At 45.7% G+C, this 129,136-nt stretch overlaps 3 protein-coding genes across 6 annotated transcripts in view; 2 read left to right on the top strand and 1 right to left on the bottom strand.

Annotated features, from left to right (window-relative positions):
* The window catches only part of PARP1 (poly(ADP-ribose) polymerase 1), a 33,658-nt gene extending 26,780 nt beyond the window's left edge, over positions 1–6,878 (top strand). Inside the window, exons 16-23 of one of the 2 annotated variants that reach the window (XM_081824417.1) lie at positions 1,623–1,745; positions 2,170–2,298; positions 3,297–3,395; positions 3,775–3,927; positions 4,762–4,889; positions 5,531–5,592; positions 6,132–6,246; positions 6,394–6,878. In XM_081824417.1, the coding sequence (XP_081680543.1) occupies positions 1,623–1,745; positions 2,170–2,298; positions 3,297–3,395; positions 3,775–3,927; positions 4,762–4,889; positions 5,531–5,592; positions 6,132–6,246; positions 6,394–6,475 (891 nt within the window). In that variant the 3' untranslated portion in view covers positions 6,476–6,878. The remainder of the gene's footprint in view (positions 1–1,622; positions 1,746–2,169; positions 2,299–3,296; positions 3,396–3,774; positions 3,928–4,761; positions 4,890–5,530; positions 5,593–6,131; positions 6,247–6,393) is intronic. The other variant, XM_081824418.1, reaches the window with a different exon arrangement.
* Positions 6,879–29,365: 22,487 nt separating this feature from the next.
* On the top strand, positions 29,366–100,160 carry LIN9 (lin-9 DREAM MuvB core complex component). 3 transcript variants are annotated; one of them, XM_081824421.1, is made up of 16 exons: positions 29,366–29,486; positions 34,872–34,967; positions 36,065–36,097; positions 38,147–38,241; positions 39,521–39,625; positions 49,964–50,097; positions 51,436–51,561; positions 57,093–57,250; positions 70,772–70,905; positions 73,464–73,583; positions 73,876–73,977; positions 77,728–77,808; positions 93,567–93,692; positions 97,766–97,945; positions 98,100–98,197; positions 98,679–100,160. In XM_081824421.1, exons 4-16 carry the CDS (start codon positions 38,239–38,241, stop codon positions 98,782–98,784), a joined length of 1,473 nt encoding a protein of 490 aa, XP_081680547.1. In that variant the 5' UTR covers positions 29,366–29,486; positions 34,872–34,967; positions 36,065–36,097; positions 38,147–38,238; the 3' UTR covers positions 98,785–100,160. The 3 variants fall into 3 exon arrangements, with proteins under 3 accessions (XP_081680547.1, XP_081680545.1, XP_081680546.1); XM_081824419.1 differs by lacking the exon at positions 34,872–34,967 and having other exon boundaries at positions 29,396–29,486; XM_081824420.1 differs by lacking the exons at positions 34,872–34,967; positions 77,728–77,808 and having other exon boundaries at positions 29,396–29,486.
* A 2,393-nt stretch (positions 100,161–102,553) lies between these two features.
* MIXL1 (Mix paired-like homeobox) lies at positions 102,554–105,344 on the bottom strand. The gene is made up of 2 exons (XM_006744043.2): positions 104,997–105,344; positions 102,554–103,915 (listed from the first exon to the last, which is right to left on the bottom strand). The coding sequence occupies exons 1-2, from the start codon at positions 105,342–105,344 to the stop codon at positions 103,610–103,612; spliced, it is 654 nt and encodes a 217-aa protein (XP_006744106.2). The 3' UTR covers positions 102,554–103,609.
* Positions 105,345–129,136: the final 23,792 nt, after the last annotated feature.

Raw genomic sequence — 129,136 nt, 5'->3', positions numbered from 1 at the left:
GGCGCCTGGGTGGCTCAGTTGGTTAAGCGACTGCCTTCGGCTCAGGTCATGATCCTGGAGTCCCTGGATCGAGTCCCACATCGGGCTCCCTGCTCGGCGGGGAGTCTGCTTCTCCCTCTGACCCTCCCCCCTCTCATGTGCTCTCTCTCTCATTCTCTCTCTTTCAAATAAATAAATAAAATCTTTAAAAAAAAAAAAAAAAAGAGTTGAGGGGCGCCTGGGTGGCTCAGTCGTTAAGCGGCTGCCTTCGGCTCAGGTCGTGATCCCAGGGTACTGGGATCGAGCCCCGCATCAGGCTCCTTGCTCGGCAGGAAGCCTGCTTCTCTCTCTCCCCACTCCCCCTGCTTGTGTTCCTGCTCTCACTCTCTCTCTCTCTGTCAAATAAATAAAATCCTTAAAAATTGGGCTGAAATTGGGGCACCTGGCTGGCTCAGTCAGTGGAGTGTGCGACTCTTGATCTCCGGGGTCTTGAGTTCAAGCCCCACGTTGGGTGTAGAGATGACTTAAAATGTTTTAAAAAGAGGCTGAAATTATTTTGCAGTTACTGGGAAATCAAAGAGAGCAAAGTATTTCCTCACTTTGGTTCATGCTCATTGGTCAGCACCTCACCGGGCACCCCACAGGGTCCCCCAGTCCGCGGGGCCTTCCTGCTGCGCCCTGCGGGGCCGAGGTGCAGGGCTGGCCTGTGAAGGGGGGGGGGGCTCCCGGGAAGCAGACTTTCAGCTGGTGCTGAGACGCAGCTGATCCTGAGCCCCGGCCCCTTCCCTGTTCCAGAATCCCGGGGGAGAGGCCGGGAGAGCATCCTTCCCCATGGCGCAGAGCCAACTGCAACACAGACGGAAATTGAGGATGGGGGGGTGGGAGGCCTGCAGGGGGCCAGATCGCGGCCCTTCCACTACCCTGTGGCCACCCAGGTGCCCGCCCAGCATCACAGCGGTCCTGCTCTTCCATCTCTGCATTTATTGAGCACCTCTGCAAACAGAGCACGAATGGGCACTGATGCAGGAAGGGGAACTTAGCCTGTGTGTGGCCACCTGAATTTTCATGTGCAAGAAAAGCGAATTCCTTCCCTTAAATAAGGCTGAAGATCCGTGGATAAGGGGCGGGCTGCCAGAATTCATAGCAGTGAATTTCCCCTTTTGACTTGTGAGAAGTTCCCAAACATTGAAACAGTTGAAAGAGTTTTATTAGAAGTGCACATGAGGGCGCCTGGGTGGCTCAGATGGTTAAGCATCTGCCTTCGGCTCGGGTCATGGTCCCGGAGTCCTGGGATCGAGTCCCACATCAGGCTCCCGGCTCGGCGGGGAGCCTGCTTCTCCCTCTGACCCTATCCCCTTTCATGCTGTTTCTCTTTCTCTGTCAAATAAATAAATAAAATCTTTAAAAAAAAAAAAAGTGCACATGAACCCACTACCTAGATGCTACAGTTGACACCTTGCGGTGGTGGGGGTGTCACAGGTCTCCGTAGAAGTGAAAGTTTACGCGGGGAGGGGGATCCTGCACTCGGGCCGGCTCGACACCAACATGAGCTGGTCTTGAACATTTTCCCTGCGTTTCCTGGCTCGTGCCCACACCGAGCCATGTCAGACTCGCTGTCTCCGTCTCTGTCCCCTCCCCTGAAGGCGGTGTCCCAGGGTAGCAGTGACTCCCAGATCCTGGATCTCTCTAATCGCTTCTACACCCTGATTCCCCACGACTTTGGGATGAAGAAGCCCCCACTCCTAAACAATGCGGACTGTGTGCAGGTAGCCCGGGGCTTCCGGAGGGAGGTGCAGGCCTGGGTGGCACTCCCTCAGGGCAGGGGCCCCACCTCTGGGCCCCCGTTTTGAAGTAGCATTTCTTCCCACATCGAAGAGACCAACCACAGGCCAGACAGGCGGGTTTTCCCTCCCTGTCTCGCCAGCGATAGCCACCCCCGCCCCGTTCTTGCTGTAGCCTTGTAACTTCTGGCTCTCCCTTCCCCCAGGGAGCACGCCCCCCCTTGGCATCCCAGGACATCCCGGCAGTGTTCACTACGAGCAACGGGTGGGTGACAGGGTGTCCCCAACCAGCTCGGAGGCCCCCCTTCACTGTCCCAACCGTTATCTGCATGTGGGTTTTCTCTGCCAGACCTAGATATGTCTCCCTCACCCTGGTCCCAGGCCCAAGGTTTTCTGTCTGTTCCTCCAGGCCAAGGTGGAAATGCTGGACAACCTGCTAGACATTGAGGTGGCCTACAGTCTGCTCAGGGGGGGCTCTGATGACGGTAGCAAGGACCCCATCGACGTCAACTATGAGAAGCTCAAGACTGATATTAAGGTAACAGGCCGCCCATCTAACCGCTCATCCCCAAAATGGAATGCATTTCTCCTGGAGAGCTCCTTGAAACAGATTGCTGGTGCCCAGGAGCTGGACTTCCAGCATATTCCCAGATGCTGTGCTCACGGCCCGTGGAAACCCGAGGATGTCTCACCTGGAAATAAGCACCTTGGCCGGGCAGGCTTCCAAGCCAGGGCCTTGGGTACAGAGACTCGTTTTTGAGCGGCCTTCCAGAAGGTTCATTTTTCCTTAATCTGGAGAGGATCTGATTTTGGAGACTTACGAGCTTTAGGAGGTTTGTCATTCCCATTTCAGAAGCGGAAGTGCCTGGTGACAGCCGTAATGAGTGCACGGGGCCTGGATTCCTACTCTCGGGCTGAGGTGGCCATGCTGGGGCAGAAGTCACCCTGCCTTGGTCCCTAGCTTGCCTTGACCTTGAGCCTGGTCTCACCCGCATCTCACCTCCTGGGATCCTGCGGTGTGGCGGGTTCCCTTGAGCCTGGGATGGGGTGTTTACATCACTGCAAAGAGCCTCTGCTTCTTGCCTAGGACAGAGCATAGATCTGTGGGTCCGGGTAGAATAAGCCACCAAATGTCACTTGTTTGGTCCCTGGGGCACCTTCTTGATGGGAATGCTGTGGGCATGGTTGTCTATGCAGGGCTTTTTCTCTGTCCTGAAGCCTTTGAATTAAGTTGTGAGGAAAAGCAGAATTCCTGGGTTTTCTGCACTTTGGCTAAAAATACAAAAATAGAAAACACAGCCTTTCCCGTGGTGCACTCGTGTTTGTGTGGCGGAGATTACGTTGACAAATTGACCATTACCTGGCGGGGCCCTGAGGATTCAAAGATGCGGAGCGTTGGTTGTCCTCAAATCCCGACAGTTTATGGGGTTGTTTCGGCTTCTGATTGCAGTCTTGGCTGTGGGACATCTCTTGGCCCCCGTGTTGGGTGGCTCTGCTGGGGTTCCCCCTCGCTCTGACTCCACGACATTGTTCTAGGTGGTGGACAGAGATTCGGAGGAAGCGGAGACCATCAGGAAGTATGTTAAGAACACTCACGCAACCACGCACAACGCGTACGACCTGGAGGTTATTGATGTAAGAATCCTCCTGCCCGCTCCCTCCAGCCTGGGCCTAGGTAGAAAAGGACGCTTCGCTTTAAATGACTAGAGGAACTGTTTGTGGAAAGAAAAATTAGTCTTAGGGTCTGGGGGTGGCTTTGGGTTCTTTTCCTAATCTTTTTTGTTCATTTCCGATCTCAAAGCCTCGTTTGAGAACCGGAAAGTACACTGAGACAGACGCGCTGTGAAGCGCCTGGGGGTCCTGCGCAGGGCAGCTTGTCCCCACCTGACCCCACCTCCTTCCAGGTCGCGGTGGGCCGCGTCTTTGGGACAGCTGGCCTGTCTGCCGGGTCTGGTGGGTCTGGCTGTTAGAGTAACGTGGCTTCCTGCGTCGTCTTCCCTTAACCCCCGAGCAGATTTTTACGATCGAGCGCGAGGGCGAGAGCCGGCGCTACGAGCCATTCCGGCAGCTGCATAACCGCCGGCTGCTGTGGCACGGCTCCAGGGCCACCAACTTCGCCGGCATCCTGTCCCAGGGCCTCCGCATCGCCCCGCCTGAGGCACCCGTGGTAGGTGGCTGGCCCGGGGCTCCTGTCCAGATGAGGTTTCGGCTGAGCGACGGCCGACAGGTGGCCGTTGCCCAGAGAGCGTCTTCACCTCGTGCTCCCACCCCTGACTCTGTGGATGACGTGGCTGCACGTCTGTCAGCTGTAGCTTCTGGAACAAAAGATGCAAGGTGTCCGGGCCTCAGGGCAACCTGAGAGCAGATGGGTGTGTTGATGTGCAAAGAATAGGCTTTGGCCACGGGCCGAGCTGAGTCCAGACCTGCCTCTGCCGCTTTCCGTGGCGGGGGGGGGGGGGGACTCCCATGAGCCCCAGGGTGTTCCTCAGGAAACCGTGGGAGGGCGTGAGTGAGGCCCTGTCCCAACACAAGGGCTCAGTGCATCACCTGGGGCTTAGAGGTGACCCGCGGGACGGGCACTCGGAGGCAGTCTAGCAGGCCTCTTGCTTTCCAGTTGCAACAAGTGGGGAGCAAGGGGTGGCTGGCTGGTGCCACGTGGTAGCACGTGATCTGGGCCAATCCCCTGACCTCCTTGAGCCTCTCATTTGACTGACAGAAGGACGTGAGCATAAGAGCCACCCTTTGTGGGGTGTTTGTACGTGCCGGGTACTGATCAAAATGCTTACGGACTTGGCCAGTTTTCACAAGGGCCTGTGAGGTGTCTTTCCCGAGTGCAGAGAGGTTATGTAGCTCCCTGCGGTCCTGGGGGCCCGGCGGGACCAGGGTCCGAACAGCCTGGCCCCTGAGCTCGGCCTCGGGGCGTGGTCCGCACTCGGGAGCTCACTGGTGCCACCAACAGCCCCAGGTCTTCAGTGGCCCTTTTCCCACCCCCACCCCCCAGACAGGCTACATGTTTGGTAAAGGGATCTATTTCGCCGACATGGTCTCCAAGAGCGCCAACTACTGCCGCACGTCCCAGGCAGACCCCGTGGGCCTGATCCTGCTGGGAGAAGTCGCCCTCGGGAACATGTGAGTCAGCCAGGCCTTGGCTGGGGCCGCTGCTGGGGACGCACGCGCTGGGTCTACGGAGGAGAGCTCTGCTTGGCCGGGAGGGGACCCTGGAAATTCCCCACCACGATGGTAGAAACCGGTTCTAGTTAAGTGACCGAGGGAGCCGCAGGGCTGAGGAATCCAGCCAGGTCTCAGGAACTGGCAGCGTCCATCCTCTCTGTGGGCTGAATTGCACAAAGGATGGGTCGCCCCCTACACGCATGCGTACCCACAGATGTTAAAACGTTTAAGACCAACTCAGATCAAACTGGAGTCAATCCCAGTTTCAGAGTCCTTGCAGAAAACCAGTTGGTCCTGCCTGCATCGGGTGTCCACCTTGGTCCCGTCACCATGACGCAGAGAGCAGGGTCGTGTAATAGAGCAGGGGCCTGGGGTTCATGGCCTGGGCAGACAGAGAAGCCTCTGGAGCAGCCGGCCACAGCCAAGTGGCCCCATAGCAGTGATGGCCGGCACAGGCCGCTCACGGGAACTGCGCCTTCACTTCCCGAAACCATGGGTGCGGGCTGGGTGGTTCTTCTCACTTGGCCTCCTGCTCATCACACTGGTGGTTTGAGAGCCCGGGGTCAGAGGCCCTTCTGGGACGGTCCTCTCTCCCGTAGGTACGAACTCAAGCACGCTTCACACATCAGCAAGCTCCCCAAGGGCAAGCACAGCGTCAAAGGTACCGTGTTCCAGAAAGTGCTGCTCCAGCGTCTCTCCCCAGCGGGCCGCGCGCCTCTGGCTGGAAAACAGCTGGGGGTCCGTTAGAAAATCAGGTCGCCTTGTCTGCTGCTGGTGTCGCAAGTGCTGACCGCGTCTCGGTTCGAGCCCCAGGAACCGGCGGCATCAGCTTTGGGTTTTAACACAACTCTCAGCGGCAGCACTCAGGGACGTCCCCTGACGGAGCACTGCCCACGGTATCTGGGATTGCTGGAGCGTGGAGCACCTGCTGGTTTAGGGCCTCCACCTGCCAGGTTGGAGTGACTGCTTCGGACTTGGGCTCAGCAGAAATACAATCCGGGCTGGGGGATGGGGCGCTGCTCTTGTTACCGAAATCAGTAAGGCATGCGCCCTGGGAGCTTGATTTAGAACTACGGGTTTGTATCTGGAAGAAGGATAGAGTAGGGAATGCGGGCACGTCTTTAAAACGAACACATAGAACTGACAGAAAACGGATCTCATCTTGGAACATTTCCAATCTCTGTCCTCATGGTTCCGCAGGTTTGGGCAAGACGACCCCTGATCCTGCAGCCAGTATCACTATGGACGGTGTGGAAGTTCCCCTGGGGACGGGGATTTCGTCCGGCGTCAGCGACACCTGCCTGCTGTATAACGAGTATCCTTTGCGAGGGAGCCAGGCCGTCCGCTCAGAGGGACGTTCTGGGGCTGCGGTCACTCACGTGCGCCTGGTTGACCGGCATGGGGGCAGCGCGTGCTCTGGCCACCGTGAAACCGTGCGCTCCTTGACACGCGTCCCCTCCAGGTACATCGTCTACGACATTGCTCAGGTAAACCTGAAGTACCTGCTGAAGCTCAAGTTCAACTTCAAGACATCCCTGTGGTGAGCCGGGGCGTGTGGCTGAGGCGCAGCCCGGGGCCGGGGTGCAGAGGCCGCCCGCAGAGCAAGCCTTCTCGGCATCTCCTGATGAGGGATTTTCTATGAATGTTGCTCACGTGTTAGACGATTTTTTCCCCAGCTTCCCAAATCCTTTGTTTGTGTGGGTGTGGGGGTGGGACGGGGGAGGGGCCCCCTTGCGACTGCCGACTGACCATAGAGAAGTGGGGGCTGGGGGTCTAGACTAGTCCCGCGGGAAGAACCGCACACGTCAGAATGCCTGCCTGCCTTGCCGGCTTCCCCAGCGGACGCAGAACTCAAGCCCACCCTTCTAAGTGTTCACCTTTAGTTTCGGTTTTGGAAAAATGTTAAGCGTTTATTTTGAGGTAAAAATAAAAACTAATTTCGTACTACTTAGATTTTCTTTTTTATTTTGCATTTATTGTCCCTTTTTATTTTAGCTTCTTTTGTGTGAGTTCTGTGGGGAGAGCAGGAGGAGGAATAATAACAATTTCCTCACCCTTAGAAACAAAAAAGTGCTTTCCTCTTCTGGACACGCTTGTATGTGGAAGCTCTCAGAATACATAGTGCAGTGAATTAAAAGTTGCGTTTGAAATTCCCGAATTTCCCGTGAGCGGTTTTGTCTTCCAGATGAAAATGGTATCGCTAATACTCCCAGGGGCTAATAGTGCTTCTCGTTTAAACGGGAATATCTTCTCCGTTTGTGTATTGTGCATTTGGTCTCGTGCTGACGGTGGATCCGGTTCACCCTCACAGCACAAGGTCCACAAAGACTACAGGGGGCTGTTGGCACCTGTATTTGTGGGACCCCAGAACGTCCGGCAGCTAACGGGGTTGCCGTGGGAGCGCCCGTCTGGGCGGTAGAAAACCAGACGCCGGGAGGCGCGTGCACTTTCTCTGGTCCCCGAGTGTGTGGTACCGGTGCACGTCCTGTCGTCTGACCGTCCATGAAGCACGCAGCCCGCCACCGCTGCTCTCTGCAGGGGGGATGAGCCCGAAACGGACAGCAGGGTGACCCCTGGGACCCGTGGGCCAGACGGTGGTGGCACGGCGAGCCGATGCCTGGAACCTGAAAGTTAGGTGGGGGTTTTGGTGAGGGAAGTGGCGCAGACGGCATTCCGGAGCAGAGAGAGAAGCAGGGGGTGCCATCGGAGTGGAGCTACTCTGATGGTGGCACCAGCAGGGGCCCGAGCTCATGTCCGACTTCAGGACCTCACCTGATAGCGGCGTCCTTGCTTTTCTCCAGCGTCCTGGACTCGTCCCTGGCGCCTTTGACCTGAGACGCGCTCCTGATCAGCCAGTCAGCAAGGCTTAGGCTTCCTGCATCCCGAATGTTCTCTCTTCTTCACCGTCCTTGGCGCGGAGAAAGGCAATCATCCTCGCAGTCCTTGATGAACAAAGTATTTTTAGGTTGGAGTGGTTGCTCAGCGGGTTCCCTGTCATCACAACTGATTTCTTAAAGAGGTTCGTGTTTCTGAATTCACATCTTCTCAAAGGGAACCTACCATACGATGCTTCAGTATTTATATTTTTAAGTTTCTTTCCTCACTTAAAAAAAGTCAAGTCCTATCCCAGGGCATAGCCAAAGTGCATTCTGGTCATTTTAATTTTTTTTTTAAGCCGTTCACAGAAACCCCAGCAGGAGGGGGTTTGGGGCCTATGCTGAACTGCGGTCCCCTGGGGGGCCCACGAGCATGGTCTCGGCCCTCGAGGCAGAAGCCGCGCACGTCCCTGTTCCTCTGTCCCTGCAGGGTGGTAGCCGGCGGATCCGTGTTGGCGGTTCTGCCTTGCCCTCTCTGGAGGCGGGAACGGCCACGACAATGTCCCAGGGCCCTTTGCCCGGACCGTCCCAGCTCTGTGCCCTGAGCAAGCGGACACCCTCCCACCCCGACGGTTAGTGGCCACGCTGGAGGCCTGCCCAGCGCAGGGTCCGTCGCTATGGAGGTCTGGGTCTCAGGCACGGCTTATCTCGGACCTCTGGCTAACTCCCACGCCACTCCGATGGCATTGAGGTTCCTTAGAGCTTTCGTGTGTCCCAAGGTGGTGTCACTTCCCTTAAATTCTGTTCAAAGTCCCAGAAGATTGGGGTCTGTGGGTTTAAGGAATGAGATAAGGCCTTCGAATTGCAACTTACTTGGGGCTGATCGTTTGGGGTTTGGCGCGGTCTCATGACAAAGCGTGCCCCATGCCCCTCGGTGGCCTCTCCGGTCTGGGGCGGTGGGGGCGGTGAGTGGTGTGGGTCTGTTGACCTGTCTCTCGAGTAGGTTCCAAGAACGCACGTATTTGGAGACTCACTTTGAGAAGTGAAAAGAATCATGGCCCATAAATGCTCTTGGGTGACCGGGCCCTTGTGTAAAGGAGGTTGCCCACCGCCGGGCTGGGGGCGGTGCTGGCCCGCGTCCTGGGGACTCGGAGGGAGCGGGCACGTCACTGGTTCTGCCACAAGTGGCTTCCTCGTGGTGCCAGCAGTGAGTGCTCTGGATGTAGGCAGCTCCACTTTGTGGGATCCAGTATACGCTGTAAGCCTGAGACCGCTGGGTGTCGCTGTCCCCCACAGCCGCGGTGTGTGGGTCTGGGGGCGGGGGGGGAGTAGTCCTTACTGACCACATCTGGTACCCCTTGCTGTTGGCTTCCCACCCTGGAGCTCTGCTGGTTTGGAAGTCTAAGGCCCTGAGGGAGAAATGTCTCCCCTTGGGGACAAACACTAGGTCTGCTGAATTGGAAGAAGAGGCCACCACCTGGCTGTCTGCGTTCCTTAGAGGCTGCTGTCCCCATGGCAGAGAGGGGTTAGTCCACTGACCACCGAGGGGGAGGCTGTGTCATTGGGGTGAGCACCTCCTAGACTCAGGAGCACCACCTACACTCAGGACCACCTCCTAGACTCAGGAGCACCACCTACACTCAGGACCACCTCCTAGACTCAGGAGCACCACCTACACTCAGGACCACCTCCTAGACTCAGGAGCACCTCCTAGACTCCGGAGCACCTCCTAGCACTCAGGGTCACCTCCTAGACTCCGTGGCACCTCCTAGCGCTCAGGACCACCTCCTAGCACTCAGGATCTCCTCCTAGCACTCAGGAGCACCTCCTAGCACTCAGGATCTCTTCCTAGCACTCAGGAGCACCTCCTAGACTCAGGACCACCTCCTAGGCTCGGGTGCACCTCCTAGCACTCAGGACCACCTCCTAGGCTCAGGATCATCTCCTAGCACTCAGGACCACCTCCTAGGCTCAGGATCATCTCCTAGCACTCAGGACCATCTCCTAGTCAGGAGCACCTCCTAGCACTCAGAAGCACCTCCTAGACTCAGGACCACCTCCTAGCACTCAGAAGCACCTCCTAGACTCAGGACCACCTCCTGGCACTCAGGACCACCTCCTAACACTCAAGATCACCTCCTAGACTCAGGACCACCTCCTAGACTCAGGACCACCGCCTAGCGCTCAGGACCACCTCCTGGCGCTCAGGAGCACGTCCTGGCGCTCAGGAGCACGTCCTGGCGCTCAGGAGCACCTCCTAGACTCAGGACCACCTCCTAGCACTCAGGACCACCTCCTAGCACTCAGGACCACCTCCAAGCACTCAGGAGCAACTTCTAGCACTCAGGAGCAACTTCTAGCACTCAGGAGCAACTTCTAGCACACAGGATCTCCTGGCACTCAGGATCTCCTCCTAGCATTCAGGATCTTCTCCTAGCACTCAGGAGCACCTCCTAGACTCAGGAGCACCTCCTAGCACTCAGGATCTCCTCCTAGCGCTCAGGAGCACCTCCTAGACTCAGGACCACCTCCTGGGCTTGGGAGCACCTCCTAGCGCTCAGGACCACCCTCTATACTCAGGACCACCTCCTAGACTCGGGAGCACCTCCTAGCACTCGGGAGCACCTCCTAGCACTCAGGATCTCCTCCTAGCACTCAGGAGCACCTCCTAGCACTCAGGAGCACCTCCTAGCGCTCAGAAGCACCTCCTAGATTGAGGACCACCTCCTAGACTCAGGAGCACCTCCTAGACTCAGGACCACCTTCTAGACTCGGGAGCACCTTATAGCACTACTGTGTCCAATAGGAACCAGCCGCCCCCAGCAGTGACATGCAGGACCATTGAGGACTCGGGCCCTCAGTGGTGAAGGACAGATCGGTGGAAGTCCTGACCGAGGGCAGGGAAACAGGGAATCGATCGTGGGAAGGAGTTGTAGGCTAGCAGGTTCTCTGACCAGCTGTGGGAATGAGGACTGAAGCAGCCCATCGGGACCTGAGTCTGGCGTGTGTGATAAAGGGTTCCAGTGGCTGCGAATATAAAACTGGACTCTTGTCTGTGGAATATCTATAAATGTCTAGGTTAGGGCGCCTGGGGGGCTCAGTTGGTTATGGGTCTGCCTTCACCTTGGGTCATGGTCTCAGGGTCCTGGGATCGAGTCCCACATCGGGCTCCCTGCTCCACGGGGAGTCTGTTTCTCCCTCTGCCCCTCCCCAGTCGTTCTTTCTCTCTTTCTCTCAAATAAATAAATAAAATCTTTTTAAAAATGTGTAGCTTATGGGTGCCTGGGTGGCTCAGTTGATTAAGCAACTGCCTACAGCTCGGGTTGTGATCCTTGAGTCCCAGGATCGAGTCCTACATCGGGCTCCCCGCTCAGTGGGGAGTCTGCTTCTCCCTCTGACCCTCTTCCCTCTCATGCTCTCTCTCACTCTCTCTCTCTCAAATAAATATAAAATCTTAAAAAAAAAGTGTGTAGCTTATGTGCATACCCCCAGATTGCTCCCATCCCAGCTCAGTGCATTCTGAACTCGGAGGGCTACTATTGCAGAACCAGTGGTGCACTCTGCATGGGAGAAGAGGTCGGGGCCCAAAGCAGATGAGACCCATACCCCTGGGGTGTCCCGATCCCTGGCCCCTGTCTGGCCCTTTCAACCAGGCCTCTTCCTCATTGACCAAAAAGATGAATCGAGCCACTCAAAATCCCTGAAATCTTTTGGTACCTACCTCTTTGAGTTGTCTGTCTATTTGAAGATTTTATTTTGAAGTCATCTCTACACCCAACGTGGGGCTGGAACTCATAACCCCGAGATCAAGAGCCACGTGCTCTCCTGACTGAGCCAGCTGGGCGCCCCACTTTGAGTTGTTTTGAGAATGTGTGTGCTAATCCCTGCAAAATACTTCGTGTGGCCTCTGACCTTGATATGCCCTCAGTAAATCTCAGCCATTACCGCTAAAGTCCCAGAAAACATTTAGCTGGGGTATGAGTCCAAAGATGAAGCCCCAGATGAAAAAGGGGAGACCCAAGAACCGGGACAAAGACACCAATCTTGTGCTTGGGACAGGGGAGCTGGACGGTCTCGGGAGGAAGAGTCCAAGGCTGAAAAGGGGCCACATACTCCCTGCAATCCCTCATGAGACCTCGCCAGGACACCAGCCTTCCCGCTCAGTGTGGCCTCGTACTCCCATGCCCTCCCCCCTGCCCTGTCATCCGTTTGGCCCAAAGGGACCAGACTCCAGTGCTGCCCCCGCCAAGGCCCGGCCCCACTTCCAGGAGGGCCTGCTGGGGCTCAGAATAGCCCAGCTGCTGCCTCAGCAGATGGCCGGGCTAATTTTAGCCACGCGGTGCTCACCCAGGGACCAGGCTGGGCCTTTTAGATTTGAATAAGCCAGTGTGCAGCTTTGGTTTGGAGCCAACAACAAAGCTCTGAGCTGTTGTGATCTGTGTGTCTGCCTAGCACGTTACAGGCATTCCAGAAACAACACTGCTTAGACGATTTCGTTTCTCTGAACCAGCAAGAGCCCAAACTACGGAGCTAGCAGGTGGTGAAGCCTGTGGGGGTGCCAGGGATGAACCGGAACACCGAGTGCTGACGGGCAAGTGGCAGGTCCTCGGTGTTCCTGGGTACCCTGGCTATCTTGCTGTCTTGGCCGAAATGAAAGAAGCAAGCCAGCTTCTTAGCTCCCCGGCTCCTTGTCGGGACCACTCCTGCATTTTGATGCTGGGGGAGGACAGATTCGGAAGTCATCAGCCACACGTGCCAGCAAGGACCTAGGGACAACCCAGTGTGAAGTCGGCAGATGTGGGACCTGAGGCTCACGGAAGCAGCAGACTCCACCCAAGGGCCCGACACAGGTTAGCATTGAGCTGGTCTGGGGACGCCTGGGTGGCTCAGTCGGTGAAGCGTCTGCCTTCGGCTCAGGTCATGATCCCAGGGTCCTGGGATCGAGCCCCGCATCGGGCTCCCTGCTCGGCGGGAAGCCTGCTTCTCCCTCTCCCACTCCCCCTGCTTGCATTCCCTCTCTTGCTGTGTCTCTGTCAAAAAAAATAATAAAAAATTAAATTAAATTAAAAAATAAATAGTTCAGCGAGGGCATCTTTCTCCTGCACCCATTAGAACATCCTGTAGGCAGGCCTTGTGCCTCTTCCATAAAGACAGATGGCCTTTCACACCCCACGATGACTCAGAGATTCACACAGTTTCAACTTCTCTCCACGCACTGAGCCCGGACATGGCTGAAGGTTCTAAGAGTCATAGAACTCTTCTCAGACTGTTTCCTCTGCATGCCCGTAGTGTTGTGAAGTCTCCCTTGTAACTTCAATCCGACTGCACACCATTTAATTTTACACTCGCACCAATCCTGGGAAACTGAGGCACAGTGTGGTGGAGTGACTTGCCCAAGGCCATACAGCTAAGTACATGACTCGGCTAAGTTCTAGACATGACTTTCGTTGCCTGACCCCTACACAGATCCTGCTGGGTGGGGGACCAAGCGAGAACCCTCCTCACCCAACCCAAGGTCAGCAACGGATGACCACTGCTCAGTCACTTGTACAAAGAATGTCACACCTGCAAGGAAGCTTCTGGGGGTGATGGAGACGCTACGGATCCTGGTTGTGGCATCATAATCATTGAGTTGCACACTTTATTTTTTTTTTAAAGATTTTATTTATCTATTTGACAGAAAGATAGAAGAGCACAAGCAGAGGGAATGGCAGAGGCAGAGGGAGAAGCAGGCTCCACACCGAGCAGGGAGCCCAATGCGGGACTCGATCCCAGGACCCTGGGATCATGACCTGAGCCGAAGGCAGACACTCAACCATCCAAGCCACCCAGGCGCCCCTGAGTTGCACACTTTAAATAGATGCAGTTCATCGTAATTAAGTGACCCTTCAATACAGTTGATTTTTAATCTTTTTGATTTTTTTTTAAGTAGGCTCCACACCCAGCATGGAGCCCAACGTGGGACTTGAACTCAGCACCCTGGGATCAAGACCTGAGTTCAGATCAAGAGTCAGATGCTCAATGGGCTGAGCACCCCCAGGCGCCCCTACAGTTGATTTTTAAATACCAGTGGGTTAAGTAGTCATAATGGCCTCTGTCCTCAGTGGCAAAACCAGAGCGGCATCGGCGGCTGGACTGGACTCTGCGTGATGAGCTCGTGGGAGTCACCAAAGGGGACAGAGGTGTCTGGCAGATTTCCAGAGAAGCCACGTGACCCTTCCCAAGGGGGAGAGAGGCCCAGCTCCTGACACTGCCTCCCCCTTCCTGTTTCCCACAGAGCCCGAGCCCCTCTGTTTCCTTCCCCGTGAACTCCCACACACTGGCTATGAGCCCCCAAGCCGACGCCTGGGGCTGAGCATGGTCCCTGCCGGCTGCCAGGGCTCAAATCCTGGCTCGACCATCTGTGAGCCCCAGGGCTGCTCACTGACCTCTGCGCACTTCCTCTTCTTCATCTGGAAATTGGGGCCCGCGGCACCTGCTCACGGGGCTGTTCCAAGGACGGATGGGTCTCTTTTATCTCGTTTTTGCGAGTTAATGGGCGTGAAGTTCTTAGATTGGTGCCTGGTACACGCTTGTTGGCGTGTGGCCACGGCAGCGAGGACCACGTCCCCCCACACTCAGTGGCCACGGCGCAATTCTGCCCCCCCCCCGGAGGGGGTTTAAACATTTTTTTTTTTTAAACATTTTATTTATTTATTCGACAGAGAGAGAGACACAGCGAGAGAGGGAACACAAGCAGGGGGAGTGGGAGAGAGAGAAGCAGGCTTCCTGCTGAGCGGGGAGCCCGATGCAGGGCTCGATCCCAGGACCCTGAGGTCACAACCTGAGCCAAGGGCAGACGCCCAACCGACTGAGCCACCCAGGCGCTCCGGATTCAAACATTTCAACCATTGCACTTGCTTATCACCCCATCGACGTGTATTAGTTTTATTAAAATTGAAATTTGTTTTAAAATTTCTTCGATGCTGTGTCTTACATTTTCGAAACCTGTATCATGCAGCATAATGCAATTCTGTGAGGGAAAAAAATTAAAAGATACACGCCTAGAAAAAATGCTTAAGAAGAAAACCGCGAGATGTAAAAGTAGTAGTGTCTCTAGATGGTTGGCTCACTGGGGATTTTTCTCTTTTGGGTTTTTCACTTTTTTTTTTTTTCCCCATAAGAAGCCTTTACAATCAGGTCCTAGAAACAATGAATGTCTTTAATACGGTTGGGGGGTCTCTGCTTTCCGGCCGCACTCTCCTTATCCCTGCTGCGGACCACAGATGAGCCCTGGTCCCGGGTGCACCCCACCCCTTATCTTTCCCGACTTTTCCCCGGGGGGGCCGGCCCCAGAGAACTCACTGTTGGGGGGGCCCGCGGGCACCATGGCGGCTCTCTGCTGGGGTCCCCGGGCCTGGCCTCCACCTGCTGGCCCCCCAAGCACCTCCGCACCGGTCAGGGTTCCCTGACTCCCCAGAGCACGTGCCTGAAGGCTGGCCGCCAAGCTCGGCACCCCCAGAACACTTCCTCCGGGCCTCACTGCCCACTGGGCAGATGTTCCCGCACTTCCACAGGACGGGTTGGCTTTTCTGACTGGGAAGTTGGGTGGACCCCGAGGGGAGGGAATCGGTGAGCTCTTCGGCTGATTTGGGGCTAGGGACAGCTGAGCAGGGGCGGGGGCCCTGCTGTAAGACCTGGAGAGCTTCTGGGGCCGAGGGGACTTCCCCACATAGGCCCTGGCTGTCAACAGGGACCCTCCCATAAGGATCAGCAGGACACTCGTGTGATGAAGAAGAAAGAGGGGAGCAGGCACGTCTGGGCTGACTCCTCAGCCCCCAAGGGGCCCTAGAGGAGTGGAGACAGGTGGAGGGCCCAAGCCTGGCCAAGGGTGTGCTGGGCCCGAGCAGTAGGGCATCCAGGATGGGGTCCCCAGCAGAGTCTCCGTCCTAAGTGCCCCCCGAGAAGGTGGTTTAAATCCCAGACCGTCCCCCTTTAGGGGTGCTGCGTGTCCAGTGAGGCTGCTGGGCACGGAGTGCGCGCAGGGAGCGGTGGCTGAGCCCTGCAGTGAGGACACGGGTTTGGCTTCTGCTGTGAGACAGTATGGCACCTGCATCCCAGCGGTGGGCTCCTTGTCCGTTTTCCACCGAAGAGGGAGGCCCGGCCACAGCCACACGGCTTTGCCAGCCCTCACGTGGATGCCGGCTTGCTGGGCGGTGCCTGAGCCCGTCCCTTCTCTCCACGGCCCCTGCTGGGGACAAAGGTGACCTGGCGGGCGGCAGACAGTCACCCTGGCACCATCTCTGGGCCAGGAAAGACACCGGGCCCAGTGTGCTTAAACACCTCTGCTCCGTGGGTATCTTGCCCCAGGTGCTCAGCTGAGGCGTTCCAAGGCAGGTAACCAACTCTCTTGGAGGGCTTTCCCCTTGGATCTCTCAAGCCACCAGACTGACAAAGCCTTGTTACCTCTGAAGCCTCGAAGCACCTGCCTCTCGGTTTTCAAGAGAAAATCGTTAGTAAGAGGTAATTTCAGATGCACCCGGCTGCCTCAGTCGGTGGAGCGCGCGACTCTTGATCTCCACCCCTGTCGGGTGTGGAGATGACTGAAAAAATCTTTGAAAGAAGTAAAGAAATGATTTTGTAGAAAATCTTGAGGGGCGCCTGGGTGGCTCCGTCGGTTAAACGTCTGTCTTCGGCTCAGGTCATGATCCCAGGGTCCTGGGATCGAGCCCCATGTCAGGCTCCCTGCTCTGCGGGGACTCTGCTTCTGCCTTTCCCACACCCCCTGCTCGTGTCCTCTCTCTTTTCTCAACTAAATAAAATCTTTTTAAAAAATCTTGAAAAACACCTGAGTCAAATATTTAAATATATTCTGTTCTTTGTTATTCCAAGAAACCCTCTTGGAATCATCACTTTGGAAATAGTTGGTATTTAATGGAAAGCAAATCAGTTACTGGGCTGAAATGAAATAAGGCGTCAGAGGATGGGTGAGTGGCTCTGGGCCCAGACCCTGAGAACCGCCTCCTAGCCATAGGGGCAGGCCTGCTGGCCCCGTGTCAGCCTGGAGGGCTGTCTGGAAGCCTCAGCCCTCCATCCACAAACGTCAGGGGCTCAGCGCCTCTGCTCTGCTTTAGAAAGAAACTGAGCCATATGGTGAATGGTATGGATCTTGGATGGAAAACACAGAAGGCAGGGAGGGAAGGGAGGCGTGGAAGCCGGGGCCCCAGCTAAGGCTGGAGCCAAGCCCTCAGGTGTTGGTTTTGGTGGTGTTACCTGTCCCTGCAGATTTCCTGATCACAGGTGGTAAGAGCCCATCTGTTACTGGAGCTGGACGGGGCCTCGGGGTACTTAACACAGGGATCCCGGGCCATCTCAACTTTAACATGGAAACTTCTGTTGTATGTGGGAGTGTTGGTTTTAAAAGGCATCCACAAATTCGTTGTGGATTTTCCCCTCAAACGAGAGCTAACTTGTCTTCCCTTCAACGTAGGCGGTATTCGGTGAATTGCTTCTAGAAAAATAGGGCCTAAAAGGCAGTGTGGCTGCCTCCTTGCTTTCTCTCTTAATTCGCTCTGGGGGAAGCCAGCTGCCAGGTTGTGAGGACACAGGCAGCTTCGGCGGCTGCATGAGAGAACCTCTGAGAAGGAGATCCTCCGGACCCAGGCGGGCCTGTGGATCAGGGTTCTCAGCCTTGGCACTATAAACATTGGGGGCTGGATACTTTTTCTACGGGACAGAGGGTGGCTCTCCTGGGCCCTGCAGGGGGCTGAACAGCACTCCTGGCCTCCACTCACTGATGCCAAGAGCACCTATACACACCCCTCAGTGACAATCACAAATGTCCCCGGCGGGACAAAGTCACCCCCCGTTGAAAGCCACCGCAGCCCTGGTCAAGATCATGACTTCCTGCTCCGTGAATCACCCAGAATCATGAGCCAGAAGCACCCAGCTAACCTGCCCCACAGAAACTGCGAGGTAAGATACTATGTATAATACATAAAATATGTAATACATAATCTATACAATATATAGCATATATATAATATATAAAGTTCTTGGGGGTGGTTTATTGTGCCGCCATAAATAACCAACGGACATAGGAGTTTTTCAGAGGAAAAGAAGGGTCTTTACCTTTCTTCGGGTTCTCAGGGGGCCCCTGACCCCAAAAGGTTTAAGGATCCCAGCTCTAGTCCAGCCTCCCCGCCGGTGTAAAAATCCTCTTCACTGCATGCCTTGAGCGCTGGTCAAACTTGGACTGCTCGAATGGTCCCAGTTCTCCTACCTCCTAAGGTCACTCAGCCTGTTGTTAACAAATCTGGCTGTGGCGTACCGAGCCAAAACCTGCTGCCTGAGCTCCGGCCTGGGAGGCTGGCCTGTTTATTCAGGTTTCCTCACCAGCTCCTCAATCCCTGTCAAAACGTAGCTTCTCTGTGCCCTTCTATTCCTCCTCCTCCTCCTCCTCTCTCTCTTCAGACTCTTGTTAACTAGCGAACTAATTCTTGCTACTCGGAAAAGATCAGCTAGCAAAAGAACGTGCGTGCATATCCTGTTTAGCACTCCTGGAAAGAAGAGTGTCAGACCAATCATTTCTGGGAGTGCTCCCTGCTGGGGGAGGTCCCCGCTTGTGTTCAGGGCTGCAATTGCTGGGCCTTTCTCTTCACATCCCCTGAGATCATGGACGTGCGGCAAACAGTTCCTTCCTGCCTGCAGACTTGGGCTGCGGCAACGTTTATGATCTCCTTCGCTGAGTCCGAGGACTCCGGCAGGCATTACTCCCGGACGGCACCTTGAGGGCCCCTTTAGTCTCTGTTGCAATCCAACTGGATACTTCCCCTTTGTCACAGGTCCACCCCCATGACTTCTAAAGCCAGCCGTTGTGGGTCAGAACCACTTGCCAGAAACAAAACAGATGCTTTAGAAAGAGAAACCACAGAGCAGTGAACCTCTTTCCAGAACGCATCCTGCTAAGGAGAATGCAGGATTTTCACTGGCTGAGAGCTCATGCCCGTGCTTATTGGCTCAGGGGGCACAGCACGGCTGGCTCTGCTTGGCTAAAAATGCACGCAGGAAGGGGACTCTCGGAGCAGGGGAGAGAAAGTAATGCAATACCGTGAAAATGTGGGTGTGTGTTTGTAAAAGAAAAACATTTCTAAAGACAAGTAACTTTATATTGAGTGCTAGCGGGATGGCATTATGTACGAATATGCACATATATCTGCTCTCCTACTTAGACAATAGACTAACCAAATTAAAAGCATTTGTCTCCTGAAAAGCCGTAACAATTTATTCTAATGGTAGAACTTTTAGATGCCCTGTTTTTACTTTGGCCACCTTGGATAAACTTGACAGACTCTCAAAAGCAGTTGGTATGCTTGCCTGTCTCTGTCTCTTTTATTTATTTATTTATTTTTAAGATTTTATTATTTGACAGAGAGATAAAGAGCACAAGTAGGCAGAGTGGCAGGCAGAGGGAGAGGGAGAAGCAGATCCCCCTGCCGAGCAGGGAGCCCAACGCGGGACTCGATCCCAGGACCCTGGGATCATGACCTGAGCCGAAGGCAGACGCTTAAGCGACTGAGCCATCCAGGCGCCCCTCTCTGTCTCTTTTAGACTGCGATCCTAGCAGGCAGGACCCATGTTCTGTTTGTATTCCTCAGTTGTCCATGTACAGTTAATGAGTTTGTACACTGCACAAGGATGCCCAGCCAGGGCTGAAATCCAGCCTGCTTCTCTAATCAAGCTCCACAACTTGGGGTTGTGTCTGCCCAGAGGACTGTACTTCTCCTATTTTATCTGACCTATAGGTTTTCCTTATTCCCTAATAGTGCCCTTTGATTTCTCATCTCCTTAACATTGTGGGAACCCGATAAATGTTTGCAGAAAGAGGAAATGAATCAAAAAAATAAAAAATTTAAAAAATTTAAAAATTAAAAAAAAAAGAGGAAATGAATCAATGAAAGAATGAATGGACATACTCTGCTTTCAGGGAGGTGATTTTTTTTTTTTTTGACCAGTCCAACAATCATCCCCCACTTTCCCTGCCCCACTTTTTTCCCTGCTATCCACCCCTTTCCCATTCCTCTACCCCCATCCCGTACTCAGGGTGAATCCTGAGGAGGCTAAGGCAGTGGTACTGAATCTTGGCTATGCATTAGGGATTTTTACAATCCCTATGCCCAGGGCCCAGCCCAGCCCAGTTGAAGCGGACCGTGAGGAGGTGGGCATCAGGCCTCAGTGGTTTTAAAGCTCCCCAGGTGATTCCATGCACACGAGGCAGACACCACTGATCTAAGCCAGTCATGGTGGTCCCATTCCCCTCGCTGACATGCAGGGTAGGACAAAGCATGTGGCCCAATTCTGGCCCATGAGGCTTGAGGGGAGGCTGCCAGGGGCTTTCGGAAAAGAGGTCCTCACTGCGGTGGGCTGGAAGAGGTGGCTCCTTCCCTTGGGCTTTCTGCTGTCCGGGTGTGTAGACGTGGTAACCATCAGTCATGGTGAGAAGAGCTCTCTCATTCTCCAGGACAAGCCGATGTGCTGAGGAAGGCGGGCTGAGGAGACGGGAGGGGCCCAGGTCCCTGGTTATGGCCCCAAACTGCACGACCCCCAGCCTGAAGACACGCCATTTCTTTACCGTTCAAAGTCATTTGAGTGAGGTTGTTTGTTACTTAGAAAGGTACAACTGAGACAGTTAAGAGCTCTCAATATATAAAGGATTTTATTTTATTTTTTTAAAGATTTTATTTATTTATTTGACAGAGACACAGCGAGAGAGAGAACACAAGTAGGGGTAGTGGGAGAGGGAGAAGCAGGCTTCCTGCCGAGCTGGGAGCCCAGTGTGGGGCTCAATCCCAGGACCCTGGGATCATGACCTGAGCCAAACGCAGACACTTAACAACTGAGCCACCCAGGCGCCCCTATATAAAGGACTTTTTTTTTTTTTTTAAGATTTTATTTATTTATTTGACAGAGAGAGAGAGAAAGCACAAGTAGGCAGAGAGGCAGGCAGAGGGAGAGGGAGAAGCAGGCTCTCCACTGAGCAGGGAGCCCGATGTGGGGCTTGATCCCAGGACTCTGGGATCACGACCCGAGCCGAAGGCAGCCGCTCAACCGACTGAGCCACCCAGGCGCCCCTATATAAAGGACTTTAAAAGATTTATTTCATTGGAAGAAAAGTCCAATAAGAGTGCGTGTGTCTATGAGAAAGAATGCGGAAGAGAAAGAGAGAGAGACAGAGGGAGCGATCGTGTGTGTGTGTGTGTGTGTGTGTGTGTGTGTGTGTGTGTGTTTCGCCCCTGAGGAGAGCACAGGTGAGGAGCAATTGAGACACAACATGAAAGCAGAGCGGGGAGGGAATAAAAAGCCAAGAGCTAAGGGCACCCGGCTGGCTCGGTTGGCACGGGACTCTCGATATCGGGGATGTGAGTTCAGGCCCCAAGTTGGGTGTAGAGATTACTTAAAAATAAAATCTTTAGAGGTGCCTGGGTGGTTGCATCGGTTAAGGGTCTGCCTTCGGCTCAGGTCATGATCCTGGGGTCCTGGGTTTGAGCCCCGAGTCGGGTTCCCACCTGGCGGGGGGGTCTGCTTCTCCCTCTCTCTCTGCTTTTCCCCCAGCTCGTGCTCTCTCTCTCAAATAAATAAATAAAATCTTAAAAAAAAAAAAAAGAAAGCCAAGAGCTATATATAGACAAAAACCCATATACACAGTTTGGGAGGAAATTAAGCTTTAAAAGAGGAACTAGAGGGACGCCTGGGTGGCTCAGTTAGTGAAGCTCTGCCTTCGGCTCAGGTCATGATCCCAGGGTCCTGGGATCGAGCCCCACGTCAGGCTCCCTGCTTGGTGGGAAGCCTGCTTCTCCCTCTCCCACTCCCCCTGCTTGTGTTCCCTCTCTCGCTGTGTCTGTCTCTCTGTCGAATAAATAAATAAAATATTTAAAAAAAAAAAAAAGAAGAGGAACTAGAATCATAGACGAAGAAGCTGGAGGAGGCGCTAAACAACATGAGGACGTAAAAATGCTGGTGATCGATACAGTCGCAACATGGTTGCTGAACACATAGGTCCAGGGGGAGGGTTAGAGCCCAGGAGCTAAGGTCGTAGGAGAAAGAACGAGTTCCGGGACCGGGGGTGGGAGCCAGGGAAGGCACCAACAGTTAGTTATTAACACCCACTCTGTGTACTCATGCAGCTGACACCACGAATCCAAGAACACTTGCAACCAACATGCAAGGTTTCCTCTCAAGAAGCCCCTGGAGAGCACTCCATCCTGCACATAAGATGCATGTAGTAAATATTAGTTGGGACACCTGGCCCCAGTGGGTTGAGCACCCAGCGCTTGGTTTTGGCTCAGGTCATGATCTCAGGGTCATGAGATTGAGCCCCAGGTCAGGCTCCCTGCTGGGTGGGGAGTCTGCTTGAGATTCTCTTTCCCCCTGCTCTCTCTCCTCCCCACTCTCTCTCCCTCTAAAATAAATAAATCTTAAATAAATATATATGGGTTGAATCAACCAGAGACAATATATGATCAAGCAGCAAATTGTTGGTTCGAGGCTATTGTGTCTTTGGGATGCAGAGGAAGGGAAATTGGCAGACTCGCTGGAGTGATTCTGGAAAGAACCATGGAACATAGGAGCCCGGTCTTGACATGTACAGAGGATTTACATGGGCAGAGAAAATGGGCAGAGGCTCAATGACATGAATTCTCAATCACGGATTCCTGGCAGTTGCTACAGGCCAAGTAATTCCTATCATTATGATCCAGAGACAAGTACACTATCGAGGCAGTCGAATTTGATGTGTGACTAATTGTTTTTTTTAAAGATTTTATTTATTTGAGGGAGAAAGAATGAGACAGAGAGAGAGCATGAGAGGGGGAGGGTCAGAGGGAGAAGCAGACTCCCTGCTGAGCAGCCTTTGTGAAGCTTGGTCCTCCTTCTGTTGACAGACTGGACCCGCCACTGTCACTCTGGGGCGAGGGACACCAGCTTACTGGCTGTGAGATCCTGGAAAGTTTCCTAAACTCCTGGAATATCAGTAAAATGAGGGATAATCATGGTGCTTCTCTCAACAGGTTGTGAGATTAAGGGAGAAAATTGCAGGTAGTGTTACCTAGTGACTAATATGTTGTGGGTATTCTGTAAATGTTAACTACAAGCTATCATATAAATGCAAAATAACCACTACCATGAGCATGCAGGTAGTCTAAGGCTTAAAATCGAAGGAAAAAAAATAACCAATAATTACCAAATAATCACCAAATAACCAAAGCGAGCTGCTATTAACATTTTGGCACATTTCCTTCTGGTCTGTTTTCTAGCTAAAATGTTTTGGTTGTAACCCTACAGTAAGGATAATTTTGCATCCTACTCTTCTGAAAGAAATTAAAATAAATAAAATCTTAAGAAAAAAACTAACCCAAAGGTTTTCAATTGAGACAAAACCCCAAAAGTCTGAAAATACGGTTTTTCTTCTAACAGGTTTATTGAGATATAATTCATATACCATGCATGTCACCTATTTAAAATGTACAGTTCAGGGGTGCCTGGGTGGCTCAGTCGGTTAAGTGTCTGCCTTCGGCTCAGGTCGTGATCCCAGGGTCCTGGGATCAAGCCCCGCATCGGGCTCCCTGCTCAGCAGGAAGCCTGCTTCTCCCTCTAGCACTCCCCCTGCTTGTGTTCCCTCTCTCGCTATTTCTCTGTCAAATAAATAAAATAAAATCTTTTAAAATAAATAAATAAAATGTACAATTCAATGGCTTTAGTAGAGTTGTGCAAACATCACTGCAGTCAGGCAATTTTAGAACATTTTCATCCCTCCCAAAAGAAACCTTGTACTCTTCAGCAATCCCACACACCCGCCACACCCCAGCCAACCGATGGTCTACTTTCTGTCTCTATTTGCTTATTCTGGACATTTCTTATAAATGGAATCATACAATATGTGGTCTTTTGTGACTGGCTTCTTTCACTTAGCATGTTTTCAAGGTTATCTCTGTTGTAGTATGTATTAGTACTTAATTTCTGAAGAATATTCTGTTATGTGGACATCGCTTTTTATTATTTTTTTAAGGTTTTATTTATTTATTTGACAGAGGGGGGTGGATATCACAAGTAAGCCCACAGGCAGGCAGAGGGAGAGGGAGAAGCAGGCTCCCCGCTGAGCAGGGAGCCCGATGCAGGGCTCGATCCCAGGACCCTGAGATCATGACCTGAGCTAAAGGCAGATGCTTAACCAACTGAGCCACCCAGGAGTCCCTGGACATTGCTTTTTAAGAAATAGCTCCTTTTAGGGGCACCTGGGTGGCTCAGTCCGTTGGGCGTCCAACTCTTGGTTTTGGTCAGGGTTGTGAGATCAAGCCCTACATCGGGCTCCACACTAAGTGCAGAGTCTGCTTGAGATCCTCTCTCTCCCTCTGCCCCCTCCCGTTCATGCTCACTCTCTCTAAAATAAATAAATCTAAAATAAATCTTTTTTTTTTAAAGATTTTATTTATTTATTTGACAGAGAGAGACACAGTGAGAGAGGGAAACACAGCAGGGGCAGAGGGAGAGGGAGAAGCAGGCTTCCCGCGGAGCAAGGAGCCTGATGTGGGGCTCGATCCCAGGACCCTGGGATCATGACCCGAGCCAAAGGCAGACGCTTAACCGACTGAGCCACCCAGGTGCCCCCATTTTAGCCATTTTTACAAAAGACTTTAAGTCATCTCTACACCGAACATGGGGCTTGAACTTACAACCCGCGAGGCCACGAGTTGCACATCCCACTGACTGAGCCAGCGGATGCCCCCATTTTAAGCATTTTTAAGGGTGGTTTTGGGTGGCATTATGTACATTCGCACTGCTGTGCAGCCATGACCGCCATCCGTCTCCAGAACTGCTCCGTCGTTCTAAACTGAGACTCAGCACCCACTACACACTGACTTCCCCAGGACCCCTGTTCTATTTTCTGTCTCCATGAATGCGACCACTCTATGTACCTCATACAAGTGAAATCCTTACAATATTTGTCTTTTTGTAACTGGCTTATTTTATTCAGCATAATGTCTTCAAAGTTCATCCACGTATGGGTGCATATTTCAGAGAATTCCCCTCCCCCCTCCTTTTTTTTTTGAGAGTGAGGGAGCACGAGAGTGGTGGGGGTAGGGGGAGGGAGAGAGAGAATCTCAAGCAGGCTCCACGCTCAGCACGAAGCCTGACACAGGGCTCGATCTCACAACACAGATCACAATCTGAGCCGAGACCAAGAGTCAGATGCTTAACCAACTGAGCCACCCAGGTGCCCCTCTTATATGTCATTTTAAATTGGAATACACAATTAGGGCCTGTGATGGATGTGTTATTGTCATACCACAGAGGGAGAAACTGAGGCAGGGAGAGGGGGCCAGGTTCCTGATTCTCTCACCTGGTCGATGTTGTCTTTGAACAAGTTTCCAGGTTGTTGGGAGAATCGAGTAAGCCAATGACTTAAACTCTCTCTCATAAATATCCAATAAAGAACCTCACTGAAGAGAATAGTTTAGTGCCCTGTTTGCGTTCCCACAGTTAATACATGGTCGATATGGGGCTGGGAGACAGCTTCAGGCTTCAGAGTGTGAGAAGTCTCACATTTAGGGTTTTTGTTTAAAATGCAGATTATCAACTATCTATTAGAAAACCTGAAAGACTCCACCCCAAAATGCTTCAATTGATAAATTCAGCAAAGTCACAGGATAAAAAATCAATGTGCAGAAATCTGTTGCATTTCTGGACACTAACAAAGAAGCAGCATAAAGAGAAAGTAAGAAAACAATCCCATTTACAAACGCACCAAAAATAATAAAACACCTAGGAATAAACCTAACCAAAGAGGTGAAAGACCTGTGCTCTGAAAACTATAGAACACTGATGAAAGAAATTGAAGATGACACAAAGCAACGGAAAGACATCCCATGCTCATGGATTGGAAGAACAAATATTGTTAAAATGTCTCTACTACCCAAAGCAATCCACACATTAATGCAATCCCTATCAGAATACCAGAGTATTTTTCACAGAAATAGAAGAAACAATCCTAAAATTTGTTTGGAACCACAAAAGACCCCAAAGAGTGAAAGCAATCTTGGAAAAGCAAAGCTGGAGGCATCACGATTCCGGACTTCATGTTATATTACAGAGCTGTCATCATCAAGACAGCACGGTGCTGGCACAGAAACAGACACATAGATCAATGGAACAGAACAGAAAACCCAGAAATGAACCCACAACTCTATGGTCAACTAATCTTCGACAAAGCAGAAAAGAACATCCAGTGGGGAAAAGACAGTCTCTTCAGTAAATGGTGTTGAGAAAACTGGGCAGCAACGTGCAGAAGAATGAGTCTGGACCACTTTCTTACACCATACTCAAAATGGATTCAAGACTTAAATGTGAGACCTGAAACCATAAAACTCCTAGAAGAGAACACATGGAGGAATGTCTCTGATGTGGACCATAGCAACTTCTTTCTAGATATGTCTCCTGAGGCAAGGGAAATAAAAGCAAAATAAACTGGGGCGCCTGGGTGGCTCAGTCGGTTAAGCGTCTGCCTTTGGCTCGGGTCATGATCCCTGGATCCTGGGATCGAGCCCCATATCCGGCTCCCTGCTCGGTGGAGAGCCTGCTTCTCCCTCTCTCTCTGCCTGCTGCTCTGCCTACTTGTGCTTTCTCTCTCTGTGTCAAATAAATAAATAAAATCTTTATAAAAAAAAAAAAGCAAAATAAACTATTGGGACTTCATCAAAATAAAAAGCTTCTGCACAGCAAAGGAAATAACCAACAAAACTAAAAGACAACCTACTAAATGGGAGAAGAGATTTGCAAATAACATATCTATTAAAGGGCTAGTAACCAAAATATATAAAGAACTCACACAACTCAACACCCCAAACCCAAATAATCCTATTAAAATGCGCAGAAGACATTAACAGACATTTCTCCAAAGATGGTCAACAGACACATGAAAACATGCTCAATATCATTCACCATCAGGGAAATGCAAATCAAAACCACAATGAGATATCACCCTACACCTGTCAGAATGGCTAAAATCAACAACAGGTGTTGGCGAGGATGTGGAGAAAGGGGAACCCTCGTGCACTGTTGCTGGGAATGCAAGCTGGTGCAGCCACTCTGGAAAACGGTATGGAGGTTCCTCAAAAAGTTAAAATAGAGGGAAAAAAAAAGTTAAAATAGAACTAGCCTGCAATCCAGTAATTGCACTCCTGGGTATTTACCCAAAGAATACAAGAACACTAATTCAAAGGGACACATGCACCCCAATATTTACAGCAGCATCTACAATAGCCAAGATATGGAAGCAGCCCACATAATATATCCATTCCCATGTGTGATACATATACACGATGGATTATTATTCAGCCATAACAAAGAATGAAATCTTGCCATTTGCAACAACATAGATGGACCTAGAGCGTATTATGCTAAGTGAAATAGGTCAGTCAGAGAAAGACAAATACCATATGATTTCACTCATATGTGGACTTTAAGAAACAAAACAAACAAAGGAAAAAAGAAAAAAAAGACAAACGAAGAAACAGATTCTTAACTCTAGAGAACACACTGATGGTCACCACAGGGGAGGTTGATGGGAGGATGGGAGAAACAGGTGATGGGGATGAAGGAGGGCACCTGTCCTGATGAGCACCGGATGATGTATGGAAGTGCTGAATCACTCTCTTGTACACCTGAAACTAATATTACACGGTGCTAACTATACTGGAATTTTTAAAAAAAATAATAAAGTTTAAAAAAACAACAAAAAATAAAAGGCAGATTATCAGAAGAAGAGCCTAAAATTACTTAAACAGCAGACCTGCTGTTATGTGTGAAATCTGCGTTCAGATAAAAGCTGGTCTGCTTTGGCCTAATGATACTTTGACCATGGGCTACTTTGCCACACTTGACTTACCCCAGTCCTCTATTCTTCCATTCTCAGAGTTGACCTTTTCTGGAACTCTCCATATTGGTATGACTTACCCCCACCTGCTGACAGCAGCAGGGATGAGTTGTTTTCGGCTCCTTAGAAGGTAGATCAGGATGTGTCTAGAAGGCACAGGAGGGGTTAAATTAGTGAAGCAAGGGTTACTTTGTAAAACTGAAGTTTCCACCACACTGTTCCCCTTCCTACCTCAGCAAGTGGCACCTAGTTTCCAAGACAGAAGCTGGTGGCACCAGGGAGACCCCCTATTGCAAAGTGGTGGCAGCAATAGCTAACATTTGAGCCCAATTGTGTGAGCAACTATTTTTTTTTTAAGTTTTTTTTTTAAATTTATTTATTTGACAAACAGAGAGAGACAGCGAGAAAGGGAACACAAGCAGGGGGAGTGGGAGAGGGAGAAGTAGGCTTCCCGCAGAGCAGGGAGCCCGATGCGGGTCTCATCCCAGGACCCTGGGATCATGAACTGAGCGGAAGGAAGGCAGACGCTTAACGACTGAGCCACCCAGGCGCCCCATGTGAGCAGCTATTACAAAACCTGTACATCTACCAACTCATCGCATCCTCAAAATCCTCTGTGATTATTTGCACTTTCCACGTGAGAATGTGAGGCACAGAGATTTAAGAAACAAACCTGAGAGGGGCCTTGGGTGGCCCAGTAAGTTAAGCGCCCCGACTCTCTCTCCTTTTCTGATCAGGCGGTGATCTCCTGGTGGTGAGATCGAGCCCCTAAACCCGCCCCACACTGGGCTTCTCGCTCAGCGCAGAGTCTGCTTGAGATTCTTTCTCCCTCTGCCCCTCCCGCTGGTGCTCTCTCTCTAAAATAAATAAACCTTTTAAAAAAAGGAGAAACAAACCTGCATTATAGATTATACAATGGCAGCCAGAACCGCAACCAGGCCTTAGGGCCGTAGAGCGCGCCCTCCGACAGGTGCAGACGTCTCTCCCTTCTTTGGCCTGCCTGCCCCGAGGAGCTTCCCCGCCACCAACCATACGTGTTTCCAGGGCCCATGGCACCGCAATCCACTGCCCACATTTTTGTTCTGGAGATGCAAGCAGGCCACCCTGTTATTCAGAACCCGCCTTCTGCCTCGCGCTCAGCAAGTCCCAGTGCTGAGCCCGGCCTCGGCTGCCTGCCCCGTCCGCGCTTCCAGTCCCTGGAATTCACCTGTGTTGTCCTGTCCTTGCCTCACTCTCCCCCCGACCCCCTAAATTCCCGGACAGGAAGGCTCGGGGCTCACTAACGTCTATTACATGAACTGCTGACAGCCACGGCGGCTTTATCACGGGACAGGGCCATCTCTCCCGCAGCGGGACGAGCTGTCATCGCTGTTCCCGGAACACCTGGGGCAGGGGACCCGCCGCCCCGCCGCTGACTCCGGTCGCCTGGCCGGCAGTGCCCCCGTCCCGCCGTCGCAGCCGCAGCCGCAGCCGCAGCGCCGGCGGCGAGCCCCGGACGGCAGGCGGGCCTCGGCCGCTCCCCGCGCGCTCCGGCGCCGGGCCTGGCGGCGCGGCCTCCTCCGCCTCGCTCCGGCCCGTGGCCGGCCGGAGGCCGGGGCGGGGGGAACGGCGCCGGGCCCGCTCGGCCGCACCCCTACCCGGCGGCCGCGGGCGGAGCCGGCCCGCCTCAGCCGGCCGCGGCGGGAGCGGAGCCGCGCCGCGGGCAGCGAGCTCCGCATTCGAACCTCCCTCGCAAAGACAGTCTCCGCCCCACAATGCACCGCGGCGGGCAGCCTTTGAAAAAGCGGCGCGGCTCGTTCAAGATGGCGGAGCTCGACCAGTTGCCTGACGAGAGTGAGTAGCACCTCAAAGCGCCCCCCGCCTGCCGCCGGCCGCCCGCCCCCGGGCTGCGCCGGCCGGGACGGGCAGCCGTGCTCTCCGCCGGGCGAGCGGGCCGGCTGCCAGCCCCGCCGCGCTCCCACGGTGCTCCCACTCCGGGGTTGCCGCCGCGTCGCCGCCTTTGTTATGGTGTCTGTGTGTTGGTTTCTGGGGTGGTGTGAGCGCCGGGGCCGGAAACCGAAAGCCCGGGGGCCCGGCGCGCGCCCGGCGGAGGCGGGGGCCGCTGTCCCGGCCCGACTCGGGCCCCCGGCCGGGTGGGGGAGGAGCGGCCCCGGGACCGCGGGGGCCGTACGCGCCGCCTGCCCCGCTCGCCCGGCGCCGAGGGACGCCAGGCGGGGTTATGTAACCCGCCCGGCCGGGGCCGCGCGGGGCGGGGGCCGGGGAGGGGCTGCCCGGGCCCGGCGTCGCGTCCTGTCGCGGCTCCTGCCTCTGCAGACGCTCGGGATCCCCGCTGTCCTCCCCCCACCCCCCCTCCGGTGTGTCCACCCCTGGAAGTGTTTCCGTGTCAAAGGGCTGGCCCCTTCTCCTGGGACCACAGGTGGCTGTGGACCTTTCCGGGGGAATCCAGGCTGGGCGCCCCAGTGTGCAGGTAGCCCCTAGCCCGCAGACTTCCTGGTGTGCGTTGGTGCCTTCAGAATCATGGGGGTACCTTTCTGCATGGCTGAGAGCATCGCAGCATGCACACACAGTGCCCTGCCTGACACCCACCCCTGCGATCGCCTGCCTTGACGGTGTTTGCTCACCCTGCCGCCTCTGACCTGCACACTCACCCGTGTTTAGTAAGTGCAAGCACCAATTCCGTAGTTTAAGCACGACAGGGCGGAATTTTGTAATTTACAGTGTTGTATGAAGTATGGAAGAAGGCAGGTATTTGAGTTAATTACAGAAGGGTCCTGATCCACACTCACTATTCGGTTTATGTGTGCCTATCGTTTGTGAGAGTCTTAGTGTAACAAAAACAAAAGTCTCAATCACCGCGAAATCCAACTGTGCAAGCTGGAGGCAAATAGACACTTTTAAAATGAGAGCTACATACAGCCAACTCTGTTTTCTTTGTGGGGTCATGTATCCTTAATGTGTTACAAAGTGGAAAGTTCAAGTTACCAAACTGGTGAAAAGAGTTTGTGTTTTAATTTTGTTCTAGACCAGAGCGAGGTTCCAGTAGAATTTTCTGGTTGATGGAAATACTCGATTTTGTAATGTCCAGGAGGGTAGCCACGAGGCACCCGGGGCTATGGAACTCTCCAGATGTGGCTAGAGTGACGGAAGAACAGAATTTTAAATTTTATTTTCATTAGTTGAAATTTACGGGATCACAGGTGGCTAGTGGCTACTGCATTGGACTGGGCACATCCTTGGACCATCCATGAGTTTTGTTGTTTCTTGTTTGGAGAACACAGTTGTGATTTCAGATGCCCCCAAATAAGGGTGGGCCTACTAAACACAACATGCTTGTCATCTGAAAATCTGTGCTATCTTTAGAATTAAGATGTTTTATCGCAGCTTAGAAGTCACACCCACTAGACCTGTTATTTTGATTACTGTGGTCATTCTGTTGAGATGACAGGCGTTTTAAGTGGCTTTCTTTTAACTGTCATTTGGAATATTTGCTTGTCATTGTTAAACATTTATTGAAGACTTACTTTGGTTCTTTGTAGAGACTTGGGACTCACGGTAGGGTGCAAATTCCAGCTACACTCTCAAACTATATAACTGACATTTATATTACTTTGTGACATCTGTGGTCCATTGGGGTGTATATGGGCATACACCTGTGTTTGTGTGGTGTAGGTCTTGTTTAGCTAGACCACAACTTGTTGAAAGCAGGAATTGCCTTACCTCGTTGGTCACACAGAGCTACATATTGGGTATATATAAAAACTTGATTTATATGGAATCGAAGGTAGGATAAGAGGCATTCCTTATGAACCTGGAGCAGAGTCTTGGAAAGGAAAAGTGATTTCAGTTTGGTACTGGAAATAGCTGTATGTTCCTCTGTCAATTTTAGTCAAAGGGGCTATCTCATGCATTAGCCAATAGCCGGTATAACATTATCAATGATAAAAGTTACCATCTGAGTACTTACTGTGAACCAGATGCTGTGCAAAGCGTATGATACGCATTTGCTCACTGAGTGCTCATTTCAGTCGACTAAGTACTCTTACAAGCTGGATTGTGTGTATGAGGAATCGGAGGCTCTCTTCTGCCCAGGCCTTTCCTCTGAACTCCCAGACTCAGTATCCCTTGCCTGTTTCACATCTCCTCTTAGATGCCTCAGCAGCCCCTCAGACTTCACAGGTTCAAGACCTACGTCATAATCCAGTGGTTCCTGTCTTAATGAACGGCTCCACTGTGCGTTGATTGAAACCTGAAGGCTAGCTTTGGCCCTTCCCTGTCTTCCATTGTCCCATATTGAAGCCTTTACTACATCTTGTAACTTTTACCTTCTCCATGTCTCGATCTGCCTACTTCTCACCATCTCCTGCCCCAGCCAGGGTGACGCTCCTGTGCACCAGTCACCATTAACCCATGGCCCGCCCCCACCCCCCAGCCTACATTCGGCCTGAGCCGTCCTTCCAGAATGTGTACATGTTATCCTGCTGCTTGGAACAGTTTAGTAGCCACAAGAGCCTTTGGACTCTGGCCACACTCCACCTCTCCGGCTTCAGTTTGTACCACTCTTCCTCTCATCCTGTCCCTTTGGGCTAAATTTGGCCTTTTTGATTCCCTGTACTCCCCAGGCTTTCTTCTTCTTCTTTTTTTTTTTTGCAAGGCCTTTGCACATGCTGCTCTCATTATCTGGAGTGCGCTTCCTTCCCCTCACTTGCAGTTGACAGCTACTTACCCTTCAGATCCCATTTTAAGCTTCTTTAGAAAGTTATTTTCCGTCCGTGACAAAGATTACATCTTCTTATTAAATCTTCTCCTACCACCATGGAACTCCTTGGTGGCACCTGTCACAGTTGCAGCTTTACATTTGTTCGCGTGATTGGCTAGAAGCCTCCTGGAGAAAATACCATTTCTGTTTTGCTTCATGCTTGCATTTCTTGTTCCATGCATAACACCTGGCTCGCTTCTCTGACCCTTTTCCGTGGCCCTCTTCGTTTGCTAGCTACTCCCTAAGCACAGTGCCCTTTCTCCCTGTTCCTTGAATGTTCTAACTGTTCTATCTCAGGTTTTGTTTTTTTACCTGTTAATTCTTCTGCCCAGACTCGTTGCTTTGACCTCCTGCTCCCTCAAGACTAGTCCTTTTTAGATGTTACCTCCTCAGAGAAGCCTTCCCTCACTCCCCTGTGTAAAATAACCACTCCCCCCACTGAGATCCCCTCATTTTTTTCCTTTATGACAACTGCCATGCATCATTGTCATTTCATGTACTTGTTTCTTGTGTGTCTCCTCCCACTGGAGTGTAAACTCTCAGAGAGCAGAGGCCTTTGTCTCTCTTGGCCTTCAGGTAATCCCAGCCCCTAGAATAGTGCAGTGGCAGGCGTTCAGTGGAGATTTTGTTGTTGATTGATCAAAGTAATGGTAGCAATAAGCATGATCTAAAAGTTAGCCATGTGCTATGTGTATTGTTCTCCAAGCACTTTAACATATGGTAACTTGTCTAATCCCCATTTTACAGATGAAGAATCAGCAGCACAGAGAAGTGAAGTAAATTTCTTAAGTAACTCAGCAAAAAGTGGCCGAACCGGGATTCAAACACAGCTAGTCTCCATGTGTGCTTTTGACCGCTATGCTATACAGCCTCTCAGAGAAAGGGTTAAAAGTGGTGGGTCAAAATCCCCAGGACAGAGTCTGGCCTTCATGGAGCAGGAATGGAGATCCTTGCGGCTCACACCTCTTCCTTCAGATCTCTGCTCAAATATCACCTTCAGAGAAACTACTCATGAGCACCTCTTAGAAAAATAGTCTTCCCTCTCCCAACCCCGGCCTACATTCCTGTTATCCTGCTTTACCCGCGCCCCCCCCACCCCCCCACCCCCCCGTGCCCCATAATCACTTGATGTGTGCATTTGTTTGTCTCCCTTCCCTAGAATGTAAACTCCATGGGTGTGGGGACTTTGGCTCTTTTGCATGCTGTTGTCTCCCCCGTGCCTACAGCAGGGACTGGGGGTGCGGTCGGCATTCCACATATTCACTGGCTGAGTGGATGCTACCACTTTTTCTAAAGTGAGCCGTATTTCTCTGGTAACTACGTGGCCATGTGCCCTGTCCACTAGCTGCTTCCCAGTTGTGTTCTATGTGAGGCCTTTTAGCTAGACTTTATGGCCTCTCTCCTCACTTCACCCCCACAGTTCTACTTCCACTGGTCATTAAACCACTGTGCCATTTGGAGACTGGTCAGATGTCCTGTTACCCAGTCTCCCACATCTATGCAAGAGTAGAGTGAGAGCAAGGGTGGCTTTGGTGTTGATGGCTTGTCTGTTCTATAAGCATCTTGTCCTGCCCTGCAGAGGAAAAGTCAGCTGAAGTTTAGGGATCGGAATGGTATAAAAATATTTCATAGCCAGAACCGCAGTACATTTTCGTTTCTCCTTTAAAGTCTGTTGTCCATTTGTAGGAGTTGTAAATCATGGCTGCTTTTGTTGAACACCAAGGAGAACTAATCTGTCTTCTCTGATTTTTTACCTGGTTCATATTCTTCTTTCTTACTTTATCTCCTGGAATCATCATTTATTTATATTTGTGTTTTTATGAAATGCCATGATGGATTGGCTCCTTAGAGTTATTTGCACACATTTTGAACTTGCCATTTAAAAATCTGTCTTTTCTCAGTGCAGGTAAATGACCAGCCTTTCAGATAACAACTACTGCCTGATCTTAGATTATATTCTGTCAAAAATAAATGGATGTCACAGTAACTGAGATGAGAACTAGATGGTTCTAAAATAAAGCAAATTACTTTATTTATTTATTTTAAAGATTTTATTTATTTATTTGACACAGAGAGACACAGCAAGAGAGGGAACACAAGCAGGGGGAGTGGGAGAGGGAGAAGCAGGCTTCCCGAGGAGCAGGGAGCCCGACTTGGGGCTCGATCCTAGGACACTGGGATATGACCTGAGCCAAAGACAGACGCTTAATGACTGAGCCACCCAGGTGCCCCTAAAATAAAGCAAATTTAAAAAATGAGGAATGATACGTAATAATTTGACTATAATAAAAGAAAAAAGTGTTCTAAACTGTTTGGTTTTTTTTCTAAGTTAAAGAGGGAGATTTCACTCAGGTAGAAATCTGTGAATAATTTCTATTTTGAAGCGTAGAAAGGATTTTTTTTTCTGTTAATTTTTGTTGTTGTTGAGCTATAATTGACATTTAACATTGTATTCGTTTTAGGTGTACAGCATAATGATTTGATGTGTGTGAAATGATTGCCTCACCTGGGTTAGTTAACACCCATCACCACACATGGTTACAATTTTTTTTCCTATGGTGAGCACTTTTAAGATCTACTTTCTTAGCACCTTTCATGTATACAATACGGTATTGTTAACTGTGGTCTCTGTGCTCTGTGGCACATCTCCGGGATTTATTTATCTTGTAACTGGAAGTTTGTACCTTTTCACTGCTTTTACCCATTTTGTCCACGCCCCCAGCCTCCACCTCTGGCAACACCAGTCCATTCTCTGTATCTAGGAGTTCAGGTTTTGGGTTTTTGTTTTTGTTTTAAGATGCCACATGTAAATGAGAGACATCATCCTTGATTATTTTTCAAATGACTTGGACTTCTTTGTAATATACATTTTCAATTCTGAGATTTTCAATTTAGTGCTCTCCCTGTCTCATAAAAATGTATTTTCCTGTATTTTCTCCTGCTTCCCCTCACCCCTAGATCCCATCCTTTATTCACACCAGAGCCTGTAGCCCAGTGTGTCTTCAGAGTGGGCCTGAGGGCTACCTGCAATGGAACCCCCGAGGACCTTTATTAATAATACAGCTTCTGCATGCGTGAGGTGCTTCCTGGTTATTCTAATATACACTAAGGCTTGTTTTAGGCAGTGAACCCCTTCATCGGTATGCTAGCCCCTCTGGCTCTTCTGAACTCCCTTTTCCAGCTTGGGTCTTGAAGGGTTGCACACATCTGCATTCTAGACTTTCCGAGGCACTTTGTTGCCTGATACCCACAGCGCCCCTGGATGATTTTCACTTTCTCTTCTCTCTGCTCTATTACTGCTTCCGACCTTTGCTTCAGTAAACATCAGTCCCTGTCTCTTTTCCTTCTCCAGCACCCGAATACTTCTGGATGTGGATGCAAAATCTCTCTGTGCCTACTCTCCCCCTTCCCTCTCTTGGAGAGGCCTCTGGTTCTCGCTTCAACAGGACTCCCGGGTCTCTCTCTCCAGCTCTTCCTTACCTTATGGGACCTCTGGCCGATAGCTTGAACGGCCCTCTGGTTATCTCTGATTGCACATCCCACCGTCACTTCAGCCTCAGCACCACTAAAACCAGACAGGTCACTCTCACCTGGTAGCCAAGTTCTTTTTTTCTCACATTGATTATGAAATAATATTGATTTGTTTTAATTGCAGGCTCTTCAGCAAAAGCCCTTGTCAGTTTAAAAGGTAAGATCATAGCACGATTCTGTAGGTATGGCATAAGCTAGAAATTTAATTCATTAAATTGATTTGGGTATAGTCTTTTCTAAGTTAGGATTCAGTATAGCTTTTAAGTATTGGTTTTCACTGATGATAATTTTAAATTCATGGGCTGTTTTAGGAGAATTGGTCCTTGGTTGTTGGAAATTATTAAGAAAATTTTTCCCCGAGAATTATTGATTACAGAACTTTTTTTAAAATTTTTTAAGTAAGCTCTTTGCCCAGTGTGGGGCTTGAACTCATCACCTGGAGATCAAGAGTCGCACGCTCCACCAACTGAGCCAGCCAGGTGCCCCAAGAACTTTTTGGTTTTTTTTTTAAGATTTTAAGTAATTGCCACACTGAATGTGGGGCTTGAACTCACCACCCTGAGATCAAGAGTTTTATGTTCCCCATGAGCCAGCCAGGTGCCCCAAACCCCAGGAACTTTTTAATTTTTTTAAAGATTTTATTTATCTGTCAGAGAGAGAGAGAGAGTACCAGCGGGGAGAGCGGCAGGCAGAGCAGGCAGAGGGAGAAGCAGGCTCCCCGCTGAGCAAGGACCCCGATGTGGGACTCGATCCCAGGGCCCTGGGATCATGACCTGAGCCGAAGGCAGATGCTTCACTGACTGAGCCACCCAGGTGTCCCCCTCCAGGAACTTTTTAACTAAACATTGCAAACATCTTACTAGAGTGAAAGCATTTATTGAACAGCTGTGCTCAGCTGTATTTTTGCTTAAGAGTTTATATTTTTAGCGGGGCACCTGGGTGGCTCAGTCAGTTAAGGGGCTGGCTCTTGACCTCAGCTCAGGTCTTAACCTCAGGGTCCTGAGTTTGAGCCCCGCATTGGGTTTCATGCTGGGTGTGGATCCTACTTTAAAAAAAAAAAAAAAAGTTTATATTTTTGGGAATTCTGCTTTCTAAGTAATAATGCAAGTCTCTTGATATGAAAGAATGACAGTACTTTTTTTTCCCTGAGAACAGGGTTATACATATTCCTTGATCTTGCTCTTTCTTTCTGCAAGTACATTAGACCAAGCCTCTTACTGTAGTTTGTTTTGATTTTTTGCTTGAGCAGGGTTCTGCTAAGTAAGTCTGGAACCAAGCTATGCTCAAAAATTCACTAGTACTTTTAGTTTTTAAAGCTACTGTGTTGTGCTTTGGATTGGTGATTTACCAAATCAAGTCCTGGCTTAAGAACACTTACCTTCCAGGACTACCCTAATTTATTTGCCTAGGAGGATCAACCCTGGCCCATCTCTTTTCTTTTGTACTTAAAACGTACATCTGAAAACGTATTCCATTATTCTTTTCCTCCCAGTATAAAAACTCTTTTTTTTAAAAAAAGACTTACACAAGTGATACATTTCTTACAGAAAAAAATTAGGAAATGCTGATGAGCAGCTAGAAGAAATGAAAATAACTATCTTTTGTGTATTCATCCCAGCTTTCTATGTCTTTCTCTACATAAACATACCCTTTTTATAAAAATTAAACTCACCGTTCTGTATTTTTATAATATGTCTAATCAGTTACTTGATTGGATTTTTTCTGGTTGCATACAACTCTGAAGATATTTCTTTGAATCAAGGAAAACAGAAACACCCACACATTTTATTTTTGTATATCCACAGCTTCACTTATTGAAGCAGGAAACATTTAGAAATATACTCTAAATTCAAGGTTAGAAGCTTTTTCCATTTTTCCACTGCACTGTTTTCAATCAGATTGTACTTAAGCTCCTTAGCAAATTAGAATAAAGGAATTACTAAAAACACAAAGAAACCACACATATTTTAATATGAGAATTTAATACTTTCACGATGCAGTGCCTTGTCAAATTATGTAGAGTTTGACCAAAAAAAATACAGAAGAGATTTTTCATTTGTAATAAACCAAAATTACTGTGGCCAGTATATTTTTTCCATATTCGTAAATATTTCAGATATATTGCTATAAATAAAAAGACAATGTTCATTGTATAAAATCCTTTGAACTAAACTTAAATCTTACTAGTAATAATTACTTATTACAGAGGGAAGCTTATCTAACACATGGAATGAAAAATACAGCTCTTTACAGAAAACACCTGTTTGGAAAGGCCGGAATACGGGCTCCGCTGTGGAGATGGTAAGGAATTAGTTTTTCTTACTCTTTAGAATACAATAGCTAAATTGTTTGTATGATTGTCACGTGCGCAGCTCTTACAGGACAGTAAGAGTTTCCCAAGGTTCTCCCCAACTACAAGCATTTGAGTCTTTTACGTGTCACTGAGTGTAGTATACGATCATACTTAGTCTGTAGCCTTTGATAATCTGGTCACCAGTAAGCATTTGTTAAGTAATTGCAGTTTCTTTAAATAGACAGGATAAAAAAAACTCTAACAACCCCAAATCATGCTTTATTTAGAATATAAAAAATTTCATATGGTTCTGGTCCCTGCAAAAAGATATATAAATAAGTGGTAAGATAATAAAATCTTGTATAGGTCAAGGGTAAGTACATGTAGGGTAGAAGGGTAGAAGGGACTTCTTTCAGGGCTGTGGAGTATTAAGACCCTTGGTTGGTTTAATTTCAAGGGTCAGTACCTCTAGCCTTACCCGGTTGGATGCTGCCCATATGTTGTTAGCCCTCTGTACCTACCACCCTTCCAACTGGGCACGCAAGTATGTCTGCAGTGATGGAGAAGGATTTGAAACAGGATGTTGGTATGATTGGGATATTATTTCTGTTGTTCTTCTGCCTGAATGAGGCCTCTGAACCTAGGGTGGACTGTAAAATTGTTCATATTACAGACCCTTTAGTGAACAATGTCCTTTGGGTACTTCAACAAAAGTTAGTTCTGGTCCTGCAGCCTAGTTTACGCTACAGTCACTTACCAAATACCTGTGACAGGTGTCTTGTACTTTTATTCACAGATAGAAATTCAGTTAACAATTTTTGACAGGGCATCTAGTGCATTATTATACATTGAGATTGACTCTCTAGAGTGATCTAGTAACTTTGTCCAGCCCAGCCCCATGTGGCCAACACAGCATGTGATACACCCAAGTACTATTAATCCAAGCACTAACATAATGAGAACTGGAATTTCCAGAACTTGTTTTCCTCTCGTCACCATTCAAGGATGCTAAGGATACTTGGGTTCCAGTTTTAATCATCAGCTAGGTGTTTCATTTAGTCATCAGCTAGATGTTTTGATTGTAAACAAATTGCATAAATATGTACTACTTTGTAAATCTAAGATTCTTTGTATTCGACGTGTGGTGTACTTTGTATTACCCATCCTTATCCTTCCAGGCTGCTGATAGTCCAGCGTTAGCTGTGTCTCCCAAGTATAGAATTGTATTTTGGAATAAAAATGGGAAGTGTTCAGTCTTTTTATTAACTAAACAAATTTCTACCATAGCCTTTCAGAAATTCAAAACGAAGTCGACTCTTTTCTGATGAAGATGACAGACAGATAAATACAAGGTCACCCAAAAGAAACCAGAGAGTTGCAATGGTCCCACAGGTATGTGTGTCGCCAGCATTTTGTTCCATGTGAAAGGAAGTGAAAAATTGCTCAGCATAATAAGGTTTATTTTTTATTTTTCTGTTACATTTTGAGTAACAAGTTCTTTTTCTTGAGTCAGTGCTCCAACTCAGCTCCTATATTAGTTACCTAGAAAGGCCATTATTTTATTGATGGACTTTTTCCGGGAGTAGAAAGCCGGTCCTCAGTCTTACAAATGCACACTTTTAAGCGCGGAGAGGAGAGTGGACTTTAAGCAGATGGATTTGGCAATAGGGAATCAGTTTGGAGTTTTGCATGGAAATGAGACAGGGGGAAAAACATTTTACTTTATCACTGAGGTAAGTGTGTTGAAGACTTCTTATCCAAAAGAAGAAACTATATAGCATGAAGTCATACCTTCTTTTTCATTTTTGGCATTTTTTTTTTCAGTAAAAGATTAATTTATTTGATTTCCTCTCATTAGTTTTTTAACTTTTTTTTAAATTGAAGTATAATTAACAGACAGGGTTATGTTAGTTTCAGTTGTATGGTACAATGATTGAACAATTCTCAGTGCTCATCATGATAAGTGCACTCTTTTTTTTTTTTTTTTTAAGATTTATGTATTCATTTGAGAGAGAGAGAGCAGGGTGGGTAGGGACAGAGGGAGAGGGAGAATCTCAAGCAGACTCTGAGCTTAGCATGGAGCCCAACACGGGGGCTCAATCTCACAACCCTGAGATCATGACCTGAGCTGAAACCAAGAGTTGGACTCTTAACTTAGTGTGCCACCCAGGCGCCCCATGATAAGTGTACTCTTAATTCCCTTCACCTATTTCACCTATTCCCCCACCCACCTTCCTGGTGAACACCTCTGTGTTCAAGAGTCTGGGTTTTTTTGGTCTATTTTTTTTCTTTGTTTTGTTTCTTAACATCCATGTATGAGTGAAATCATATGGTATTTTTCTGACTAATTTCATTTAGCATTATATTCTGTGCCATTACCAATGGCAAGATTTCATTCTTTTTTATGGCTGAATCATATTCCATTGTATATATACGCCACATCTTCTTTATCCATTCATCTATGGATGGACACTTGGGCTGCTTCCATATCTTGTCTGTTGTAAATAATGTTGCAGTAAACATAGGTATCTATCTTTTCGAATTAGTGTTTTTGTTTTCTTTGGGTAAATACCCAGTAGTAGGAATTTATTTATTTGTCAGAGAGAGAGAGTGTGCAAGCAGGGGGAGCGGCAGGCAGAGGGAGAAGCAGAATCCCCGCTGAGCAGGGAGCTCAATGCCGGGGCTCAATCCCAGGACCCTGGGATCATGACCTGAGCTGAAGGCAGACGTTTAACTGACTGAGCCACCCAGGAGTGCCTCCCCTCCAACTATTTATTAGGAAAATTTTCAAACCTACAGAAAACTTGTCTCTATGACTGTGAAACCATCCTGCCCCATCTCTGTCCATTCTCCTTCCCCCAGGCACGTCGTTCCTTCTAGAGCTAGTTTACAAAGTGCTTTCTACTTCTGAGCCATATGGAGCAGATATAAATAAGACAAACATGATATGAGACTCCTTCAAATATGTGAAAAGTCTTTATATCCTATGAGTTTTCTCTTTTCTTCTTTTAATATACCTATTTCTTTCCATTTTTCATTTATGCGACATGGCTTGTTCTGTTCCCCTTCTAGTCTCAATCTGTTGGATTCTCTGGGTTTCTTTAAGGAGCCCTGTCCTGAGCTGACTAATTGTAAAAACAACTTTTACTGAGTACTTAGTGTGTGCCAGATTCTGTTTTAAGCACTGTGTATACATGGCTTTGATTTGGTCTTCAGCAACCCTGATGACCTAGGCTACGGTCCTCTTTCCCGTTTTTCAGCTGAAGAAGCAGACACAGGGAAGTATCCTGCTCGCAATCCCAAAGCTAGCAAGTGAAGGCTGCACACAAATGACCTGCAGCCTGTCTCTGGGGCCTCCTTTTTTCTGTTGTCCTAACAGCTTTATTTTTATTTATTTTAAGATTTATTTATTATAGAGCATGCGGGGGGTGGGGAGAGGCAGAGGGAGAGGGGAAGCAGACACCCCGCTGAGCATGGAGCCTGCTGCGGGGCCTCCATCTCACAACCCTGAGATCATGACCCCAGCCGAAAGCAAGAGACACCCAACTGATTGAGCCACCCAGGCATCCCCTAACAGCTTTATTGAGATATGATTCACATGCCATATGATTCAACTATTTAAAGCGTACCATTCAGTGGTTTTAATATATGTACAGACTTGTGCAACCAATTTTAGGACCTCTTCATCACCCCAAAAGAAACCCTGTACCAGTGACTCTCTGTTTTCCGTCTGTTGAAGAAACCCCTAAAGTGTGATTGCTACAAGGATATTTACATTTAAACTTTGGAAGATACTACTATATATTCATAGAAGGGGATCTTTAACACAGTTATATAGCCAATGAGCCACTAATACCCTATTTAAATAAAATCTGGGTCAGTAACTCAATAGAAAGAAAAATAACACTTTTTTCTGATAATAATATTTTATAATAATTTGGTTGTTATTTATGCTACACAACTCCCAGCATACAAACTTTTTTTTTTTTTTTTACATTAAAAAGTTAATTTTTTAAAGTGGCATGTGCTATCCTGAATTGTATTCTGGGACAGAAAAAGCACATTAATGGAACAACTGAAGAAATGCACATAAAGTCTGTAATTTAGTTAATAGTATTGTACCAGTGTTAGTTTCTTAGTTTTGACAAACCATGGTTTTTTAAGACGTTCGCATTAGGGAAAGCTGGGTGAAGGGCATATGGGAACTCAGTACTATCTTTGCAACTTTACTATAAATTTAAAATTTTTCCAAAGTTAAAGGCTTTTAATAAAAAAATAAAAAGTTAATTTTTACCTCTACCAATTCTCCACATCTACCTCCCTCATTAACTGGTAACTACTGGAATTAGTTTGATTAGCCTTTTAGATCTTTATAGACCTTTCTTAAAATTTTATATGTGTATTCATAGATATCATCATTCTGTAATTCAGTTTTTCATTTAAAAGTCTGGTTTTGAGATTTGGCCATTCTGATTGATTCAGATCGATGACAGATAGACTTCAATATTTTGTTTCTCAACAAAATTTTATATATTATTCAGCCTTATGGTACTGTAGTTTATACATTCTTCTACTTATGGGCATTTAAGTGGTGTCTAAGTTTTTACTATTACAGACAATGCTGTAGTGAACACCCCAAGCATGTTTATATAAATTTGCAAGTGTTTTTCTAGGACAAATGCCTGAAGTGTGGAATTGCTGGATCATAGGATATATACATTTAAACATTTTAAATTATTCTCCAAGGACATTGTACTGGTCTATATTTTCTTCCTTTTTTTTTTTTTTTTAAAGATTTTGTTTATTTATTTGTCAGAGAGAGGGAACACAAGCAGGGAAGGCGGCAGGCAGAGGGAGAAGCGGGCTCCCTGCTAAGCGTGGAGCCCGATTCAGGACTTGATCCCAGGATTCTGGGATCATCACCTGAGCCAAAGGCAGACGACTAACCGACTGAGCCACCCAGGCATCCCTGGTCTATGTTTTCTACCAGCATTACATCATAGTGCCTGTTTTCCCAAATGCTTGCCAGCTCGGTATATTAACAAACATCTAGATTGTTGCCAATCTGATAATAGCATCACGCTGGTTCTGGGTGGCATTTCATTTATGAGTGACGTCGAGGTACTTTTCATGTATAAAAACGATTTCTTTCCTGTAAACTGTTTGTCTTTTTTTCTTATTTTCTGTTAGATTCTTGGTCATTTTCTTACTCATTTGTAAGAATTTTATAATATTCTATAATTAAGAATATTAGCCCTTTGACTACTTAAATTGGTTGTTATTTTTTTCAGTTTGTAGTTTGTCTTTTGACTTTGTTTCTGTATTTTTACTATGTAGGATTGAAAAGAAATTAAGGGTCAGATAAAACTGTCTTTCCTTTTATGACTTCTTGGGTTTATACTTACTCAGAGAGATCTTCCCTAGTCTAAAATTTATACTTTTTGAATTCACTCAAATTTATTTCTTAATACTTAAATTTTCAATCCATACTGAATTTATTCTGGAATAAGGACTGAGGTAATACTGCAACCTTGTGTCTCCCCCACCCCCTGAAGACTATTTAGTTGTCCTGATAACATTGAGTGAGTAATCCATTTTTTTTTTTAAGATTTTATTTATTTATTTGACAGACAGAGAGAGAGATCACAAGTAGGCAGACAGGCAGGCAGAGGGAGAGGGAGAAGCAGGCTCCCTGCTGAGCACAGAGCCCGATGTGGGGCTCGATCCCAGGACCCTGGGATCATGACCTGAGCCGAAGGCAGATGCTTAACCATCTGAGCCACCCAGGCGTCCCGAGTAATCCATCTTTTATACATTGATTTAAAATGCTGCCTGTATCACAAGCTAAATTCCTGTACATATTTGGGGTTATTTCTAGACTTTCTATCTATCTATGTCTAATATGTCTCTGTATGTGCTAGTGTCAAATTGTTTTAACATGGCTTTATACAATGTTTTAATGTCTAGTAAGACATTATTACATATCCTTTTTTTAGGTTTTCCTAAGTATTCTTGCACATTTATTTTTCCGTGGGTACTTTAGAATCAACTTGACTAGGAAAAAAATCCTGTTGGGATTTTTCTTGGCATTGCACTAATATTATGAATTAATTTATGCTATGTGACATGTTTGTAGCATTGAGACTCTCTATCCAAGAACTGGTTTTAGTTCCACTTATTCAAGCCTCAGTGTCCCTCTGTAGACTTTAAAATATTTTCCCATGTTGATCTTGAACATTTGTTAAGTGTATTCCTGGGTATTTAATACTTTTGTGCTTGTCACTTTTGCTTTCATAAATAAACAGGATATTTCTTCTGTTTTATTGTCTGTAACTAGTTCCCACTTATACAGAGAAAAGTAGTGATTTTTTGGGCGCCTGGGTGGCTCAGTTGGTTAAGCGACTGCCTTCGGCTCAGGTCATGATCCTGGAGTCCCGGGATCGAGTCCCACATCAGGCTCCCTGCTCAGCTGGGAGTCTTCTTCTCCCTCTGACCCTCCTCCCTCTCATGCTCTCTGTCTCTCATCCTCTCTCTTGCAATTAAATAAAATCTTAAAAAAAAAAAAAAAAGAAAAGTAGTGATTTTTTAAGATACTGATTTTTGTATGTTAACTTTGTATTTGCCCACTTTATTAAATTCTGTACTATTTTAAATGGTTATAGTTGTTTTCTTGTTTTCGAGGACAGTCATATCACCTTCAAATAATGGTTTTGTTTCCTCCTTTACAGTTTTTATTCCTCTTATTGGATAATTCCATCAAAACGACGTTAAAAAATTGTGGTGATAGTCAACATCTTGGTCACATTCTTCACTTTAATAACAATGTTTTTAGTATTTTAACATTGAATATGATAATGACTTGGATTAGAATGAGGAGAAATAAATTTTACAGGTTAAGAAAGTATCCATCTAGGGGCGCCTGGGTGGCTCAGTCATTAAGCGTCTGCCTTTGGCTTAGGTCATGATCCCAGCCTGCTTCTCCCTCTCCCACTCCCCCTGCTTGTGTTCCTGCTCTCGCTATCTCTCTCTGTGAAATAAATAAATTTAAAAACTCTTTAAAAAAAAAAAGAAAAGAAAGTATCCATCTATTTTTGTTTTCTTGGTCAGTAGAGCTAAAGGTCCATTAATTGATATTTGCAAAGAACTTTTGGGGGTGCTTGGGTGGCTCAGTCGGTTAAGCATCTGCCTTCAGCTCAGGTCATGATCCCAGGATCCTGGAATCAAGCCCCGTGTCAGGCTCCCTGCTCAGCGGGGAGTCTGCTTCTCCCTCTCCCTTTGCCCCTCCCCCTCCCCCTGCTCTCTCTCGTGCACTCTCGCTCTCTCAAATGAATAAAATCTTTTAAAAAAAGAACTTTTGGTTTCATCATTTTGTCTCTTATTTTTGTTTCACTTATTTCTGCTTTAATTTTTATTTTCTTCTTTCTGCTTGCTTTGGGTTTTCTTTGCTCTTCTTTTTCTAGCTTAAGGTGGAGGAATAGGTTATTTATTTGAGATCTTTGTCCTTTCCTAATATAGGCATTTACCTTATAAATTAACCCCTCTCCTGCCTCCCCTGCCCCAAACACTGCTTTAACTGTATCATTTAACTTTTGGTATATTGTGTACTTTCAGTCATTCTGTCTAATTCTATTGAGAGTTTTTGTTAATGAATATTGAATTTTATCCAGTATCTTTAGCACCAGTAGAGATGACCACATGATTTTTATTCATTAATAATGACAGACTATATTAATAGTTTTCTTTTTTTTTTTTAAGATTTTATTTATTTATTTGACAGAGAGCACAAGCAGGGGGAGCAGCAGGCAGAGGGAGAGGGAGAAGCAGACTCCCCGCCGGAGCAGGGAGCCCGATACGGAGCTCGATCCCAGGACCCTGGGATCATGACCTGAGCCGAAGGCAGACACTTAATGACTGAGCCACCCAGGCGCCCCTATATTAACAGTTTTCTAATACTGGACCACGCTTGCATTCTTGACACACATTCCACTTGATTGGGTGGTATTCTTTTGATGGTCCGATGATGTTTATCTGGTACCTTTTTTTTTTTTAAAGATTTTATTTACTTATTTGAGGGAGAGAGGGAGAGAGTGTACACGAGAGGAGGTAGGGTCAGAGGGAGAAGTAGGCTCCCCACTGAGCAGGGAGCCTGATGTGGGACTTGATCCCAGGACTCCAGGATCATGACCTGAGCCGAAGGCTTAGATGCTTAACTGACTGAGCCCCACAGGTGCCCTGGTACCTTTTTTTAAGCTTTTAAAAAATTGAGATAATATTGACATATAACATTATATAAGTTTCAGGTGCACAACCTAATGATTTGATATTTGTGTACATGGTGAAATGATCACCACATTAAGTATATAGTTAGCATCTGTCACCACAGTTACAAATTTTTTTTCTTGTGATAAGAACTTTTAAAATCTATTCTGAAAAAAATAAAAAATAAAATCTAGGGGCACCTGGGTGGCTCAGTCGGTTAAGCGGCTGCCTTCGGCTCGGGTCGTGATCCCAGGGTCCTGGGATCGAGCCCCGCATCGGGCTCCCTGCTTGGCGGAGAGCCTGCTTCTCCCTCTCCCTCTGTCTGCCGCTCTGCCTACTGGTGCTCTCTCTCTCTGTTAAATAAATAAATAAAAATCTTTTTAAAAAAGAATTCTTTAAAAAAAAAAAATAAAATCTATTCTGTTAGCAACTTTTAAATATGCAATACAATATATACTATAGTCACCATGCTGTACATTACATCCCCACGACATACTGATTTTATAACTGTAAGTCTGTACCTTTTGACCCCTTTCAACCCATTTCACTCCCCCCTTCCCAGCAACCACCAGTCTGCTCTCTGTATTTATGAGTTTGGTTTGTGTATGATTTTTTTTTTTTTTGGTCTGTTTTGTTTTTCAGGGGAGTTTTTTTAGATTTCACATTTAGGTGAGATCATTTGGTGTTTGACTTTCTCTGACTTATTTCACTTACCATAATGCCCTCAAGGCCTATCCATGTTATCACAAATGGCAAGATTTCATTCTTTTTTTATAGCTGAATGATATTCCTCTGTGTGTGTGTGTGTGTGTGTGTGTGAATGTATATATATGTATATATACACCACATTTTCTTTATCCATTCGTCCATTGATGAACACTTAGGTTGCTTCCATGTCTTGGCTATTATAAATTATACTTCAATGAACTTTGGGGTGCAGATATCTTTTCAAGTTAGTGTTTTTGTTTGCTTCAGATAAATACCCAGCAGTGGAATTATTGAATTATAAGGTAGTTCTATTTTAAAAATTTTTTTGAAAAACCTCCATACTGTTGTCCACAGTGGCTGCACCAATTTACATTCCCACCAATAGTGCATAGGGCTCCCTTTTTTCCACATTTTCACCAACACTTGTTATTTCTTATCTTTTTGATTCTAGTCATTCTAAAAGGTATGAGGTGATAATCCCATTGTGAATTTGCATTTCCCTGATGATGAGTGATGTTGAGCACCTTTTCATGCACCTGTTGGCTATCTATCTGTAGGTCTTTGGGAAGATGTCTCTTCAGATCCTCTGCCCATTTTTTAATTGGGTTAGTTTTTTGCCATTCAGTTGCATGAGTTTTTATATATTTTGGGTATTAACTCTTTATCAAATATATAGTTTGCAACTATTTTCACCTATTCTGTAGATTGCCTTTTCATTTTGTTGATTTCCTTTGCTGTGCAGAAGGTTTTTAGTTTGATGTAGCCCCACTTGTTAATTGTTTCTCTCTTTTTTTGATGCCTTTGCTTTTGGTGTCAAATTCGAAAACATCATCACCAAGACCAGTGTCTAGGAGCTTACCACTTACATTTTTTCCTAGGAATTTTATGGTTTCAGGTCTTACATTCGAGTCTTTAATCTATTTTTTTTTAATTTATTCTTTTATTACGTTTTTTTAGAGAGGGGGAGGAGCAGAGGGAGAGAGAGAATCTTGTCTTAAGCAGGCTCTGTGCCCAGCATGGAGCCTGATGCGGCACTCGATCTCAACACCCTGAGATCATGATCTGAGCCAGAATCAAGAGTTGGATGCTTAAGTGACTGATCCACCCAGGGGCCCCAAGTCTTTAATCTGTTTTGAGCTAGTTTTCATGTATGGTGTAAGATAGTGGTCCAGTTCATTCTTTTGTATGTGACTGTCCAGTTTTCCCAACACCATTTTTTTTTTTTTAAATGCTGAGGTTTTTTTTTTTAATTTTATTTATTTGAGAGAGAGAGCACAAGAAGGGGGGAGGATCAGAGGGAGAAACAGACTCCCTGCTGAGCAGGGAGCCCGATGCGGGACTCGATCCCGGTACTCCGGGATCATGACCTGAGCCGAAGGCAGTCACTTAACCGACTGAGCTACTCAGGCACCCAACACCATTTTTTGAAGAGACTGTCCTTTCTCCATTGTATATTCTTGCCTCCTTTGTTGTAAATTAATTGACCATATATGCATGCATTTATTTCTGGGTTCTCTATTCTGTTTTATTGACCTGTGTATCTGTTTTTATGCCAATATGATACTATTTTGATTACTATAGTTTATAATATAGTTTGAAATTAGGGAGCTTGATGCCTCCAGCTTTGTTCTTCTTTCTCAACATTCTTTGGCTATTCAGGATCTTTAGTGATTCCATACAAATTTTAGGATTGTTCTACTTCTGTGAAAAATGCCACTGGAATTTTCATAGGGATTGCATTGAAATTTAGATTGTTTTAGATAGTATGGATATTTTTTTTTTTTTAAAGATTTTATTTATTTGACAGAGAGAGAGAGAGCACAAGTAGGCAGAACAGCAGGGAGAGGGAGAGGAAGAAGCAAGCTCTCCACCAAGCAGGGATCCTGACGTGGGGCTCGATCCCAGGACCCTGGGATCACGACCTGAGCCGAAGGCAGCCGCTTAACCGACTGAGCCACCCAGGCGCCCCTAGATAGTATGGATATTTTTAACAGTATTAATTCTTACAATCCATGAGCACGGAGAATCTTTCCAAGCATTTTCTAAAATTCATGCAGCAGGGCCTGGGTGTGAGGTTCAGTCGGTTAAGTGTCTGACTTCAGCTCAGATCACGACCTCGGGGTCCTGGGATTGAGCCTCTTGTTGGGCTCCTTGCTCAGCAGGGAGTCTGCTTCTCCCTCTCCCTCTGCGCCTACCCCCACTCATGGGCGCTCTCGCTCTCTTTCAAACAAACAAAATCTTTAAAAAATAAAAAATAAAATTAATGCAAGTGAGTGTTTTTTTGAGATTTTCTTTTATTATACTTTGGTAGATTTTATCTGCTTATGCTGTCTTGATAAAAATAATTGTGAAGCTCTTTTTTTTCATTGAATTAAAACATTTTAATAGCATTGGTGCTGTGATTGATACAGAATTCACTGGCGAAACCTCCTGGGCCTAGTGCTTGTTTGCTTGCATTTTCTCTGTCTCTCTGTCACAGTTTTCTTCCTACATACCTAAATTGAAATTGGACCTCAGTACAAACATGGTGGAGGCAAATGTTTTCACTTTCCTTGTCAGAATATCTTATGAAACTGGAGACTTTAACTTCATTAGAAATAATCAGAATGTTTATTTTGTTAAATAATGACAAAAAAATTTTGTGGTATTGAATCTTTTTGAGTACTTAACCATAATCTACCTTTTTACAAATGTATTCGATGTTATAGATGTTCATTTTTGCATGATGGACCTGTAATTAATCTCTATTTTTTTATTGTATAGAAATTTACGGCAACAATGTCTACACCAGATAAGAAAGCCTCACAGAAGATTGGTTTTCGATTACGTAACCTACTCAAGCTTCCCAAAGCACATAAATGGTGCATATACGAATGGTTCTACTCAAATATAGATAAGTATGTATCATGGCTTACATTGTGGATATCACTTGAGCCATAAATTTAAGTTTTTCAAACGTTATAAGCTATTTTCTTTTCTGTAGGTCTGTTTTGATTCTTTTTTTTCCTGATTTCTTTTTTCTGTTCTTCATTCTGCTTTGATCCATTTCCATTCCTCATAGTTTGCTTTTCCCCTTCCTCCTTTCAGAAGTGGTTATACATTTTTGTGAAAACTCAAATGAAAGTATAATCTCTATTATAATTTACAAAGACCGTGGAGTGGAGATGCCCTAGAACAAAGGCATCTTTGTAACAAAGGCTCTTTTATTTGTAATAAAAGAGACATGTTTTTCTCTTTTATTTTTTTTAAGATTTTTATTTATTTATTTTAGAGATAGCATGAGCAGGGAGAGAGGGAGAGGGAGAAGTAGACTTGGAGAAGTAGACTCCCCGCTGAGCAGGGAGCCCGATGCCGGGACCCTGGGATCATGACCTAACGCTCTAGAGTCTTCCAATTTTCTTTTTTCTTTTTTTTAAGATTTTATTTATTTATTTGACAGAGAGAGAGATAGCGAGAGCAGGAACACAAGCAGGGGGAGTGGGAGAGGGGAAAGCAGCCTTCCCGCTGAGAAGGGGCCCCGATGCGGGGCTCGATCCCAGGACCCTGAGATCATGATCTGAGCCGAAGGCAGCCGCTTAACCGGCTGAGCCACCCAGGCGCCCCGAGTCTTCCAGTTTTCTAAAACTGATTTAATCTGAGGGCGCCTGGGTAGCTCAGTTGGTTAAGCGACTGCCTTCGGCTCAGGTCATGATCCTGGAGTCCCTGGATCGAGTCCTGCATCGGGCTCCCTGCTCGGCAGGGAGTCTGCTTCGCCCACTGACCCTCCCCCCTCTCATGTGCTCTCTCTCTCATTCTCTCTCTCTCAAATAAATAAATAAATAAAATCTTTAAAAATAAAAAAATAAAAATAAATAAAACTGATTTAATCTGAAAGAGGACTCCTTGGTGTTGGGACAAAGATACATTGTAGCTAACGTTGTTCATCCTCACTGGATACAATGACAGTGCTAGGATATACTAGGATATACTCATACATGAGATTTAACAAAAATCAGTGTCTCCTTGAATCTCTAGCACAGACAATATTTCTTGAGTAACTTATATACATTGGTTGTTTCACAAATGCCACTTTTAGCACTTTGAATTTGTGCCTCTTTTGTGTATGTTCTGGGTAGAAGTGAAAGAACATTTGATGATTAGTATAATGTTGAAAATTGGAAAGCATATTTTGAAATTTATGCCTCTGAAGTAACTCATTGTGTCTTAACCATTAAAATACCATGTCTGTTTTACAGACCACTTTTTGAAGGCGATAATGACTTCTGTGTATGTCTGAAGGAATCCTTTCCTAATTTAAAAACAAGAAAGTTAACAAGAGTAGAATGGGGAAAAATCAGGCGACTTATGGGAAAACCACGGAGGTAAAAATAATATTTTTATTTAAAATAAAATCTGTCAGTTAATTGTATAATTACCACATTGATTCTTTTTCATCTTCACAAAGACTAGTCCTGAAAGATAACTTTTCAGAATAGTTATATGTTAAATATATCTGGTTAACTAGCGTTAATGTAGGTCCTTTTTATACCTATGCATCTTACAATTAAATGTACAGTTCCATTTTTGTTCAAATTACAGGCTTTGCATATAATTTTCTTACATTCTCTATGCCCCACTATGTTCCAAAAAATATTTAAGAATGCACTAGAAAATATAGCTGATCCTTTAACAACATGGGGGTTAGGGACACCAACCCTGCACAAAAATCTACATATAACTTTTGACACCCCCAAAACCTAACTACTAGTAGTTTACTATTGACTGGAAGCCTTACTGATAACAGAAACCGTCAATAAAACATATTTTGTATGTCATGTGTATTATATACTGTGTTCTTACAATAAAGTAAGCTAGAGAATAGAAAATGGTATTGAGAAAATCATAAGGAATGAAAGATATGTTTACAGTACCGTACTGCATTTGTCAAAAAAAAACATGTACAAGTGGATGTGGGCGGTCATATCCATGTTTTTCAGGAATCAGCTGTATTTAATGAAGCTCTCAGGAGCTTCATTAAAAAGTTAGGGATAACTTTTAATCCCTAAAAGTTATTATCTTTTAAAAAGCCGTTTAGTACTGCAAAAGCCTTCTTAGAAGTGCGTATTTTACTTTATATAAAAATGGGATAAGGGGGTAGGTGAAATGGGTGAAGGGCATCAAAAGGTACAAACTTGCATTTATAAAGTAAGTCCTGGCGTGTTGCGGATAGTGTAATGACTATAGTTAATAATACTATAGTTGCTGACAGTGGATCTTAAAAGTTCTCATCCCGAGGAAAAAAGTGTTTTATCTATATATGGTGTCAGATGTTAACTAGACTTAGTGTGGTGGTCATTTCACAGTATATACAAATATTGAATCACACTGTTGTACACCTGAGGGTTACAAAGTGTGTTATATGTCTATTATACTTCAATAAAATAAAAACACATGCTATCTCAGAAAAACAAAACCCCAGAAGGAAAAATCAAGTGAATCTATCCAATGTGTTGTTTTCTGAAAATTACTTTTCATGTGAAATGACTTTTCCTTTTGCAGTGTTATCTTGCTTTCTAACACATTGGAAAACCTTATATTACTCTTGAGTGAAGTTTTGAAATCTGTTAGATTATTTTCATATTATGTCTCTGCCTAGTAAAAGCATATACAAAAATTTTTCACTTTAGATGGTGGGAATATCCAGGAAAGGCATGGAAATATAGTGACTTGGGCAAGTAGAAACAGAATTTAATTTTAATGATTTCTGTAGATAGTGATGAAATGCAAGGAGAACTTTTAATTGAACTGGTAATATTTTATTTCTCTATTAAAAGATGATGTTGCTGATGATGTTTTTAATATTTCCCTCATTTATAAGAACGCTTGCACACACACGCATGCACACACACACACACACAATGGAATACTACTCAGCCATAAAAAAGAGTGAAATCTTGCCATTTGCAACAACATGGATGGACCTCGAGCATATTATGCTAAGTGAAATAAATCAGACAAAGAAAGACAAATACCATATGATTCACTCATGTATGGAAACTAAAAAAAGAAAAAAAAGAGGCACATGGGTGGCTCAGTTGGTTGAGTGTCTGCCTTCGACTCAGATCCTGGGGTCCTGGGATCAAGCCCCGCATCGGGCTCCCTGCTCAGCGGGGAGCCTGCTTCTCCCTCTCCCTCTGCTGTTCCCCCTGCTTGTGCTCTCTCACTCTCTCTCTGTCAAATAGGTAGATAAAATCTTTAAAAAAAAAAAAAAGGACAAAAACCCCAAAAAACTCTTAAATACAGAGAACAAACTGGTGGTTACCAGAGGGGAGGTGGGTGAAATAAGTATAGTGAATTAAGAGGTACAGATTTCTAGTTATAAAAAGAACAAGTCATGGAGATGAAAAAAAAAAAGTACAGAATAGGGAATATAGTCAATGATATTGTAGTAACGTGGTGACAGGTGTTGACTGCACTTATTGTGGTCAACATTGAATAGTGTATAAAATTGTCAGCTCATTATGTTGTACACCTGAAACTAATATAACACTGTATGTCATTTTCATGTCAGTGAAAAAAATGCAAAAAAAAAAAACCCAATTAATAAATTGCTAGATGATTTCAATAGATGCTTCACCAAAGATACAAGGATGTCAAAGAAATACTAGAGAAGATATTCAACATATTAGTCAATAGAAAAATGCAAATGAACCCATAGTGTCTAGAATTTACAAGATTAAGCATACCAAGTGTTGGTGAGGCTATGGGGAAACTTGGAATCCTATGTGCTGCTGAGGGGAATTATAAAATGGTGTAACTGCTTTGGAAAACGGATGATTTCTCTCTCTCTCTCTTTTTTTTAAGACTTTTTTTTTTTTTTAGAGAATTTTAGGTTTAGAGCAAAATTGAGAGGAAGATAGATTTCCCATATACTCCCTCCCCCCACAGATACACAGTGTTCCTCGTAACAATATCTCGTTAAGATAGTGATACATTGTGGTGAGTCTATATCAACACATCATAATCCCCCAAGTCCATAGTTTACATTAGGGTTTACTCTGTGGGTTTTGAAAAATGTGTAATGACATATATTTATCATTATAATGTCATACACAGTATTTTTACTGCTCTAGTAATCTTTTGCGCTCCACTTATTCCTTCCTCTCCCCATGGCCCCAATTCGTGGCAACTGCTGATCTTTTTACTGTCGCCAGAGTTTTGCATTTTCCAGAATGTCATATGTTGGAATCATACCATATGTAGCCTTTTCAGATTGGCTTCTTTCACTTAGTAATATGCATTTCAGGTTCCCCTGTATCTTTTCATGGTTTGATAGTTCATCCTTTTAATGCTGAATAATATTCCATTGTCTGAATATACTACTATTTTTTTTATCCTTTCACTTACTAAGGGACATCTTGGTTGCTTCCAAGTTTTGGCAATTATGAGTAAAACTGATGTAAACATCCATGTTAAGGTTTTGGTGTGGACATAAGTTTTCAGCTCATCTGGGTAAATACCAAGGAGTGTGGTTGCTGGATTGTATGATAAGACTTGTTTAGTTTTATAAGAAACCACCAAACTATCTTCCAAAGCGTCCATGCCATTTTTACATTCTCACCAGAATGAACGAGAGTTTCTGTTGTTCCACATCTTGCCAGCATTTGGTGTTGTCTGTGTTCTGGATTTTGGTCATTCTAATAGATGTTGGTAGTGTCTCAGTTTGCATTTCCCTGATGACATATGATGTGGAGCATCAAAGTGGCTTATTTGTCATCTGTATATCTTCTTTGGTAATATTTGGCTTCTTTGGTTTCTTAAAAGGTTAAACATACACTGATCATATGACCCAGCCATTCTATTCCTAAGTATTTAGTTAAGAGAAATTAAAGCATAGATTATACGAAAACATTTCTATACAGAAATGTTCGTATCAACTTTGTTGTAATAACCCCAAACTGGAAACAGTGCAAATGTCCACCAATAGGTGAATGGATAAACAAATTACAACACATTCAAAGAAAAGGATACTGTTCTCCAATAAAAAGAATGATCCATTGAGGGACGCCTGGTGGCTCAGTCGGTTAAGCATCTGCCTTCAGCTCAGGTCATGATCCCAGGGTCCTGGGGTTGAGCCCTGCATTGGGCTCCCTGTTTAGTGGGGAGTCTGCTTCCCCCTCTCTTTCCCGCTTGTGCTCTCTCTCACTGTCTCACTATCTCATTCTTAAATACATTATTCAAGAGAAAGAGGAAAAGAGGGAACGGTGAGATGGATGGTCTGATTTCAAGTTTGTTTTTTTTTAATGTTTATTTGAGAGAGAGAGCATGAGCAGGGGAGGAGCAGAGGGAAAGAGAGAAGCAGATGCCCCACTGAGCAGGGAGCCAGACGTGGGCCTCAATCCTCTGTCACTATCTCTGTCTCTCTCTCTCAAATAAATAAATAAAATCTTAAAAAAAAAAAAGAACCATTGATACATGTAACAACATGGATTAATCTTGGCATAATTATGCTGAGTGAAAGAAGCCTGACAGAAGAATTCATACTAGATGATCTCGTTTATATAAAATTTTAGAAGATAGAAACTATAATGACAGAAAGCAACTTAGTGATTGCTTGAGAAGTGGGGGTACAGAAGTGGGAGGGATGCAAAGGAGGGATAATCGAGTGCCACAAGGAAACTCTGGGGAGTGATTGATGTCTTCAGATGTTCATTATCTTGTCTGTGATGGTGGTTTTATGGATATATATTTTATGGCACGAAAGCTATGTTTAAGTTACTTTGGTTCATCCCAGTATTTGAAAATAGAAGTAAGATAGGCCCTAAAGATAAGGGTAAATTCAGTATTTATGCTTTAAGGCAGGAAGTATGATTAAACATTTACACAGTGGTAAGCCTTGTCTTTAGTTCTATATTGGCGTGCTCTCTGGGTCATAGGGAAAATATCATGTTCTTCTAAATAGAATATTATAGTTGAACTTTGTCCCAGGAGGAGACCTGGCATCCAGATGCAGTATTGTCAAAGGATGGTGAACAAATCCTCCTGCTTTGTAGGGAGGGATAATGTAGACTTGCTTATAACCCTTTAAGTCTTGCAAAACCCTATTTTTAAAAAGATATAATTTACTTTGAAGAGAAACAATTATTATTTCTAAGAACTCAAATACATTATTCAAGAGAAAGAGGAAAAGAGGGAATGGTGAGATAGATGGTCTGATTTCAAGGTTTTTTTTTAATTTATTTTTAAAAAATGTTTTATTTATTTATTTGAGAGAGAGAGCATGAGCAGGGGGAGGAGCAGAGGGAGAGAGAGAAGCAGACTCCCCACTGAGCAGGGAGCCAGACGTGGGGCTCAATCCTGGGACTCCAGGATCACGACCTGAGCCAAAGGCAGACGCTCAACCGACTGAGCCACCCAGGCACCCCTGTTTGTTTTGATTTTAAAGATTTATTCACTTGAGGGGCGCCTGGGTGGCTCAGTTGGTTAAGTGACTGCCTTCGGCTCAGGTCATGATCCTGGAGTCCCGGGATCGAGTCCCACATCGGGCTCCCTGCTCGGCGGGGGGTCTGCTTCTCCTTCTGACCCTCTTCCCTCTCGTGCTCTCTGTCTCTCATTCTCTCTCTCTCAAATAAATAAATAAAATCTTTAAAAAAAGAAAAAAGATTTATTCACTTGAGAGAGAGAGTGTGAGTGAGCATCGGATAGGGCAGAGGGAGAGGGAGAGAGAAACTTTAGCAGACTCCTCGCTGAGCTTAAGCGCGACCTGGGCCTTGATCTCACGACCCTGAGATCATGACCTGAGCCGAAACTAAAAGTCAGATGCTCAACCGACTGTGCCACCTAGGGGCCCCATGATTTCAAGTTTTTGTATAGGATAGTTATCAGTTTATATGATTTTTATAATTTATTCTAGATGTTCTTCTGCATTTTTTGAGGAAGAGAGATCAGCATTAAAACAGAAACGACAGAAAATAAGGCTCTTACAACAAAGGAAAGTTGCAGATGTTTCCCAGTTCAAAGATCTCCCAGATGAAATTCCTTTGCCCCTGGTTATTGGAACCAAAGTTACAGGTAAGTAAGTGAACATAAGCTCATTCATTTTGCTTTATAATTTTTCACCAAGATAACTACTAGGTAACCACTAGACAAATGGCTTTTAAATTTTAAAAGCTTAAACTCTAGTTCTACAGCAATGTACTACAGAAGTTATTATTTCTTCTTCTGTGGCATTTGGTTTTTAAACTACTTGGGAAAAAGTGTAGTGGTTCAAAGCAGTGTCTACTACAACATAAACTAAAGCAAACTGCCACAAAGATGAAATTTAAAATTCACTGGAATAAGCATAGCTAGACATTGTTTAAATTTCTAAAATTTTAAATTGTTCTGTCTTTTGCTTTCACATCATTTATTTTCCTTCCTAACCAATCTTAAATGGTTAGTTCACAAGTACCATTGTTTTTGTGCTCTTTGGGTTTGGGATAGTCCATTTCTAATGACTGAATAGTAGGTAGTTTGCTCAGAATTTTATTTTAAGGGTGTAAATTCTGTCAACTCGTAGATGTGAGTCTGTGTGTTCTGTTCAGTTATGACATGGAAGGAAAGTACCACCAAAACCTCAAGTTTAAATTAATCCTTAATAACTTGGTAAACTAAAATTACAATTTATATAACACAGGAAATAACAAGGTGTTAAGTGAGTAGGTAAATTAGTAACTATTGAAAGGGATTAAAAAATGGTTGGATTAAAAAAATGGATTTATCGAAGAATATTTTCTGGAGGAAAGGTAACCTTGAGTTACATATTAATATCACTTTTTCTGGTTATAAAAGTGGTACATGTTTCCATTATATTATAAAAAATGGGTAATTAAATGGAAAGGTAGATTAGAGAGAGGAGACTGTATCATGCATATAAAATGCAGGTAGAAAAGAGAAGAATTGATTTGGTCATAACTTACCATGACAACTTAACTATGTACAGAGTTATAGATGATCTCTCTCTCAACAAAATTAGTCTGCGGGTGAGACTGGAGATGAAGGGAGGGAGAGATTGTAGTCTTGAAAAAATACATTAGTTCTAAAACACCATATAAATAAGTACAGATATAAAGTCTGCAGTACCACTACAAATCAGAGAAGTGTTGGAATGCATAGAGTGACATAAAAGTTAATTGTTTCAGAATTTTAAGGACGGGCAGTTTTATGGAGGGTCTATAAGTAGATTATTCTTGTTACAATGGAGAATAGGTTGGACAGGATGTATCAAGATATGAGAAAAGGGGGTGCCTGGGTGGCTCAGTCGGTTAAGCATCTGCCTTTGGCTCAGGTCATGATCCTGGAGTCCCAGGATCGAGCCCTGCGTCTGGCTCCCCACTCGGTGGAGAGCCTGCTTCTTCCTCTGCCCCTTACCTGGCTTGTTGCGCTCTCTCTCTCATGCTCTCTCAAATAAATAAATAAAATCTTTAAAAAAAAATATGAGAAAAGTTTGGGGCGCCTGGGTGGCTCAGTCGGTTAAGCGTCTGCCTTTGGCTCGGGGTCATGCTCTCAGGGTCCTGAGATTGAGCCTCACATTGGGCTCCCTGCTCAGTGGGGAACCTGCTTCTCCCTCTCCCTCTGCCCCTCCCCCTGCTCATGCACACACACACTCTCTCAAATAAATAAATAAAATCTTTTAAAAAAAAAGAATGATTTTTACATTTTAATTTTTATTTTAAAGATTTTATTTATTTATTTAGAGAGAGAGCACGAGCAGGGAGGAGAGGGAGAAGCAGGTTCCCTGCGAGCAGGGAGCCCAACTTGGGCCTCGATCCCAGGACCCTGAGATCATGACCTGAGCCGAAGGCAGACGCTTAACCAACTGAGCCACCGAGGCACCCTGAGTTTTACATCTTTAAATGGCTGAAAAAAATCCCAGTAATAATATTTTGTGACACATGAAAATTATATGAAATTCAAAGACTTCATTAAGGAGGAAAGATGGTTCATAACTGAAACAGACTAATAAGAGGAAGCAGGGCAGGGCCAAAAAAAGTCTGCCAATAATTTTTTGTTTACCATACTGTCCAGTATGCAATACAAAATTACTAAACCTATGAAGAAACATGAAGACCGGTTCTGTAGTCAAAAGAAAAAGCCATCAGTAGAATTAGCTGAGATGGCTTAGATACTGGAATTAGCAGTGGCTTCAAAATGTTTGTTATAAACTTAATGTAAATGTCGTCATAATGAGTGGGGAAATCTGAGAGATAAAGAGGAATTATTTAGGTCTAACAAATTTAGAAGTAAAAAGTACAGTATCTGAAAAGAAAAAAAATTTTTTTTTTTTTTAGAGATTTTATTTATTTATTTGACAGAGTGAGAGAGCAGGAGAGAGTGAGCATGAGCAGCAGAGGGAGAGGGAGAAGCAGGCTCTCTGCTAAGCAAGGAGCCCAATGCGGGACTCGATCCCAGGGCCCTGGGATTATGAACTGAGCTGAAGGCAGATGCTTAACTGACTGAGCCACCAGGTGCCCCAATAATGAACTTTTTATAGAAAATGGCAAATATGGGGGTGCCTGGGTGGCTCAGTCATTGGGCATCTGCCTTCGGCTCGTGTCATGGTCCCGGGGCCCTGGGGTTGAGCCCCGCATCGGGCTCCCTGCTGCGCGGGAAGCCTGCTTCTCCCTCTCCCACTCCCTCTGCTTGTGTTCTCTCTCTCGCTGTGTCTCTCTCTGTCAAATAAATAAATAAAATCTTTAAAAAAAAAAAAAAAGAAAATGGCAAATATGTGTAAAATGGAACAATCATGTTGCAAGCTTCTTGAATTTGTTATGAGAGCATACGATGTTGACTATGAGTAGATTGTAGTAAGTAAAGCTTGGGTATTCTGATCTGTAGAGTATTGAGGTTCAAAACCTTCCGGGTGCATCAGAATTACCTGGAGGTTCTGGATGAAACAAATTGCCAGACTCCCTTCCACCCTCCGAGTTCTGATTCAGAAGGTCAGGGGTAGGGCCTAAGAATTTGCATTTTAACAAGATTCCAAGTGATGTTAGGGCGCCTGGGTGGCTCAGTCATTAAGCGTCTGCCTTCATTTAGTGGTTAAGCGTCTGCCTTTAGCTCAGGTCATGATCCCAGGGTCCCTGCTCTGCGGGAAGCCTGCTTCTCCCCCATCCCACTCCCCCTGCTTGTGTTCCTGCTCTCACTGTCTCTTTGTCAAATAAATAAATAAAATCTTAAAAAAAAAAAAAAGATTACAAGTGATGATGCTGCTAGTGTGGGGCTATACTTTGAGAACTAGTAGAAGGACCTACTTTTTTTTTTTTTTAGAGAGAGAGAGAGAGTGGGGCGGGGAGGGGCAGAGGGAGAGGGAGAAACAGACTCCTTGCTGAGGGCAGAGCCTGAGGCAGGGCTGGATCTCACAACCCTGAGATCGTGACCTGAGCCAAAATCAAGAGTCTGACACTTAACCGACTGAGCCATCCAGGCACACCAGGACCTACTTTTTAAAAAATGCTGAGAGACGCATACCTAAAAAGCCAACAGAGAAGTTAATTTTGAAATTCTAGCAAATAATTAAGTGAAAAGATGATGGGAAATAAAGGACAGGGGAACAAAAACCATAGGATAAATAGAAAATAAACAGCAAGATGGTAGACTCAAGTCTGGTCCTATTTTCATTATATTAAATGTCAATGAACTAAGCACAATACTGAAAAAGTAGAGATTATCAGACTGGATTAAAAAAAAAAAAAAGAAATGTCTGGTGCATCCGGGTGGCTCAGTCTGTTAAGCATCTGCCTTTGGCACAGGTCATGATCCGGGGGTCCTGGGATCCAGTCCTGCATCAGGTTCTCTGTTCAGCGGGGAGTCTGCTTCTCCCTCTCCCTGCCGCTCCCCCAGCTTATGCTCTCTCTCTCTCTCTCTGTTAAATAAGTAAATAAAATCTTTTTTAAAAAATGCCTAACAGTATGCTATCTTTAAGAATTATACTTAAAATATAAAATCACCAATAGATTAAAAGCAAAAGGGTGAAAAAGATATGCCATGCAGCTGTTGACCATAGAGAGTTGAAGTGGCTGTATTAACATTAGACAAAATAGATTTCAAGACAAGGAGTATTACCAGAGAGAGAGAGAGAGAGGAATGTTTGATAATGATAAAAAGGTCAATTCAGCAGAAGAATGCAACAATCCTAATATACATTCATTAATAAGTCCTTCATAACAGAACTTTAAAATACTTAAAGCAGGGCACCTGGGTGGCTCAGTCGTTAAGCGTCTGCCTTCGGCTCAGGTCATGATCCCAGGGTCCTGGGATCAAGTCCCACATCGGGCTCCCGGCTTGGCAGGAAGCCTGCTTCTCGCTCTCCCACTCCCCCTGCTTGTGTTCCTGCTCTCGCTATCTCTCTCTCTGTCAAATAAATAAATAAAATCTTAAAAAAAAAAATAAAATAAAAATAAATAAAAAAAATAAAAAATAAAATACTTAAAGCAAACACTGAGACAACTAAAGGAAGCCATATACAAATCAACAGTCATAGCTATAGATTTTAACACCTCTCTACCAGTAACTGAGAAGAAAAAAATCAGTACAAATATAGAGAATCTGAAAAACACTGTCAATTATGATGATCCAATTGATATATTTTTTAAAGATTTTATTTATTTGAGAGAGAGAGAGGAGGGACAGAGGGACCCTGAGATCATGACCCAAGTTGAAGTCAGAAGCTTAACCAACTGAGCCATCCAGGTGCCCAGATCCAACTGATATTTTTGAACGCTAAGCCCCAAAACTATAGAATACATATTCCTTGCACATGCACATGATTTGTTTGTCGAAATAGACCATCTGATGGCAATGTCAATAAGTTTTAAGAGATTGAAATCATACATAGAATGTCTCTGAACACAACAGAATTTAATTAGAAAGCAAAACAATAAGATCCTGAAGACATTCAAATATTTAGGAATTAAATATTCTACTTGTAAGTAACTCCTAAGTAAAAAGAGAAAGTTCAAGGGAAAATAGCAAATACTTCTAATATAAAAATAATAAAAATATAACATAAAAATTTGTGGGGTACAGCTAAAGCAGTAATTACAGGAAAATTTACAGTTTTAAATGCTTATATCAGAAAAAAATGCTTATATATTTTAAAAAACTGTTTAAATTTGCATTTTAAGAAACCAGAGAATAAACCCACAGCAAACATCATACTCAACAGGGATTTGAACTAATAAAAACTACTGGAACTAATAAATTCAGTAAAGCTGCAACAATATAAAATCAATATACAAAAATTGTTGCATATCTGTATGCTAATGTTCAAAATACTTGAAAAAGAAAATAAGAAAACAATCCCGTTTATGATGGCATCAAAAACACTAAAATACTTAGGAATAAAGTTAACCAAAGAAGTGAAAAATCTATACACTGAAAACTATAAGACATTGATGAAACAAACTGAAGACACAAATAAATGGAAAGATATCTCATGCTCATGGATTGGAATACTCAATATTGTTAAACTGTCCATGCTTCCTAAAGCCATCTATAGACTCAGTGCAGTCCCTGTGAAAATTCCAGTGGTGGGTGCCTGGGTGGCTCAGTCAGTTAAGCGTCTGCCTTCAGCGCAGGCCATGATCCTGGGGTCCTGGGATCAAGTCCCGAGTTGGGCTTCCTGCTCAGTGGGGAGTCTGCTTCTCCTTCTCCCTCTGCCGCTCCCCCTGCTTGTGCTCTCTCTCTCTGTCAAATAAATAAATAAATAAAATCTAAAAAAAAAAGTTCTGCCAAGATTAATCTGTTGAGTCCAAATCACAGCAGACATTTTCTTTTTTTTAATTGAAATTGATATGCTTATTCTAATATTTATGTGGAAACGGGAAGGGTAGCCTAACTCAGAAGTGGATCCACACATATGTGCAGTTGACTTCCTAAAGGCATCAAAGCATTTCAATGGAAAGGAAGGGCATTCCAACATTGCTGGAGCGATTAGATATCCATATGAACCTTGATGCTTCCTCACACCTCACAAGAAAACTTTATCTAAGATGGACCAAAGGGCTAAACATAAAAACTAAAATTATAAAGCTTCTATAAGTAAATATAGGAAAATAGCCTTGTGATTTGTAAGTAGGCAGATATTTCTTGGATCTGACAAAATAACAAAAGAAGATGATTTTTAGGTTTAACTTAAAAACTTTTGCTCATTGAAAGTGACCATTAAGGAAATAAACAGGCAGGCCACAGATTGGGAATAAATATTTCCAAAATGTATATCTGAAAAAAGACCTGTATCTAGAAAATATAAAGAACTCTGTAAGTTAGTAATAAAAAGATAGTCTGGTTCAAATAACTAGATAAAACACTTGAGTAGACACTTCCCAAAGGAAGATATATGAATGGCGAATAAGCACATGAGAAAGTACTCAACATCATCAGTCATCAGGAAAATGCAAATTAAAAGCACAGTGAAGTACCACTACACATGCCCCAGAATGGCTAACCCTGAAACAACTAGTAATACCAAGTGTTGCCAAGGATGTGGAGCTACCATAATTCCTGGACTTTTTTGGTGGCGTTGTGAAATGGTCTACTACTTTGGAGAAAAGTGTGCCAATGTTTTACAAAACTAAACTTATGCCTGCCCTATGATCCAGCTCTTCTCCTCCAAAGTATTTCCTTAAGAGAAGTGAAAACAGCTGTCCCAGAAGGATAGCTATGTATAGAATGTTCATAATTTTAAAGCCAAACCTGGAATCAACAACAGGAAAATGGATAGACATAATATTTTCTTATGATGGAATACAAATTAGCAATTAAGAGAAACTACTGACATATAGATTAACTTCAGACAATATGCTGAGCAAAAGAAGCTGAAAGCTATAGAATGCATATCGTTAGGTTTTCATTTCTATGAAGTAGAACGAGCAAAATTAATTCATGGCAGAAAAATATCAGAAAAGTGGTTCTGCTGAAGAAGAGATTGATTGGGAAGGGGGAACTTTTTGGAATGATAGGAATATTCTGTGACTTGATAAAGGTTTGTTCTACATGGATATTTGCCATAATTTATAGAATTATACACTCACATTTAGATTTCACTATATGTAAATTTTACCTAAAAAAAAAAAGTGCTATAAACAAAATTCCACATTCCTTACTGTGAAAAATTTTTTAGTAAACAAGTAGTAGTAGACCAGTTCTTCCCCCAAAACAATGACAAAATGGATTTTATTTTATTATTTTTAAAGATTTATTTATTTGACAGAGAGACACAGCGAGAGAGGGAACACAAGCAGGGGGAGTGGGAGAGGGAGAAGCAGGCTTCCCGCTGAGCAGGGAGCCCGACACGGGGCTCGATCCCAGGACCCTGGGATCATGACCTGAGCCGAAGGCAGACACTTAACGACTGAGCCACCCAGGCGCCCTGACAAAATGAATTCTAAACTATTGAATTCTAAACAATTGGGGGTTTTGCAGTAAGAGCAGAGCAGGCAGGTAAAAAGTGACTGGGCTTTGTAAATGGTTCGTCATGCAGTGGGAAGAGCAGAGGAGTTCTGACAAACACCAGGGTGCTCAAAGTGATGGGAAGTCTGAGTAGTGGAGAAGTTTGGGGGAAATGTCTAGAGAGCACAGTGTAGCCACACTGTACAGGAAAGTGTTCATTAGATGTCCATTACTCCAAAGGGCTCTAGAGCTAGAACTCTGTGTAGTCAGAGAACTCAGGGTATGAAAAAAGATTTTGAAATCATTTGTTTGTTAGGAAATTGTAAGAATCTGAAGTGTCCCAAAGGTAATGTAGTTTGTCTAAGTCAAAGGGGTAAAGGGGGGCGCCTGGGTGGCTCAGTCGGTTAAGCGGCTGCCTTCGGCCCGGGTCATGATCCCAGGGTCCTGGTATCGAGTCCCACATCGGGCTCCCTGCTCAGTGGAGAGTCTGCTTCTCCCTCTCCGTCTGCCTGCCTCTCTGCTTACTTGTGCTCTCTATCTCTCTGTCAAATAAATAAATAAAATCTAAAAAATAAAAAAATAGGGGGAAAAGTTTAAAAAAAAAAAAAACAAAGGGGTAAAGGGAAAGAGACCGCCACGAAGATAGGGAAGATGTGATTTATAGAAATAAATAAAGATTTGACAGCTTCTTGTTAACCCAAACTCGAGAGCTAGCCCATAGCCGAGGCTCTGACCCATAATCTTTAAAGCTGTCCCTTGATGGCTAATGAAATTACTTTCTAGACTTCCAGGATGCCATTAGGTATATTCACCACATTACCAGCAAACCATCTGCTGTGCTTAAAGAACTGCCTCTTGGGGTGACTGGGTGGCTCAGTCGGTTGAGCATCTGCCTTCAGCTCAGGTCATGATCCCCCAGGGCATTGGGATCCAGCCCAGCATCGGGCTCTCTGCTCTGCAGGGAGTCTGCTTCTCCCTCTCCCTCTCCCTCTGCCCCTCCTCCCACTTGTGTGGTCGCTCACTCTTTTTTAAAGATTTTATTTTTTTGAGAGAGAGAGGTGAGGGACAGAGGGACAAGCTGAGCAGGGAGCCAATGTGGGGATCCGTCCTGAGACACCGAGATCATGATCTGAGCCAAAGGCAGATGCTTAACCAACTAAGCCACCCAGGCACCCCTTTCTCTTAAATAAATAAATAAAATCTTAAAAAACAAAAACAAAAACAAAAAACCCTGCATTTGGCCGTACACAAATCCAAAGGAGCAGAGTGACCATGTAATTTATTACCCGAATGGGCATACTTCTGAATGTTGTTAATAACTGAACTAGAATAACAGGTGTGAATGAACATTGTTCTGGGCTAACCAGCTAATAGGGTCATTCTTAAAGGATGTATTTGAAAATTTTTCTTATTATTAAATAATCTCAGAAGCCGTAGGATAATGCTGATAATCACAATAACGTGTTTTTTCTTATATTCCTGAACTTGGCATTCTGACCTAGAGTCTACTTTTTCCCCTGAGTGATCATGTATACTAATGTAGGTTGCTGCTCTTGTTTTTTAATTTTTTAGCTTTGCATTGTCAGCACAGTGATCCCATACAGAAATGACTGTTAGGGGGCCCCTGGGTGGCTCAGTCGGTTAAGTGTCCAACTCTTGGTTTCAGCTCAGGTCGGGATCGCATGGTGGTGGGATCGAACCCCGAGTCAGGTTGTGTACTCAATGCAGAGTCTGCTTGAGATTCTCTCTCCCTCTCTCTTGTTTGTGTGTGTGTGCTCTTTCTCTCTAAAATAAATAAATCTTAAATAAGAAATGACTATTAAGGAGAAAGCTACATTAGAGACAAAGAAGTTTATTTATTTTTTAAAGATTTTATCTATTTTTTGACAGAGAGAGACAGCGAGAGAGGGAACACAAGCAAGGGGAGTGGGAGAGGGAGAAGCAGGCTTCCTGCCGAGCAGGGAGCCCGATGCAGGGCTCAATCCTAGGACCCCGGGATCATGACCTGAGCCGAAGGCAGACGCTTAACCATCTGAGCCACCCAGGCACCCCGAGACAGAGAAGTTTAAACCAAAATATTTTTTAAAGTTTTTGAACCAGTTAAGTAGAACTGAATAGAAGTTATCCATCGCTTGAACAGGTAGGTACTCCTGTAATAATAGGGGAACCTGACTTGCACTTCAGATGTAGATCTGTGGAAGAGGGGCATAAAGTTCATCTGCAGGGCACCTGGGTGGCTCAATCGGTTAAGCATCTGCTTTAGGCTCAGGCCATGATCTCAGGGTCCTGGGATCGAGCCCCGCATTGGGCTCCCTGCTCAGTGGGGAGTCTGCTTCTTCTCTTTCCTCCCTGCTCGTGCTCTCTCTCACTACCTCTGTCTCTCTCAGATAAATAAATAAAATCTTAAAAAAAATAAAATAAATGTTATCTTCAGATAATATATTAAAAATGTGGCAATATCGTTTTTCTTGATTTATGAAAGTAATACATACTCAAAAAAAAAAAAAATCCCCAGAAGTGCAGAAGTGATACCCTCTTCCCCCAGTTTTATATTTCTCTAAAGTTTGGTGTATTTAGTCCTATAATATATGCCAAAATATAAGCTTGTCCTCCCTCCCAATTTTCCCTTGAGAAAAATATATGCTTTATATTCAAATTCTTATATTTTTCATTTTACAAGTATCCTCTCAGATTATTTTACATACCCAAGCCCAAGGGCTTTTTGGTGAAGACTCACTGATTTCTAACATAATTTTGTTGTGGTTTGAGGATGTACTTTGTATGATTTCAGTTCTTTTAAAGTTATTGAGACTTAGGGACGCCTGGGTGGCTGAGTTGGTTAAGCGTTTGCCTTTGGCTCAGGTCATGATCTCAGGGTCCTGGATCGAGTCCCACATCAGGCTTCCTGCTCAGTGGGGAGCCTCCTTCTCCCTATGCCTGCCGCTCCCCCTGCTTGTGCACTCACTCTCTGTCTCTGACAAATAAATAAAATCTTTAAAAAAATAAAAAATAAAGTTATTGAGACTTGCTTTATAGCCTAGCAGATGGTCTGTCTTACAGAATGTCCCATGTGTGTTTCAGAGGAATGTTTCGATGTTGGGTCGAGTGTTCCATATATGTTAGTTAGACATAGGGTTGAGAGTTTTGTTCATATCTTCTATACTGCGCTCTGACCTTCCTTGTTTCTTTTTTTTTTTTAAGATTTTATTTATTTATTTGAGAGAGAGAGAATGAGAGACAGAGAGCATGAGAGGGAGGAGGGTCAGAGGGAGAAGCAGACTCCCTGCGGAGCAGGGAGCCTGATGCGGGACTCGATCCCGGGACTCCAGGATCATGACCTGAGCCGAAGGCAGTCGCTTAACCAACTGAGCCACCCAGGCGCCCGACCTTCCTTGTTTCTGATGAGATTGTTTCTGATGAGATGTACCTATTGTGTTGCTGTTCTTCTGTATGTCATTTTTCTCTTGATGCTTTCAATATTTTCTCTCTGTCCTTGGATTTTGGAAATTTCACTGTGATGTTTTAGGTATGATCCTCTTTGTATTTCACTGAGCTCCTTGAACATTCAAAGCTTCTTGGATTGGTAGGTTAATTTTTAAATCAAATATGCGAGATTTTTTTACCACTAATTCTTCAAATATTTTTTCTGCTTCTTTCTGTCTTTTGGGACTTTCATTACAAGTATGTTGGTAACATGATATCTTCCCATAGGTGTCTCTCTTCTTTTTCTTCCAATATTTTTTTCTCTCTGTTCTTTGGATTGAATAATTTCTGTTGGTCTCTTCTTAATAGATCATAATCCAGACTTCTACAATACATTATTTGAAAATTCAGTGATTCTTCTGCTGTCTCAAATTTGCTCTTTACCTCTAGAGTTTTTCTTTTGTAGGTTCTATTTGTTGAGATATCCTATCAAGTATTGTCATCTTTCTTTTAATTCTCTGAACATATTTATAGTATCTACTTCTGAAGTCTTTGCTAATCTATCATTTCTGACAATTTCTACTTAATACCTCTTTGATCCTGAGTAAGAGTCATGCCTTTTTATTTCATTACATGTCTAGTAATTTTTGGTAGAAAACTTGACATTTTAGATAATGATCATAGTAACTCTGCCTTCTAATTTTTTTGATAGTTGTGTTTGCTTCAGTAACTTGTCTTGTGCAACCACTGATGTCTCTGCTCATTTTTTTTATTCTTATATTTTTAAGCTTGGCTTCCTAGGAGTTGCACCTGTGTCTGTATAACTTAGTGATCAACCAGTGACTTCGGCAGAGGTTGTGCTCAAGCATCTTAATAAGAAAGGCCTCCGATTAATCCTTGTGTGAGTTGGGAAATACAGACAAAGTTGCTGTCAGTTTTCAAGTGAACCTTAGCTTTTACTTTTTGCCAGGCTTGCTTACATCTTCTCTACCCATTCATATAGTTTTCCAGTTAGCTAGAGATTTATGGAGAGCTTTCAGCCCTTTATGGCTCTTTAGTTTCCAGAATCTCCCTGTTCTGCCACGCCCCTTAGCCAGGACTACACTTTGGGCTTACAAAACTGTGGGCTTCTCTTATTCTCTCCTTATCAAGTTTACCACTTTTAACTGGCAGGGTCACAGGTTTTACCTGTTGGTCCACATTGAGTCTGCCCCCTCTGGCAATCACATTCCTGTTTTCATGACCAGCCATTCACTAGTAAAACAATTCTTACCAACCAAGGTAGTGGTGATGGCGGGGGTATAAATAGCCTCATGCAAAAGGCCACTGACTTCCCTTGTCCTTACCTGAAGCTTTATCAGTTTTTTTAACAGTAAATATTTATTTTTTCTTTAAATATTTACTTATTTATTTGAGGGAGAGCATGAGGGGAGGGGCAGAGGGAGAGAAGTAGACTCCATGCTGAGCATGGAGCCTGACGCAGGGCTTGATCCCACAACCCTGAGATCGTGACCTGAGCCGAAATCAAGAGTTGGACACCCAACCAACTGAGCCACCCAGGCACCCCAAAAGTAGACGTTTCATAATTGTTTTTTGCATTTGGTCCATTTCCAGAGCCCTGAATCGGTTGTCTTCGACAATCACAGTTCAGATGCAGTACATCACCTCTGTTAGTATGGGAACAGCGGGAGCGCTCCTGAAATTCTTTTGATAGTTGCTTTGAAAGTCCTCGCAGGCAGCACTTTCTAAGGATCGCAGTCTTAGGCCTGCTGTATTAATCTTTTCTGAACATCATCCTGGTCTTTTTTTGGTAGTTGAACTGCTCCTAGTGTTTCACTTCAGTATAATAACCAAAATCCTTCTGTTGACTTTTTTTTTTTTTCAATTTGGGGTTTAAAGCAATGATTTAAAAATATTTTCCCCTTGGGTGCCTACGTGGCTCAGTCAGTTAAGTGTCTGCCTTCAGCTCAGGTCATGATCCCAGGGTCCTGGGATTGAGTCCCGTGTCAGGCTCCCTGCTTAGCTGGAAGTCTTCTTCTCCTCTGCCCCTCCTCCCTGCTCATGCACTCCCTCTCTCTCTCTCAAATAAATAAATAAAATCTTTAAAAATAAATTTTCCCCTGGTAGATATATGATTACATTCGTATATCAAATTAGCAATCATCATTTTTTTTAAAGATTTTCTTTATTTGGGGCGCCTGGGTGGCTCAGTTGGTTAAGCGACTGCCTTCGGCTCAGGTCATGATCCTGGAGTCCCCGGATCGAGTCCCGCATCGGGCTCCCTGCTCAGCAGGGAGTCTGCTTCTCCCTCTGACCCTCCCCCCCTCATGTGCTCTCTCTCAAATAAATAAATAAAATCTTTAAAAAAAAAAAAAAGATTTTCTTTATTTGACAGAGAGCGAGCACAAGCAGGGGGAGCAGCAGAGGGAGAGAAGCAGGCTCCCTGCTAAGCAGGGAGCCCGACGTGGGGCTCCATCCCAGGACCCTGGGATCATGACCTGAGCCAAAGGCAGAGGCTTAACTGACTGAGCCATCCAAGCACCCCGCAATCATCATTTATAGTTGTAGTTTAAAAATTTTGTTGTTTCTCTAAACCTAAAATGAAGTGCATGCTTTTTTTGAGACTAGAATAAACAATAATACTATACTTTCTACATTTTAAATTACATGCTTGGAGCAATTTTGACAATTTATTATATCTTCCAAATATCTTAATGCCTTTTTGTTTCTTTTTCCCAGCTCGATTACGTGGTGTTCATGATGGTCTCTTCACTGGACAAATAGATGCTGTGGATACTTTTAATGCTACTTATAGAGTAACTTTTGATAGGGCAGGGCTTGGAACCCATACCATCCCTGACTATGAAGTTCTTGTAAGTATTTCATAATACACTTGTGTCTTATGCCTATTAAATATGTTACATGGGGCGCCCGGCTGGCTCAGTCAGTAGAGCATGTGACTCTTGATCTTGAGCTTGTGAGTTCAAGTCCCACGTTGGGTGTGGAGATTACTTAAAAATTAAAAAAAACCTTTTTTTTTTAAGATTTTATTTATTTGTGAGAGAGAGCATAATAAGCATGGGGAGCAGTAGGCAAAGGGAGGAGCAGGCTCCCCGCTGTGCAGGGAGCCCGATGTAGGGCTTGATCCCAAGACCCTGGAATCATGACCTGAGCCAAAGGCAGATACTTAACTGACTGAGCCACCTACATGCCTCAAAAATTTTAAAAATCTAAAAAAAGAAAAAACCACAAAGCAAAAAACAAAAAACAACTGTGTTGTGTAGAATTTTCTACAGACTGTATTTTGTGATAGAATCAAGACTTCAGGTCATGGAGGAAGAGATCCTTAGGAGTTCGCAGACCTGCCTCCTAGGCCCCTAGACCAGAACTCTACTCAAGTCTTCAACATTGTCTAGACGTGAACATCCCTCCATTGTACCTTACCCACACACCATTTTAGTATGACAGAGCTGATCACTCCTCACTCAATTACCTTGGGGAATAAGCAAAATGACACTTTTATTCCAGCTGTGTTGTTAAACTATGGTCATCTTGCAAAATGATTTTAAAAGTATGAAGTAACATCTTGCACATTAGGATTTGTTCTCTTGTTTTATCCTCAGAATTATGCAGGGTGGCTTTTAATTACTCTCACTTTTTGCACGATGAAACTTAAGACATAATACATTAAGTGGCTCTAGAGCTGGTTTCCTGGCAGGCTGAGACCAGAATCCAGATATTCTGAATTCTTGAATCAGTCCTTTAAAACTAGGCCAGTATTTCACCATTTCATGTCTGATTTAGCAATGTCATGAGAGTTATGCACCTTTCCAATAAGTCAAAATAATTTTAAGAACTAAGGCAACTCTGCAATCTAATGAAGTTTTTTAAAAGTTGAATGATGAACTTTCTTTTTTTTTAAGGTTTTAAAGTAATCTCTGCACCCAACGTGGGGCTCAAACTCACAACCCTGAGATTAAGAGTTGCACACTGTATTGACTGAGCTGGCCAGTGCCTCAATAATGAACTTTGTATTTTTTATTTTTAAAATTTTTATTTTTATTTTTCAAAGATTTTATTTATTTGACAGAGCACAAGCAGGGGGAGCTGCAGAGGGAGAGGGAGAAGCAGGCTCTCTGTTGAGCAAGGAGCCCGATGCGGGACTCGATCCCAGGACCCTGGGATTATGAATTGAGCCTTTAAAAGTTCAAAAGAAAGACGCTTAACTGACTGAGCCACCCAGGTGCCCCAATAATGAAATTTTTTTAACAGAATTGTTTGCCACTAAGCATTATGGAAATTAAATTGTTCGCTTTTAACGTCCCTTTTTTCATTTCTGTTATAAACTTGATTTTTAAGGTTTATGACCTTACAATTAAAAATCAAAATTTCTTGGGGCACCTGGGTGGCTCAGTCGGTTAAGTGTCTGCCTTCGGCTCGGGTCATGATGCCGGGGTCCTCGGATTGAGCCCCACATCGGGCTCCCTGCTCAGGGGGGAGCCTGCTTCTCCCTCTCCCTCTGCCTGCCGCTCCCCCTGCTTGTGCGCTCTCTGTCAAATAATAAAATATTTTTTAAAAATAAAAATTTCTTTATCTCCTTAGTGCAAATATAGAAGAATTTTCTTTTTCTGATACATACTTTTTAAAAATTAAGGCTGTTTATTGTGAGGCTTTCCTTTTCAAACATACTTTTTAGAGAGGAGAAATAGAAGAGAAAGAAAATTTGGACTACATTTGTAGAGCAAAGTACACCAACCTTAAGTGTTTTTCCTTAAAGGATGCAACCTTTCAACCTCCCCTGTCAGAAAAGGAAAACTGCTTTTCCAGTTCATTAATGTAATTTCCTTTAGGAGATCATCCAGATATTCCTCCCCGGCCGGGTAAGAGTGCACTGTAAGTGCAGTAGGTAATATTGAGCCAGCTTTTAGCACACAGCAAGCACCGGTAGTCCTAGGACACTTGAAGATTAATCTTTCAGGGCGCCTGGGTGGCTCAGTCGGTAGGCATCTGCCTTCAGCTCAGGTCATGATCCCAGGGTCCTGGGATGGAGCCCCGCATCGGGCTCCCTGCTCGGCGGGAAGCCTGCTTCTCCCTCTCCCTCTCCCTCTGCCCTTCCCTCCCACTCCTGCTTGTTCTCTCAAATAAATAAATAAAATCTTAAAAAAAAAAAAAGATTAATCTTTGATTTCCTGTTTCGATCCAGTGGTCTTTTTCTTAATTCTTCTGTTTTGTGAGTTCAGCCTTTGATGGCGAAGTAGTATTTCCATATTCTGACTTCGTTTTAGGCCTTTGACCTTTGTAGGATAATAGATTCTGTGATAAATCATAGCTCATGAGCGGGTGCGTGTTTCCAGCTTCAGTGTCATGTTTGTAAAGCTCAGATGGTCGGTAAAGTTCTTCAAGACTTGTGGGCTTTCCTCTTTTCTCAAAGAGTAATGAGCCTCATGAGACGATGCCAATTGCTGCCTTTGGACAAAAACAGCGGCCTTCTCGATTCTTCCTGACCCCACCACGGCTACATTACACTCCCCCTCTCCAGTCACCCATTACGGTAAGTGCCATTTTGTAAGTGTCGGCAATAATGTAAATGAGTATTATGAGCGTGAGTAATGTTTTTATGAAATACACATCTATTACAGCAACTTCAGGAGGTAGCTACATTATTTTAAGTTGTCTGTTACTAAATAAAATAAGTAGATCGTTGTTGCAACTCTGGAAATATTTTCCTTATTGTAAGATTTTTGATGTAATATTAATTATAATCGGATTTACTTTTTATCTAAAAATAAAATGCTTTCTTTTGAACAGTCAGTGGTTAAATGATTTCCCTCTTATTCCCATAGGATAATGATCCTTTACTAGGACAGTCACCTTGGAGAAGTAAAATTTCTGGCTCTGACACTGAAACGTTAGGTGGTTTTCCAGTAGAATTCCTTATCCAAGTGGTAAGAATTGCTCTATCTTGGCTTGCTTATGAAGAAAACTCAACGTCTTTTGTGTTAATTAAAATTGAAAATTTTTCTGACCAAATAATTTTACTTTTTTTTTTTTTTAATCATTGTGTTGGTTTTAAGAACCCTGTTATTTCCAGCAAAGCTTGAAAATAAAAGTCAGGGCGCCTGGGTGGCTCAGTCAGTTGAGCATCTGACTCTTGATTTCAGCTCAGGTCATGATCTCAGGATTGTGAGATCAAGCCCTGTGTCAGGCTCAGCAAGGAATCTATTTGATATTCTCTCTCTCCCTCTGCCCCTCCCATCCACTTGTGCTCACTCTCTCTCTCTCTCTCTAAAAAAAATAAATAAATAAAGTAACCTTAAGGAAATGAAAGTTATAACAGCCAAAAAAGACTTAGAGGTCTTTTTCATTGAGCTCTTCTTGCTATGTTAAGGACTCTAACATTACACCATATGCTCTGTCAAACCTGAATGGTTAGCTGTTAATAACTTGTGTAAGTACAAAGGCTTTTATTTAGTGACCTCAGTGCATCCTGCAGTTATCAGTCAACTGAGCAGTTACGATGCGTTGGCTTGCTAACTAGTGATAGACACTGAGAAATAAAAGCCTCACCTGAAACAAGTGTAGAATTATTATGTAGAACAATATTCCTGAAAAGACCGACTCATCAGAATGTAATGAGCTGTTCACTTTGAAAATTAGATTAAATCAATCATTTACTTTGAATCATGGTCTAATGTTTGATTTCTTTTCCTGTTTTGAAGAGAAAAACGGCTTTGGCTTGGGGTAAGAGTATAAATAAAAATATTTCTAATATAATCCATTAAAATATTCAGTGTTACCACTTGCAATTGATGTTATTTTAAGGAAACATTTTATCATTTAGTTGCAAATGTATAGCATTTTGTATTCCTTGATCATACCTTGGTGGTTATCCTTGCAATGCAGAATTTCTTTTGCCTTTTGGCTTTCAAAGATAGATAAGATATTTTTATACGAAAAGTTGAAATTATGAACAGAGCGAAGCTTTATCCTCTTCACAAATAGGACACTGGTTTTTTAAAGAAATACTTTCTTTTAAGTAATAGAGGTAAAAACAAAACTAATATGACCTATTTGGGGCTGTGTGTGTGGGTGTGTGTGTGTGACAGAGAGAGAGAGAGAGAGAGAGAGGGAGGGAGAGAGAGGGCGAGAGGGAGAGAGACACCAGCAGAGGGAGCCATAAGCTAATTACTACTACAGTACCTCTGAAGTACTGATATTTTTACCAATGCTGAAATATTTGGCTTCAGTGCTTAATTTTAACTTCAAAAACTAGGTATAAAGCCTAGTTAAAACACTACTTTCATTATTGTTTTAAGCTATCTAAGAGGTAAAAATAAAAGTTCTTTTATGTACTTGTCTTTTATAATATGTAAGGTTTTATGAAGCTCAAGTTGCTCTTGTTAATATTAAGCTTTGAAGTAGATGTGTGTGTGTGGTTTATTTTTTTTTAAGTAAGCTCTATACCCAACATGGGACTTAAACTCACTTTTTCGGTTCTTAATATTTTTTTCTTATGACAAAAGAAGTATTAAAAATTTTTGGCAAGTTTCGGGGCGCCTGGGTGGCTGAGTCAGAGAAGTATCAGACTCTTGATTTCTGCTCAGGTCAGGATCTCAGGGTCTTGAGATTGAGCCCTGTGTCTGGCTCTGTGCTCAGCAGGGAGCCTGCTTAAGATTTTCTTCCTCTGCCCTCCCCCACTCCCCCCCTCCGCCCCTGCTTGCCCTCAAAAAAAAAATTGCAAATTTCATAATTCATAGTTTACAATGAATTTTCTTTTTGAGGAAACTTTTTATTTCCTGGGGTTAGGGATTTTGAGGAATCTAAAGAGACTGATCAGCTTTGTTCAAGACGACTCAGTTTTGAAAAGAATGAAAAGGAAACAGCTGAGATTTTTTATCAGAAACAAGCAACACCACACTTAATAGAAACAAAAAAAGAACAGTTGCCTTCATTCCATCTTTTACTGCTTCCATCTCTAAAGAATGACACATATTTCCATAAAAATCCAACAATTTATAAGAGAAGGGAGACCTGTCCCCAGCTCTGGGCCTGCTGAGCACTAACTACAGTCTGTTCCATAACAAGTATGGGGCATATCTTACTAACTAGGCCCTCTGCCTGTATCAACTTAGGCCAATTCTTAGGGTTTTTTATTATTGAAAATTTAAAGCACATAAAAGCAGAATTGTTTACTGCTCCTCTGTGTACCCATCATCGAGCTAGAACCTGTTCTCAGCAAACTCCTGGTCAGTCCTATTTCATCTATCCTTCCACCTACTTTCTCCCTTTTGCATTATTTGGAAGCAAATACCAGACACTGTATCATTTATTTGTAAATATTTTATTACATATCTCTAAGAGATAAGGGCTTTTTTTTTTTTTTTTTTTAAGAACCATAACTAAGGGACACCTTGCTGGCTCAGTCAGAGGAGCATGCGACTCCTGATCTCGTGTTGTGAGTTCGAGCCCCACGTTGGGTGTAGAGATTACTTAAAAAAAAAGAAAAAGAAAAAAGAAACTATAATACCATTATTACATCTAAAAAGTAAACAGAATTGCCTTTTAATATCATCAAATATTGAGTCAGCATTCAAATTTTCTACTTGTCTCTTACCCATTGAATGCTCTTTTCCCTGTACAACTTACTTGTTTGAGAAACTGGATTATTTGTCCAAAGAGTCTCCCACAGTGGGTTTTACTGACTGAATCCTTGTGGTATCATTCAATGTGTTCTTTTGTCTTTTGTATTTTATGTAAATTGCTCATTGGATATAGAAGTTTGATTAGATTTGGGGTTTTTATTTTGTTGGCTCATTTATTTTATGTAACTACTTTTGTAGGAGGTTTTGTGTTCTGATAGACCCATGCTATTTTATATTTTTTATATAAACTTAGCTGCCACTGATTATCAGTGCCTAGATCCAGCCATTCATTAGGATTGCGAAATGGCACTGTTCTCCTTCTATCATTCCTCTTCATTTACTAACTGAAATAGTCTCTCTTTTTTTAAGATTTATTTATTTATTTTAATTTTTTTTTTTTTTAGAGCGAGAGAGTGGGAGTTGGGGTGCAGAGGGAGAGAGAATCTCAAGCAGACTCTGCCCCGAGCACAGAGCCTGTCTCGGGACTTGATCCCATGACCCCGGCAGAAATCAAGAGTCGGACATTTAACCGACTGAGGCCCCAGGTGTCCCTGAAACAGTTTTATAAAGAAAAGCTTCCCCTAACCTATTATCTGGTTACCTAATGGTATAGTTTGTGTAGGAAAGGCAGGATAAACACGTGATTCTTTTTCTTTGTCTTCCAGCTTATAAAATAATGAGTTTGGTCACTGGCATTCTCCAATAATGGTTAATTTTTATAAAGTATCTGTATGAACTCATAAATTTTAATATATTTGTACTTCAGTCAATCCCAGTGGTTATTCTTACTGGTCCCTGAATGGTCCCACGTGGGCCAGTGAAAGCTTGTTCAGACTGACTCCTGGGTCCTTTTGACATGTTCCGGTTAGAGTGGATTTTAAGAAAATATTTTTCTGCTAGCCAATCAGATTTATTTTTTAAAATGCATGTGCTGTGTTTATTTATATTGAAACACTAAAATCTGCTAAAATATCTTAGTGAAAAATTGGTAATTTGATGTTTGTTATACCTAAAGGCCTCTATTCCAAAACATCTCTTTTTCTTTGTCTGTAGACCAAATTATCAAAAATTCTCATGATTAAAAAGGAACATATCAAAAAATTAAGGGAAATGAACACAGAAGCAGAAAAATTGGTAAGGACATTTCTCTTTTTTCTTTATTTGTCTACTTTTAAAATGGCAGGGACTTCTGTATCTAAGGAATTAAAAATACTTTATGGACGAAAACCTTGAGATAAATGAGATAAATCTTATTTTTAAATCCTCATTTGCTATCTTTAACTCTTGTTATACCGAACACATGCTAAGTAAATTAGCAGTGCAGTGCAGTTCATTACCCCAGACCTCATTATGCCACTGACTCTCCGGTTGGATAGGATTAATGAGTGGGCTGGGTTCTTGACAGTTTGCATGAACGTAGAATCCCTAGCACTGGTGCCTTGACTAAGAGTCATGTTAACAGAGGTTATTAAAAGTGATTCAGAATAAATAAATCAAGAAATATATAAGTTGACATATTCGGGTTATCTTGACAGTGCTTTATATCCTATTCTATTAATCTAGTCAGTCCAAAAATATGAGCGTCAATTTTAGTCATTGGAGAGAATTATCAGAGTTTTTTTTTTTAATGTAGAAAATATTCACTAAGAAAGTTTTTGAATTGTACTGAAAGTCATAACTTGCTTTTGGATTTGTAGGATGGCAAATAGATTTCATCCCAAGTACCGTCTCCAAGTGATTGCAAATGGCCACATGGAGATTTGAAAGTAAGAGAGAACTCAGTCACTAGACAGGGCAAGCGCTGTAGCTCATTACCAACATCTGCCTTGAGCGCAGGACTAGGGAGTCATAGCGTCAGTCATCTCTAGTGCGTGTGGGCCAACAGATGGATAAGGGATGCCTAGCTGAAAGAGGAACAGTCTTCTTTTAGGATGATGGAATTTTATCTGAACCTGACTTTGAATTTTCTAATTTGAACCTCCATTTTATGGAATTGGAAAGTGGAAGACCAAAGATGTCAAGGAATTTCAGTCTAAGATCATCCTGCTATTTAGTAGTACAGATACCAAAACAGCCTTCTTGGGGTGCCTGGGTGGCTCAGTTGGTTAAGCGCCTGACTCTTGATCTCAGGTCTTGATCTCAGAGTCATGAGTTCAAGCCCCACATAGGGCTCCAAGCTGGGCGTGGAGCCTGCTTAAAAACAAACAAACAAAACAGGCTTCTGGGTCCCAGCTCAACTCATTTAGGCACAATATGAAAACAGTATTGACAGATACACAGACTATCAAAGATAGCAAAAAGTTAGTCGTAATGTATTGCCATTATACACCCTAAACTTAAAAATGTATATATTTGCTTCTTTCCTTAATTCCTTTCTTGATTTCCAGCAGTTCTACTTCTACCATTTTCTCTATGCCTTTTCATTGCTCCCCAGCAATGATCTCTTCTGATCATTTTATCATCTCTTTCATCTGTATGCATAGTCTAATTATGTCACTTTCATATCACTAGCTAGGACTGCTCTGTGTTTGGATTCCACACCTTAAAGTACTGGGCTTGCCTTAGCCTGGTTAGTATTACCTACTTTGAATAGAGGCCTGATTTGATGTTGGCTCGGCTCTTGGGCATGTGAGAATTTTGTAGAAGTCTAGATGGCTTGATATGTTTTATTACTTGTTTTGTTTATGATTAAAAACAATTCCCATTATAAAAATTCAAATATTTTAAGACTGATGACAACAGTTCTTTATAGTGCCTTCCCCATAGATGAATGTTACTTAGCTTAGTATATGCTATAAATGTTTATATGTTAAGCATATGGACTTCTTCTTCTATGCATGTACTGTCCTATATGGTTTTGAAAATTATTTTCTAAAAAAATTTAATTCTGTCATTATATTAACTTAATACAGTCTTTAAAAATTTCTGTATTGTGCCATAATTTAGTTCATTAATAGGTATTTGAGTTATTTTCCTTATTTTTCTAAAATAGTGGTAAAGGGGCACCTGGGTGGCTTAGTTGGTTAAGTGTCTGCCTTTGGCTCAGGTCATGATCTCAGGGTCCTGGGATCAAGCCCTGCATTGGGCTCCCTGCTCAGCGGGGAACCTGCTTCTCCCTCTCCCTCTGCCGCTCCCCCTGCTTGTGCTCTCTCGCTCTTACTCTCTCTCTCAAATAAATAAATGGAGTCTTAATAAATGAATGAATGAATGAAAGGAGGAGAGAAAAGAAAGAAAGAAATAGTGCTAAAGTAGGGCACCTGACTAGCTTGATCTCAGGGTCATGAATTTGAGCCCCACACTGGGTGTAGAAATTACTTAAATAAATAAATAAATATTAAAAATAATAAATAAAATGGTGCTATAGTAAATATTCTCATCTGTACAGTTTTGTGCATTTGTCTGTGTCTGTAAGATAGATTCTTAAAAAGTAGAATGGCTGGGTCAAAGTATATGAACATTTTAAAGATTTAATGAAACTTCTGGTTTAAGGTGGTAGGCTGAAAACATGTTTTCTTCCTATCCCCTACAATTTCACATAAAATAAGATGTACAAATAAATAGAATAATGGAAGCAGACTGTTTAATAATGTATGCAAGATTTTAAAAATTGTCCATGTTGGGTGAAACACGGCTGAGATGAAACATGGCTGAGAGTCTGCATGTTGGAACCCTAAAGAGGCTCCAGGCCCAGAGTTGCACATTTGATGGAGGAATGCAGAAGTAAGGTGCACCACTTAGAGGAATTGATTCAATGTCTGTTTCCTCATTCCCCGTTTTCATCCTAATGACAGAACTGGGTAAATGTGACATTTACCCAATGTAAAAAGAAGGGAACAGATGCTCCTGTAAAGAATTTGAATATGGAATTTGGGGGAAATTTAAGGCTTCTGCTTTTAGTAATGGTAGACTAGGTAATTTGGATTAACCTTTCTAATCCAAATAGTTGGCAACAACTATTTCCTCTGGAATAAAATATAAAAATAACCTGTTTGAAGACACTAGAGCATTAACTAGATCTTAAAGAATTATAGATAGATAGAATCTGGGAAAAGAAGTAAACTCAGAAGGGGGAACCTGGCATTTAGCATTGCTTTTTTCTTGAGGGGCTTTCCACACTTCCAGAAAAGGTAGCTGAGAAACTGAGTGGCATTCCTGAAAGGTATACAAGGGGAGGGAGGACAAAAATTAGAGTCCAGAGACCACCAAAGGTTAGGGGAAGCTGGCAAACCTTCCATGCTCTGAGCTGGAACCCCAAAAGGCAACACTGGCCCACCTTCAAATTCTCTCATCTCTAAAATGGAATTAAGGTGATCTTGAGACCCTTAAGTAGCCCACCAGAAGTAAATATTCCTCTTAGTGGAACATAATACTACCCTAGGCTTCAAATTATTTCTAAACTTCTTAATATACAGTGTCTAACACTCAATTTTATTTTTTTTTAAGATTTTATTTATTTGACAGACAGCAGGAGAGGGAATGCAAGCAGGGGGAATGGGAGAGGGAGAAGCAGGCTTCCTGCTGAGCAGGGAGCCCCCCAGGACCCTGGGATCATGACCCGAGCCGAAGGCAGATGCCCAACAACTGAGCCACCCAGGGCACCTCCTAACACTCAATTTTAAATCTCAGACACAAGAGGAGACAAGATAACCCTAACAAAAACCAAAAGAAAGTATAGACAATTGGCAGATTCTAGATAATGGAATTTTTTAGACATAGATTCTAAATGCTTAATTTGTTTAAAGAAATGAGACAAAATTGAGAATTTTAGAAGTGAACTGGAAACAACAAAAAGGACCAAATGAAAGCTCTAGAAGTAAACTACAACAATCAAAATTAAGAACTCAGTTGGAAGGTATAACCACAGCAGATTAGGAACAGTTGAAGAGAGCTAGTCATTGAAAATAGATCAGAAAATATCCAGAATGAAGCATAGAGGAAAAACAGATGGAAAATACAGAAGAGAAGAGAAATAAGGGACATAATGAGAGGTCTAACATGTATAATGGAATAACAGAAGGAGAAAAGAGATGATGGGACAGAAGGAGTATTTAAAGGCATAATGACTGAAAACATTCCAAAACTGTCAAAAAATAATAGACCACAGATTCAAGAAGCCCTGTGAATCTCAGTGGGATAAATAAAAAGATAAGGACTCTAAGGCACACGATCGTAAAACTGCTAAAAACTAAACACAAAGTAAAAAATATTTAAAGTACCCAGAGCCAGGGGCACCTGGTTGGCTCAGTCAGTAGAGCATGCGATTCTTGATCATGGGGTCATGAGTTTGAGCTCCACATTGGATGCAGAGATTACTTAAATAAAAAATAAATAGGGACGCCTGGGTGGCTCAGTCGGTTGGGTGTCTGCCTTCAGCTCGGGTCACGATCCCAGGATCCTGGGATCGAGTCCCACATGGGGTTCCCTGCTCAGCGGGGAGTCTGCTTCTCCCTCTGCCTGCCGCTCCCCCTGCTTGTGCTCTCTCTCTCTCTGTGACAAATAAATAAATAAAATCTTAAATAAATAAATAAATAAAGTACCCAGAGCCAGATGGGTACTGGGCAACAATTTGTTTGACATCTGACTTCTCCACAGAAACAATAGAGAACAGAAAATGGAATGACATCTTCATGGGGCTGAAACAAAATTGCTACCAACCTAGATTTCTATACTCAATGAAAATTCCTTCAAGGTAAAGTAATATAAGGACTATTTGAAGACAAATTTATAGAATTTGTTACCAGAATAACTATACTAAAGGAAATAATAAAGCAAAAGAAAAAACTTGAGGGGCACCTGGGGAGCTCAGTCAAGCGTCTGCCTTGAGCTCAGGTCATGTTCCCAGGGTCCTGGGATGGAGTCCCACATCAGGCTCCTTGCTCAGCAGGGAGTCTGCATCTCCCTCCCGCCCGCCCCTCCCCCCTGCTTGTGTGCGATCTCTCTCTCTCTCTCTCTCTCTCTCTCACTTTATCTCAAATAAATAAATAAATAACTTGAAGTTTCAGAAGGAATGAAGAGAAACAGAAGGGATAAATATGTGGATTAATCTAAGTGATACTATATAAAATCATACCTCATGACATTTAAAATATAAAGAATTAAAAATACAATCCACCTGGGGCGCCTGGTTGGCTCAGTCGTTAAGCGCCTGCCTTCGGCTCAGGTCGTGATCCCGGGATCCTGGGATCGAGCCCCACGTCGGGCTCCCTGCTCCGCGGGGAAGCCTGCTTCTCCCTCTCCTACTCCCCCTGCTTGTGTTCCCTCTCTCTCTCGCTATGTCTCTGTCAAATAAATAAATAAAATCTTTAAAAAAAAAAAAATACAATCCACCAGGGGCGCCTGGGTGGCTCAGATGGTTAAGCGTCTGCCTTCGGCTCAGGTCATGATCCCAGGTTCCTGGGATCAAGCCCCACATCGGGCTCTCTGCTCAGCGGGAAGCCTGCTTCTCCCTCTCCCACTCCCCCCTGCTTACGTTCCCTCTCTTGCTGTGTCTCTGTCAAATAAATAAATCTTTAAAAAAAAAAAAATCCACCAATTGCTTATTGGTCAGAGAGTGGGAGTGTGTGTATACGTATAGACTTTGATAAATCAAGGATGTACATTTTAACTTCTGAGGCACCTGTTAAAATAATAGTAAAAGATGCATAACTACCAAGCTAATCAGGGTGAGGTGGGTAGGGAAATGGAACAATAAAAATAGTCAATCAGTCGGGGTGCCTGGGTGGCTCAGTCGTTAAGTGTCTGCCTTCGGCTCAGGTCATGATCCCAGGGTCCTGGGATCGAGCCCCGCATCGGGCTCCCTGCTCGGCGGGAAGCCTGCTTCTCCCTCTCCCACTCCCCTTGCTTGTATTCCCTCTCTCGCTGTCTCTCTCTCTGTCAAATAATTAAATAAAATCTTTAAAAAAAAAAAATTCAATCAGTCTTAAAAAAAAGACAAAGGAAAGAAAAAAATGACACCAAATGGGGACAAATAGAAGGGAAATAGTAACGTGGTAGATTTAAATCTAAATATATCAGTAATAGGGGCGCCTGGGTGGCTCAGTCTTTAAGCATCTGCCTTGGGCTCAGGTCATGATCCCGGGGTCCTGGGATCGAGCCCCACATCGGGCTCCCTGCTCGGCGGGAAGCCTGCTTCTCCCTCTCCCACTCCCCCTGCTTGTGTTCCCTCTCTCGCTGTGTTTCTCTCTGTCAAATAAATAAAATCTTTAAAAAAATAAAATAAATATATCAGGGCGTCTGGGTGGCTCAGATGGTTAAGCGTCTGCCTTTGGCTCAGGTCATGATCCCAGGGTCCTGGGATCGAGTCCCACATCGGGCTCCCTGTTCCTTGGGAGCCTGCTTCTCCCTCTGCCTCTCTCTCTCTCTCTCTCTCTGTCTCTCATGAATAAATAAATAAAATCGTTAAAATAAATAAATAAATAAATAAATAAATAAATATATCAGTAATAATATTAAATATAAGTGGACTAAATCTTCTGAATAAAAGGCAAAGATGGCCAAACTGAATGAAAAGTAAAACCCCAACTCTATGATGCATATAAGAGACACATTTAATATTAAAGGATCCTGAAAATAAAAAATTTTAAGTGTATGAAAAGGTATACAGTGCCAAGTTTTTAAAAAGCAGTAGAAGATCTGATAGCTATAGTAATACCTGACAGTGAAAGTCAGGGCAACAGATATTATTGGATATAAAGAAGTGTGCTCCTTAATGATGAAAGGTATCATTTCAAAATAATTTCAAAGTTATATGTACATAATTATGGCTTCCAAATTCATAAAGCAAAAATTGGCAAAATTCAAAGGAAAAAGGCATTTCCACTATATAGATAAAACAACTAATCAGAAAAATCTAATAAGGAGGGGCTCCTGGCTGACTCTTGATCTTGGGGTCATGAGTTCAAGCCCCATTTTGGGCATAGAGCTTACTAAAAAAAAAAAAAAAATCAACTGGATTTAGTAAAAATTTTTTAAAAGTCAATGTTTTTTAAAATTTTATTTTATTGTTTAATATTTTATTTACTTATTTTACAGAGAGAGAGAGCACAAGCAGGGAGAGTGGCAGGCAGAGGGAGAGGGAAAAACAGACTACCCGCAGAGCAGGGAGCCCAACATGGGGCTCGATCCCAGGACCCAGGGATCATGACCTGAGCCAAAGGCAGTTGCTCAACCGGCTGAGCCACCTAGGCGCCCCTGAATGAGTTCTTCCAAACCAGTGAATTCAACCAAATAGTTACTATTTCAAAAACTTTCAAACATCCACTTTCAAAAACTTCTTCTAGAGAATGGGGGGGGTGGAAAAGGAACACTTTCCAATTCATTTTATAACGCTTGAATAATTTATCAAAATCTAATGAATTGCAAGAATCCTAAATAAAATATTAACAAATGGGAATTTCTGTGTTTAGAAAGGTACGTCAGGGTGCCTGGCTGGCTCAGTCAGTTAAGCATCTGACTTCGACAAAATCATGATCCCAGGGTCCTGGGATCGAGTCTCACACCGGGCTCCTTGCTCAGCGGGGAGCCTGCTTCTCCCTCTGCCAGCTCTGCCTGCCGCTCTCCCCGCTGGTGCTCTCTCTCTCTCTCTCTGACAAATAAATAAAATCTTTTTTTTAAAAAAAGAAAGAGGGGCACCTGGATGGCTCAGTTCGTTGGGTGTCCACCTTTGGCTCAGGTCATGATCCCAGGGTCCTGGGATGGAGCCCCACATCGGGCTCCCTGCTCAGCGGAGAGCCTGCTTCTCCCTGCTTGTGGTCTCTCTCTGTCAAATAAATAAATAAAAAGAAAGATGAAACAGATAGCAATTGATTTTAGGGGATCTCCAGGTTGTCATAAATCAACAACCTTCTACTCATGTTAATATCTTGATTATTACAATGCAAAACACTCAAACATTTAACAAAAGAATTCCAGTTGGTAAACATAACCGGTCATTGGTAATAAAATATTTAAAACACGCACCCTCACGACATCTGGCTGGCTCAGTTAGAAGAGTGTGCAACTCCTGATCTCAGGGTTGTGTGTTCATGCCCCATGTTGGGTGTGGAGATTACTAAAAAATAAAGTCTTGGGCGCCTGGGTGGCTCAGTCGGTAGGGCGACTGCCTTCGGCTCAGGTCATAATCCTGGAGTCCCGGGATCGAGTCCCACATCGGGCTCCCTGCTCGGCGGGTAGTCTGCTTCTCCCTCTGACCCTCCTCCCTCTCATGCTCTCTGTCTCTCATTCTCTCTCTCTCAAATAAATAAATAAATCTTTAAAAATAAATAAATAAATAAATAAAGTCTTTTTTTTTTTTTTAAGATTTTATTTATTTATTTGTCAGAGAGAGAGAGAGCACACAAGCAGGAGGAGAAGCAGACTCCCTGCTGAGCAAGGAGCCCAATGCAGGACTCACTCCCAGGACTCCGAGATCAGACCTGAGCCAAAGGCAGATGTTCAACTACCTGAGCCACCCGGGCGTCCCTAAAAAATAAAATCTTTAAAAAATAAAATAAAATACACTCATTTTGTTTCCAGACAACAGGAGGAAAAATGTACCATGGTATTTTTTTTCTCCTGTCAGGGCATTGTCATTTAAACGTAAACCTGGAATTCAGGTTTACAGGATAAGAACAAGGCAAGAAGTATCAGATTACTGTAGAATAATGTTTGTTTCCCAAAGAAGGAAAAAGCATAAATCACATGTTTACTTAGTGAGAGAGTTGAAATTTAAATTGTTTAAAGTAGCAGGTAAGGGGCATCTGGGTGGCTCAGTCATTGGGTGTCTGCCTTTGGCTCAGGTCATGGTCCCAGGGTCCTGGGATCCAGCCCCTCATCCTCCTTGCTCGGCGGGGAGCCTGCTTCTCCCTCTCCTACTCCCCCTGTTTGTGTTCCCTCTCTCGCTGTTTCTCTCCCTCTCTCTGTCAAATAAATAAATAAAATCTTAAAAAAATAAAGTAGCCAGTAAAATGAATGCTGTTGCTGCAAATTGTGTTGATTTTTGAAGAGATGCTAGCGACTAGTGGTATCAGAAGTATGTTCAGGAATGTTTTTGATACCTGTATTACAAACAAATGGTGGAGCAGGATGGATTTATTTCAAAGTACCTCCTTTGTATTACATATAACAAACAAACCATACCTTTAAGTGGAATCCTCAAAAAGTAAACAGGTGTATGATCTGTGATTTGGGGATTAGTCTTGGAATGTAAACAAAATGTGGCAAATATCCTTAGAGACTGTGCCAGTTCTAATATATTGATGTAAAATATGTATAGCACCTTGTAGAGTGGTAAAAATCAAATGCTTTTAATCTTTATTTTTAAGATTTTATTTATTTATTTATTTATTTATTTATTTATTTGAAAGTGCAAGCGAGAGAGCACAAGCAGGGAGAGAGGGAGAGGAAGACTCCCCGCTGAGCAGAGAGCCCAATGCAGGGCTCGATCCCAGGACCCTGAGATCATGACCTGAGCCGAAGGCAGACGCTTAACTGACTGAGCCACCCAGGGACCCTGCTATCCTTTAATCTTAACATAGCTATTACTCATCCTGTTTTGTACATTACTTGTGAATTGGAATTTTACAGAGTATTTCAGGGACAAATACAAATGATTCAGTTCCTTCTTTGCAGAAGAAAGAATCCCAGATATTATAATGTGAGATTTTATTTTTAATATCTACAGAACTATTATTTTAAAAAACCTTCAGAAATATAACAATTCTTTCAGATTTATGAATTATAAATTTTCTGGGTATACATTCCATTTATTCCTTATAACTTTCTTCCTTTTTTTTTTATGAAGCTTCAGGTTAATGACAGGAAACTAACTGAACATTTACACTGCTAACCCCTAATGTTTTTAGCACCAAGGAGGAGTGATTTTATCTACCTTATCTCCACCCAGCCTCCACCCTAACAAATATTCAATTTTATTTAATTAATTTAATTTTGAAGTTGAAAGCTAAATTATGTTCTATTTTTACCAATGTCCTGATAAGTTTATTGTTTCTCGCCTCAAAGGACTGGGCATACTGCTTTGTTCAAAGTTTATTTTCTTATGGAATTTGCAAAGAAAATAAAATATTGGCCTGATGAAGTCTCCTTTGAATTTAGAAAACTTAATTGTTTATCTTATACTTTACTCAGGAAAAGCAAACTGAAACCAAAGTAGTCAAAATATGAACTCAGATGTTCAAACTTTCTATTTGTAAAGTGAAAGGAGAAATTACGTTAGCTTATATTAAAATGCTTAGTCACTTTTATAATCCAAAAAAGACAAATTTCTCAATCATACACCTGAGACGTTTTTATGGAGTTCATTGAGAGTTGAAGCTTTGAGCAGACTTTTCTAGGGCAAATTATATAGTATATTAAAGTCAGTGAAAATTTGAGGTTATTCATTTCAATATGCCAATATGAATATCTTAAAAATACACATACAGAGCATTCACAAACAAATTAATAGTGCATATGGTATTAATTAAAATAGGTTTGAATTGCTTCAGCACTATATAAAAGTAGATATTGAACCAGTAGTCTAATAATTACTTTCCCACTTTGAAAATATCTCTTGTCATACCTGGAAGTTAGTAATAATTCAAGAGTAGGAAAAGGGATCTATCCCTGAGAATTCCGTCTTAACCATGTTTAAAACCTCGTATCAGTGGTTCTCTGGGTAATATGGTCTCTGTGCTTCTTCCCACTGTCCTGTCCACCACTTTGTAAGTTGGTTTTCTTGTCCAAAATGTGTTGTCAGAATTGTCCCTGTCATGTTCGGTTCCAGAACCCAGAGATCATGACCTGAGCCAAAGGCAGATGCTTAACTGACTGAGCCACCCAGGTGCCCCTATAACAGCTTTATTGAGGTATTAGTCACATACCACACAATTCACCCATTTACAGAAGGTGAACCATTCAGTGGTTTTGAGTTTATAGTTCAATTGACGGGTTATACGGCCATCGTCACGGTTAGTTTTAGAATATTGTCATCATTCCCAAAAGAAACCGCATAGTTTTTAGCAGTCACTCCTCATTTCCCCTCTGACCCCCCACCCCATACCTAGGCAACCACTAATCTAATTTCTGCCCACCTATTCTGGATGTTTACTGTGAACGAAGTCTTGCAGTACGTGGTCCTTTGTGACTGGGTCCTTCCCTGTGGCGTTGTGTGTGTATTGGTACTTTTCTTGACAAATAACATGCCAGTGTGCAGACTCACCACATTTTTATCCATTCCTCCATCGATGGTGCTTGGGTTGCTTCCACTCATTGGCTGCTAGGAGTAAGGCTACGTGAACATGTATGTATAAGTTTTTATGGAGACATATGTTGTCAGTCCCGTTGGGTCCGTGCCTGAAAGTGGAGTTGCTGAGTCATGCGGTAACTTGATGTGCCGGCCTTGGAGGGACTGCCAGGCTATTTCCCAAAAGAACACAGATTTGGATGTGATTTTTCCTTTTATCTGTTTGTAAAGTGGACAAGCTTGTAAGAGTGTATTAACCTTTAAATTAACTACAAAAATGCCTTAGATATTTATTTAAAAGGCTAGCCGGTAAGGGGCGCCTGGGTGGCTCAGTCGGTTAAGCATCGACTCTTGATTTCGGCTCAGGTCATGATCTCGGGGTCATGAGATCGAGCCCTGCCTTGGGCTCTGGCCTGAGCATGGAGTCGCTTGAGATTCCCTCTCTCCCTCTGTCCCCCTCTCACACATGCTTTCTCTCTCTCTCTCAGAAAGTAAATAAATAAATAAATGACTTTCTCTCTCAAATAAGTAAAATTTTTTTTAAAAGATTTTATTTATTTACACAGCGAGAGAGGGAACACAAGCAGGGGGAGTGGGAGAGGGAGAAGCAGGCTTCCCGCCAAGCAGAGAGCCCGATGTGGGGCTTGATCCCAGGACCCCAGGATCATGACCTGAGCCAAAGGCAGACGCGTAACGACTGAGCCACCCAGGCGCCCCTCAGATAAGTAAATATTTTTTAAAAAGAAAGAAAAAGATAGGCAGCCTAATAGAAAACAGGAAAGAGAATTGAACAGATACATTTTAAAAAGAGGATATTCAGGGGCGCCTGGGTGGCTCAGTCAGTTGAGCATCTACCTTGGGCTCGTGTCATTGTCCCGGAGTCCCAGGATCGAGCCCTGTGTCAGGCTTCCTGCTCAGCGGGGAGTTTGCTTCTCCCTCTGCTCCTCCCCCGCTCGCTCACTCACTCTCTCTCAAATAAATTAAATCTTAAAAAAAAAAAAAGAGGATATTCAGATGTACAAAAAATTTTTGATAAGGTACCCAGCCTCATTAGTAATAGAGAAAATGCGAATTAATACCACAAAGAGATATCGCTCACACCCTCTAAAGTGGCTAATATTCAAACACTTAAAATATCAAAGATCGGAAAATATGTCAAGCAGCCAGAACTTTTTTTTTAAGACTTTCTTTATTTGAGAGAGGGGGTGGGGGAGGGGCGGAGGGAGAGAGAGAATCCCAAGCAGAGATTGTGCTGAGCGTGGAGCCTGATGTGGGGCTTGATCTTGCCACCCTGAGATCATGACCTGAGCCGAAACCAGGAGTCAGACGTCTAACTGACTGAGCCACCCAGGCATCCCAGCCAGAACTTCCTTATTCCATCACTTTGGGGAACTCTTTGGCTCTGTCTACTAAAACTACACATGTGGGTACCTAAGTACAAAATGTCCTAGAAGCACTATTCATATTGACCAAGAACTAGGTGCAGCCCTATTATCCAGTAACAAATGGAACCAATAGAATGGCTGATTATATCATATTTCTACAAAGGAATTTCTACACCACAGTGAATGAACTGTGGATATGCACAACCATGTGGATGAATTTCACAATGTTAATTGAAAGAAGCTAGGAATAAGAGTATATACTGTATAATTGCATTTTAAATAAATTTCAGAAGTCAAACTATGATGTTTGATGTCAATAAGGTTGCTTTGGAGAGAAAAGAGAGAAAGGATTGTAAGGTGATATGTGGGGCTTCTTAGCAGTGTTCTGTTGATGTAGTGGATTTTTCCCATCACTTCCCCAGCTTTGTTGAGGTATAATTGGTGTACAGTAAACTGTATCTTTTAAAAATGTATGGTTTGATCAGATATATGTGTGTGCCCATATACACATACACACCCATGAAGCCAGCACCACAGACGAGGTTACCAGTATTTCTGTCTTCTCCCCTCCTCACCAGATTTCCCTAAGCCCTTCATAATCCATCCTTCCCTCTACCCCAGCCTCCAGGCAACCATTGATCTACCTTCTGTCATCTCAGATTACTTTGCATATTCTTTTTTTTTTTTAAGATTTTATTTATTCATTCGAGATAGAGAGCACGAGCAGGGGGAGAGGCAGAGGGAGAAGCAGGCTCCCCTCTGAGCCAGGAGCCGGACACGGGGCTCAATCCCAGGACCCCGGGATCATGACCCGAGCCGAAGGCAGACGCTCAACTATCTGAGCCACCCAGGCGCCCCTAGTTTGCATTTTCTAGAATTGTATATAGATGGAATCATACAGTGTATATGCTTTTCTTGCCCGGCGTCTTTCATTCAGTATAAGGATTTTGATTCATCCACTTGGTTGTGTGTTCCACAGTTCAAGCAACATACTGTAATTCTTTCTTTTTTTTTTTTTTTTAAGATTTTATTTATTTATTCATGAGAGACAGAGAGAGAGAGAGAGAGGCAGAGGGAGAAGCAGGCTCCCAAAGAGCAGGGAGCCCGATGCGGGACTCGATCCCAGGTCCCTGGGATCATGACCTGAGCCGAAGGCAGATGCTTAACCATCTGAGCCACCCAGGCGCCCTGTAATTCTTTCTTATTGCTGAGCAGTAGCACATTGTGTGGATATTCCACAATCTGTTTATCCATTCACCTGTTGAGGGACATTTGAATTGTTCACATTTTTTAGCTATTACAAAGAAAATCGAACATTCATGTACAAGTCTTTGCATGGACAAGTGTTTTCATTTCTCTTGGATCATATGGTAGGTGTAGGTGTTTAACTTTTTTTTTTAAAGATTTTATTTATTTGACAGAGAGAGATAGCGAGAGCAAGAGCACAAGCAGGGGGAGTGGAAGAGGGAGAAGCAGGCTCCCCGCCGAGCAGGGAGCCCCATGTGGGGCTTGATCCCAGGACCCCGGGATCATGACCTGGGCTGAAGGCAGATGCCTAACCGACTGAGCCAACCAGGTGCCTCGGTGTTTAACTTTTTAAGAACCGGTGTTTGCATTGTGATAATTCACTGAATTGTATATGTATATTTTGTGCATTTTTCTCATGTTATACTTTTTTTAAAAGATTTTAAAATTTATTTATTTGAGAGAGAGCACACATACATGGGGGGAGGGGCAGAAGGAGAGGGGGAAGCAGGCTCCCCGCTGAGCAAAGAACCCAACATGGGGCTCCATCCAGAACCCTGAGATCACGACCTGAGCCGAAGGAAGATGCTTAACCGACTGAGCCACCCAGGCACCCATCATGTTATACTTTTCAATTAAAAAAAAATACTAAGTTACAGGGTGCCTGACTGGCTCAGTCATTGGAGCGTGCGACTCTTGATCTCTGGGTTGTGGGTTCAAGCCCCATGTTGGGTGTGGAAATTACTTAAAAAATTTTTAAGTTTTATATAGCATGAAGTTATACCTGAGAGGTCTCATTCTGGCAGGCTGGGAGTCCACAGCCTGACAGGTTTCCCTTCTCCACTCACCCTGACACACAATCTGACAGTTGACATATCCCATTATATGCACAGGAATGCAAATGTATTTTCTATTCCAAAAGAATTTTAAATATTTTCAATAGAAAGTTAAGAAGAACAAGTTGAGGGGTGCCTGGGTGCTCAGTCGGTTAAGCGTCTGTCTTCAGCTCAGGTCATGATCCCAAGTCTCCTGGGATCAATTCCCCATGTCAGGCTCCCTGCTCAGCGGGGAGTCTGCTTCTCCCTCTCCCTCTGCTGCTTCCCCTGCTTGTGCTCTCTAGTTCTCTCTGTCAAATAAATAAATAAAATCTTAAAAAAAAAATTAAATGGCAAAAAAAAAACACCAACCCAAGCCCACCAATAAAGGATAGATTTAGCTTTTTTATTTATTTATTTTTTTAAGATTTTTATTTATTTATTTGACAGAGAGAGGGAGCACATGCAGGGGGAGTGGGAGAGGGAGAAGCAGACCTCCCGCGGAGCAGGGAGCCTGATGCGGGGCTTGATCCCAGGACCTTGGGATCATAACCTGAGCCAAAGGCAGCCGCTTAACAACTGAGCCACCCAGGCGCCCCAGATTTAGCTTTTTTAGAGAAAAAAAAAGTGAATGGTAGATGTCCCGATGCTCCTAAGAATAGTCTCCTAAATAACAATAATACTGTTTTCACACACAAGAAGTAGAACATTGAGGACAGACAACTTCAATAAACTTCTGTTGTTTTGGAATAGTCAGATCTCATGTTAGATCACTGAAAGTGCACTGCTCAAAAAAATCCTTATCGGGGTGCCTGGGTGGCTCAGTCGGTTGAGCATTGAACTCTTGATTTCAGCTCAGATCATGATCTCAGGGTCGTGAGATCGAGCCCCAAGGTGGGCTCCTCACTGAGCGTGGCGTTGGCTTGGGATTCTCCCGCTCCTTCTGCCCCTCCCCCCACCCCGTGTGTGCTGTCTCTAAAAAAAATCCTTATCAAAATCTGATTTTTGGGGCGCCTGGGTGGTTCAGTCGGTTAAGCGTCTGCCTTCAGCTCAGGTCAGGATCCCAGAGTCCTGGGATCGAGCCCCACGTCGGGCTCCCTGCTCAGCAGCGGAGTCTGCTTCTCCCCCTCCCCCTGCTCATGCTCTCCCTCTCGCTCACTCTCTCTCTCTTCCAAATAAATAAATAAATAAATCTTTATTTAAAAAATCAGATTTTTTTCCTTGCAGAAATCCTATTCCATGCCCATCGGCATTGAATTTCAGCGGAGATATGCAACAATCGTTCTGGAGCTTGAGCAGCTCAACAAGGACCTCAACAAAGTTTTGCATAAAGTTCAGCAGTACTGCTATGAGGTAGGTGATGTGTATAAATTTCCCCTGAGGGCCTGTGCCCCCCTCCCCCACTCTTTTATTTGAAGCTAAATACTGTTATTTACCTTCACATTTTAGAAAATTCAAACTACACCAACATCTCTATCAGGTCCTTTAGCAGAACCGGATTTTATGTACATTTTTACTCATTTTAGCATTAGTGTCAAAGAGTGCTTTATACACAGCTCTCAATTCTGTTGATTTTTGTTTCAATTACAAATGGTATTGCTCTTGAAAAAAATAAAGAAAAATCCAGAAAAATGATTACTCTTAAACTCTTAATTCCACAATCCCAAATACTGTATTTTGGTTTATTTCCCCTTAGTATTTTAGATAGATAGATAGATAGATAGATAGATAGATAGATAGATACAATGCTTTTTCTCACAAAGTTATGATCATGCTGTGTATACAATTTTGTTTCCTCCTGCTTTAAATTTTACATTAGAACTATGGATTCTTGAACTTCAAGTATGTAGAGCATAGGGTTATTTGTGAATTATTATCGTGTACATAAAATTATATGTATGAAGGCAGTTCAGTGGTTTCACCTCAAATGTGATTTTATTACAACAAGGTAAGAAGTGACAGATGAGTTTAGAATGCTCCAGCACTTGCATTTTTAGAGGTTTTATGTTTCCTGTGAGCCACGTCCATTTGTGACATGAGGTTCTTCAACAGTTAGCTCTTTATGACACTAACCTCCTAGTTAGTTCCGAAGATCTGCCGTAGGCCATGTTATCAACCTGTCCACCTGGAGCTGAAGGAAATGAACTGTGTTTGCCTGGAACTACACTCTGAGACTATTTTGCTCATTCCTCTAACCATCATTATCATTTATTTTTATTTTCCCGGTAGTTGTCCCCTACAATAACAGTAAGCGTTGTCCTAGTGATTAGATTTCTCCCTCCGGGCCAGCTACTAACCCACGAGAGACGCAAACCAAGCAGTCCGAGACCGCGCGGAGCAAAGTTGACAACACGCGCCGAAGTGGACTGTTCATCACTCTTGTTGTGTAATTTCAGTATGTACACAGGGCCTTTTGTGATAGGCCCATTTCCCCATGAAGTAAAATGATTTCATTTTCACAAAGCTCTTGGGGAAGTACAATATTGATTTGATTTGCTTTTTAAAGATAGATTGATTGATTGATTTGAGAGAGAGTACACGTAAGTAGGGGCAGAGGAAGAGAGAATCTCAAGCAGACTCCCTCCTGAGCAGGGAGCCCAACACGGGGCTCGATCCCAGGACCCTGAGATCATGACCTGAGCCGAAGGCAGACGCTCAACCGACTGAGCCACCCAGGAGCCCCTACAATATTGATTTTAAAATGTGTAAACAGTATGATTAAGCAATTCTATTTCTGATATATACCAAACAGGTTTGTGAACTTCTGTTTACCACTAGAATGTTCATAGCACCTAAAACTAATAGAATTTTTTTAAAGTGTTAGAGAAAGGTGATTCATTGCAGCATTCCTGGTATTTGCAAAATATTAGAAAAAACATAAATGCCCATATATAGGGAATTGGCTAAGTAACTTATGGTACATCCACGCCATGGAGTACCTTGCTGCTGTAAGAACGAACAAGGAAGCTCTCCATTTACTGATATGGAGTGATTTCCAGGATGTATTAAGTGAAAAAAATAAAGTACATGGAAGTATATATAGCAATTGTTTCCTTTGGAGTAAGCAGAAATATGTAAAAATAAAATACACATATATCCTCTTAGTTTTTCAAGAATAAACACAGGAAGGATAAACTAGAACTAATTTGGGGATGGGGCAGGGATCAGGGAGTGAGGGGAGTGACATTTCTCTGAGTGTTTGTTTTCTCAGTAAATACAGATGAACTCCAAAATGGAGTATAAATAGAAGTAAACGAACCTAACTCTATGTCAAAGGAATAACATAAACACTAAAGGAGACAAAAATGAATCCAAATAACCTGAACTTAGTATTTTGACCCTATACCCTTAGTCTGAAGATAAATCGAACTTTAAATAAATAATGAACTCTAGTTAGTAAGGTTTTCACTCCTGGTGGTATGGATTCGCAGTTCTGAAACTCCGCATTCTAGGATGGAGCACATGAGTAACTTAAGTATATCGCAGATCGGGGAGGCCTGCCCTCTCACCTCTGGAGAAGGCAGTTATGAAGATGGGAGACTACAACAAACCCTGTGGTGTTGGGTTAGAATAGGGAGAATCGGTCTGATTTTGTGATTCATTTTATTTTTATGACGTAGCTACGTGTGTGTGTGTGCACACGGGTGCACGCACATGCTGAGAGAGCCCAGAAGCGCACACCTGACGGCACTGAGCACGCCCAGCACTCGATCGTGGTTTCCAAATGCTGCTCTCCAATAAAAGGAAGCAGGGCTCCTTGAAAAAGAGACTTGATTCCAGAGGCTGGACCGTCTCACTGTGCCCCCCAGCTTACGGGAGCGTGTCCAACAGGACCGGCTGGACACTATCCCCACTGACTAGATCTGGGGCAGTTTGGGCGTCAGCATAAGTGACTACACTCAGAGATTAGAACCCTTTGAGTAAAGTAAGAATCCATGAGTCCATACTAATATTAACCACTTAACCAATTAATTTTTTTTTTTTAAAGATTTTATTTATTTGACAGAGAGAGAGACAGCAAGAGAGGGAACACAAGCAGGGGGAGTGGGAGAGGGAGAAGCAGACTCCCTGCAGAGCAGGGAGCCTGATGCGGGGCTCTATCCCAGGACCCTGGGATCATGACCTGAGCCGAAGGCAGACGCTTAACGACTGAGCCACCCAGGCGCCCCTAACCAATTAATTTTTAAGGGAAAGTTCTTTTTTTTTTTTTTAAAGATTTTATTTATTTATTTGAGAGAGAGAGCATGAGAAGGGGGAGGGTCAGAAGGAGAAGCAGACTCCCTGCTGAGCAGGGAGCCCGATGCGGGACTCGATCCCAGGACTCCAGGATCATGACCTGAGCCGAAGGCAGTCGCTTAACCAACTGAGCCACCCAGGCGCCCTTAAGGGAAAGTTCTTAGAGTAAAATGCCAGCTAGCAACTGTAGGAGGAATGATAGAGTGAGAGGAATGGCGCCTGGCAGCCATCACCGCAGGAACTGGTAAAGGCAGGGTGCTCAGTAAAACTTGAGGGTCAAAGGGTGAGGACGAGGAGCCTCCAAATCTCTCTTCACAAATTCTTACTCGTTCCAAAGGGGAAAATCCCGTCCTGTGGGGAAATCTGGCCGACACCTGACTCCCTTAACTGAGTGATCAGAGATACCGCAACCAGTAATGGGACAGATTGGCATCAGGGGCCTCCTGACCGAGATGCCCTGAGCAAGAACTCAGCATCACTCTTGTATTCCTCCCCAAAATGCATGACTTCAGTCTAATCACGAGGAAACAGACAAACCCATGTTGAAGGACAGTAGACAAAATAATTGGCTGGTACTCTTCCAGAATATCATGATATTTCATGAAAGAGGAACTGTTCCAGAATAAAAGAATCTACAGAGACATGACAACCAGATGTCTCTGGCGGGGGGTGGGGCGTGGGGGGGACTTACGTGTTGGGATGGTTGATGGGACTGTGCATATGCCCTTTTAGAAGAATATGGTCTCCTATCGGTGGGAAATTTCCCAGTTGTGACAGTTGCCCTGTGGGAATGTACTTCGGAAATGCAGACTAGAGTGTTTAGGGGGAAAGAGGCACAGTGTTTGCAGCTTATTGTCAAATAGTTAAGGGGAAAACATTACATCTGTTATACAGAGAGAGATCAAATGTTGCCACACGGAATAAACAAGAAACTGAATCTGGGTAAAAGGTTTTTAGGAGTATTTTTTCTATTCCTTTTTAGCAGTTTGAAATTATATCAAAATTAAAAGTTGCCAAAAATATAAAATCAAGAAAAGAAAACCAAGAAGAAACATTTCTTCTGGTGTGAGGCCCATTTTCGTTATAAAGGCTAGTTTTGGAAACACCCACATCTGAAGACAGGGCACGAACACACAGACATCGTCTGGCCTGGTGACCGTCCATCTCATGTTGGAATCCTCTGTTTCCAGCTCGCTCCAGACCAGGGCCTGCAGCCTGCGGACCAGCCCACGGATATGAGACGGAGGTGTGAGGAGGAAGCCCAGGAGATTGTCCGGCACGCCAACTCCTCCACTGGACAGCCCTGTGTTGAGAACGAAAATCTCACAGACTTAATCTCCAGGCTCACCGCTATTTTATTACAAATTAAGGTACATCTCCAAGAAAACATTCTCTTCATTTTGATACCTACACAAACTGCACTAATTTGTTGATAAATGATTATAATACACAGATTGTATCAGGTATTTTGTGTCTGTATTTGAACTATAATTCAATTAAAATTTGAAATATTTTTTCCTTTAGTGTCTGGCAGAAGGAGGAGACCTGAATTCCTTTGAGTTCAAATCACTTACAGATTCATTAAATGATATCAAGAGTACAATAGATGCTTCTAATATCAGGTAATTCGTTAGGTGGACTCTAATCATTTTTCTAAGTTCATGGGGATTTCCAGTAAAGTTTTAAGAATTATGCATATTTGTGAAGCATTCCTATAATTTTTACCCTGTAAATAAATTCCAAAAGGACTTTTCAGTTATATCCCGTCTATTGACAGAATAGAAAGTTCACATGGATTTGGTTTATGTAAAGGAATCCGAAGACCTACGGTATTTGGGTTTGGGTTGGTGTGGGGGCTCCACTGAGTAGTTTCCCCGAGAGAGACACTCTCACCCTGGCCCGCACCCCCGCGGCTCCTTTGCGCCCTCCAGCAGCCCTTCCCGTCATGGCTGCAGCCGGGGGATAGCTGGTGTGATGGGGGCTTTAGTCCTTCCTGGGGTCATTATCTTCGCTGCTTTTTGGACTAAAATTCGGCTCTTCCTTTGTTAACAAGTATTTTCCTAACGTCGCAAAATAAGGGAGTGAACCATGTTTCTTCTTCAGTTGCTTTCAGAATAACGTAGAAATCCACGTTGCACACATTCAGAGTGGCCTGAGCCAGATGGGAAACCTGCACGCCTTCGCAGCCAACGACACCAACAGGGACTGAGGAGGAGCCTCCACTGTTCGCGCTGCACAGGACACGGCGCTCCCTGCACCGAGGCTCCCAGCACCAGATAACCAGATAACCCAAGCGCTGGAAAGCAAGGGAAATGTAAATCTCCAACTAGGGCGTTTTAATATACTATACTGCTTCGTAAACCAGCATTGCTGACCAGCATTCTATTTATTTTTCTTTTTATTATTCAGCTGCAGTAGCATCGCTTATGTTACATGTTTATAAGCAAGTATTTTTAAACTGAAACTGAACGTAATAGGCTTTCACGGAAGAGTATGCTGACCCTTTTTTGAACGTGCATGAATTCAGCCCAACACACGCAGACAGCTGCGTGGGGGGGGGGGAGGGGCACGCGCAGACACGGGCTCCTTGCGCTGCCGGGGGCAGTCCAGAACTCCGGCCAGAGGACTGCGGCGCAGGCTCCGTTAGCTCCTCACCCTGCCAGTCTCTGGAAGAGAGCGCCCTTGAGAGATGGGCAGGCACGTGTGCAGGAAGCCTCTGGAATAGCAATGGGAGATGCGGACTTGACAAGTATGCGGGACGGATACTTGCAGTGTGACACGGCTCGAGAGATCATTTTATAATAATAACTATTTTAATTTATCATAATTTATAAAAGAAACCTTTGTTGTTTGTCTGTTGAAAGAAAATGAAGGAGCAGGAAAAAAATAAATTACTTGCAAAATGCTACATTTCAGCAAGTGGATTTGGCATGACTTTTCCCGTCAATTCAGGACAAAAAGTGCTATTGTTAGGAGACTTATTTAAAAAGACTGATAACACACTATTTTCATATTTTGTTTATTTGCACAACTTTTGAACCAGATGACTGGTTAAAATCCAACCGTATACAATTTATAAAGTCAAAAGATTTTATAAGGAAAACAAATAAAATAACCAGTGCTGTGAAATGCAGAAAAAAAGGTTTGTATTTGGTTGTGGGGTTTTTTTGTTGTTTTTTGGTTTTTTAAAGGAAAAACCCTGCCTAAAATGTTAATCTTGTAAAAAGTGTGTATTTGGAATTTTCTTTGTTTTAATATAGAATATTATAAAGTCAAAATATAATAAAATTGTTTTCAGATTTGGAGTTTAAGATATAGCTGTAGAAGTGGCTTTGATTCTTTTAGATGTCTCATAAAATGGGACTTTTTATATGTTAATGTATTATAAAACTAAAACGAGATTATTTTCCATTTGAAATTTTTGTATAGTTTAAAAATGCTTCCATATTCTTTGTTGGTCTTGTGCCACTGCAGAACTTTAGTGCAGAGTTTATATTTAGCTAAACTGTTACGTTAATTAAGAAATGCATAAATCCTCTATTCTTAATATTTGTAATTCTAAATAAATTGATCTATGAAAAGTAATACTGCCTACCATTCTCATTTAATTAATACACTTGATAAGTATTCCTTTTTTGAAAAGTTTTAAGGAACTGTAATTTCCACTGTATTTTATATATACATATGAATATATGTATATTTTAAGATTTTATTTATTAGAGAGCGAGCGTGTGTGAGCGAGAGAGCAGGAGCACTGGGTGCAGAGGAGAGGCAGGAGCAGGCTCCTCGCCGGGCAGGGAGCCTGATGCGGGGCTCAATCCCAGGACCCCGGGATCACGACCTGAGCCGAAGGCAGATGCTCAACCAACTGAGCCACCCACATGTCCCTTCCACTGATTGATATTTTTAGGGGAAACAATAGAGATTAATCACCAAGTCATCTTGAATTACGATATCATCCAATCTGACTTTAAGGGAGGGGGTTTTTCCATCTGTACAAATCACAGTGAAAAAACACTTAACCAGTTCTTGGCTTACTGTAGACCCAGTGAGAGGTTGGTTTTAATACAGTCCGCCTAGGGGCACCTGGGTCACCATGCTGCCACGGCCCAGCACATTTTGCAAGTTCTAAAGAGCCATCAATGCTACATGCTGTGTAGGTTTGGTTCTGAAAGACTTTCGCTGAGTCCCCCAAAACCAGATTCGCTTCCACCATTGAGAATCTACCAAAAGATTTGCCTGTTCAATTCTTTCTCTTAAATTCAGGCACTGTCTGAGCCTGTGTCATTACCACCTCTCTCGCTCGGCCCGGCCGCTGTCCCCGCCAGTCCGGAAGTCTTCGGTCATCCCTACCTTCTCTGCAGTGTCCACTCTGCCCCCTCAACTGCGACATTCGGGCAGTGATAGTCTTAAACTGCAGAATAGGTCATGTTCTCTCCATCTAAGGCCTTAGGGCTCTCAGAACAAACTCAGAACGCTTCCACAAGACCCAGACAGCAACGTATGGTCTGACATCCTCAATTTCTCCGTCCTGCTTCTTCCGCCACGGGGCCTTTGCACGTGCACTTCCCTCTCCTCACCTTGGTGACTCCTGACCATCCTACACGTCAGTTTCTCAGCTAAGCTTTCCTTGACCACAACACACCGTCTCCAGGTCCTCTTGTATCTCTGTATGCAGCGCGCACCACATTTGCAATTTTACATTTCTTCTTGGGTCTGCCTGCTGGCCTCTCTACTCGGGGCTTGGCTCACCATTTTATCTCCAGGCCCTGATAGAGTGCCTGTTCACAGGCAGCAAATGTTTGTGCAGTGAGCAAACAAAAGTTTCAAAAGAGCTCGAACCAACATCAGTGTCACTAGAACCAGCATGGGGTTTTCCATGATGATTGCTTTGCAAGATGAGACTACTCCCTTGGATGCAGAAATTCTGCTTTGGGGGGTTGCCTTTAAGCATTATCACTCGTCCTGGTCCTGACTAAAAAGTCCAGGCCAATACAGGAGGCATGATTTGCTGGTGGAGAGATGGGTGGACGGAGTCCCAGGTTTGAGTCACTTGTGATCTGAACCATAAAGTTTCTTGTTCTTTAGAACAGTAATAGCCCCTGCCTTATACGGCATGGTAAGGATTAAACACACAGTGCCTGTAACACATTTAGCAGTTACGGTCTCTTGAGAGTTCAAGGGAGGTGCAGACTAATGTTCTTGGAGGGTCCCACAATTTTTTTAAAAATTAAAAATAACAAGATTTAAATGTTTATAGATTTTGTAGGTATTCGCTAGGGAAAACACAATGTAAGGGCAATAATCCAATTAATTAATAAGCTCTTTGTAAGATTTACCTCTACGTGTGACCCTTAGTGGACTCTAAGTTCCGAGTGTCAGGTTTTCAGTCTTGTGGGTGTGAATGTCTGTAGTCTTGCACCTGTCCGGGTCACCTGTCCAAACGCAAAGGGACTGTGGAGCAGGATGCGGGGCACGCGCAAGCACTTCAATAACCGCAGCTAACGTTTACCATCTTGTGTTTGGTTTCAGACCATTTTCAAGGGTTCGGTAGCCAGGTCTGCCACTAAAGCCCGAACTGTCTCCCGCTGCTTCTGGCAATGCATTTGCTACGCTGAAACCTGCAAGTCACTTGAATAACACCTCTGGGAAAATGAGGGCAACCGGCCTGTGCGATCTCGAAGACATTCCAGGGCGCTCAGACTCTTCCAGTAACATCGGGACAGGAGTCCTGGCCTTAGCCACGGCTCCTGCGGGCCTCCTCCAAGGCGCCGCGTACAGAGACCCCCCCCCCATGGCCACCCCCCGTAGACAAAGTCTCCCTTGGCCCTCAGGAGTTTGAAAACCCTCAAAATATCAAGACAGGATTTTAATGGATCTCAGGCTAACTTACACCCTAATTTGCATATATTCTAATGTGTACACTGGGAGAGAGAAATCAGAAGCCAGCAGTCATGCGACTAATTTGAAACAAGCTCTCAGCACAGCAGCCTGATGACCGAAGGCGAAGGGCCACATTTGCAGAGACTGTTCTTTCACAAGCGGTGGATGATGGCGCCGCACGACGTGCTGTCCAAAGGACCGAACTCATTTCAACAGAATGACAGTGGAGCATTTGTGGAAAGCATTTAATAACCCACTCAAGTTGCACCAAGTACAATTACAAGTGCTAAGGGTAATGTGGGAGTGACTGGAGTAAAACGTACAAAATCAGGATTCGAGGAAGGTTCAGACTCCAGGGGAGGGGGACCTCAAGTGTCTGAGACAGAGTAGTATTCATTTGGTCCTCGACGACGATGGACAGGAGGGGCTCAGGGACAGGACCACGCTGTGCACGGGTGACCTCAAGAAGATTTGCACGGCCGCCCCTTTGGCTGGAGATGTTGGAAGGGTAACCCAAAGCTTTTTCCATCTGGTGGCCACGGGAGGCTACCACAGATTTCTAGAGAGCGATGTGTGAAAATCTGAGAAGCCAGAGGCAGGGGGTTCTAGAAATAATCTGCATGCAGAATCACCGGAGCGACGAATGAGTGTAAAGATGATGGGCCACACACACAGAAGAGGAGTCGATCTCGGGGACAGGGTGAGGACTGTGTCCTGGTGAGTTCAAAGTCACGAGCCTTGGAGGAAGGCGAGAAGCCGGCAGCTGGGGCGCGCAAGGGGAGGGTGAGCCTGGCCGCCGTGTTCTTGGGAAGGGGAGAGGGAGTTCTGACAAAGCAGTCCGGAAGGGAAGAGGGAGACCAGCCACATGGAGCGGGATGCAGATGGAATTAGAGGTGCGGGTTTGGAGGCACCCTGGTCAAAGGACCGTGAGACTCCCGGGGAGGGGCCCGCGGAGGGAGGAGAAGGGGTGAAAGGCTCACAGGCGAAGGGGAGGGAGCATCACAGGGGAGGGCGCCGGCGACACCCTCACCGAAGTTAACGGGCGAGTGTCCCTCGCCCCGGAGCCAGAAAGGACAGCCTTCTGATGTGTGTGTCCTCGCCTTCAGGGGCGCGGGGCTCCTCGGAGCTTACCGTGACCTCACCCAGATTCCTCAAGAGTTACCAAAGGCAGAGAAGATGTGTTCCTCCCACGAGTCCAGCTTTGAACCAGTGTCTTCAGAGAGGGGAGAGTAGGCTTCGAAGCGCTGACCCTGGCAGCTCGGGTGGGGGATGCCCTCCCCAACTCTGTTGGGATCGGGCAGGCAGTTCACGTCTACTTCAAGAGGCGACTGGGGCTTCAAACATTTCACTTCGGGTCCCTGCACGGCATGGTGGAGGAAAAGCTGGGATCTGGCCGAGGGCTGAAAGGCTTTCCCGCTCTGCCGCCTTGACTTGGCCCGCCGGTTCTGGAACCACACCTGGAAGAGGGCAGAGAAGCAGCTTTGGGTTGAAGTCCTTAACGCTAGTTCACCGTTCCCGAGTTCCCGGTCAACGTGCCCTGCTTCCCTGTCCGGAGCTTCCCGCTTTCCAGAAAGCACTTGGGCCAATGGGCGGCCAGGAGTTCAGAGGCCCTGGCTCTCTCTGCCTTACCATTTCCAGGTGCCAAATGGGGAACCCGCCTTGTTCTACCTGGGCATCATATAGGGATATCTGCGATGAAAAGTGGGGTGGCAGAATGAGAAGCACTTAGCATTTGAGGATAAAAGGCTTCTAGCCTTGGAGATGACAGGCGGCAAGAGAATTTAGAAAATCGATTTCTGGAAGTGTGGTCCCTTGTCAAATCAATCAAGAAGGGGTTTTTGCTCCGCGGACTTCACTTCTGTGAATACATTTTTCTGCTCACCGTCTCCCAACAAATAGCGAGGGTGTCCTGCTTACGAAGCCTGTGCACCACCGGTTGGGGCCGACGGACGGATTCCACCAGGGACGCAGGAAAACAAGCCCGCTCCTCCCAGGGGTAAAGTGAGGGCTCCTACTTAAAACTGCATGTGGACGCAGACCATGCGCAAAAAGGCAGGCTCTTCGTCACCAGCAAGCTCCCGAATTCGGATCTCAATCCCTTTGCAATAAACGCGCCTGGCACCGGGTTTTTCAAACTGTGACAAGAAGCCCCACGTGCTTCAGGCTTTACCCCGAGATGCTACACCCCTTCGAACCCAATACCCGCCAAGAGAGGGGCCTTAGGGGCGCTGGGGGCCACTCGGAGACTCAGCCAGCCCTGCTCTCTCCCAGAGACCGGGGTCCCACCGGTGGAAGCCTCAACCGTGCCTCATCTGTCCCTTCCTGGATCGAGAAAAAGTGTGAAAGTGCTCCTTCTCACCCTCCTGCTCGGGATGGACGTTCTGACCCTTTCGAGGGGCCGGCGGGCGTCCTCGGAGGGGCCCCGATCGTACTGGACGCCGACGGAGGGAAACGGCTGCGTGCGCCCCACCCCATCGCCCCAGCGACGGGTCCCGACACCACCCCCCGGGGGCAGCCCCTGCCCAGCGCGGGGCTCACCTGGATCCTGGACTCGGGGAGCAGGGTGAGCGCGGCCAGGCGCTCGCGCAGGTGGATGTCGGGGTACATGGTCCGGCGGAAGACGAGCTCCAGCAGCTGCAGCTGTTCAGCGCTGAACGACGTGCGCTTGCGGCGCTGGGACGCCGACGGGGCGGGCGCGCCTGCGGGGGGCGCGGGAGGCGCGCGGGGCGGCGCGGGGGGCGGCGCGGCGGGCCCAGGGCCCGCGCCGAGGAAGCCGGCGAAGGAGCCGGGGCCCGGGGCCGGCGGGGCGGCGGCGGGGCCGGGCGGGGGCGCGGGCAGCGCGGGAGCGGCCCCGAAGCCGAGCTGCTGGGACCGAGCCGCGGCCATCGCTGCGCGAGCCAGTGCGCCACCCAAGGGGCGCGGGCCCCCGGTTATAGGGCGCGGGCCGAGGGAGGGGGGCGGCGCGCTCAAAGGGCCGGGAGCGCGGAGACCCGTGTCCCCCCCGGGGGCCGGCCCGCCCCCAGCCCCGCCAGACGCCATGGGAACTGCCGCTTCCGCCGCCGGGGGCGGGAGGAGGGGAGGCGTGAACTTGGGCCGCACCCCCCACACACACACCGCCCACCCCCGGCGACCCCCGCCCGCCCGGCCCGCCGGCCGCAATCCACATCCCCGGGCCGGCCTCCCGCTCGGCGGCGCGCCGGGCCGGGGCAGCGACCCTTGCCCGCGTCCTCGGAGCTATTTACTTACCCCGCCCCCCCCGCCGGCTACGTGCCAGACCAGGTACCAGGTTGGTCAAACAGCCCGGCCCCTGCCCTCCGCGAGCCGCCGCCGCACATCCTGAATCGGAAGGGGGTGCAGATTAAGGGGCGGCAGAGGGAGGCAGCGGCCTCACCGGGAGCTAGGCGCGGACCCTTTGGAATGCCCGCGGGCCGAGGAACAAGGGTCCCCTGAGCGCGGCGGGCCTGAAAGCGCGCCCACCTTTACAGACGCGTGCCCGGGCCTTTCCGAGGGGGTTCCAGCGATGCTCACGGGCCGTCTGACGGACGGGGCCCCGGGAAGTCTCCGCGCCGGCCTGCCTCTGCCCCGGGGGGGCCCCATTCCAGGTTCCCGTTTGGTCCTGACGTGTGCTCTGGCCCTGGTTTGCATCTCTGCCTCCCCTCCTAGACTGTAAGGTCTGAGGGCGCAGGCACCCATTTCTCCTTCTCCTTCAAGTCCGGACATCCACTGTGCGTGAGGCACCGTGCCGGACCTTCCCTGCACGCCCCTTGCACTGGGTGCCTCTGAATTCACTTTATGGGGAGAGAAACGCAGGGTCCCGTGTGGGAACCGCTCCGCCCAAAAGAGGAGTCGGAGGCCCCGGGCTTCCTGCTCCCAGAACCTGAGCCCCGACTTGGCCAGGACGGTGCAAGGTTGCTCTCTGTCGGGAGGGTCCTTCAGGGCAGTGTCCCTGCCTGTCTGTCCATCCTGGAATACTGTAAGACCACCCCAGGAAGGCCTTGGATGTTTCTGTCCTGGAAGGACGTCCTGGGTGTCAAAGCAGAAAGCCTGCTGGGGACAGGAGGTCAGTGCTTGATTGGCTCCTGGTGGGTGGCTGGGGTGTCAGGGACTGTTTCAAACCCCTGAGGCGCTTCCGGACAGCCTGCTTCTCCATCTCCACCCCCACGCCTTCTCTCTCTCTCTCCTGCCCCCCTCCTCTCTCTCTTCCTTTGCTGGGTCATCAGAGTCTTCAAGCAGAAGGCATATGGGATGGGAGGTCAGACCCTCTATTTTGCTATGCTCCGTCATTCTTTCATTAACCCAAAAACCTTTTTTTTTTTTAAAGACTTCATTTATTTATTTGAGAGAGACAGAGAACGAGAGAGAGCATGAGCGGGGAGAGGGGCAGAGGCAGAGGGAGAAGCAGACTCCCCGCTGAGCAGGAGCCCAACATAGGGCTCCATCCCAGGACCCCGAGATCATGACCTGAGCCAAAGACAGACACTTAACCCACTGAGCCACCCAGGCGCCCCCAGCCCCAAAACTGTGAAGCTTCTGTGGGCAAGGCCATGCTACACATGTGTTTCTATGAAGCGGGTACTCTCATCCCAGTCTTACAGGTCTGGGATAGTTCCACAATCCAGACGAGGCCCAGAGGTCAGAGCCACTGTGCCAAGCGGCCTTCGGACGAAACTCCTGTGCTCACCGCTCACTTCCCCTGCACCCTCAGGAGGAGGCAAAACCCCTGTCTCCTCCATTCTTGCTGGTTGTCTTTCAGGCCCAGTGGGCTCATTAGGGTCCCAGTCGCAGGCAGCGGTGATAGAACCAGATCCACGCAGACCCAAGTTCCCTAGCTGTAGCTGAGCTACCGGGACCAGAAGGCCAGCCTCCGAGGGAGGCAGAGGTTTCCCGGCTGCTAGCCACCACTTGAGGTTTAACAGCCGGAGATAGCCCAGCGAGCCAGAAACTGCCCAGGGCCAGGAGTCACAGGAATTCTCCGGCTGTGTGGACACCCCCCCCACCACACACACACACAGCCCTACATCCCAGCCCCGTTCCTCGGCGGGGGCCCGGCAGGCCAGCAGGGGGACCTGCCCTGAGGAATGAGGTGCCTGGTCATGGGAACCGGGGAGGGTTTGATGAAGCCGCCTACACAGGCGGTCTTCGCTGCTTTTGACCTGGCAGTGAGCGATGCCAGCACTCGGTGTGGCCACGTCACCCAGCAGACCGACTAAACACACGTTATCCTTCCTGACTTTCCTGGAGAGCTTGTGGCATCATAATCCTCCACAGTAGAGTAAGATTTCAGCCTTTCCCCCTCTCAACTCCTTTTGCTCTTAATAACGTTTTCATGGTGTGTGCCTGCGTGTACTGAAGGCATCACCTCGGTGGGGCCACGGCGGAAACCCAGGACTGCAATCCCGAGCAAGGGCTTGGAGAGGGAGACTTTATCTTACACTCCCCAGAGCTGCTTTATTATGATTTTTTTAAATCATGTGCCTGATGGCTCTGTGCAATGTGGTATTCTGGGTTGGATCTTTTTTTTTTTTTTTTTTAAGTAAAGTCTACACCCAGTGAGGCTGGAACTCACGACCCGGAGATCAAGAGTCGCATGCCAGGCGCCCTGGGTTGGGTCCTTAGGAAAGAAAAAAGGACATGAGCGGGAACACTTAAAATTGAATGTTTTTATAAAACTAACGTTACAACACTGAGGCAGAGGATGCAAGTAATGTGTCTGGAAAGAGATACTGCTTTGCTGGGAATGGAATTCCCATGTCCGCAGTGGACGCGGACCCGGGTTAGGAAGTTCTAAGCTTCCACAGGTCTCTTCGGAAGCTCTCCTGTGTCCACTCACTCAAAATCACAGGTACTTTCCGCTCCTCTTGGGTGTGACAGACACCTCTAAAATCATAAGTGGTTTCCACAAAACCCAAGTTCTGGATGCCTTACTCCGTTATCCTGCTGCAAGCCTACAGCAAATATTTTTGTGAATTCTTCTATACCTGTTTCCTCAAATGGAAAACGGAAAGAGCCCGGTCCTTGACAAGAGCTTAAAAAATAATTATGGCAAGTTATTTTCCCAAAATACACAATCTGTGAAATTTAAGTGCTTTTAAGAAATGTATTTATTTTTTTTGATAGAGAGAGAGAGAATGAGCACGGAGAGAGCAGCAGAGGGAGAGGGAGAAGCAGGCTCTCCGCTGAGCAGGGAGCCCAATGCGGTGCTCGATCCCAGGACCCCGGGATCACGACCTGAGCCGAAGGCAGACGCTTAACCATCTGAGCCACCCAGGTGCCCCTGCTAAGTACATTTTTAATAGGCTCCAGAAGGTACTTTCCTGTACCAAAGCTAGTCAGGTTACCAGTTTCAGAATCCACACTGAAGTTCAGGGTTAGCCGAAGGCAAGGGTCACTGAGATCAGCAACTCTTGTCCACACCTGGGCTCCGCTCACTCACCACCTGACTTGCTCAGGGCTTTGGTCCTTATTTGCATTTGTTCTGTTGGTAACATCTGGTGAAACAGATAGAAAGGGAGAGCAGGTGACCCAGAAGACAGTCCTCAGAGAGACACACCCTGTATCCTGCGGGAAGGCCAGTAGGGACTTGGTAGAAAAAGCAACAAGCTTAAAAAAAAAAAAAAAAAGTATCATTTTTTGGAGCAGCCCCAGTAGGGAGGCGGGAGCCACTCGGGGTGACGGTCCTGCTCTGCATCCTCCACATTTCCCAGCAGGGCTCCCGTCCCCCCCCCGCCCCCCGCTCCCCCAAACATCACAGACACCTGCCTTTCCTCACCAAGTGCTAAGTACCCTCTTCCCGGCTTTGTTGTTCAAGTCGGGCGTCCGACCTGTGACCTGTGCTGAGACCTGGCCCTCGCTCCGAGCTGGGTGTTTATTGACCAGAGAACCAGGAAAAGGAGAGTTGATGGCTCCACTCCCACCCGGAGCCCCGAGCTGTTTGCCCCTTTGATCCTGCCTTTGACTTCCTCTCCTCTAACCCGGGCCTCCTGAGTTTCTGAAGTGTATTCCAGAAGCAGAGGTTACAAGAGATTGAGAGGCGACATCCCCCAAAAGGTATTAATGCACCAGGAAAGTGATAAAAGGTGAAGGAGCCTCTTTTGTTGTTTGGTTAACACCAAATAAGTTCCAATAACAAACGCGAAATACATTTGAAACCCAACACATTGAGTTTTTTAAAAGGCCAATTCCTTTTCTTCTTTCAGTTATTTCTATCCAAAGCCTCTGGGCAGTGTCTTTTACCACCCAGACTCACACAAGCGAGGAAGTCAAAGAAACATCTCAACCTCAGAGAGAGAAAACCATAGAATCTCCAAGTTCGTGTCCACACGCTTGATAACCGAATCGACCAGCAATGGGGCTAGTGCCCCTGAACTGGGTTTTTGGGGGGTTTGTTTTCTTTTGTTTTTTTACTTTATTTAGTGTTAACTGATTTAAATTTAAGCAGCTGAGTATGGCCAGTGGCCACCGGATTGCAACAGGAAAGCTCCGGGTCACCATCCAGCAAATTCCTCTTCTTTGATCGTTGCTTATATGCAGATCCAAGGAGGTATTTAGTCGGCTCAGATTCGTACACTAGATTTGAATTCTGCACTCTCGTTTTGAGTTGCTTAAACAAAGCTCTGGATCCTCAAAATGACGATCCCGCCTTCATACCGAACAGTCCCCCAGAGATGCGGCCACCCATCAGTGCGTTAAATGTTGCCGTGGTCTTTCTTCAAAAATGTCCATGCTGGTGAGAGCTTTGTGATGCTACGGGTTTCTTTAACATGGTCATTGGGCTCGAACCCCGAGTCGTTCTGATCATTTTGTTCTCTTCCAACCATAGCGTGAAACTTTGGTTGCCTACCCTGAGTGCGGCCACACTGGACAAGGACAAATAGAGAGGCATCGGGAGAACACCGAATCTGCCAACACCTGTCTTTTCTACTCCCAAATAATTTTTTCTAAAGATTTTATTTATTTATTTGACAGAATGAGAGAGGGGGAGCACGAGCAGGGGGAGAGGGAGAAGGAAATTCCCCACTGAGCAGAAAGCCCGACGTGGGGACCCTGGGATCATGACCTGAGCTGAAGGCAGATGCTTAGTCAACTGAGCCACCCAGGCGCCCCTCTACTCCCAAATAATTTGTTAAAACGTTAGCAGATGCCCAGGGTAACCTAAGATCAATTCCAGACTTGGAGTTCCAGCCAGCAAGTAGTGGGAGTGTATGTCCAAAATACTTCCTTTTACTGCATATTACTGCCCACAGTAGATGAGAGACATCTGAGCGAGTAAAATGCCACTCTAAGTTGGTCCCATCAGACGGAGACTCTCGGATATAGTTGAGAAGGCACTTCCAAGTAGATACTATTCCATTTTAATTTGCACCAGGATGTATGGTTTTCAATAAATGGTTCCACTCTGGGCCTCTTTCAGATTGCACACAATGTGCTCTCAGGGCCAACTCCGTGCATGGCACCCGGCTCTGAGACCGCGAGGGGGGTCCCCTTACCACTGGGCCTTCTGCTCAGCAGCCTGGCTTCTTGGGTGAGCGGCCATCCTGCATCTGTGGAGGCCCCCGCGCCCCCCGCCCATGCATCTGACCCATGACTCCGGGGAGCGGGAGGACGTAGACCCAGACTCAGCCCACTCCCTTGTGATGCCCCAAATACGCTTTTGCTTTGGGTGTATCGCTTGAACAATGCCAGAGAGGGCCCTGCTTTTAACTTGGTTGATTATTCTGGGATTATTTAAACTCGTTCACTGCAGACTGTGGTCTCTCCACACCACTTCCAGTACAAAGGAGGGAAAAATGCTCCTTTGAGAAATGGCTCATTCTAGGTCAGGGGCAGCAAATGCATGAGTCTGGAGTATTCAGTCACATCTGCAGAGGACAAAACTATTAAACACCACTGAGCCAGCCTCTCAGGAAATAAGATGAAGAGGCTCCCACTGGCCAAACAGGACAATTTGAGCACCAATAAGAATAATGAAAGCAATAGATTGAGACACATCAAATATATTAAAATTAGGGTGCCTGGGTGGCTCAGTCGGTTAAGTGTCCGACTCTTGGGTTCCGCTCAGGTCTTGATCTCAGGGTCGTGAGATCCAGCCCCACGTAGGGTTCTGTGCTGGGTGTGGCACCTGCTTGGGATTCTCGGATTTTCCCTTTCCCTCTCCCTCTGCCCACCTCCCTGCTCACATGTGCTCTCTCTCTCTCAAAAAAAAAAACATATATATATAAATCCATTATTTCATAATGCTCATAAAAAACAAAAACTGACAGGGCGCCTGGGTGGCTCAGTCGCTGAGCGTCTGCCTTCGGCTCAGGTCATGATCCCGGGGTCCTGGGATCGAGCCCCGCATCGGGCTCCCTGCTCAGTGGGAAGCCTGCTTCTCCCTCTCCCACTCCGCCTGCTCGTGTTCCTGTTCTCGCTGTCTCTCTCTGTCATATAAATAAGTAAAATCTTTAAAAAAAAATTGATCACATTTGAACAGTTCTAGAGAACAAATCCTGTATACTAAGAACTGGAAAACGAAGAAGCAAATATTTATCCTGCCTTTTCTGTATGACTGTAGCGCCAGGTAAACAAATTGTTGATGAAGAAAAGTTTCTCCTTATGGACGTGTTCTGCTGATAAATGGAGAAGGAATGATAGAGTTAGAAGACCCTCATTTTGCAACGTCTGATGACGTAATGAGCCCTGTGATCGTCACGGCTGCTAACTCTCCGTCCCTGTAGAAACACACATCACCGCCGATGAATGAGTCATTCTCCCCAAAATACAGAACCAGAATGCGAGCCCGCGACTGGAACTCACTCCGGTTTCACAGAAGTGCAGGGAAGAGTCGGAGGGCACGGGGCGCAACCGCGGTGCAATCAACGAAAGCCAGACCGCGGGGGACTTCAGGGCAAACGCCCGCCGCTTCATCAAATCGATGACGAGAGAGACAGGGAGACACAGAGGGAACCATGTGTAGACTAAAAGGGACCAAAGAGCCCTATCAACTTGATGCAGTGTTTGGATCCTGATGAGAACAAACCACCTGTGAAAATTCACTTCCAGGGCGCCTGGCTGGCCCGGTCGGTAGAGCATGTGACTCTTGATGTCTGGGGTTGTGAGTTCGAGCCCCATGTTGGACAAAGAGATAATGTAAAAAAAGAAAACTTCATTTCTTTTTTTCTTTTTAGGATTTTATTTATTTATTTGAGAAAGCTAGAGTACAGGTGGGGGTGGGCAGAGGGAAAAACAGACTCCCCGCGGAGCGCAGAGCCAGAAGTGGGCTCGAGGCAGAAGCTGGGCTCGATCCCAGGACCCCGAGATCATGACCTGAGCCCAAGTCGGATGCGTCACCGACTGAGCCACCCAGGCGCCTCAAGAAAAATTCATTTCTAAGACCAGTTGGGACCTTTGAACCTTAGCTATGAGATGATATTAGGGAACCGTGGTTAATTTTTTTTACTTATGATAGTGATTTTGTGCTATGTTTTTATTGTCTTTCAGAGATACATAGAAACATTGGCAGATGAAATAATACATGTTTGGGATTTGCTCCACAATAATCTAGTTTGGGGGCAGGGGGATACAGAATAAGCAAGACTGGATATGAATTGACAACAGCTGAAGCTGGGTCGGGACCATGGGACTATACCATTCTCTCTACTTTTGTGTGTGTTTGAGGTTTTTCCAGAACGAAAAGTGAAAAAAAAAAAAAGAAAGAAAAGCAAGAGTGAGTGTCTTTGAAATTCGTGGAAGAAGATACTGAACGTGAGGACAAGAGCATCGCTCCAGGAAGGCAGGGTCTGCTGCTTTGTGAACCGGGCAGAGGAGGAGGGGAGCCACAGGTCAGTGTTGAGTGTGCACCGGGTATGCTCCCTGGACAAGGGGCAGAGGTGGGGTGTGGGTGCGCTGGAACAAAGCCATGGGGAGAAGAGCTTAGAAACAAAGGTACAAAGGCAGGAATATTGCAGGACTATGGGGGCCAAGGCAGTGGGGCCAGCAAAGGCCCTGAGTGCTGACCTGCACCTCATCCCTGGCTGCGTGCTTGGCCCTGGGCCTCTGGACCCACCAGAGGTGAGGTATGGGGCCTCTTCTGGCAGTGCGGGGCTGAGGAGCCCACTCCAGGAACTTTCCAGAAGAGACAAGGCTGCCCTTGGTTCATGGCCGCCAGAGAACCTGTTGTAGGTTCTGCACGTGTTGCCCCCTGCAGGCCTCATGCTGCCCAGCATGGGGGTCCTGGGTGGGGCTCCCCTTCCCAGATTTGGGCTAAGGGTGCTGGGTTCCTCCTCCCAGGACTCAGGCTCCTTCCAAATCCGCCCGCCTTGCAGGCCCTGTTCAAGCCCTCCTTCCGTGAACCCAGTCTCTCCGCTGTCCACCCCCCCAGTTCCTGGTGTGAGTCCTCCTCCCTTAGAAATCAAATGCAGCCACAGAGAAAGGGAGAGACCCGTAACCTATCTGGGGGCGACCGCTATCAGTCCTTTCGTGGAAAACCATTTTCACGAGTGGGCGTGTGTAAGGTTTTCATACCTATAGCTCTACAAGAAAACCGTATATGCATAGTTTTTACACACACATCTTGTTTACCTAACCTGAGAATAATTTCTCTGTGAGCATGAAGGTGTGTTATTATTTTGTGCCTAGCACACCATCAAATCTGGAAGAGGCTCTCGATATGTATTTGATTGATTTGCTCAAAGACATCTCAGAGCCCACAGTCCAGACTTGGTGGGCAGGCTCGCCTGCAGGGGGAGGGGTTGAAAATGGGGAGAGGGGCTTTCACGCTTTACCTTACATGTGTTTAAAATATCTGTATTTCAGGACGCCTGGGGGGCTCAGTCGTTAAGCGGCTGCCTTCGGCTCAGGTCATGATCCTACTGTCCTGGGATCGAGCCCCACGTCGGGCTCCCTGCTCACCCGGGAAGCCTGCTTCTCCCTCTGCCGCTGCCCCTCTCTCACTCTCTCTCCCTTAAATAAATAAAGAAAATCTTAAAACATAATAATAAATAAATAAAATTGTTAAAAAGAAATAAATAAAATACCTGTATTTCTCGTACAGCAACCACTCAAACTCTTGTGTGTGTTCTAGGTTTGGGAGGACTGGGGCCACGTGCGGGATGCCCCAGGGGAAATCCCTGGATGCTCCCATCCTGGGAAGACCCTGCCTGACCAGAACCAGCCCTGCTTTGAAACCACCGGACTCTGGCTCTGCAGGTGGGCCAAGAGCGCGATGCCCTTCACCCAGAGCCTGAGAGTCTGAGCTGGGGCCTTGGGGATGGCCTTTGTCTTAACCCCAAGATGTTTCGAAAGCCTTTAGGGCTGGAGAGGATCAGAAACGTGAACCTCCTGATCAGGGGAGGGCTTGCTTCGCTGACGAATTTGCATCTCCTACTCGGGGTCCATGAGACCCCTTGAATCTAAGGGCTGGGGGTGTCATCCAGGGCTGGCTGAGGAGGGGCTGGCTGGGCCATTTGGTGAGCCTCCGTCATAGACTCTGGAAGTCCTCTCCCTGTTCTGGCCCCACAGCTGTTCCTCAAAGCCGGAGTTTGTTCAGGAACAATATTGAGCCTTGAGCCGGACAGGGCAGCCTCCTCCGGCGCACAGCCTCATCCAAGGGACACTCGTCCTCCCACGCAGTCGCCAAATCTCCTGGCCTGGGAGGGATGGCTTGGGGCTCCGTCCCACATGGAAGTGTGGGAGCGAACACCCAGCAGGAGTCCTGGCCCCAAGACCCAGTCAGGGTCTTCTGCAGTTAGGGGCAGGGTGGGGGAGGAAGGGTCCTCTCCCAGCCCCCCTGCCTGCCTGCCCCCCTCCCCTGACCACTGCCTTCCCTGAGGACTGTCAGGAGCTGGGTCTGGCTTGTTCTCCGCCCCCCACACCAGCCCAGTACCGGCTACCTCACGAAGGCTCAGGGAACGTTTCCTTATGAATAAGCATTCGGGGGCCAGGGGGCCACCATGCTCCATGAGCTCGGGCAGACTACTCCCAGACTCCCACACCAGGAAGGGTGCAGATGGTGACACTTGTCTTCCCTCTAGTCCCTTCTCCATTGTCAGAGCGCAGGCAGGTCCCCTAACCTCTCAGAGCTTTGCTTTTCTCCTCTGCCAGATGGGCTTCCAGGAAGCAGAGCAGCTGACCGAAGAGAGGGCTCACCTGGCCGGGTAGTCAGGCCAAGTGCACGCCATGGCTGACCTGCGCGTGGGAATGAACGCGCTCCAGAACACCGCCCCAGGGGCCCTGCCGATCCTGACCGTGGCATTGGCGGCGCTGTCGATCGGGTAAGGTGGAGGGGTCCTGTGCACGCTCTTTGGCTCTGCCGGTGCCCCCTCCCCACCCTCTGTGGCCTGGCCAGGCTCCCCTGGTGCCCATCCTGCACGGCTGTCACATCCCCCTTGCGGCGTTGTAGTGTTTTCCCAGGTGGGTTCATCTGGGCACCAACCTGGCCTGCGAGCTCCCTGGCGGAGGGGGGGAGGGCAGCTCCCCAGGGGTGCATGGAACTCTGGATCCTGCTCAAATTGTGCCTGAGGGCTGCGAGCTCCTGAGGGTGCAGGAGTAAGGAGCATGGCCCCCATGCAGGGTGCTGAGACAGCGGACACGGGAGGGTGTCCATGCACGAGCAACCCTGGGCTTCACGGGCTCTTTCTGGAAGACCCAGTGGGGTCTCTGTCAGTCCCTGCAGATTTCCGTCAACTGCTTTATTCAAGAGGAACTGGGGGTGGGGTCTCAGCGGGGGTGACTGACAGCTTCCCCCAGAGCCTCGGTTTTACCAGCAGAGAAATGGGCAAAGTGGTACCTGCCTCCCACCTTCTTCCTGGAGGTTCTCTGACAGTTGAAGCTTTTTCAGGGCACTTTAAAAGGCTCAGATGAAAGGCACGGATGGGATGAAAGGTTCTTGGGCCATATTAAGTTCCTCGCAGTTTTGAAGCCTCAGAGGAGGCTGGAGGAAGTGGTCAGCTGACAGGTACTTGTGAAGCCCCAGAGGGTGATGCGGTGGAGAATTAGCATGCCAATCAGCCACACCTAGGGTGGGAGGGGGTGGGGAAGCTGGGGGCCCTTATCTGGAGTGAAAACCTGTCATTTCTCGGAGGAGAGGGGCTTGGGGTAAGGTGCTGAGGACACTGGGCCCAGGGGTGGAGGCCAGAAAGGCAGGGGCCTTGGACAAGGACTTCTCTTCCCTTGGGCCTCAGTTTCCCCACGTGGGAAAGAAGGAAGCCAAGCAGAGGAATGTTCCCCCAACTTGGCTGCACACCGCAATCACCTAGGAAGATTTTCTTTTGCTTCTTTTATTTCTTCTTTTCACCTAGGAAGATTTTAAAACCCCGACACCCGGCTGCACCCCGGATGGAATAAAGCTGAGCCTCAAGGGGGTGGGACCCTGGCGTCAGAAGCTTTTAGGGCTCCCGGGGTGATTCCGGTGTACAGGCTGGTGTGAGGACTGGACCAGATTTCTAGAAGTATGTGATCGTAATGCACTTTCCCACCACGTGAGGAGTCTCAGGTGAGGGGCGTTGGTGGGGGGGTTCGGAAATTTAACCTGTCTGAGCGCCCCCTCAATGGGAAGGCAGAACAGGGCCGCGCCGAAATCTGCCCCCCGAAATCCTTTTAGAACTCTTGTCAGTTGGGTTTCGTTCTCCTCCCTGACCTATTCCTTTTTTAAAACAGGGCTGCGAGTAGATAATCCCATCAGCCCGTGTTGGGTCCTCACTTGCCTCTTTTCTACTGACCCTCCTTGGTGGGAACCCCGCTGGGCAGTGGGACGGGACCCCAAACCAGCAGCCAGGAGCCTGGAGGTGCGGGAATCCGCCACCGAGCGCAGGTGGTCCGCAGTGGGAGGGGCTTCAGCCTGGGGCCTGACTCCTCTCCTCTCTCTGCCCGGGAGACCCCACGTCAGGCCTCCATCCCCGCCCAGGAGAGCTTGGAGGGGCGTGGGCTTCAGATTCTCTCCGCCTCCCACGAGGGGCTCTGGACCTGCCCCAGGACCCTGCGCACAGAAAGAGAACAGCAGCGCCTACGGGCAACATGGCTTCTATGATTGGCCAAACTTTAGTCGGGCTCCTGAACCTTCTCCGAGGCCCATCTGTGCACTTCCCTGTAAAATCCAGTTTTGGGGGGGCGCCTGGGTGTCTCAGTCGGTGAAGCGTCTGCCTTCAGCTCAGGTCCTGCGATCGAGCCCCACATCGGGCTCCTCGCTCAGTAGAGAGTCTGCCTCTCCCTCTGCCGCTCCCCCTGCTTTTGTTCTCTCTCTGTCAAATGGATAAATAAAATCTTTAATAATAAACAGATAAATAAATAATAAAATAAAATCCAGTTTTGGCAAGGACCCTGCTGGGTCGGTTTGGCAAGAACACGCCCTCCCTCCCCCCAGTATCCGACCCCAGTGTTCTCCACTGTCCCCAGGTGATGTCCCACCCCCTTGGCCTGTCTTCAGCGAGGATCCTGTTGGGTAGATTCAGCCAGAATCCCCCTCCTCCACATAATTTAATGTAATTTTAGTACTGACCTCTTAGTGACCTCCTAGGCGCTGCTCCTTGGCCGTACCCCTGACTTGCCGAGGCTGTGTTCACAGCTGAGACCAATCCCTGTCCCTCCCCTGCAAAATGCTATTGTATCCAGACTGTCCTGAATAAGGTCTGCCTATCTATTTTTAACAAGTGTCATGCATCATGTTTCTTTTTTTTTTATGATTTATTTATTTATTTTAGAGAAAGAGAGAGAGTGGGGGAAGGGGCAGAGGGAGAGAGAATCTCAAGTGGACTCCGGACTCAGCAGAGAGCCCAACGTGGGCTCTGAGATCATGACCTGAGCCGAAACCAGGAGTAAGACACTTAACTGACTGAGCCACCAGGCACCCCCATAATTTTTTCTTTAACCCAGAGGCCACTTGTGAGAGTCTGGCCATTTCGAGCACTCCATGCTGGGGCCTCCGGACCCGGAGCGGCCCTCAGGCCGTCTGTCCCCATGGCTAAAGGGACATGGGAAAAGAGTGAGTGCTGTGTTTGGAGTTGCAGGGACAGAGGGGGCAGAGGTAGCCCAATACCCAGCGGGCTTTTCTTTTGTACCAAGTTCTTTGGTCCTATTGCTAGGAGCACTGTCTGCCCCTCCTGGCTATTCCAGAATTTCCCCCACCCTCCACGTGTGAGGCTCTGTTGCAGGCCCTGGGGGACAGCCCCGGCCTATGTCACATCATACAACAAGGCTCTGGTGGACCGAAGCTGGCCCTCGGCTGTCCAGGCAGCCCCCTCCTTGCCACCTCTGTCGGGACATGGAGCTGCGTTGCTGACTGCTAAAAACCCTTAGGACGCCAGACATGGACCTTTTACTCCAAAATCTTCTCCTGAACTCTGACCAATAGCGTGCTTCACCGCAGACCTGCGTAGGTGACTTAGCTCCCTGCACATCTGTCTAGAAACCGGTGTGGCCAGGCCCCAGGCTGAAGCCCCTCCCACTGTGGACCACCTGCGCTCGGTGGCGGATTCCCGCACCTCCAGGCTCCTGGCCACTGGTTTGGGGTCCCCTCCCACTGCCCAGGGGGGTTCCCACCAAGGAGGGTCAGTAGAAAAGAGGCAAGTGAGAACCCAACACGGGCTGATGGGATTATCTACTCGCAGTCCTGTTTTAAAAAAGGAATAGGTCGGGGCCTCTGGGTGGCTCAGTCAGTGAAGCATTTGCCTTCAGCTCAGGTCATGATCCTAGGGTCCTAGAATCGAGCCCCTGCATCAGACTCCCTGCTCAGCGGAGAGCCTGCTTCTCCCTCTGCTGCTCCCCCTGCTTGTGTTCCCTCTCTCTCGCTGTGTCTCTCTCTGTCAAATAAATAAATAAAATCTTTAAAAAAAATAAAATAGGAATAGGTCAGGGAGGAGACTGAAACAAGACAACACGCGACCTCTCCCTTCTCTCAACTCCGCTGGTTTATATTCACCCTGTGAAACCGCACGTGGTCTCCTGCCATGCTTGGTCTCCGTTTGCAGGTGGTTGGCATCCCCAGGACACCCTTGCCCTCGCTCGACCCAGAACAGGTGCGCGGGAAACACCTGCTGGTCGGTAACTTGAGCCCCCCACTGATTTGGTCATAGACCAGAGCCAGGAGGATTGGTTGGGTAAATTATGGTACATGCATAAGATAGAATATTATGCAAACATTAAAAGTTGTGTTGTGGGGCGCCTGGGTGCTCAGTTGGTTAAGCGTCTGCCTTTGGCTCAGGTCATGGTCCCAGGGTCCTGGGATCGAGTCCCGGGTCCACCTCCTTGCTCAGCGGGGAGCCTGCTTCTCCCTCTTTCTCTGCCTGCCACTCTGCCTACTTGTGCTCTCTCTCTCTCTCTGATAAATAAATAAAATCTTAAAAAATAAGAAAATAAAGCAAAAAAAAAAATCCATCAGTTAGATGGATTACTCCCCAAAGAAGCCACCTCAAAGGCTGCTCACTACCCCCACCTACATTTCTCCTCGTGACACAAGAGGGGGTCCCCCCTCAATGGTTTCAAAGCTCTCCCCAGGGCAGGAGAATCCTTCTCTGAGGGAAGGCCGGGGTGCTGGGGCATGAGGTGGGGAGGGACCAATGCCATAGGGAGGGTTGGTGGGTCCGCGGGGCTGTGGGGACTTTGGATCCAGTATGGTTCCTCCAGCAGCTAGCAATGACTTGGCCAAACGTTAACCTCAGGTTTCTCACCCATGTAGTGTGGGCATCGGACTCCCAGGTCCCTTCTAATTCCATGACTCAAACCCTTACCTAGCTAGCATGGGGAGAAGGGGTAACTACAGAGCAGGAACGTGGTCCCCCTGCCCTTCCCCAGGTGTGCCGGAGAGACGCCTCCATGCGTGAGTTCATCCTGTCCAGTCTGCTGTGCCCTGCACCCCGCAAGGTTCCCGAGCGTGCCCACTTACTGGTTAAATAAACGAGGGTGCATCTGTTCAAAGGAAATCTAGACCCAGCCAAAAAGAATTTGTAGTTCTAAATGTACTATCATGGAAAGAAGTCCTCCAGGATATTGTGAAATGCAGAAAGCAAATTGCCAAACAGGATGTATACTAGCAGCACATCCGTGTTTTTTAAAAGGCTCTATGCTGTGTATACATGTGTACATTTGCATATGCACAGAAAAAATTTCAGGGAAGGTTGCATGAGAGACTCTAACCTCTGGGATGTGGAACTGGGCTTTTACGGGTGGGGGAGGGGAATTTCACTTTTCACCTTCTATCCTTCGGTGCGGTATGAATATATTTTTACCCCAAATATGCGCTGTTTTGTGATTACTTAAAAAGTAAATATATTAGAGCGCGGTGAATAAGGAGTAAAGACTATTCCTTTAGTAAGGATACATATTAATTATTATTGATATTTCTAGAATTATATTAATGCTTATCTCAAAGGTATATATTTGGTATTTGTTAAAATACAACATACATGGAGATGTACGAATGATAATTACTATTAGGAAAGATTAACAAATAAAATTTATAAGGAATAAAAAGAATAACAAAATATTGCCTGCTCCCACCACCTGGGTTTGACTGATTATGCCCTCCGGCGCTCTCGCTCTGTTCCACCCCAGACGCGAGAGCTTCATAGCCCTGCTTCCCAGGTAGCTTAAAAATAGATATATATATATATTTTTAATAAGTAGATATAGCCTGGCACACAGCCCTGTGCCACAGGGGAGGCCATAGCTGGCACACCCGTGGTACTTATTTTAGGGTCCTTCATAACAGAGATTTTATTTGATTATCACCTTGATGTCTGCTTCAGCTGGGGATCCTGCTGTCTGACACCTGAAAAGCCAGCCCCCTGGTCCCCGCCCTGGGGCTCGTACACCACAGTTTCTCCTGGGGGTCAGGACTTCCTGCTGCTGTCTGAAGATATGCAGTGTGACGGGGCTGTCCTGATTCTTCAGAGGTCCTGCCCCCAAGCCTGCTGGCTGCCCCAGACCCAGTGCTCCTAACGGGCAGTGCCTCCCCTCCAGGCAGTTCTGTTTTTCTCAGCCTTGGGGACACAGACGAGCTGGTTGATCTGTGGGCCGGGTGGAGAACACTAGCTGTCTGTCCTGCCAGGCTCCGATCCTTCACCCGACCTCCCACTTCCTGCTGGAGAGTCCTAGAGACAAAGAACCAGTCTGTAGGGATCTGAGCGCAGAACCTGAATTTTGCAAATAAACAGTGAATTTTTTGCACGGTTTTATTTTTGTTAAAGATTTTATTTATTCATTTGAGAGAGACAGAGAGAGCACAAGCAGGGGGAGAGGCAGAAGGAGAGGGAGAAGCAGACTCCCCGCTGAGCTGGGAGGCAGACGTGGGGCTCGATCCATCCCAGGCCCCGGAGACTATGATCCGAGCTGAAGGCAGACGTCCAGCCATCTGAGCCACCCAGGCACCCTGCACAGTTTTTTGTTTTTTTTTTTTAAGATTTTATTTATTTATTTGACAGAGAGAGACACAGCGAGAGAGGGAACACAAGCAGGGGGAGTGGGAGAGGGAGAAGCGGGCTTCCCGCTGAGCAGGGAGCCCGATGCGGGGCTCCATCCCATGACCCCGGGATCATGATCTGAGCCGAAGGCAGACGCTTAACGACTGAGCCACCCAGGCGCCCCACCCTGCACAGTTTTAACACACACTAAAATTTCCAGGGAAGGATCTACATGTAAAGTGATTTTTTAGAGGTATTCACGATTTCAAAAATCGTCTCAACCCCAGCAACCCCATTATCCATCTGCATTTGTGGCAGATGATTCCAAAGTGGTCCCACGTACAGGGAAAGCTTTGGAGAGCTTCACTCATATCCTGGAAGTCATGCTCAAACGCACACACTTTTGTCACCAGCTGCTCTGCCTGCATTTCTGCTTTTAAAACCTTTAAAAAATGATTGTGTAGATATGCTCTTTTATTTGTGGATTTCTTTCAGATAGTAAAAGAGATACTACAAATGATCCGATTTCTGAAGAAGCTTTGGGTCTGATAGGGTTGAGATCGACAGCACTGGGACGCGGTCCTGTTTGGCACACCCTGTCAGCTTCTGCACCTGGAATATATGGTAGGTGGTCAATAAATATTTGTTGAGTGAATAACTTCGCTGTGAAAATAATTCAGGGAAGTTGACACCAGCTCCTTATGTAGTAAGTGACCAATAAACGCTTCTCAAACGAACGTGTGGAAATGGTTGAGTTTTGGGGAGAAGACGATGGCTGTACAGATGACATTTAAGACAACCTTGGTGGGGGGGTGCGCCGGGGGCTCAGTCGGTGGAGCGTCTGCCTTCGGCTCGGGTCACGATCCCGGGGTCCTGGGATCGAGCCAGCCAAGTGCCCCAGAAGATTACTCTTAGTATAAGAATAGAAGATCCATGTATTTTTAATACAAGAATACGCAATAGGAAGATTTTTTAAATTATCCATAAGCTTCCTTCCCAGATAATCCTCAGTGATGTTTAGAAAACACAGTGCCCAGGGGACACCCAGCGGCTCAGTCGGTGGAGTGTGTGACTCTTGACCTCAGAGTCCTGAGTTCAAGCCTCATGCTGGGTGTAGCGATGACTAGAAAGAGTTTAACAAAATAATGCCCCGTGTAAGATTAGAAAATTCACACAGGTAGAAAATGAAGGGTTAAAGCCTCCCTCACATATCTCATATATATTGATTTCTGCAGCTGTATAGATATTCTAACCCAGAAGAACCATATTGTGAACATGGCTCTGCCCCTTGCCTTTGTAACATAGTAACATTTCTGAGATCTTTCCACATTTGGGGCATCATTTTTTTTTCTTTAATTTTATTTTTAAGTGATCTCTAGACCCAACATGGGGCTCGAACTCACAACCCCGAGATCAAGAGTTGCACGGTCTGTCTACTGAGCCAGCCAGGCTCCCCCATATTGGGGCATCTTTATTCGCAGCTACTGGAACTCCAACTGAGTGCAGTTACCGTTATGTATGCCGCCTGGCCCTTATTGCTGGGCACTTTGGTTGCTACTAATATTTTTTTCTATTAAAACACTGTTGGGGCGCCTGGGTGGCTGAGTGGGTTGAGTGTCTGCCTTCGGTTCAGGTCACGATCCCTACGTCGCTCTCTCCCTCAAATAAATTTAAAAAATAAAATAATAAAATAAAATAGATCTTTAAAAATAAAACACTGTTGTAATAAACATTCCTGTGCCTGTATGTTGGCACCCTCTTTTTTTTTTTTGAAGATTTATTTATTTATTTGACAGAGAGAGAGACATCGAGAGAGGGAACACAAGCAGGGGGAGCGGGAGAGGGAGAAGTCGGGAGCCCAATGCGGGGCTCAATCCCAGGACCCTGGGATCATGACCCGAGCCGAAGGCAGACACTTGACGACCGAGCCACCCAGGTGCCCCGACTCTATGTATCTTGGTGCCCTCTTGAGGGGCTCTCTGCACCTCTTGCCAAGTGACTGGAATCAAATCTTGTCCTCGCCTGGCCAGTCCCAGACAAAGCCAGGGAAATGGGAGGGGGACTTTGTCTCTCCAACAGCAACCTCTGCTGGGCTTGGCCAGGAGAGCACAGTGTTAGAAACCACAGAGACACTGCTAATAGAACCTGTGTCCACATGGCTCTCTGGGAGGCAGAATTCTGCATGATTGTTTTTCTTTTTATTCTGTATTAACAAAATTTTCTACAACAAACACGTACTTTTACACTTAGAAAAAAAAAAAGCAACCTAGACTTTATCTTATATGATTTTTAAAAATTTTTACTTATTTATTTGAGAAAGAGAGAGAAAGAGCCAGGGGAGAGGAAGCATACTCCCCGCTAAGCAGGGAGCCCAACGCAGGGCTGGATCCCAGGACCCCGGGATCATGACCTGAGCCGGAGGCAGACGCTTAACCGGCTAAACCACCCAGGCGCCCAGGTCTTAAATAATTTTATGGCGTGTCCTAGAGGGAGGTAAGAATACCTTTCCTTCCTGCGAGGGTTCCTTGAAATGGCTTTACCTGCGGCAGCCCAGATGTGGGGTAGGAGCTGGTCTGGAGGTTTGGTGACAGGATCTTTCTCATCCCCTTGTTGACTCGGGACTCTGGGAGGCTTCTATAAAAACATTGATAATAAAAGAACAGACATTTATGGAGAATTTCTTGTGCTAGTTGCTATTCTAAGTGTGGTTATGCGTGTTAACACATGCTCTGATAAGGTACTATTATTATCATTTGCAGCTGTAGAAACTGAGGCACAGAATGGTTATATAGCACGCTCAAGATCACACAGCTGGGATGGTGGGAGAACGGGCTCCAAAATTGGGCAGACTGGCTCTATAATCCCTCCCCTTTCTGTTAAATAATGTTCTATTATTATAGATCTCCCTGGCCCTCTATTTTCTCTTCTGTAAAATGGGTTCATAACATCTACTTAATGAGATTTTGAGAAATAAGTGAGATACAGCATGTGAAGTGTTTGGGGCATCGTATGTGAGAAATAAAGTAACTGACCATCGTTAATACTGTTGGGGTCCCTGTTTACCAGGGTGGGGGTTCCAGAGGTGGATTGTTTGTGGGCCCGGTCTTATAAGGACACATCCCCTTGAGGAACACTCTTGATCTGCTCTGCGGAGGGAGGGTGACGGCTGGTGGGGGCTTCGGCACTGTAGCACCAATATTCAGAGCACAGAGAAGCTGTGTTTGTGGTGTCCAAACTGACCATCGGCGACACAGCCTGGCCTTCCCAGCAGCGCCTCCTCCAAACACTGTGCGTACTCTGTATATGAAACGCAAGACTCAGAGGTCCGGGCCGACCTGGGCTGGAGGCACCTGATGGAGCTTCGGAGCCAGACAGACCTGGCCGCTAGGCAAGGACCTGCCAGGTGCTTCACCTCCATGACCTGGTTTCCTCATTTTTAAATAGGGACAGTGATGCCTATCTCAAACAGTTACTCTGAGGCTTAAATAAGACAATGTATAGAAGGGGGTTGGCCTAGCTCTTTACACATACATGTTCAGTAGCTACTATTGGCTCTCTTCAAGGATGAGGTCAAATTTTAGAAAGTCTTCCTCTTAGTGAGTTGAAGTTGGCCTCCTTCATGAAAGTTCCTTGCGTTGCTATGAAATGTGCGTGCCCTTTCAGTCTTTCAGCAAACATAGATTGGGCACCTTCTGTGTGCGCCAGGGTCAGGCCAGGCCTGTGAGCACATCCAGAATTCGTGGGGCTTGAAGCTTATTCAGTGATGGGAGGAAGGGGAGTTCTTTAAGACAAAGAATAGAAAATCAGGTACAGAAATGAATGTTTATTTAGAATACAAAATGAAACCCAAATGAATCACAAATGTTAAGAAAGCTGACTGGTATGACAAAATTCAAATGACACAGTAATAGGGGCGCCTGGGTGGCTCAGGGTCCTGAGTTTGAGCCCCATGTCGGACTCTGTGCTCAGTGGGGAGTCTGCTGGAGATTCTCTCCCTCTCCCTCTGCTCCTCCCCCTGCTCACAGTCTCTCTCTCTCTCTCTAATAAATAAAATATTTTTTAAAAATGACACAGTAATAATAACCACTATTATTCATATGACTCAACTTCCTGATAGATCTCTATGCTTATTTTTCTTCCTACCTTTTTTTGGGCTGCATATCCTTTGTTGTCTATGTGATAACAATTTCAAAATTTAATTTTCTATTGAGGGGATGGAAAGATAATTCAGTCTTTCCTTCAGCAGGGCTGATTGAGTTTGGGTTTTTACATCCATCATTTAGAGAAGTGTCATGGTGGTCGGTGTCTTGCGTGGGGCAGACCCACCCAGAGCCCCAGCCTTTGTTCTGGCTCTGCAGGTCCCAGGCGGGGCCACAGAGGCTGTCCCCACCCCCCAAAGCCCCCACCCCCTATCCCACCTTGGAGGTGGCTCCGGCGCAAGGGTGAGTCCACCTGCGGCAGCATTTCTGCATCTGGCCAGCAGGTGGCGCTGAGGGTCTCTAAAGCTCAAGCACTGGTCTCAGCATCTTGGGAACAGATCCTTGGAATCAGGGGCCTCTCGTTTCCTAAGCACTTCACCTCTTCCTACTGTCAGTGGAGGATACTACTTAGTCATAATTACCGGTATTATTATTATGTGGATATTAGCATTTGCAAACAGGAGAATGGAAGGCTGTATCCCATGTTGCTAATGTTGGTTGGGATTATGGGAGGCTTATTTTTAAAAATATTTTTAGGTCTTTAATTAGACCCATTTTTACCTTTGCACCTAAACAAATGTGCATAATTTCATAATGGACAATGACCCTTAAGAATGTTTGGATGTGGGGGCGCCTGGATGGCTCATTCGGTTAAGCTTCCAACTCCTGATTTCTGCTGGGGTCATGGGCTCAGGGTCGTGAGATCGAGCCCCGGATCCGACTCCGTCTGCTTGAGGTTCTCCTGCTCCTTCTCCCTCTGCTCCTCCCCTTTCTCTAAAATAACCTTTAAGAGTGTTTTGAATGTGAAGGTCAGAAAGTGGTGGTAACAGCAGCTACGCGAATCATATCTTACCTTTCCAGGAATTTAAAACACTTTCACAGATATAATTATTTTAGGCCCGTTCCTATATCAACATCTTGTGATGGAAGCAAGGCAGAAACAATTTCTACTTCTTACAGATAAAGAGACAGAGATCCAGAAAGTGGGCCTAAGTTTACAATGCCTAAAAGGGGCCAGATTCTGTCCCTCTGCCTCCCCGATCCTGGCTGGCTCTGTGGGCTCCGGGCGCATCTTCTTGGAATCCATTTCTTCCTTGTCGTGTCCCTACGCTGCCCCTTCTCAGGATCTTGTCATCTTGGCCTGGGCTAACAGCAGCTTCCATCCCGAGTTCCCTACTGCCGGCCCCCCATCTGGTTTCTCCTTCTACCACTGCCTGCAGGCCGAGTCCTTCAGGCAGTTCTGGACTCCCCTTTTCGGCCTTCCGCATCTGGCCCCTGCCATCTTCTTGAGGCTCCCCCCTCCCCGCCACCCCTCCCTTTGCTGTTTCTGCTCAGGCCAAGGCTAAGCAAGCATGCCAGGTTCTCGTGACCCACAGGGTGTCAGTGAACGGTACTCCCTCTCCCTAGAATGTCATTTCTACCGTCTTCAAATATAAACATGCATAGGGATCCATAGAATGACCTCCTCAAAACTTCCAGGCAGGATACCATCTTCTCCTATCTTAAGGAGTCACGAACACAAAAGCCTGCAGTGGCCAGGCAGGTAGCACTAGAAATAGATAGTGTTGGCCTAAAATGATCCCTGGCATCTCCTACGGGCCCAGGATAAATAGCAAGGACGGTGTCCGTCACAACGGGGTGGGGCCGGGGGGATTGTGGCAAACTTGAGACCACACGTCCCTTCTCAAGGAGGCAGCCTCCAGCTCACTGTTGTCCAGCGCCAACACCAGGCCCACATCTTAAAAGGCCAACCACCAGTTCACTGCAGGTGCCCCCTCTTGCAAGCCAAGGCAAAGACCACATGTTGGCCGACTTTCTCCTATGAGCCTCCCGAGAGCAGCGTCTCCTCGGCATTTTAATGAAATGTGGCACACAGCAGTGGCCCGAATTTCTGAAAAGCTTGGTGTGTGCCAGGTGGGTCCTTTCCTTAGTGCTTTACATGTATTCACACATCCTGTCTTCTCAGCAGCCCAAGAGGTGGGTGCTATTATTATCCCCAATGTACAGGGCAGGCGGCAGAAGTGAAGTCACGTGCCCAAGGTCACCAAGTTGGAATCCAGCCCTAATACAGTGCTTCTCACTGATCCCACCTACTGGACCACAACTCCTTGGGTTTAGACACCAAACACAGCCCCTCACCTTTGTATTTCCCCCAGCGTGTGGTGCAGGAGTCACTCCTTAACTGTACGTTGAACTGAATTGGTATTGTATGGAACAGATGGAATTGGGCCTTAATTCATCCACTCAGTGAAACATTCTGAGCGCCTGCCCCTTTCCCCATCCTCTGTTAGGGACTGCAGGAGATCAGAGGCCGTAGCCTTTGCCCTCCAGATGCTTGCAGTCAAGGAGCACAAAATAATCATCACTACTATCGTGGTCTGCTTTACTGAGACTAATGGCAACATGTACTGAGTACTGATTATCACCAGAGAAAGCCAGAAATTGAACTCAGTCTCTGTCTGGAAATCTAATAATATTTCACAGAGAAGATGAACATAATGTGGAGGGAACAGTTTCCTCCCTAAGATTTAGGGAGGAAACTTGAGAAAGCATTTCAAAAATGGTAATACTTACTTGGCGAGTGTTTGAATGAATGGAGCTTAACTGAAATTCACACGGCAAAGTTGGTTGGTTGGTTGGAAAGTACCCTTGGGTCCTGGGATCAAGCCCCGCATTGGGCTCCCTGCTCAATGGGGAGCCTGCTTTTCCCTCTCCCTCTGCCCCCCCCCACCCCACCCTGCCACTCATACTCTCTCTTTCTCAAATAAATAAATCTTAAAAAGAGAGAGAGAGAGAAGTACCCTCAGGGTGCCTGGCTGGCTCAGTTGGTAGAGCATGCAACTCTTGATCTCGGGGTTGTAGGTTTGAGCCCCACATTGGGTGTAGAGATTACTTAAAAATCTTTAAAAAAAGAAGAAAAGAAGTGTGCCCTCTTTTGTATAGGAACAGACGCGGGGAAGATATTTGAAAGGTTTTGGAAAATATACCATTTTGCTAACTCTCTGTGCCTCCACATATAAAAGAGAGAAATATGGGAAATACAGGTGGTTTCTCTGAATTGTTTTATACAAGTCAGATTCTATTGTGACAAGGACATTAGAACAAAAGT

The sequence above is a fragment of the Leptonychotes weddellii genome, chromosome 6, assembly GCF_054177405.1.
Source record: "Leptonychotes weddellii isolate Sample4059 chromosome 6, ASM5417740v2, whole genome shotgun sequence".
Taxonomy (NCBI): Eukaryota; Metazoa; Chordata; class Mammalia; order Carnivora; family Phocidae; genus Leptonychotes; species Leptonychotes weddellii.
Note: the sequence above shows the minus strand (reverse complement) of the source record. Positions and strands in the feature narration are given on the sequence as shown.

Bases quoted from the DNA above. Each gene is read 5' to 3' on its own strand.
- MIXL1 (XM_006744043.2), bottom strand. From the start codon at position 105,344: ATGGCCGCGGCTCGGTCCCAGCAGCTCGGCTTCGGGGCCGCTCCCGCG. The intron at 103,916-104,996 runs GTGAGCCCCGCG...GCCCTCTTCCAG, and splicing joins TCCCCGAGTCCAGGATCCAG to GTGTGGTTCCAGAACCGGCG.
- LIN9 (XM_081824419.1), top strand. From the start codon at position 29,408: ATGCACCGCGGCGGGCAGCCTTTGAAAAAGCGGCGCGGCTCGTTCAAG. The intron at 36,098-38,146 runs GTAAGATCATAG...TACTTATTACAG, and splicing joins AGCCCTTGTCAGTTTAAAAG to AGGGAAGCTTATCTAACACA. The intron at 38,242-39,520 runs GTAAGGAATTAG...TTTCTACCATAG, and splicing joins CGGGCTCCGCTGTGGAGATG to CCTTTCAGAAATTCAAAACG.